Source organism: Echinococcus granulosus, assembly GCF_000524195.1.
Source record: "Echinococcus granulosus chromosome Unknown EG_S00011, whole genome shotgun sequence".
NCBI classification, from domain to species: Eukaryota; Metazoa; Platyhelminthes; class Cestoda; order Cyclophyllidea; family Taeniidae; genus Echinococcus; species Echinococcus granulosus.
In genome coordinates, this window is record NW_020170391.1 from 549,146 (window position 1) to 671,041 (window position 121,896).

Genomic DNA, 121,896 nt, shown 5'->3' on the forward strand with positions numbered 1-121,896 from the left:
GAAAAAGCATGCTATAGCAGATAATTTACTTCTAATTGCGACCAAAATAGCTAGTACTGACGACCAACTAAAGAACCAGAGTGGATGTGGCAAAATAGTGAAGATTTGTTGCATCCACCCTCCACTTAATATAAAACGAGGATTTACTAAAGAAGAAGAAGAATTGGGGACTTGAACTCAATTGCTCTTAAAATACGGCATTGTCATGCCTTGTAGTTTTGAAAAAAAAGGCTCAGCAATCACGCCAATGGTAGTCAAACTATGGATCAGGATGAAAGGACTTAAACCGAAGCGCAGGTGGTGTTTGAGACTGCTTTCCACCGATCCTTAAATTATCGACAAAGAAGGTTGCTTGAGGATTTCGCGTGCTTAACTTGATCTCTGCAGTGAAGTAGACAGCGAATTCGGTGTCAAAAATGCAGATCTTTGAATAAAACGTCCACAAAAATACACCTTTGAAAGCGCACCTCAGTTTCCATATTTTCTTATGGGCTGTAATGCCTAATAAGGAAAGCAGAACAAGTTCATAAGCTACACGAATGTGCTGGCTTGCACTGCGATGGTTGCTTAGTAAAATGTGAATGAGAAATTGGGAATGTTCTGTTCGTGACTCACTTTTGTTCGCAAAGACTCCAGCGCCTTCATTCGGGGTTCAACTAAAAACACAATATATGCGTCATCTTTCATCTGTTCAATGCGTCAACTTTTTGGAAGCAAACTACAATAACCACCCTATTCATACCATAATATGTTGAAAAATGCGCCTGTGTTCTAATAAACTGAAACGAGCTGTTGATAGCCAGTGATACGAACTAAATCAAATGTAAGGCGATGTAAAACCCAATCAGTGAGGATGACCATTCAAGCATTCCTAACTTTTACAACTTATGACAGAGGTAATAAGATCTAAGCATACTTTGATGACAAGTAGAGAGGGAAAGCACTGGCTGCCACAGATAGCTTATGAAGAAAAATACACCTAACACTTTATCAAGCCCAAGCCTTTAAATCTACAACGACAACCTATATTTACTCTACCTACAATTACTTACGATTTCTTCAAATAAAATCCGGTGTTCAACATAATATGAATACGGAGAATAAGTGACAAAGATAAGATAAAATTCGAAAGGCTATCAAATATCACGAAGTATTGATTGTAGCTCCAAGACCGCAGATTTTTTCTGTATTAAAGAAATGTGGAAGCTTAAAACTGTGGACCAACTAATTTTGATTTATTTAACAAGACGGTAACGTACGCGCCCAAGAATTGAACATGCTTAGGCAACCGGGATAAACCATTCTTACTCCAATGGTATTTGCAAGAATCGAGCTAGGAAAACGAAATGGTAAGGCAAGCTGAATAAACAAGGAATGCATACGGGGTAGGGCAACTTACAGGAATGGCATTAAAATTGAATAGGACTCCTTATGTCTAGTCTCCACTAGCTTACGTTCAAAACGCAAACTAGGCTCCAGATCGCGAACGTCAAATTGGGCTGGCCAAGGATACCGAAAGCCGTAAAGTGTTAATGCATCCTAGAATGAGCTTATCAAATGAAGTGGGCATACAATAAGATTCTGATCTAAGTTGTCCTCTGCGTTCAAATATATTATCACAAACCGCTTATAATATGGATTCATAAGACGAACAAACCCTAAATATATTTCATGAAGTGCCCACTTTAATATACTCACCCCTGAGAATGTAAAGCACAAAATATGTCGCGGTAAGCGTACAACCCAGTTTCAAATGTAGATAAAGGACGTTCCAGTGAAAAACTGTACTGATCTTGGTGGGTAATACACAAACTTACGATCAGAAATCGCAAACGGTAACCAAAGCCACACAGTCCACTTTGCCAGATCTATGCATACATCTGACATTTTGATAGCAAAAGAAAGCACCCGTTCAAACACATCTGCGGCATAAGGCTCAGACTAAAGGTAGTTTTAATCAGATATAACTCACAGGTGTTCTAAAACCTGTCGGAACACTGATCAATTCCGGCCCCGTAATCGCAAATACGATCTTTCGCAAAAGGTAATGTGAGGAACACATGCTGTAACACCAGAAACAAGAAACGTCAGAAACTTATGTGGCAAATGTTGCGCTTGAATCTTACAACTGGAATAGACAATAACAATTAAATCAGGTATATCATTGTGGGGAGAAAACTGGATTTGAGTGTTTTCAAACTGGAGCTTAAATGCATACTAGAAGTGAGGTAAAGTGGGACATAAGCAATAAAGATCTTCACAACAAAATTTATGTAAATCTCTCAAGATGCCAATTAGGACGAAAGAAAATGTTAACCAATTTGAGAGGCGTACCGGATTCTTAACTGCTACGAAAACGCCAACAAAATAAATAAAACATGTGCTTGATTAAAAGTGTTAATAAGTGGAAGACTTCTTATGCGGAATTTCGCATTCAGCCCAAACCGCCGCGAAGTAATGTTGAAAACAATGGTTACCAAACTAATAGTTAATATGTAACAGAGGAAAAGTTACTCTGCTAACGGTAAAGCGATTGGCCAATATTATCAGACTTGAAATAACAGGCTTAAATAATACCCATTAAAACCTTTAAATCTTTGGTGAATTTTATATCAGAGCCTTGTTTAGATTGCTACAACAAAACAATAGCATTTTTAAATAGAGCAAAGTGCATCATTCTAATGCCAGATTGGTCTGACTCTTGCACATTTTAAGACAGCTCTGTTTCTGCAGAATATAGTGTAATTTGGACAAGCTTACTGCAACTATTTGCTAACTCCCCTAAATGCACTGACTCCAAAGTCCATGCAGATATGGATATTTTGCTCTGCGGCGTGATCTGCGATCCACTCTAGCTTTCCTCGAGGCCTTCAAGCGTTGCTAATTCTCGAGCTCAACAAACGCTCGGGATATTATCGCTAGTTCCCATTGATGAAAAAACTAGGATTAAATATCTGGCATGTGCAATATTTTAAACGGAGTACTTAACCACTAAAACATTTAAAGCAATTTAATATATTCAATCTAACTCTGAATTAGTGAATTTTTTATCTGCATCAAACGTCATCGTGTAGTTATTGGCCTGTCAGCAGCGTTTTTCGCCTAATCTGCTTGCTTTTATGCCTTTTTTCATCAACTGATAACTAGTTTTACATTGGACTTACACGCCAACTCCTAGGAAGTGCCGTATAATTAAGCGATTTCTTCTAATGATATGCATATGATAACTATTTGCCTATGGGGGTCTGGCTTCTTGACTTATTCCATAACATCCTGTCCGCCCCCTTATCCTCACATCCTTTCACTGCTCTTCTAACAAGTTGCATTCTTAACTTGCACAACTTCCTATGGTTCTTAGAAGACTGCACTGTTAATCCTGGTAATCTGTTGTGTCAATAAATTCATCTAATTTTGTAGTAAAACCCCCTCTTGAACGAAGTGCCTCATGAAATATTCCATGTTACTCTTCAGTTTTTGATGATTGGCAACAAGAAACTAGTTCCGTCTTTTACAATTGACTAAAATCGGACTGTCGGTGTGGTGTTCTGGTTTGCGATGAGATGATATCGTAACATGTCATTTCAGTGGGCATTTATGGTTCTTTTGTAGCTAGGCCGGAAATTCTACACTAGCGCTTTGACCACCTTGCCTCGAATTAGCTTGACTCTTAGAAGCCCAGCTTCTAGCCTTGGAAACACTTGCTTGAAATGCATTTGTGCCATCTTTCAGCCTGAAGGCCTTTGAGTCGCCTAGTATTTCAAATTTGAATTCGTAGTTTTATTCGGAAAATGCGTTTTACTGAATTTATTTTAACAGTATAGAAACAAATCCCGCTTTGGTGCGAAGGTGGGACGCGGGTCACTCCACACCCGCATCATCAGTTTCACCGTCGGTGCACGTGCACCCACCAAGGTTGCGTCGCGTCTTCAGCCAACGGGAAAACTGCTGGACGTCGCCTTTTCTCACGCATTCACCAGAGCTCGGTGGCTGGCAGCATTTGCAAGGGGGCTACGTTGTGTACTGACTACATCATCGCATGGCTCTCCCTCCTGCTTCCCATACTTCTCCGCCGCTAAATCTGACTTTTAGTGCTTTCAAAACGCAGGTCGGTTCACTCCAATCGAGCCAGAATTGATCGAATGAAAATTTGTGAATAAATGCCCGCACATTAGTTATAATTACTGATAAGGGACCATTAAATTCTAGACAATGTGACTCTTACTAAGTCCTAGTGATCAATTTTGCGGTGGTATAGTCCTAAAAATAACTTTAAAACAGCGCGGTAGTCGTGTCTATCTCTATGCCCCTTGTCTACATTGGTTTTAGGTAAACGACTGTGTTGAACCACGAGTACAGTGCTTGTCTCGTACTAGAGTCGTTTACAAGCTAAGCTTTTGGAATCCTAAACTCGTATTGCAGTCCTCCTACTATCCACTGTGTTGGTAATGTAATTTAACCTTGGTGGGCATATTTGAGTGGCATCTTCGAGTACGAAATCTTTGGGTGCTTTGCAGATCATTCATTTTATTTTTCTTTGTGTTTTCAATCGTAAGTTTCCGCAGGGCTGTCATATTTGTCCCAAATTCATGAGAATTTGGGGCGTTGGAGCAGCAGCTATTTCACCAATGCATCACAACGGTGGTACGTGCACAAGGCAGTGGTCACCCAACCCAGGCGCCATCCGACACATCCACGCCTGAGTGAGCACGCATCAGCCTGCTGCGCGGCCCTTGTGCGCTGACTCACGCGGAGACGTGCGAAGTGCGTTCTGCGGGCGCATGTTTCCAGGCTTCCGCCCAGCGGCGGCAAGTGCAAGCGCACCGAAAAGGTGGGCCGATGCACGCGAGCAAGGGAGGGCGGGGAGAGAGCGCGCGCCTACACATGCAGGCGTTACCAGCACTCGACGCGGTTGCGAAATGGCCCCGACGCAGACCGCAAATGTGGGTGAATGGGTGGGTTTTGCTGAATGCTTTTAAGCCTCAGATATCTAAAAACCAGTTTTTAACTTCATGGTGGGTTTGTGGTTGTTTAAAGGCCCATCCTTATTGTAATACACATGGCAGGGTTCTCGTAAAGCGCGTTACTTATATCCTAGGTGGAAATCGAGAAACTACGCCTATTGTTTAAGTTTTGAGCTAGTACATTGGTCTTTATTGTGTGGATGTTTTCTTGACTCAGTAAAGCACAGGGGATGTGAGAACCCACTACTCTAAAATGGTGAAATTTGTTACAACCTAAAGCCTTTCCTTGAAACCGACGTGCTTTCCTTTACTGTTCTCATCAAGCACTATGTCTACAATGTTCATTGTTTACAGAAGCTATAGACACGATCCTCGTATGATGTCCGGTGCGTCTGCCCTGACATCGTTCGACTAGAAGATGTGATTTGCAGTGCGCCAACGCGTCAACAACATAATAACCGTCGCAAGTGCTAGGCACAGTGACCAAAATATCAAGCGCACGACGGCATCTTGATGTGTAAAAGCACAATATGATCCTCTTATTCGCCAAAAACGAAGCATTTACTGGAAAAAAACGTTGCCATGGCAGCGCAAACCGATTGCATATCAATGGCAATCACAGAAGTGTCATAACACATGACTGAAATATTTGGGAACTGGAGAATCGAAATTTAGCATCTACTGTGATTCGGGGGAGGTCTCCTTGTGACCCATGCTTTGATCCTGAAGGGTAAGTGTCATAAGTTAGAGGCTTAATTCCAAAACACTTATATCGATGCCGCAAAATCGCCTGCGTTCTATGCTACAGTTGGAAAGGGTGGGTGAAGTAGTTCGCATTAAAACTATGGGTAAGACCAGGTGTCTTTTGGCTAATTTTCGCCTCTTCCCTACGTAGTAACTAATGAATGAAATTGTGACATCTATCACAAAAATTAGGTGATGAGCAAATAATCCAGAAGAAAATAAGTTTCACGGGGCAATAATTAAGGTAGTGGTGCTTGTGAACGAAATCACAAAATGCCTGACGAAAAGTGCTGCCTTTAGTTTGCAAGTTAATGCATGCTTATAATAGAAATAATCATGATCGAAAATTACCGTCACTCATGTAGGCATCCATAGGGAGTAAAAAAGAAGACTGAATGTTTGGCGATTCAGTTTGGTGGATGGCTTTATTCACACAATGTTGTGCATTGAGGCGACGGTAGGCATAGGCAACTATGCTATTTCATTGACTCTAGTTTCTTTTGCGGTAACCTTGGTAGCTCAATCGTGGTCCCAAATTGAGCCTAGTAAGTGTATGATCTATCGCTCATAGACAAGGAAAGCGCGGTTGCTGTGATCTATTACATCAGTAGGGGAAGCAACTGATAAGTTGCTTGGCGCTAGCCCATCCTTGTTCAAATTCGCCCTGGGTGTTCAATTATTTAGGCAACATAAGGTGATCGTATCCGATCGCCACGATGAATAGACCTAGTCTAAAGCGTCATGACTTCCGCAACTTAAGAATTCACGAAAGGTTTTTGCTAATTTCTAGCTACTTCGTTACGCCGCTGGCGACAAATTTTAGCTGCAGTCAGTACTGGTTGTTATAATTAAGGTTCACTTGATGTGTGGAAATGTGAAGGCTTAGTGCTCACTTTTTGTAACACCAGAAAACACATAAGTGACTAGGTAAATGCAACGCATAACAAAAGCCAATCAGTTAGAAGTTATCAGCATCAGTAGACAATAATTCTCCAAGTGAAGCAATGGGGCGAACAACCCCTATCAAATCTCAGAAGTTGAATGCTGAGTTGCTCATTAATGGGTCATTCCCTTCTAACTGTTACGTAATTTGAATATTTTCAGTGAGAGTGTAGTGGATATCAAACCGCAGTAGTTGCTAATAGGCAATTGCTAATTTGTCCGCCCTACTCCTCAAAACTACAGTTTCGCGATTTTAACACAAAAAAGACACTGGGATCTCGTGTTCACCTGTCACACAGTCCGATTTATCCACAACCCCAGACAGGGGTTGTTTCTGCTCCTGGATATCAGAGGTGAGACTAAATTGGACTAATTCCTTTTACAATCAGTGGATGAAGCATAAGTGAGGAGGGCGTGACGACTGCCCACTGGAATATCATTATCAGCAACACCAGTATGACTATACAAACTTTGCCGTTGATATTTTGCATTCCAGGCATTAAAATGTCTCCAATCTTATCTGTTTGTTCTTATTTGTGAACTGGAAAAGTAAACAATATAAATAGTCAGGCACTGTATATAGTACCAATAGTAGGCTTAATTATTATGTATGTGAGTAGTTGTATTTAGCTGCATATAAGTCTTCGTATTCAAAATTCACATCACACAGATTCCAGTCTTACAAAAGCTAGAAAAATTACTGACCTTACAATAACTACTTTAAATACAGGTAACTCTAGGACCTCAGTTATACTTTAATTAGGTTGGAAAACTTTAGTTATTATAGCCCTAGCCGTAACCACGATGTACTCAAGAACGAACGATGCAACAACCAGCATGGCCTCCCCAATGCTCTGCGCTCAAGACCGGCGATAAATGCTTCAACTTTTAATGCAATTACATGAGGATGCCTCTAATGAATAAGTTCTTAAGACCAAGTTGATTATGCACCATTGGCGGCCATACCTTTTGAAAGGAAAACGTTTTAACTAAAAGGCGGTCACGATGGTGTATATGGCATACAGATAGGTGTCTGAAGAACCCAGCAACAAAATTAAATGCAGTAAGATGATATCTGATTACTTTTAGTTGAAACAAAGGTACAATGTTTCTTTTCAAACCATGAAGGGCTGTGACCAAGCTTGAAGCGGTTCAGCCATTTACTTCTGCTCAAAGAGGATTAGTGATGACCCACTTGATACCTGAACCCCCTTTTCGAGGAAAGTGGCTATTCCCTAAGTTGATTTCAAGATTACATGCTAACCAAAGCCCGCATAATTATTTCCTTTCTTTAGCCTCATCAGAACCTAGCGGACAAACCTGAGTACACATACACAGAGCATTGAAGAAGTGTCACAAAGTGGTGATCCTCAATTCCTTTGGTTCCAGATGCCTCACATTCGCCATGCCAAACGAATTGTTCTTAAAGCTTTCAAACCAGGACAAAAAAGATTGAGAGTTAAGTTCAGATACTCATTTACTTCATTCGGCTTTTAAAGTGGTTTGTCTCCTATTCAAATAACAGACAGACGGTTACTTGGACCACCAGCCAGCATCCCCTGATCCCCTAATCTTAAGCCAGTAATTTTACTTCAAGTAGGCTGCTCATCTGGGCGTGATGGATAATCAAACCTCGAGTCATTATGCTTAGGCAACATCCAAAGATGCCGGCGATGGAAGACGGTTAGAATGACGTTATTGTCCAAACCATATTCTTGTTAAGCAGATGAAGAAGGCATCAGTAGTTTTTGTTTCAGTGCTTTCGTTAGGCGATTTCTCACAGTCTGGTACGATTGCGTATGCTTGTGTATGTGCGCTTCTCCGATCACCCATTTATGCTTGCAAATGAGACATTCCATTGAAAGTGTTGGATCACCCTCCATTTATTCAAGACGGATACTGCTAACTACATCGATTAACATAAGCCGTGAAGGTTGAAAGTCAGCAGGCATTCTACAGCTATAAGAATAATTTGATTTTATCAGATAGGCCATATGAATTTTGCCTCAACATTTGGGCAAATTCATGCGCTTAAGGCGTGCACTTTCCTCCACTTGCCAGCCTCACCGACAATTTTTCATTTAGAAGAGTAATGCATAAGTTAAGTGAGCGATTATGATTACTTCGAACCAGTTGCCTTTAAAGCTTTGTAATGGGACAGTTTCACTTTTACCATCATTAAATCACATAAACGTAAATGTCTGAATGAGAGCAGAGAGGGAGGTGAGAGAGCGTGGGGCCAAGACGAATGCCCTCTATGTGCGTGCCATATGTTGGAGAGCGTTGCAGTCTAGACAAAGGCGGCTGTCATACACATGGGCAGAGTGAGAGGTGGTGACGACGATGAACCTTAGAGCTTCAGCCCATGTCTAGGCGTGAGCGGCGTCGTCGCGTTGAGGGCACGCGAGCAGTACGTCGCAGTGGGGTGACTGCCGCTCCACTTCTCAAGAAATTGGATAACAAGCTTCAATGAGTTTTGCGTAAACGACTCAAGTGCCCTCCTGGCGAATAAGTGGTTATCACAATCCGTAATAATTTATTGCCACCGCTAATGAATCCCGACACTTGTACTTTGCTTAAGCTACAAATCATATCACGATGTTCTCCAGTTAGTTAGGACTACCGTTTTCAATTTCCTTATACAGGAGCATTTTTAAATCTCACAACAGTAAATTGGAAAGTTAATCTAAATAATGACTTGCCTTATATGCAGAAACATAATGATTGCAACAGCCCCAATAATAAAGTCGACAAAATTATGGAAAGCAATTTAGATTGATGGCAGGAAAGGCCTGGTGAGCATGGACGACCAAGTCCTAGTAATCATCGGAAGGCCTTACAACAAAACCTAACATAATAATAGATTGAGCAGTGGTGTCACAAAAGTTAGAGTGGATTTGCGTAAATTTGATTCTGGATTTGACCACCTAATTATTAGCACACTTTTTACCTTTCGTTATTTCTCTGGGGCACAAAAATTTCTGTCCATAACATGTTATTGACTAAAATTGGACATTGATGTGAAATGAAAATAGAAAGAAGCAAAGTAAAAGAAAAGTAAAAGTAAAAGTAAACTCGGCACTTCAAGTTCAGTGCTTCCACTGAAATCTACCGACCTCAAGCAGTGGTGTTGGGATTGCTCATGCTATGGGTTAGGCTATTCAGTCGGATCGCAGAAAAACTACACCTGCGACACTGTCTCCTTTCACTCTAATTCACATTTCAAAAGAGATTAATGACACCATAATCTACTTGAAAAGATTTTTCCAAAAAGCATTGAGCACAGCACTTTGGGCAGACTATCAAAGAGCTATTTTTTTGCGAATTGGTGGAAAACAACTTTTCATGTAATGACAAGACAATCAATTCAATTCAATTAGGCTCCTCGACGGTGATTTTGAAATAGTCAAGTACCTGCGTCTAGGCCCTGATGCCCAACGGCGTGCCTCTGCGGTCGCACCTTCAGGATTCAAGCAGTTCGTGCAATTTGATTGATGCAATACTTTGAAGGGTGACTGTTAAGTGGTTTGGGAGTAGTCTATAACAGTTTACATATAACGAATGGCACGTCTGATCTACCATCCCCTCGGCAGGTGGTGCCACTATGAAATGCATTGCTGTGGGAATGTAGTACTACAAAGATCTCTTTTTAGCTTAGGGTATCCTGCAGAATAGTCAACAGGAGACGAGAATACTGAGACCTAGTGCCAGTAAAACCAATTTTTAAGTGGTAAAGGCAGAAATTATTGACTGATCAAATGTGATTGTACTTTTTATGGCAGTCTGCAAGCGAACTAATCAGACGCACAACTTTGGGACTGAAAAGGCGGTCTAGTTTACCTGCTGGCGGCTTCGTGAAACGGACTTTGCCGGTTAGTGCGTTCACAAACACCAGGACAATTCGTTGCCCTTTTCAAAAGGACATTAGCCCCTCAAGATAGCATTATCGAATCACTGAAGCACTTATTACTACGGGTTTGATTTACTCAAAATTATTATTGTCATTTTTTGCTGTGAATTCGGTAGCAGAAAAGACATGGAATGAAGAGCGAGACAAAGTGAGCATGTGGACAATCACTTTGAAGGCAACTTTTACCCATAAATCATACCATTCGTAGCATAAAGTGCTGAAGAAGGGTCGATCTGAGTTCCATTGCTTCAAAGTGTGACAGTGCTGTTCAACGACTAATGCGTTAGATTAGAACGTCACAATCCTCTAATCCACGAAGTCTCCTCCAAGTAATCACATCAAAGTTCTACTGTATTATTCGTCAAAATAAACTCGATTTATTTTTAACGCGTTTACTTTATATTTAAAAGGCAAATATCGTATTTTCAAAAGTGTTAGGCAAGATTGAAACTATGAAATGTAGCTCAGGATCCTGACTGACGAATGCTTGAAAGTCACCGACTTGGTCTCTCCAGGCAAGTATAATAAGAGAACCCCAGATTGCTTGGTACCCATCTGTCTCCAAGTTAACTGTTGGTTTGGATAATACGCATAAACTCTATCCAAGCCAGCCTAACTTTGTGCCGTGTTATGCTTACAAGGGAGACGATCATGACCACATGTGCAATCAATGCTTCAACAGTTGCGGGCATAATTCCAGCTCGGGTTACATTTTGGATTCCAGCGTAAATCTGAGGCGCATAAACCGACGTAAGCCATCAGAACAACCTGATGACCGAACCACCTAACTTGAGTTTCAAAAAAACCCACCGACAAACTGAACTCCAGCTGCACAAGAATGAAGTCGCCAGATAAGCCACACCACCATATTCCAAGCTCCGATAAACCCGGTTTAAGTACAGAGCCCGAGAATACATTAACAATTCAATTTATTAATTTTCGACAAAGGATAAATGACACAAGACCGAAACAATGTAGTTGTGAAAGCGGGTGGAGGACGTGAAATATGCCACCACGAGCAAAAGGGAAGGGTACATTGAACCGACGAGAGGAACATAAAGGACGGTTTTGAGCACAAATATAACAATAATCACCGAAAAGTAAAGACAGGGAAGGGGACCAGTGGGAAATGCGAAGTCCAGTGACAGTTGCGTGAGTCAGCAATGAAAGGGACAATGCTCGCATTGGCCTTCATAGTTTCAGCTGCATTCACTTCCCCGTTTTCACTATTTTACAAAATCATCTGCTTCTGGTAAAGCCGGTTTATTTCTTCTTTGAAAGTTCGACGGAAAGCAGAGCGAAGCTTTTTTTGGGTCGGTGTCATTAAGCCAGACTCAATTGTGAACTCGTGCGATGTAAGGTAGATGGACTTGGCCTAAAATAGAGGATTGCCGAGCGAATAAGGGGACGGAATGAAGGCAAATGGTAACACAAAAAGTGCAGACGGTGCGTGCCTGCTCAAATCCCTTAAGACCAGCTTCCTTGCCAAGGCGAACGAGATCTTTGAGAACGGTGAGACAAGCCTCCTTCTTGGCACAGAGCTCTTCGTCGGAGATCTCGCACTCCTTAACCTTCCTGAGGGCACCGTTGATCAGCCCGTTGGCAAGGGAGCCGTTTGTGTTGAGGCACATGGCCTCACGCAGCGCTTTCATGTTGGGCACGCAGATTGCGATGGCAAATGACTCACGTGAGTTCCCGTCGAGGAAGATCTGGTTCACCAAGTGGCTCTGTGCGTAGATCATTTCCACGCGTTCCGGTGAAACGTACTCGCCTTGAGCTAACTTGAACATGTTCTTGCACCGATCAATCAGCCTCAAGGCGCCGCGCTAACAGGGAAGAAGGCAGTCGGTCATTACAAATAGTAAGACCCTGGTGAATAAAAATAGGTGATTAAATTCGCTTACCGGAGTCCACTGACCGATATCACCAGTGTGAAGCCAACCGTCAGCATCAATGAGTTCAGCCGTTCGTTCTGGGTCCTTATAGTAGCCCTTTGTGCAACTGGGCCCTTTTACACAGATCTATAGGAAATTTGTAGTCAGGCGGAGAGACCAAACGCGCTTACCTCGCCAGCATTATCACGAGAAACAATGACGTCCATGTCAGGTACATCAATCAGTTTAACCATGGAGCAAGGAAGTGGCGTGCCTGCATGACCAGCAACATAGTCATTGGGAAGAGTCATGATCATCGCCCCGCAGGACTCAGTCAAACCATAGGCTTCGTAAGCCTTCAGAAAAAAGCGTTACCTTCAGTAAAGTTAGATGGAATCTTAAGATACCAGCAAAGAGCGCTTACATGAACACCTAGAGCAGCTCGACAGAAGGAATAGACTTCCGCTGAAATGGGAGCGCTGCCACAGGCAAAGAAACGCAGACGGCCACCCATTCTGTCCTGGATGGGCTTGAGAATGTACTTGTCCCAGAATGTGTCTCTAGTCACAATGCCCCTGTGCGATGGAAAAATAGGTATAAGTGAAGGTTCTGATGAGAGTGGAGAGGAGGAAAGAGGGCAAGAGCGACCCACTCCCTGACATATCCCATTTTGGCATTGACGGCGGTCCTCAAAAGCCACTTCTTGATAAAGGAGTTAGCAACAGCGTCCTGGACGGTGCCGTAGAGGCGCTGAAGTACGCGCGGCACCGCGACAAAAAGCGTTGGGCGGAGGGCGAGGATATCGTCCGAAAGCCGACGCAAATCTCCGCCGAAAAAACCGACGGCTGAACCACGACCTAGAGCGTATTGCTGAAAAGCAGCAACATTGTGAACTCAACCAGTAGAATAGTTTGAAAATATGCACTACATCGGAGCAAATGTTCCCATGAAATCACAAAACAAAGGACGTCGAGCGGGCTCGAAAAAGAGATTTTAAAGAGGTGTGAATTGACAGTCATCGTAAACAGCCACTCTGGCGTCAAATCAACCAACGGAAATTGCCATAGTACAGAAAGCAAGGTGTCCACGGAGTCTCAGAATTACCTTCCCCCAAAGTGGCAACAATAAACCGTTTTTTCTTCAAAACCTGAACACGTATACATCCACTTTCCTAAATAGTTGAGGAATCTGAGGCCCAAAATGGAATTAGCCAGCAAATTGGAATCGAATTAAGCAGAAACAGCCCCTTACTCGATCATTTTTGGGGTATGGATGAGTTAAAGCTATTATGAATTGAAGCTACAGACTTCTGAGCTTCACAAGTACCTACTGAAGAGCAAAGCAGACCTGGTAGGGCTACAGGATCCGGGTAATGCTGCAAGAAATTGGATGGCAAATAAGACGCACCATAACGATTTGTTCAAAAACGTGAGCCAGTGGAAGGAACGAGAGGTAGTAATCGCCCGGCTTGATGTTCTGAAACGAAAAAATACGTGCTAAATACGGGGCGTAGGGGGCATATATCTGAGTGATGAACCAATAAACCTATTAACATGTCGAAGCTTCCACTGCTAAATCAGGGAGTAAGGTAAACTAGCAAAAATTATTGGTGCGGTTGATGCATGTATAAAACCAAAGTACATCGCAGCCAAGCAAACAGGGCAAACAACAACCAGTAGCCCCGAATACATATGGGGGACCGAATTAATTTCTTAAGTGAAGGAGCGACCTCTCCACAGACCGTTAACTTTAACAGTAGCAGCCTCTTTCAACCGGCTAGAAATGTCGATGCTGCACAGGCAATGTTTAAGCGTTAAGATACCAATCCGCAGAAGTTAGAACTCAATCTAAGGCAGATTATGGCGAGTTGATGGAAAACAAGGCCAATACAAAGCTGCAGAGCGTCGCCAATAAGATACAAGCATTACAATCACATGGTTTCAAATGACCTGGTTGATTGCGGAGGGTTGTGGCGCATCCGGCGAGGACGAGTTTTTAAACTCGCTCACTGCATGAGGCCCGCAGAATCTGCTTTTAGGAGTCGTGGGCGCCAAAGCCACAATAATCATGAAGCAAAGGCAAATGATGTACTAATTTGTAAATTTTTGCCATGATGGTTCATTCAGAGATTACGGACGAACAGGAAAAGAAAAATCCGACTTACAACTTCCTGCAGATCCATATCGAAGCCGGAGATAACTGAGACAACCATGCGATGAGTAATCATCACCCCCTTGGGTCGGCCTGAAATTCGTAAGACGTGGAAAAAAGCCTCCCATTGAAGTATAATGAGTACTTAACCGATGGTTAACACAATTTCACAAATGCGTTGATATAAAATAAAAGCTTACCAGTAGTTCCACTAGTGTAGCAGATGAGGTGTAGATCATCCGCTTGGGGTAGTTTCCCTGGCTGAGCGTCTTCCTTACCCATCGCCTGAATGATAAAATCAAACATATCGAGCATGGTACAAGAGCATGACGGTTGTTGCCAGCTATGCCCGCTAAGACGTCGCAATTATCTCAAGTGGGTGAGGCGCATACTCGAACACGTTTGTACTTTAATGCGATAAAGAGATAAGTGACAAGGGATGGGATTATTGCTGGCGTCATCAGGACTAACTCGATTAGCTTTGCACACCTAGAAGAGCGAAAAATTGCACAGAGTTGCCGTACCAACACTTCATCAAACGTGTGCAACTTGATGTTGCGGGCCTCGGCCTCTGCTCGCAGAACACCGAATTCACCACCGGGATGAATGAGGATGATGTGTTTCACCCAGTTGCCCGTTGTAACCGTGTCTTCCAAAATGTTCCGCACTCTAGTGGCGGAATCACAAACGCATATAGACAACTCGGCTAGAAAAACAAAAAGCCGCGATAGATGGGAGATCGGGGCCAACAGCATAAAAGTAAATTTCCAATTAAGTTTAATGCTTACTTTGCTCTAGAATATATTTGCGCGCAACTTCTCCAAGTGTATCATAAAGAGGTACGATAACGAAGCCAAACGTCGAACACGCTTGCTGAGTGACAGCCCACTTGAAGGGAAAGAAAATCGCTTGGATAATACTACTACTCCTCTGGGTAAGTGTTAAAATGCCACAGAAAAAATTTACTTCAACACAATTAGTGGCATAGATACCAATGCAGATGTCCTTCAAATTGGCTGGCTCGAGTGTTTTAAGGCCTGAACCCAGACGACAAACTCGACGGTAAGTCTGGAAAGAAAATGGTTTAATCGACCATAATGCAAACGTTAAACCCCAGGTAAGTCACTCAAGTGAGAGCCCGGCTTTACGAAAAGATAATACGAAGATTACAGCACCAGAATGTTCTCAACACACCTTAGATTAGCGCATAAGTCTTCGGCAACGCAAATAAATCATCAGAACATACCTCAGCATATGTTATCCACCTATACGGTGCGTCTGGTGTTGGTCGCCAACCGAGACATGGCTTATTTTCTATGAAAAAAATAGGCATACCAATCAGCCAAGGGTGAAATGAAGGCCCAGACGACCAGAGCCAAAAAGTACTCGATGAGATGACGGTAATGGAGCCGAAGGTGTTGTTTGGCAAAAGATAGTATAATACCACTACCATCTTGAACGACAACCGAACAAATAATATGGGGAAAGGTGGAACAGACCTGGTCTGTATCAGGGGTTAGCAACCCCCATGAGTAACGCTGCTATCCATTATTGGAATGCAGTTAAAAATGGTTCTAGACATACTTGCGATTTTAAGTCCGTGCTGGAATACTTCGTAGAGCGTCGAAAGGTTGCCCATCAATTTGTCGATAAGAGGTCCATCTCTGGTGTATGGAGAGGTCCTGATGTTTTCCTAAACCAAAGACCGATACCCAATAAGCATGTTAAATACAGCGATGCAATACTCGGTTGCTGATCACTTGAGAAGGCAATGATAGGCTTTGGAAGGGAAGCATACAACGAAGGACTTTACCTTGGCGTCAAAAACGTAACTTTGGTCCTTTAGTTTCTCGTCGAGTCTTCGACGGCGGTATCTGCTAGTAACCATTGATTTGATAAACCAGGTCAAGCAGATAACCCCAGCGGTAGCCGCAAGTGCACATGCCGAATAAGGGGAAATAGCTAAAAGGGTATTAGGAGTTCCACATACAAAAAGACTACATGATGGTACGTAGCGATGTCTTGATCAAGCTATCTACTCTCATTGACATTCAAGATATGGATAAAGTGCCAAAAACAAAACTTGAGAACAAAAAAATCCACATAAGAGACCAAGATATTTGTGGTAATTAATAATCTACGTGCACTGAAAGAGAACCCTACCACCGCCTCCAGCCATCATAACAGTATTGTGACTGCGGGTTAGTGGATATCCGATTAAAATAGTCAATACGCCCTTGAATTTTAAACAAATTGTTATAACTTTCCCTTTAAAAATAACAACTGCAGACCTTTTACAAAAATACAGGCATTAATCAACAATTGCACATATTTGAATAATTATTTGTGACACGAAGTTGCATATAGTGCTTGCAAAATTTGAAACATGACAAATGAAAATGAAAGTAAGTACATACTTAACAAATATGGTTGCCTATTTTATACTTTCCCAACGAAGTGCATTATAGAATATAAGCCCACTACCAATAGGCACAGTTACTTCATGTAGCACATAATCTCTTCGAAAGCTAGAGGTGATAAGATCCATTGATGGAGAACGTGATAAAATGCAGTGAACAATTTTTATTTTGAGCGTGGGCAGATTTGCACAAAGAGTAAAAGTTACTTCTAATAATTTGCATTGAGGTTTGCTTACTTTGCCTATTATAGCGCTTCACGTTATTTTTTTTCATTGGATTTAGCATAAAATGCGTTATTTCGCTTTTGGTATTAATGGTGCTATTTCGTGTAATGCACAGGTTTGCTTAGATATAATACGCATATTTGGCGCCATAAAACGATCCCGACGGCGAAAGGGGACATAATGCTTGGGCATAACATATGTTTTTAACATATATCAGGACCTAGACAATTGGCTTGGTCCCCGGATTGACTCAGTAGGCGAAAGTAAAATAAGGAAGGCCTCAAGTGTCTTCTTTACAAAGACGGAGAGTTAAACAACCGACGTATTGCATATACTTTGAGCCCTTTATTATGCTTTTACACTAAAACCCACAGCAGTCTACACATCCATCTGTACTTGTCAGTTTTACCGTAGGAATTTGATGTTCAGTGCATTTATAAATCAAGGTCAACCTGTCAGATTGAGCTACATTCGTTGCAGATTCCCTCTGCTTCTTTTTGTGAAAATATTAAATTTCTCCTAAATTTGAAGTTAAATGGCGGTATTTTGGAAAGGAAGCATGAGCCTGCTCCATCTACGTCCTTCATATCAATTTACTCAATACAGTAAGACAATTTTTCCATGCATCGCGGACACGATTCCCAACACTGAGCGAGTTTAGAGTAGTGACCTGAGTCCCTGCTGTAGCATAAATAAGTAGTACAAAAAATGAGCTGGCCAGAGGATCGCGCCTCCGAGCGAAGTTTTAACTAAAGAACGTACGTAATATAGCACACAGATAAGCGGATTATTAAATCCCTACATTGGCCAAGAAAATTAACAGACATTTATAATTTATAATAAACTTCTCCTGCTTTTAGACTTGTCTATAATCATGGGAAATTTTTTAAATTGAGATCGGCTCTAACACTGTTTGAAGCTTCATGATTGGCAAGAGGCTACGTGGTGTGGCAATCAGTCACGAACAGAAAAATATGCATGGGCCGAATTTTCGAGCCATATAAGCCACTATGTGACCAAATGAGTAGTTCTTATAGTAATCAATGCTAAATACATTCCATTGGGTACAACAGCATGCGCCGAATTAATTTGACATTCTATTTTTAAAACAACAAATTTACTGCCCATTACAGTGAATGGAAATCCATCTTAGTACCACAATACTGGTGAAACTAGTTAGACTACAATAAGGTCTTAAATTTGTGAAAAATCCGCTTGTATTAATATACGTTAATCTGTATTTCTAAGATCTTTTGGCAAAAAGGCAAACTATTTGATGAAATGCAGGATTTAGAGCAGTTTAATTGATCGAATGTTCCGTGCCTATTTCTCCATGCCATCGTTTACATTTTAGTGCTACCCAGCCCTCTATCAATTTATCTCTCTGTCCACCTATCTATCCGACGATGCGTCTATCTATAAGTTCTAATCAGCCAAAAGATTTAGACCCCTATAATTACCATTTCCAAATGGCTTAAGCCTGGAGTCACTTAAGCTATTAATATAATTTGTACAGAACACGGAATTTGAGTAATTATCAAGGCCAGAGTTCCTTTTTTGACTCCTCTCTTGAGAGTCATCACAGATTTCCTTCTCCTATCCCGTTAAGATGCCACATACAGCCATAAAAATCAGAAAACATGTAATTCTTGATTGGGTTCCTTCGTCGATGTCACTAATGAGCCCTTAAGTTGTCCTTAAAGTCATAACATGCGGAAGTACTGTAGAATAAGTGTCCTAATAGCACATGGGAGGACTGGGAGGCGACTAGCATGTTCTTACGGCCATACCATCAAGAATCACAGCCTGCAGAGACTAAAGGGACCTCCTTGTTAGACGCATTTAAATCAAAAAGTATTGGGCAATTACAGATATGTAATGTTCTAATATTTTAATAGTTCTTGTAGGCGACAGGCACTTATTTGCATGAAATGCCGTAACTAGATAGACATCACTGAACACCGATTTTAAATTTTTACAATATGTTGGCATACCTCATGCCCATCTAATAAAGGTACTTCTCCCCGCTTCATGGGTATTGGATCAGAGATAAGATAAAAATATTTGATGCAGTAAGGCGTACTTGTTTAATTACACCGAATCAGGAGGATGCAATTAGAAAATGCGAACCTTGCTTATGATCCGACGCCATCGGCCCTACAGGAGGGAACCTACTCTAAATGTAATTAAACCGTTGTATGTTAAACCCTTTGGTAGCCTCTGACTAATGAAATATGCTTTTGTTCAACTCGTCTACCCATTCTAAAGGCATGAAGGCAGAGGTGGAAGAGAGAAGTAGCAAATATGATAGAATGCACAACATGTATGCAGACACCAAAATACTTTTCGCACGTCACCAGTAGCTAGTCGGGTTGACTCATTTTTGGTTGAAGGTGTAATACGGTGGTGGTTTGTCCCTCGGTATTGGCGAGGCGCCACTTTTGAACCCATGAATTTGTCTTCTTGTACCTCGCTGGGTGGGCTGACCTTCAGGCCATGCCAGTAGCCCAAACGCCTTCGCTGTGCTGAATATATACATTCTGCCCTAGCATTATGTCTTCTTCCGTCTTCAGCGAAGTCTCGGGACGCTACAAAGTAAGTATTGCAATAGTTCCAAAGGGAATAATTCTTCGACCTACTTGGTGGGGGCATTTCATTATGGTACGGCTTTAAGTCAAGTTGTGTAGCAGCAATAGATAAGATAAACAGTCACACAAAAATGACCTGGTAAACCTGTGAAAATGATCACTTGTGTAAAACAATAGGTATTAAAAAAAGAGCAAACTGAGGGATAAATGGAGGAAACTAAAAGGGTTGTTATAGTGCTTACAAGTGCGCGTGAATAAAAGTTATCCATTAAGTATGTCTAGTAAGACTAAACAAGTAGTTTTTTGATTGTTAAGCCAAAGTTTCTTAGAGCTCTACATTATATTTCTGTTAAGTCCACCTCAATTACGCCAGATCTTGTCTGTTAATTTAAACCAATTAATGTATTTGAGAAGTTGAAAAGATTGACTCCAAAAGACTAGGTTACTAAAATGATTTAGTTTATCCTTTCCCTACACCCGATTCTTTATTCAAATGCTATGCGCATGGATTGTTTAGGCGTACCAATTAATTGGCCCTGCTAAGTGGTATATTACATTCTCGTTGTTGCTGTTCATCGGGTCATTCTTGCATTTCTCAGCTGGTTATCGATTCTTATTTAGTCGTTCTCAACTTAATTCATGTAAGACTTACAAAGTGTGGTAGGACTCTTTAGTCCCAAAATGTCAAATTTTATTGTTTGCTATAAGTTATGGGAATCGGGTGTTTTTATGTAATTGCGCGATCTTACCTTCAAAGATCGTACATTTCACATCTTAGAGGTAAAGTTCTAATTTTCCTCGCCCACATTAGCTGTAACTTATTTTGGTCATTTGTCAGAATCTTATCTATTTATTGTTCATCTCTTGATGCTGTACAAATGGTTTTGTCATTTTAGATTATGGTTAGGATTGCCGATGAAGGTGCGGTACCTTTCAACGCCGAACCCACAAGTCCTATCCTATTGCAGCGGAAAAAGAAAGTTCGTTTGGCCGCTTTCACCTCCTCGGTTTCATTGATCCTCTCATGGCCATTTCCCCCCATTATTCTATGTTTCCAGGCGAACAGACGTTTGAATTTTGATCCTCGTATCTACACGACTCTGATAACTGCTTACCTTTTGTCAGGTTCCATCAAGCGTCTACTCCTACGGCGTTCCCTTTCACCGAGTTTTTTTAATGCTATAGCTCCAACCGTGTTGGGATTAGTCGGAAACGGGGTTTTTATGACTGCTTTGTACAAAAGCGATAACTGGAACTGGTTATCTATTTTCTTCATGTTCGGCAGCCGTTTGTTTTTTGGTTGGTCAACTTACTCTGCAGAGGACTACAATAGGCGCGCTAAAAACGTAATCAAGATAGAAAGGGAAGTGGGAATTATCAACAAGCGCGTGGCCGATATGGTGCCTGATCTTCAAGATTCGACCTTCCATGCCGGTGTCATCGTTGCTATTGTGATATGCCTCATTCTTGATGTTTGCCTTCGATTTGTGGGTCCAGAAATGACCGAGTTTTACTCGTTGTTGATTCTTTCTGGGCTTTCAACGTGCCTGTCGCTTATTTCCGTTCCAAGCTTGCATATCGCGGTGAGGAGCCTGCTGAATATGCCGGCTGAATGTGAAGGGAGTGAACAATGTTTATCCAGTTCTCGAACATGCCCTGCCTCGTCAAACGGTGGGGGTAATTGCGCAGCTGGAGATGTAGGTTTATTTCATTGCTGAAAGGCAGCTGATTGCCTGTTTCGTCCATAATTTGATGTATGCACGTGTACCAGGGTTTCAGCACTAGTGTCGATGTCTCTTTTCTGCGTTTCCTTAAGTGAATCAGACAGACAACGTAAGATACATTTCACTGACCTTTTTCCTATGCAAAATATGGTTTGCGTTTTCCCAGTGGTGCTTTTTTTCTAATTGGAATTACAATTTAGGCCATGGCAATTCGCGACTGCCTTAATTACCTACATGGCCCATAACTATACGGTTCTCAATTTTCATTATTTGTATGCAAATCCTCACACCTGTTTTACTTTTATATGCTTTCGCAGTTTTTATTATTTTTTACGCAACTTATCCATTATGTGCTTCTACGCTTCTTCAACCATTTACCTCGCTATTATTGGTTTATGAATGCCAAAACCGCATTGCTTCTCAGAGTTCTACTAAGATCCATGCTATGGAGCTAAACGGTACGATTATTAGGCTGCTGTAGTATTTTATCTGATATTCTTTGAACCTTGCTGTAACATTACAGCTGCGCTTTTATTTTCATAGTTTAGGTCTTTTTTTAGGACGTGTCAATATTATCATCTTAACTGGAGCTTCCTGCCTTTGCAGGTTGGGGGCCGCAATGGAATGGTCTCTCAAGCTTTGACGATCCGGAACAAGTACATCATAAGCACCGTCTTTGCTTCCCTCAAACATCATCAGTACCCCCCCGGACAGCTGATCATGATCCTTTTCTCGGGACTCCTCACCACAGGAACCATCCTCTTTGACTACCTTCTCCTTCCCTACTTTGTGATCTACTTACGAAGAAACCTTTTCACCCCTTTTCCTGATTTCTTCCCCTTCCCAGACTTCATCCTTGTCTATGGGACCCTCTTCGCCTCGGAGCTGCTTTCCCGCACCATCATTCTCGAGTACACGAATCTCGGAGACCGAATTATGAGGTGGTCTAATCCTAGCTTGATCGGCGCGTTGATAGTAGTCTCCGCCCTCTCCTTCTTCATGCCTGCCATCCTCTATTGGATTGGCAGCAGAACTGCCGGAACGGCAAACAGCCTCTTCGGCTTTTGCCTTTTCGTCCTATGTGTGACGCAGGGCCTGTTAAAGGCGGCGCACGCTCTTCTTGGCGGCCTTCTCTTCACTAAGTATTGTGACTCTATGACATTGGTGCCGCGCAGCGTGGCACAGACGGGCGAGCAGCTGCTTGGCGTTGTGAGGTGCTTTTTCGCGGCCCTACTCTTCGCCGTTGGAGGCGCCATTTTGTATCACCAGGTTGTCAATTCTGTATTTCTCAATGCCCTCGCCTTTGTCCCTCACCGGAGTTTGGTTAGCTCTCGAATCGCATGACATCTCGAGGTAGAGAAGCCAAATGCACTCAACTAAACCGTTTTGATTTCATTGCTATTCTCTCCTATTTCACATTGGCTTCCTGTTATGGAAAATCGTAAGAGAACGATTCTTAATTTTTAGTTCACGGCCAGTCCCAAATTGGGTACATTTTATCCCACGCAGTGTTTGTGATTCCAGTGTGATGTCCGTGAATTTGTCACTTCTAGCGTCGTTCTATTATTCACTAGTCCTTCGAGTTAAATGGTGTTGAATGTTTGCTAAACCATTTGGTATTTCGTACATTTTATTCCTCCTGCTAATGACATTCGTGCTTTTATGGGACACCTAATAAATGCAAAATCTTAATTTTCGTAATTTCGCTTCGTTCAAATATCGTACTATTTATGCAATCTATTTCATGATTTTGGGATATTTTCCTTTTATCGATCACACGAGTTTAGATGTGCCAGCCACACACATTCTTCGTGCATCGTAGTCGGAAAGCATTTAGTCGACATATAATGATTCATTTATCTACAGAAATTCGGCTGTGGTGGCGCATGTTTGGTCACGTCACCGCACTCTTAGGTGGGTAGTCTAATTTACATTCATCAGGAGCTGGTTTGAAACACTTTTGTGCTTTCCTTGCACTCATATTTGTAACTTTGTGAATCAGCGGTTGTTATGACGACATTTAGAGGGGAAAACTACCCTGACTACTAACCGAATTACCATTCACTTTGTCACCGATCTCTTTTGGTGCTAATATTCCCTTTCGTCTGCCACCGGTGGTACGATGCTCCTGTCCGCCCTTTGCAGCTCTTTTTATGTATGGGGGAACGGATGACAATATCACCTCTATGCATAATTCATATAGTGTTACTTATACAGAGAACGGAGTTTAAATGTAATGGTCTTTTTGGACACTCTGGGAACGAGTTAGAAATTTGTCTGTTTTTGAGCTGTGGTGGACGATTGAGTGGTTTATTAATTTTGTTTCAGCGCTTTATGGCGACAATGGTCATGGTCTCCGTAGTGTACTCACTGGCACTGTCGACAGCCATCGCTGGATATACTCGAGTCTATGCTCACGATAAGGCTCGTCAAGTCCGCATTGAACACCCAGACTAACACAAAACTGACGGTGTCATACCCCAGCATTGAAGTGCTACAGCTTTATGCAGGTACCTTTAAAATTTCCTGGACTCCGTGTGAGGTCCATTGCTATCGATCGCCAAACAACAAATACTATTGTTTATACCGTTACGTGCACTTTATGCTTGAGTTAATTAATTCGACATTTTAATGTACACTTAGGTAAAGTATATGAAATGTTTTCTCACTTCCGATTTACGCATTGGGAAAGGTTGGAAGTTAATTAGATCGCTTTGGACAAAGTGGGGCTAGTTCAAGGCTCTAAATCACTTGCACTTGATAGACAGGCTCGTAAAATGAATTGCGTTTTTAATTCATCGTGACTCAATAGTAAGTGTGTGTGAAGTCATCACATAGTTCTAGGACGGCTGAGTGCGCTAATACCTTCGCCATCCTGGAAATAGGACTATTCAAATGTGCATAAGGTGTCAGCTGAGTCCTATTAGGTTGCATCGCTTTGTGCTTGAACCGTCTGATAGAAAGTCGACTAAGGCGAGACAGATGACTCGTCTCTGAATGAGTACCTGTGGATGATTAGGGGTTCGTAAAGTGCTCATCTGCTCCACCAGAGTCCACTATCGTAAAAACTGCAACCATTTGACTTCGAATACTACCTTAAACCATGATTTCATTCAATCTGAAATGTGACCCTATTGTACTCGTTTCAAAGTTTGGGCAGTTGTATTAGATATGGGTGCAGTGGATTTGTAATTAGGCGAATGTGAAATATTTGAGAAGGATATTAGATATGAATGTTGCAAATTGGGTTCCCAGCAGTTGTAAAAGCGTATTGACAACCGTTGCAACCAGGGTTTTCAACTTTTATAACTTGGTGTTGTGTGCCCACGTCTTCTAGATGCGGCCGAGGTCTCTAACCAGATAAACGATATAATAAGTCGCCAGGGCAGAAGTCTTGGCTGACTTCCCACGTAATAAGTACGGAAAAGGGTCACGGTCAGTGTGTACACCTCTGGTGAATACAGGGCAGAAACCTCCCGATTTCAGTTGCGCATTTTTACAGCAAGTGATTAGCCATAGCCGTCGAGCAGTCACCAGTACAGCAGGCGTGGATCACCGCTAGGAATGAACCACTTAAGTAGGACCAAGGGAGAACACGATTGGAATTAGGGAATAGATTTCTCTGGGATTAAGTGTAGCGTCCTGAGTCTTTCCTGAACTCAAAGGAAGCCATTATATTACAGCAAAAAATGCATTGTCGACATGCAGCAACGCTGGGGGAAGGGAGTAGGAAAGTGGATCCTCAAGTCTCCGTGAAACCAAAGTGAAGTTAATTAAGTACTCAAATTATTTTAATACGTTAGTTGTTTGTTTAACTCCCGATTTTAGTGTTAGGCCACTTAAAGGCTCCGCCATTGCATTTCCCTGAATATCATGTCTTGTTTCGTCTTCAGATGGGTGTAGGAGGACTACGGTGTTAGATAGAACTATTAATTTGTATCCCATTTCGATGGGTAAATATCAGCATACTGTTGGTCCTAATACTTGTCCTCGATGTGATTTTTAAAATATTTGCGCATATCCAGTTTGATGAGTAATTTGTTATTTTTTTTGCTTTTCTTCAGTTATTATACTTAAAATCAACGCAAATACGGCGCCCGTTGCCAAGTTAGTCTTTCGCAATAGCAGCCCCTTTTAGGTTTCCAGTTTAATAAACCCGAATCCTGTTTTTTTTTTTTACTCCATTTAGAAGAGACTTTGAAGACTTTTCGGTTCCTGGTCGGCATTTTTCTAATGCTATCAAGTTTTCTCCTGAATCGTTTCGTAACCCTGATTGACATCTTTCTTTATCACTCATCTATTTGCGACTGTTTCCCTTCTATTCAGAGCATTCACCAATTAAAATCGTCGACATCACTTGCCAGCTTTGATGCGTTAAATTTAGTATTTTCGGTGATTAATGACTGGGCGTTTAGTGTTTACTCGATCACATGCAACGCGAATTCGTTTTTACATATGTTACTTAAGAGCGTTTAGAGACAGCCGCTAAAATTACCTCCCCTACTCAGTTACTTAAAAATGGAGGACGTGGCAGTTCATGGATTTTCCATGTTAATGAAAGTCGTTCTGTGGGATCTGTCGTTTAATCAAATGCATTCATTACTCTGAATTTGAAGTCCTTCTTCTCCTTTCCCATCCACATTTATCTTTTGGACAAAGATCAAATTCTGGTATTTGAAACCTCCTCTGCCACTGTTTACCGTAGTACTTCAATCGAATATTGACAGGCTACTCGTTCGTTCCGTCTGTTTTCTTATAGCTAAATTTCTGTACTCTACGATTCGCCTCTTGAGAGGAGGCAACAATGGAAACCCATTGACAACATGAACTATCCACACAGCACGCCCAGACGACATCCTCTATCAGGTGTTTTGCAGTATTACGCTATCTGAGGGTTAGAGGTCAACTTTTAGACCGTAACAAATTTGCCAAGGGCGACAGATGTGCATCTAGAGACCCGCCCGTCCCTCCTTTTCCCATCCTAAATCGTTCACCGATCGCCCAGAATCACTGACAACGCCACCACTCGCTCAACGCCCGCTACTCCGGTCGTACCTTTCTTCAACGAGGCTAGTGGTGTTGGCTGACATTTGAAGTAGTATTCTGGATCAGCTTAGATTTTCGAAAACCTCATTGCATCCCCTCCCTGGACGTCATCAAAGCCACAGAGGGAGCCTCGCGCTGCTTCAGGATGGATGAAAACAACTCTATCTGCAAATGGTAGCCTAATGGCCCACCTTTCATACTAGTGGGATGGAGCACCATCGCCCAACAGAAAGTACCTCCATTCCACTCTGAGCTGAGTTTTCAACGTCAAAAGGAGTGCCTTGAAATAACGGCGAATTACTGCCGAGTTTATTAAAATTGTCAGCAATTTACAAAATGACGTATGAAAGACGTCGCTAGACGATTCCTGTACAATCTAGATCAGCAGAGGTTAGGCACCAAGCAGTTCTTTAATGCGATCCCAACTGGTGAAGGCGGCTCCCGCAAGTCCAATCGTCAAACCGAAAGCTCCACCACGAAGGCATCGTTGCCAACCGCCGGGAGCAAACAATCCTAAAAAGATGTCCAGTAAAAATAAGTTAGGTAGAATATGGCTCAACTTTACAAAGGCATGTGGGGTGTCATAGATAAGCTATTTCATCTATCACAACAGCTGTACATTTGAAGATAGTTAAATCCATAAAAAAATAATTGTCTGCAAGTAGTGATATAAATGACACAAAATCTACCAGGTGAACGGTAAAGGAGACCGGTAGCTGTCGCGGAAGAGACCATATTGATTTCATCGTCAGCCCCACCGCGGAGTTTGTGGATAACAAAGTCAGAGATGGCGTAGATAAGACCGATGCTCCCAGCCGTTTGTGCCCACGAGGCGCCAGACTTGGTAACGTGATTTAGGATCTGCGTTCGCTGTAAGGCTTTTGTAGGCAATTTTATAAGCTCCGGATCCTTTAGAGCCGAATATAAAGCCCGTGTTCCTCCAAAAACACAACCTACAAAATATTTCTTGGCCGATAGTTCCACATACCGCCAATAACCATTGAGCCTATCTCAGAAAAGGATCTCTCGAAACGACCTCGGTGTCTGTCTCCTTCTGGGAAGATAAACTGATCGGACGGATCCTAGAAGAAATGCACTAAAATAACAAACTAACATTCACTAAAAGCGAAGGATCGATGTTGAGGAACGGAGAAGCGAACAAGTCACCGTCCGACATGGCGCGCCTTGACCGTAGGGGCTACTTGGTGTGTTAGGCCGGGCCCATCATCGGCATTATATACAAGCTTGAAACCATACTTATGACTTTATAATATTTTTCTCCTTAAACAAAGGCATTTTAGGCTATAAATTAAGCAGAATCATTTAATTTGGCATTAGTTAACAAAAAGATGTGCAATTTGCCCAGAATATCTGAACGACATAGTAAGAAATGAAATAAACTAATAACATGGAAAGTGCTTTTCTTGATGCCAGAAAATCCGCAGTTGCATGAGTTTCTAGTTTAAAATTTGTCCTGGTGGCCTGGCACTAAATGTAAAGAGGTTTCATTCGAGACGCTTGCAGCTTCCACGCCTCACCAAGTCAACCCGCCTCTGCCACCCGAATAAAGCATTTGTTCAAGACCACCACCAAATATCACGCAACCTTGATTCCTCGTTCTCCACCTTTACCAAGCGCAGATGGCTTCCCCCCCCCCCCACCAGCTACCAAAAGCTGCCTGGAACGCGCCAGGACCAAGAGACCGGTCAGGCCAACGGATTCACCCCTTGTCCGGTTGAACACAAATCTGGACAATCGAGATGTTGGGTCAGTAGCGGATACGCCATTGGTGCCGTCAACAGAACTACGCTTAGACGACCGAATGCTTCGACAAATTACCCGCTGCTGACATTAAGAAACCTGACAAGATAACGCGTCTCACTCAACTCGATCCGCACTTTCAAGACATTGATTCACGCAACCCTGATGCCTTAGCGTTTGTATCGAAAAATGCAGAATGCTACAGGACTAGGTCTTACACATTCATAAATCTTTGGTACATCGAAAGTGATTCATTGGCAGTCGAGCATGTCCCTGTTTGAGATAGCTTAAGTGCATTCTAAAATTAGAAAAAAACACGTAAATTGGCTAGAATATCACCACTTACTAGGCAGCATTCACTTTAAAATATTTGATGATGAGGAACTGAAATGGCATCCAAAACACAAAAAAGCACTGCCAAGTCTCGCGTAAAACGCTCGCAGTGACATATTGTCTTAGTAATTCGGATTAAATAGTAAATAAACTGGGTTATCACTCGAAAAAATGTATCGAAAACAGAAAAATTCTCAAAAATGACACGAAGATTAGGGTGCAGGAATTCTAGGAGCACAGACTTATCGCCTAGTGATTGACCTCTTATTGCATAATCACGTTAGCATATAGGACTTTGGACAAAAGAAAAGTACCCGATAAATTGCCATGGAAGTTGGGCTCACTATCAAGATGTCGGAGAGGGAGATGTCCACGCTCGCTAGTGGGATTGACGCATATTCTGAAAAAGCATACCACATGACAACATAAGCGGTGCATACCCATTAAGGTAAAAAATACCGCTCGGATTTATTCGAAAAATGCTTTTAAACCATCGTCACGTTATCAAATGTACAAAGTTTCAAGGTTAGATAATGGCTTTCGGGATGCAAAAAAATCTGGTAAACATTCAAACTGACTTATGCGTCATTTCAATTGGTTACTGTAACGAAATGCCTCTAATAGTTCTTTCTGTCCCCAGAGTACGAAGTACACAAATCAAAAGTACTGAATTGCGCGTAAAGGAGCTCACTTCGATACTTTCCCATATCCTCACTGGATGGTTTCCTCAGTTTTATGGAACTGGAATTAGAGCCGAGACCAAATCTCCTAGGCGCATTGAACCACGAGCCTTTTCGATCCCTTGGACCCTTCCCGTCTCTACTCTCCTCCCGCTCAGTGGGCCTTTCTGATCCCTCTGTGGTTGTGGTACCGCCCCGTTGCATCCAACTGGTCAACTCGCTCAACCGGACACGTGTGAACTTAGTCAGAAGAGGCAGAGAACCACCACCTGCCAGTGCCGGCGTGGAAGTCTCAGTAGGTGGGAAAGATGGCTGACGTCTGCACTTGCCGCCAGCACGCGTTGTCCCACGCTGCAAAAGGCACTTTGACACCGCCGAGGTATCTGAGTCCTGTGAAGTACTTGAATAGAGCGACACAACGCTTGAGCATTAGCATTAACTCGCGCTACAGGTAATGAATATGAAGAGCCTCTGCATGACAAACCCAATTCTCACCTCATTATTGGTACATAAAACCTACTCAATGTGAATTACGGAAGTCGAAATACCAAATCCTTCAAGTCGAACCTCTGCGCATCTTTGCAAGGAGACTACACTAGCTTAAATACCATTGAAGAACACCCGTGAAATTACACTGGTGACAATAATATGGGCAAACTGACGGAACGGATAGTAAGTTACCTGTCCGAAGTGTTCATATCCTCCCCGTTGTTGCTAACGGATAATGAGGAAGGGGTATGTGCTGCCACAGTCGGGGGCGCTTGGGTGTTTGTGGCCACTGGGTTGTACGGAGTATTCTGGTTGCCACCTTCCGGGTCTCTCGCCTCCCCCTCTTCTATTGCGGCTACTTCAGAGAGCAAATTATTCTCACATGACTGCACCACATCCGTCAGGCAAGCTGAGGCCACTAGGCCAATGTGAGGGGGATTCAAGGACGGTCTCTCTTGTATGAAGCCGCTCTCATTAGTCGCCAGCGGCAGCTGGTGGCACGTCAAGTCGTAGAAGTGGGTCCAGTCATAGGGTCGGTAGAGTTCCGAAAACCAGTCACCTCTACACAAGGCCATAAAAATCGAAACCCCATTGTCATCTGCAGGCCAAATCCATTTAATTGCAAATGGGCTGGATGTTTCCTATTACTCACATCACGGCTCACGTGATCGTAAACGCGCTTTGAAAGTGAGGTGTACTGAGCGAAGAAAAACTACCCCAAGTTTTCCCCAAAAGCGATATAGATGTTTATCCATTCTGTATTATATTTCTCTAAAAAATCTTAAGCTAATGTCCGATTACGCAAAATCACAGATTATGAAGTAGTAAAAATGAGGCCAAGGTTCACCTATTACTCATGGATCAGATTGGTATGTAACCACTAATCGTCGAATAGTATAGAAGTCTCCAGATAATTCCAATAGATATCAGATTATTGGACTTATTCTATAACTCAATGCAAAGGAAGGAAAAGAGAAGGGATGCCATTATTTGTTTACCCTGGATCATGTTCTGTCAGTTGGAGGAACTGAAAAGATTTCTGTGTATCCGGAAGGAAAGAGAAGGAAGTGCTCCTCTCGTCGTTGGCTGTAACACTGTCGCTGGCCATGGTCCAGGTACCCCATCCTCTGAGAGCGCGTTGCCTGGCGAGGAAAGTGGATCGGGGGAACCAGGTAGTGAGGGAGGTGCGATAGGGAGGCAAAGTGGCCCACGCTTGCAGCCAGTGGATGTAGGCCTCAAAAGCTGGGTCGGAGGAGAAGAGGAAGGCCTGGCCCGAGCGCACTGACATCGCCGCAGCCACCGCCACTGCGTCCTCCGGTCGGCGCCACTCGCCTGCCGGTGGCAGTACCAAAGGCCCCGCACCCGGCCGAAAAATGCGCAGGAAGAGATCTGTTGCCAGTTGCTTCTCGAAATCTACGAAGTTGTTCGAGTAGTAACTGTTGAAACAAAAGCAAACATACGAAATAGTATCTCCAAGGAGCACGAAAAACAGAGTAGTAAGATCGCTGAATCAATGTGCAATCGCGACAAGGTTGTTAAAATCTTGATCGTCTATACGGGTTTTACCGATCACTAACCGAGAGATTGTTTGCACGATGTCCCGAGAAGTGACACGAGATGTGTAGGGATTTTGGTAGGTTTCGATGTTGTGCACCACTCCACTGCCACCATATTGTAGAGCCAAGGCATCACCGTGCTCCTCATAGAGATCCTTTGAAACATCAGTGGCACTGGTTCTGTTATCGGTGTTTTTATCTGGTATAAGATGAACAAGAGTAGGTGCGTAACTCACTCGAAGTAACCTGGAAATGATGGAGTCAAAGGAGAGCTGGGACCGTGCCAACAGTCCCAAGGCTCGCAACTGATACCCCGCCGCGACGTGGCCAATCACAAACTGAGCGGTATTCGTGCGGTCCAGGCAATCGACACAGTTGGTGCGCACTAGTCCTTGCTGTCGGGGGCTAAGAGTGGAGGCAAAAAGGCGATTAGCCCATGAAGCGAACGGTCTTTTGCGACCACACCGGGACAATGGTTAAGGGGTAAATTGATCCAAATATGTGATCAGTACCAAGGCCTAAGATATTGGTTCAGAATGATAAACGTCCCAAAACATGCTCATGTATTCGTCACAAAGAATCCCACTGAAATGCGCGTTGGAGAACCCGCATGTCTGCAGAGACATCACCGAAAAAAGGGGACGTGCGAAGCCTGGAACAGACACAGCACCTACTTTTGCTTATCTTGGAGGCCAAAAGTGGAAGCAAATAAATCAAAAAGCTCTCTAAATATAAAACTCTCATGAATCTAGTAGAAGCAATCCAAGGAGAAAAAGTGCAATTCACAGTAAAGCTTTCTTTGTAATCATAAGCTGTGATTTGGAAGCAGACTTGATAAACTATTGCCTTTTTCCATGCACCTTTTATTGTTTTTCATATCGAATCAAAAAATTTGGTTCTGGATGTACGCTTCCGATTTTGAATTGCACATCTCAATCAAATAATCTCAGAGACATAAACCCCCTTGGTCTGGGCGTCCAACCGAATTACTGGATGCCCAGCGTCGAGCAATAAGGTTGATGTATGGGATGTGACACGACAGCGCAACTCACCACAAGTTGGAGCCCATGTGGAGCCTGGCACGCTGGATGTACTCCTCAAGGGAGGTGCTGGTGGTAGGACGGCCGGCGGAGAAGAAGAGGCCTGTCCGACGCACACATTCCTCTGCAATGACCTTCAGTCGGTCCAAGGAGAGAATTTTTTGCGATCGCTTGATGCGCGCCATATCAAAGCTGACGTAGGTAATTGGCGGTATCGTCTCGCCCCAATTCTCTGGCGAACGAAGTTTCGGTACAAACTGCAAACGTGGGACATCTACTTTCATGTTATCGACTTACTAAAGAACTCTCCTGCTCCTTTTTATTATGAAAATACAGGTGTAGAAAAAATTGATCAGGCAGCATAGCAAAATACTGGTGAGGAAATGTAGCATGTTTAAGTAGAGTGTAGTGGCAGTCTACGAAAGCACTTACACATAGCACCTATTCACTTGCCATGAAAAAGATCCAAACGTTGGTTAAGCTTACTAGACGGATTTTATAGTGATTGTAGGATAACAATTAGTTAGTGATCACGATGCATATTCAACATGTTCTCAGTCGCTCCCGAAAACCCATTTATCAAATACAATGCCACTTAATAAAGTTTTTGTCGCAGCAATTCAGCCCTGATGACAATCATATTTACAGCTCTGCCATGAGCAAGAGGAAGCATACTAACATCATCATTTTTGGAGCATACGCGGAGTATTACTGGCAAATGCGCATCGAAAGTGGGTGCCAATAAAGAAAATAGTGGTAACTGCTGGAAGCCTGAATAAAGTCCAGTTGGAAAAAGAATCTGAGTTAATTCAGTCAACAACATAGGCAAAAACGCTGTAAAACAAGGTTTAAATCTCAAACCTGGTTCAAGTACTGTATCCCCCCGAGCAATCCATCCGTCAGCTGTTGTTCGAAGCGGCGCTTTTCCCTTTGCTTCATCAGATTCAAGACTATCACGGGGGCGCCATGTCTTTCAATGAGATCAGCAAAGTGTTTGCCAAAGGCCTCATAGGAGGGGTCCTCCCACTGAAACATTAAACATTCTACATTACTTGGATAGCATTAGAATGACTGCAATTATACAAGATCCGAACTATTGTTTCATGTTAGGCGATGGTTTGATTCTGATACGCCGCATCGGTCCGCTTATAGGAGAATATTGCTTTCCCAAACACTCACACTTGCCGCTTATTTCGTTATTTCCAACCCCAGAGCGCTGCTAAACAATAAATACTGAACCGATGCTTATGACTGTGCATGACACAAAGGAACACATAAAAGACCGCTCCTAAGAGGCTTTCTTGAAGGCAACGGAAAGGCGACTCACCGTGATGGCTAGGGGCGGTTTCCCGACCACCAACCGAGCGGTGTCCTGCGACCAGAAGAGGGGCACGGAGCCACGGTGCTGCACCAGCGAGGAGACGCGCATTCGCGACAGCGTGGGCTCCGCCGTATCGAGCACCATCTGCTCCGTCTCCACCTGTGCCAGTAAAAGTGGAAATAGGTGAGAACCTGGGGCATGCCCCATAGATTGAATAGGAACTTTTTACTGTAAGTATTGCCTCTCATCTAGCTATTACTAGACGGGTGGAGATTCAACTACCTTGAAGCACAGCGCAAGTAAATTGGCGCAGGATAGAGATTTCTTTCCGCCAACACGGTGCTAGAACACAGCTTCCATGATAAACTTCCTAAGTTTCATACCAATCGTAACTAAAAAGCCGTTGAACAATTGCCATTCGAAAAACATCAATTTCTCGCACTATAACAATTCTGAACACAAAAACGGATTTATAATTATACTTAGAGTACACTTAAGGAAGGGTATGAATAAGCAAAGCAGAAAAAGGGTTTAAAATCCAAAAACGGTGATAAGTGGTTTAATACGACTTCTGCATTCGGAAATTGCCCAGTGGATTAAATGATAAGTGTCTTCCTAATTTACGGGAAAACATTAAGTGAGTTTGAGCCCTAATCATCGGAACGAGTGAAGGGGAAATAGAAACAATATATATGAAGTCACTACCATCAGAGAGATTTATTGGATTTCGACGAAGCTCCATATAACGATGGTAATCGTACCAAATGAAACGAGCAGAACTATCGGCAGAATTGAAAGGCATTTTGACTATATCAGCAAATACATTTTGTGAAAACCAATCTCAGAAATGTCTGCACAAAGATAGTCAAATAAAAAGATTACCTTGTTTACGATTTTAGTTATGGAAGTAGTTTGACATGGGAGAAAGATGCTGATCGACACCAAATTGGCCTAATTTCAAAGAATTTCAAAGCTAAACATTTGCGTTATTATTTATCTTATTGAATATCATTCTTTTTAAAAGTTCTTGATAAAAATTATAGGTCATGATAAAATAATTCCTTCTTGAGATTGGTCCGAGCTTGTTACAGAAGTGTACCTCATTAGCGACATTCCCGTCAATATTGATTCCCCTCTTGAGAAATCGAGTTCCTGCAAAGAAACGCGACCGCCGTGCCACCAGGATGATAGATATGGGCATTCCACAAGATACGAGAGAGGCCTGTTTAACAAATCCATGTACTAAGCCCACGAACCAGTCAGAGGTGGCACTGGAATTGGGTTGAAAGCGAGGAGGCAGGAGAGAGGAATTCCAAAGGAATCGCGAATCCGGAACCATTCGGAAAGCCGTCATGCCCTCTGGCATGTCAGGAATATCTCCTGCAACTCCCAACTTGACGCAAAAAAAAACGAATAAATCGTTTAAAATAAAAACGATTTAAGAAGCACCCGAGATTAAGAGGATGGGTGAAAGGTGCAGGTGAGGTACAACCATGCTGCTCACTGGTTCCATATTGGTCTGAAGACACCTAGTCAGGTCGTAGGTGTAGCTGAAGTAGACGTGTCTGTTCAATTCCAAACCTTGGAACATTTTAAGGTAGCGCGACTCCTCTGGAGGATTCACAGTTGGCAGGTTTTTGTTTTTTTCCTCTCCTGACGATGAAACCGAAATACCTGCAGGTATATACACCATTTTCGTCTCCTCGATCTGAAATTCGAAAAAAATATTGTATAGAAACTGCTTCAAACAACTGGTGACATTTTCCTATAAGTGTGCAACGGATATATAGCAATTGTAGTGGACCTAGAAGATCAATAAACAAAGGCAAAAACATCGTCGCCCATATGAAAGAAGTATCCCATTCAAAACCTGGAAATTTAAACCTGACGTAATAAGTTGAGAAAATCACCTTTTGTTTTAATTATGCTTTTGATGGTTTGTTTCTTTTTTATCCGATCGAATCAGTCACCCACCGAAAAAAAAATGAGGCGACGCAGGGGTATTGTCACTGCCTTTTAAAATTGGATAACTTACAAGGGGGCTATTATAAACTAATACATCGGTACAAATGTAGCAATCTTCATCGATACATTAGTGCAAAACCTTGTAAATTCTGTGTTCCCCGATTCGTGCAACTTCTCGCCGCTGAGTTATAACGATCAGGTAATAGCCAGCCAAAAATCGAATGAAGCCGACAAGACCGACTCCAGTGAGGGATTTGGTGAGAGGATGGCAGCTGCCAGCAGAGTGAGGTAACGCAGCCGACACTGTCGGGTTGTATTCGGGCAGTGAGGCAACTTGATTCGAGCTGGAGTTCGAACTGTGACCTGTTACAGGCGTGGTGGTCTTTGTAAGACCAAATAACGGAAAAATGTGACCTACCAGACTCATGGCTTTGACAGACCGTAAAAAGCATGCCAGTTCCTTCCGTGTGTAAGTTCGAGAGTCAGTTTGGATATCCAGTCGCCATTTCAAGTCGTAATTCGTCTCTGAAGATAATGTAGGCTTTGAATCTGGGTCACGAATGTCTGCTGGCCTTCTTGATATCTTCATAACCCGAAAATGTTTTTCCGGTACGTCCGACGCAACAACATAGATATCATCTTGCGTCCCATAAATCGTGAAACGTTGCATCCAATTTACGTAGGGTCGCAAGTCCATCTTGCCTAACATTGGGTCATGACTGAAGTATCTGTACATTCAAAACATTTTAACCCAGTGGCGACCCGCAAGTAGTTGCAGTTCCTTCGCGAATTTTCTAGGCTTAAATGCACGGGTATCGGAGGCAGCAGTAAGTGATCAAATTAATAAGCCAATGCGTGGAATAAGGGGCAAGATATGCGAGCAATCATTCATATAAGCAGTAAGTTGTGAAAACTTTGTAAACAATATAGCATATGTAATAGGAAGCGAAAAACGGGTCAGCCGATCACGAAACGCTAATGGATGTGTCTCCTTGACCATTATAACGAGAAATCAGTAAATTAAAAAACCTTAGTGATTCTGCAATTTAGAGGCTAATTTAGCAGAGCATAATGTCCTACAATTTATTAAACCTACAAAACAAATAGTGACATGTAAACAGATATATGGCAACTAGAAGTAGTGTTTTACAAATGATGTACATTAACCATTGTTCCAGTAGAAGAGAATCAATGGACATAACTCAAGGAAAAAAACCTATGGGAATGCTTGTAAATAACACGCTAACATAAATACGCGCAAGCAATGCGTTTCTAGTCATATTACAAGGATGTCACAGTAACAAATGCAGGCCAAAATATATATGGACTGCGGGAATAACCCATAATCGGAAAAATCCATTCTCAGGAGGAGCGTGCATTTCTACGAGTTTCTTGCAGCCAAGAAATTTCCAAGAAAATGAATCGCTTCGGCAAACTTCATATACATTTGTAAGGTCTAATGCTCCAACTACTTTCCATTGCCACCAACCGTCCCATTTGGTGCAACGAATTTCAGATCATTATTTTAAATACTATCTTTGTTAAAAAGACAAATTAACTGCTTGGTAGTTCGTGGAGAAGGTTGGATTTTGATGCTTTGAACTTTCCTTTCACTCGTCCTATGTCAGCACAAAGCTGCATCCCAAAACAACTTATTTGTGCTCTTAATGCTTTACTACTGCGTAATTGTGCAATGTTCAATAAAAAAAAATCTGTGGAACCTGCATGCGTTTTAGTTTGCTGGTTTACTTTATTATCTGGGACCTATATCGGCTCGTGTATTGGATATAGGCTCTTTTCCCGACTATGTCTGTTACCGAAAATGAGCTTTCTAAATTAGATGTAATAAAAAAGACAAGGTATTCATGGGTAAAAATTTTAGGTCTTTGATTTTAAGGGAGAGGTCAAAGGAGCTTTCTGATGTATCAAGCAAACTTGCTGATGCAGTTGGTTTTTTTGCCAGGGAGTCGCTTTACATAAATGAGTATGAAGCTGAGTTAAAAATGTTGTTGCAGGAAAAATCATTTCATTTGGAGCAACTTAGGCTCGTTGAGAAGGACATTGCTGCTGTAGGTTATTTCTACATAGTTATTTTAATTATCAGTCATTGTTTCCTTTTGTATACTATTCTGTGCCACGTTTCCGGAGTTGGCTTTCAGTACCTTTTTCTGTTTGTAGTATGTAGAATTGATTTGATAACTTTTGTGGCGTTCTTGAATTGAGGTACTTTTCCCGCTGTCTTATTATTTCCTTCATTCTTTGCTTCAACATACGTTATCAACAAATTTTTACACGTCTTGAGATATATTTGCCAAAGTAATATCAACTTTAGTTTCGGGTGACAAACTGATTTTAAAATGATATATCTCCATTTGAACACATTTATTCGTGTTCTGAAGATTGAATGTAGTATATTCATCAATTAAATGAATTTTGTCAAAAATGATTGTCCTTTTTAAGTAAAGGATGCATAGCTATTTTCTGAAACCTTTTTAATGCTTTGAAATAGATTGAGCAAACGATTTTTGAGGCCAAAATTGACAAATTGAAAACCCTCAAGTTGGCTCATAAGCTCTCCAATGACTATAGCGAGCTGCTAGCGGAGGTGAACAGCATTCGGACAAATTTGGGACTCCTAAGTCTGACGGACAAACGCTGTCCAGAGGCAGTGGCCCTAACTCAACCTCCATCTACTACCCCATTGCAGATCTCCGCCTCTGATGCCCCAGACGGTCCGCCCGTCTCAGGGTGCCTAGAGTCTTTACCGGTCTCCTCCGCTCTGAATCAGGAGCATATCTCAGTTTGGCTCTCCTCACTTCGCCATGGCGATCTCAGCTGGGCGAAGCAGTTCGCTACTGGGATCGGGGATCTAAGCGACGTATCCTCAAGTAACCTACGTATAAGCAATTTACAACGTTCATTGGTCCCTAGTTCAGGACGATTAAATGTATCACATTCTACACATCCTTGCCCTTTTATACCTACTTAAGCAGTATTTGACACTATGCTAATAACAACTTAGCATCCTCAATTGATTTTTTAACATTTAGTCATACTGCAGTTTTAATACCATTCAAATCACTGTTAGAAACTGCAATCAAGCTTTGTTTCCCAAAGTTATTTGTTCAAAACGAAGCCCCATCACCGGTCTTTCATTTCTATATCTTTGGAACATGTTCAAATGCCGTTTAGATTCAGGCAGTCATCGTTCCACCTTCTTTTAAATGAGGCCGTTTTACGTAGTGGATTTGAGGGTACTTTTGTAAAAATGACGCAATCAACTTACCGCACGAATTCTTTGAATTTGACTGGACGTCTTCTGTTCACATGGCACTGCTACTGTTTTTTGGTAGAAGGAGTGGGCTCACCTTTTCACATACTCTATTAACACATTTTAAATTGAAATATTCTATTTATATAACCCCCCGATTTTAATTTTACTTGAGTGAACAGATTCTGGTTCTAGGTTTCCCTACACAGCTGGAATATTTTTATCCAATGTCTTCAGCACAATTCCTCCTGAAATCATGGAAACCCCAGCCTCCGAAGACTAGCTAACTTAATCTCCAGTCTTTGAATACATATCGAAACTTGTGCTAGAGCCATTGCTTGTTTTGCGGTGCCCCCTTGAAGGTGGGTGGTGTATTAAATTGGGCCTAACTCTATTTTCCAAACGCAAAGGACGCCCAAAGTGTTCGAACTTTTTATATTTACGATGACGTTTGCGATGGCGTGATGAATAGTAGTTGTCTACGTGTGTCGTATGTCTGTTACTGTTCGGTAAGCCTATTTTTTACAATACGGGGATTGTACAAACGGTAGATAACATTCCCAATAGTGAAAAGTTGCATTCACTTGGGGGCAAATTTATCTTATTAAATAGTCTGTAAAGAACTCAGAATCCGGGTGACTCACTTTGACTACGATCTCCAAAAATGTTGGAAGAACCATATGACTTATTTGTGTAAAAGGAAATGGAACAATTGTAGGGGCTAAAGAATAGGATTGGGTCTGATTCGCGGCACCAGATATTGTCAAGGTGTATCGAGTAGTTGCCTGTGTGTAAGCGAGAGCTCTCAGACTTTCGTTTCCGGCACTTGGCCCGCTCTCGCGAAGAAGTTAGCATTAAGTGTGTGAAGTATGCGTTTACAATTTATGATCTGGAAGTGTACGGTATTGTGTAGTGGAAGCATCCATGACTCCTCGTGATAGAACTCAAAATGCACTCGTTGACATGAATGTCAATCCTAGGCTTTTCTTGGGACTTTAAGGGACTGTAATCGAAATCTGTCACGATGGCGGAGTTATTGCTATTATGTGCAATGCAATACGTTATTCTTCAAAAAGGATTAAAGCCCACCTTCCTTGGAAAGAATTCGATTTTATAAGGAGATTGTGTTAATGTACGACAACATCGGCTCCCATGGAGCATTCCACGCATTGGAAACTCTCAGACAATTGGAAAGCCTGTGTTTTAGGTCAGCGCCTCCTACATCTTCATCGACTGTTTAAGAGAGCCCTAAGAGATGAAGCTCTGTGTGTGGTGACGATACTAGAGCGGTAGTGCATCACATCACATTTTTAGGTGATATTGAAAGTTGGTACAACGTGGAAAACTGAATTACAAAGGAGTGTGAACATACGGGAAATCCCAGCAATTTGTTTCAAAATATGAAGTGATGCAAGAATGTCCTGATAACTTCATATTCAAGTTCTTATCGGAAAATTCATATTTGGTTTATGCTAACTGCGTGCTCTCATCACCGTATTCTGTGGATCACCCGAGGTATAGTTAATTATATGGACACGCCTTTGAAGCGTTTTTCACTCAGATGTTTACCCTGTTCAACTAAATTGTCATCTCATGATAGCAGGCACCTCATGTTCCATCATTTGCTTCCCTTCCCCACGTCAGTGGAGTGTCAAACGCGTACATCCACACAGTCGCTACGCCTGAGCGATGTGATGCTGGGCAGCGGGATGAACACGGTACCCCAATCCAGCGCCTACTCGGGCCTGCCTGCACCACCGCCGCCACCCATACCACCGTCTCAGCCGCAGCAGCAACAGCAGCAGCAACCGCCAATGAAGACGTGCCAGGCATGCAAACAGCTCATTCATCGTAATGCACCCATTTGCCCCCTATGCAAGACCAAGAGCCGCTCGCAACACCCCAAGCGGCCCAAGACACGAGGCGCCCTTGCCCAGCCGGTCACCACCGTGATTACATCTGCCCCCCCCGTCACCCCCACAGGGGTTCAAGGCTCCACCCCCCCTTCAACTTCCGCTATTGAGCATGCCTAGGACCCCATGGTGTCGACGTTTTTCTTGCATCAGCTTATTTTATCCCTCTCTCCTATTGTTTTGTATCTGGGTCTTGAAAACAGTGGCTTTTTATTCGGTAGCTTTTTTAGTATTCGATCCCGAGGCTGTTGTCACTTTAAAGCTGCAGTTGCAATGAATCGTTACACAGTGGTCAATTTATTGAGATCTAAATTCTACTTCAAAATGTTCCAGTTATTTCCATTTAAGGAAAGGCGATTTCATTGTTAGGAAAAAAATGTTGAATTTGTGTAGCAACTGATGTGTACTCTCGAGCTGCCTTTGAATTCATTTAGATGCACGTGGAGTCAAGTTTTACCCATTCTTACTACTTTTTAGGTTCAACTTTATATTCTTGAGATGGGGATTAGCCTACTTCTACTGATTTATCTAATTGCAGGTTTGGATTTTGAGCCGGTTGTTGGTTCTTGGTTTCATGATTTTGCGTTTCGGACACAGCCTCTTCTCAGTCTGCCATGGTAGACGTTTTGTTTGGCCCGCAGTCATACTCAAAATTTCCCTTCCATCAATTTGAGCGAATTGGTCAGGTCAATTGAACTCAATAAAAGAAATGGACAGCAGTAGACCAACTGCCTATGTTAGCTTACAGTGGCTGGAATTTGGAGTGTGTTGACGCAACAGCCCAATAATTTATGACCTCTTCGGCGAGTTGAGAGAGAGGAGGATAGAACAGGACAGGGCTGCGCAAAACCTTTTCTGAGTGTGGGCTAATTGAACTGGACGCCAATCTTACTGTGTGTACGAGCGTGTTGACTTACCTGAACAGCTGCCGACTGGTGCGCCGCCTGGTGTGCAAGTTGCAGTCACCTTATGGCCGTAGTTGTCACTGTCCTTGCCCACTGTCCACTTCACCGAACCACCGCCATAGTTAGCTTCCCCGGCCTCTGTCACTGATCAATTCTCGACAGTCCCTAAAATGCTACCATTTAACTAGTAAAATGGGTGCCCCTTTGTTCAGCCCCGACGGGGTGCGTAAGCCCACAGAGACAACCTTTAAACGCCATTATTCTTACCAGCCTATCCATTATTTTCTGGGTCATTTCACAGCAAAATCGCCGAAAATGACTTACCGCGTTTAAGTTGTTGCTTATACGAGTAGCGGTTTAAGCTAATTTAAGGCGTCTTAACGAACATGCTACCGTTTTTACAGGTCCGTTAATGCTGTCCTAAAGTACCAATCCACATAAGTAGCTTAAGGACGAACCTCGCATTGTTGTTTGCTTCCATAAGATATACTACCTAGCTTGACTCGTTGCCCAGTTCATCCAATGTTTAGCACATGGCGTTACTTTGGATGCATTAGATGAAAAGGCGTCTTATGATAAGTGTAAAATAGCAGAAATCATGCGTTATGCATAGCGCAATTCGGTGAGTGCCAAAGAAGGTTACTTTTGAACACGAACCACCACTGACTAGTAAGAAATGAGGAGTTTTGCGGATTTGGATTTTGGGTAAAATTTCTCTTACGACTAATTAAAAAGGGCGGTAATCGAATAGTACAAGCTCTCGATTAGAAATGACTGGTTTCCATTCTCAATTCGTGAAACCGGCACACGCACACAGCGACAAGTCGCGGTCACCACAATCGTTCACCATATGCCACTGACGTTGGTATTGCTGTTGGTGTCGCACGCACTGCTCCATATGCCATGGCGCGCAAATGTCCGTCGTGTTCACTAGTGACAAGTGCGCATTCCCACGCAGGTAGAGTGGTAGCCTTGTGGAAGGAAGGTGGACGCAGGGGAGAGGAAGACGGGAAGTGAATCGACGTCTACTGGTGACAGTCCGCATGCGAGAGTGCTTGGGGGAAGGGGTGATGGGGGAATGCAGGTGAGTTCTAGCGCGACAACTGACAGAAGACTCACTGATGATCTAAAAGTCACGCTGATAATTATGGCATGAGTAGATACATGCTTGTCCTTCTAAAATTGCCGTTGAAAGTGGTGATGACGATCGCTGTAGGTCTATGAAACCCCCCACTTTGTAACTGTGATAAAATTTAACTTGTGCAGCACATTGTGCTCTCAATCACATCCATCCGAGCACTACCACTCACCCACCTACTCATCCGTTCACTTGAGGTCTGCAAGCATTTTTGCGCAAACAGGTTTGCACAAGAACACTTAAATTTCGCATATATTTAGCCTTGGGGTACCAAAGACTAAAGGAAATTGAGAACACGGTTGACAACTTGGATGTCACATTCAAAGCGCCTTACGTACAGGAAAGAAGAGTTAAGGGACACTTTGGATTTAATTTATGTTTACTCAAGGCAATTCAAATACCATTGGATGACTTTGTACCGATCTGGGCAAACGGTGCCTGAGAAACTGATTTCCACTTCACCAGCACTGAACGGCATTATAAGTAAGAAACTGTACAAAACATGGTAAGCCACTACTCTGTTTAGGCTGATTCGCGATTTTGCATTCAGCATTTAAAAATGTTGTCGAAATTGATAGAGAGATGCAAATACTGACGCAATTTATATGGTGTCTGACCAACTTAAGGAGCAGTGCTTTCATCCCGTCTAAGTATTCCTTTGCTGAATGCATCATCTCAACGAAAACCAGACTTACAGCGCGTGGGATGTCGATTTATTCACAAACCCTTAAACTGTCAAACTCATTTTGACAGTTAATTCTTTATACGAATATGTCTAGAAATCGGATTCTCTTCACAACATCTTTACTTTATAATGAGTGAGTAAAAACACCTTGGCAGCGGTCCGTCTACTCGATGGTTCAACATGACTTATCAACTTTTCTGCTGGCATGACAAGTGTAGGGCAGGCGAGCAAGCTGTTGCTGCCTCCTAATCATCCCATCAAAAGTAGCGTGGCGAATACCAAGGCAATGAAATGCATCCCACCATCTCCTTAAAAACGTTTAAATGTGCGGGACATTAATCTTTCGTGAATCACATTCACATGCTCAAGGCTGTGAGCTTTGTCATTGCAAATATTTGTGGCAACTTTTGCATCACTTTACCCCAAACGTATTAGGGAAAAAACAACTCGTACCCGTTTGAGTTTACTAGTTCTCCATGATATCAATGCAGACAATATTCTTTTCTATACTTCGAGCTGAAGTGCACTGTCTAAATTGAGTAGACTGCATAGTAAACCGAATGGTAGATCAAAAAATATTTTAAATCACAAACTCAATGCCAGAAGTAGTCGTGCTGTACACCTTAGACATATTTCACTTTTCCGCAGCGGTAATGGTTCTGCCACTGTTGCGTCCTACAGTGGTCACTATTTTGTCGAAAGAAAAATCAAGAATATTATTGTTACTTGATATTTATAAGTAAAATATACAAGGACGAATTTGCGCTGGCTAGTTTTCGAAATCCACCGTTTTCCCATCCACGGATTCTGCTTGCGATCAGCACCCATTTTGTAAAAAAATCTTTCTGTAGATTAATGCAAACCTGCTACCATGATCGTCTATTAAACACCTTCCTGAGAACATTACTGCTGTTTATCGCCGACTGGAAAATACTTGCTGATGTTTATTGATGTACTTGTTGAGATTTTATTATCACGAGCTTTTATGCATAAATCTTATAATTTGCGTACCCTAAATGCCTGGTTAGTCAAAGTTGTTGAAGAATGACAGAATGATTTTGGGCGTTGTGTTTATCACATAGACGTCATTTTTATTTAGTAACTAATGCAACTACTCTTGTATTTAAACGTCCCATTATAATAAACAAGAGCACAGCACTTCCATAAAATTTGATGTTATTACTAACTGCATTATCAGTACAAACAGGAAAATGATAGACGAAAACAATTTTTATATATTTTTTGCTGGCGAAGACAACAAGGTACTAACTGATTAGTCATTGCCAACTCACGTTAGGTGTGGCATCCAAATTGGGTGGCTCAAGTTTGTGTGCATGTCATGTTGAGTGAGTGCCGAGTAAGCCTCCTTTGGTAACTTTCATGAAAGTTTGTAAACATAAATTGGAGCTCTATTGAGATATGTGGCTTTGATTAGAAGAATGAATGTAAATGCTTTGATGTTGAATGCTGAACAAGGAGAGATAAAAGTGTCTAGGCGTCCCAGCTTACATTTTCCTGCCAATCGTAGTTTTGAGGTACATTTTGCTTTCTCCGCACTAGTGCAATATAGCACGTGAGGACGATGCCCTTTTGCTAAACGGGAGTCTATAAGGATAATGAACACCAGAAGACTGATTGCTCCTACTTCATGGAAATGTAGAACATCTGTTTTCCTAATCTGAACTAATTCAAAAGCAATTTTTATAACATTTCAAAACGACGATTTTACCAGTATTAACTTACGCGATTCGCCATTCTGAAGGGAAATGTTCCTTTGTAGCAAATTTATTTAATGCAAGAAAATTCGCCTAAAGTCTAGCAGCCTCGCTAACACCAGAGGCCGTTTTGTGGACCCATCCAGCATACACTTACTAAGAGAAATCATATTGTGTCTTCATAAGAGTCTAATTGCCACCTACACACCGGGTTTATTGATGAAAGCTCAAAAACTCGACGCTACGACTTTACCACTTGGCACTTTAGTAAGCTTAATGACACAAATTAGATCAGTTACGATTACTTTCTCTGCTCATTTCTAAACCTAAGGGGGGAGGGAAAGACTAGTCGCCAGGTTCTTTAGGGTACAAACCAGAAACAGACTAAAGGTACTTTAATCAAGTAGTAAAGTTGGCAGAGTACAAAAGATAAAAACTCTCCCCCACAGCCTTACTTCATGCAAATACTGATGCTCTTGGAAGGAAAGAAAAGTAGTGTCTGGTTTACTTCTTCTTAATAGTACAGTTGTGCAGACGGCAGTGTCAATCTTTGCAACCTCTGTGCCGAAAACTCAGTAAATCAGCGCATCAACCACAGAAAACCATCCCTCCTATGCGTGTGCTTTCCACCAATCTGCTTATACGAGAAAAGTTGTTTCCTCTACAATAACAATTGTAGAGGCTTCATGAGCCATAGCACTGGAAAGTACCACATCCTCTTTAACTATCATTTATTATATGTTTGAAAATCTTTGGCTGGAAGTGTGGCAGGACAGGTGCTCGATTTCAGGCAGATTTCACAGTGTGAAGAAATCGTGCTGAACTTCGGCCATTTAAATTCGGTGGCATGTACTGCCCTAATAAAGGTAATTAGGACAAAAGAGAACGCAGGTTGTTAACAGCTAATACATAGTCATACTCATGGCCACTTCCATTGACCAACATTCCGTAGGCTTAAAACAGTAATTGCGACGCTCATGGGTAATTATTGTGCATTAAAATTTATGCGAAGTACTATTTTAATGACCTACTCTACTTGGAATCCATTCTGCTCCATACAATTCAGCTGTTCAAACGGGAAAATCTCACAAAATAAGTAGTTTATGCTTGATTTGGGGGAAGTTCATTCGACACTTCCGCAAGTCTGCATTAGGATTAGGCCATTTTTAAACCGATTATGAATTTTCGGGGAATTTTCGGCATGATGGATCCGATTTGTTGTTTTTGTGGTGCCTGATAGTCTTCCTTCCAAAGGCATACTATCCCCGAATTTTATAGCTCCAACATTCCCACCTTAAAATTTACACTGCATTTGAAGCACACATGACATTGACCTTGTATTATCTTACAGCCTTACTATCGTTCACGATATGATACGAAATCCATTATTTAAATGATATTTTGGCTGAAAAACACCTTTAAGGGATGAAATGCACACATGTACTAATAACAGAAGTCAGCTGGATATGGAGTAAACAGTTACATGCACTGTCGCAGCAAAATCGCCTTCGCGTTGTTATAGCGCTGCATCAGCGTTTACTGAAGTATAGCGTACAGGCAGGAATAGTGGCAGGATATGCTTAAATCAAAGTTAATCATGCTGACGCCTATTACAAAGTATAAGCATTGCATTTTTTAAGCGAATCACTCAACTTTCACCCACATGAGGCCTAAAGTCGAACCTAAGGGGCTCATTTCCTTGTAGTACTCCACTATAATGGATAAAGAACATTTTTCTTAAAATTAAATAGAAACAATAATTGAGCACAATCCATAAGCTATGCTTGAAAAACCGAAATTGTGGGATGCTTGGCTAAAAGTTTTGAAGACCCCGAATATTCATTTAATGCCCTACTGTGCGGTGGTATAAACCCAACCTTCCCAAATGCATCCACGCCCAGCAGAGCATCCATGAGAACGGAGAGATGGGCGACACCTCAAAATAAGACGCCCGTTGCATTGTTAGTCTTCTGTGCCATTTAAAATAAGGTTAAAAGTCGTATAAATTTGACTCCCCTGCATGACTTGGTTATGCTAATTTGAGGCCTAGATTGTAGATCTGGGTAGGCATGGTACACTAACTGTGAGTTGTCTGCAGTTTCTTAACCACTGGGAACTTAGGCATCTTAGTCAAACGTAAAACGGGTCATTAAAGCAATTATGAGCTTTCCTTTATGCTGTGATGGTGTATTTGTCCTTTCTCTTCGAAGTTAACTTATAATTGTGCAATGAAAATAGCCTATCGATATGGATATCGTCGGAGTACTCTTCCGTACGCCACCAAAGGAAAAATTGAAAAAAATTCGCCTGTAGTTTAACAGTTTTAACCCTTGAGAATTCACAAATGTACTTCACTTGTATTCAAACTGTTGATTTTCCCAAAACTGCCTCAAATAACATTTTACCCAACCGTTACAGATGGCGTCACCTCTCCCCTCTACCATGGTAGCGACGGATTTGGTATGATCCACCAATTTATCTCGTTGTAGTGCAGACCTGAATATGTACCACTTTTCTGTCTAAGTAACTATCCAAATAAGAGAACTTTATAAGTGCAAGAATCAGAAGTTCGGATCTTTTTTTACTCTGCTCAGTGACTCCCCATTTCGCCAGGCCCTCCTCCCCAACGGTTGCTACCACGGCCCCTGTGTGCTTGCATCTGAATACATGCACCTCACCAGCACTCTGAATTCCTAATGTGGTAAGGTTTGCTTACTACACTGTTTTGTTTTCGTTGCAATTAAAGTCACGATCAGGCAGCAAGAAAGCAATGCAGGTTCTCAGGCTTGCTTCGCTTTTTCTATTTCCACCATTTCACTCATTTGAATTTCCTGTAAAATTTCAATTACACAATTTACGTGTTTCCTTGAACATAAAACTGGACAAAAAATACTCGTTTAATTGAGGAGGAACTGCTCTGTTGATCCACTTTCCAATCGAATGTAAATCCAAGTTATTGTTTTCAAATCATCTGCAACATATCTCAGATCCTGATTATTCTTCTTAAAACGAGAATACTCCATTTGAAACAAAAAAGAGCATTGGAGTCAAATCAAGACTTTGCCTTCATGAAAAGGACCTAATTTTAAGTATTGATAGCTCCGTTCATTATTTTTTATTATTTTTGACGTAGTTCCCTGCTGTATTCACACGCCTCTCCCAGCGTTTAACTTTTACCTAGAAAGCTTTGGCCACTTTCCACTCACCCATGGTGAATCTGCATTTATCCGCTGCCTTGATTCCACTTCAACATTGTCACGCCATTTTTTGGCCTAGTAAATCACGACAATCCTTGTAAGAATTTTCCTCGACTTAGTGCAGCATTTAAACCTTCATGATGGTTAAAGTGGAAAGTTGTCTTGTGCCCAGCGTGCATTAACCTTTCTGTTGTGAGAGAGAAGCCTAGCATAGAAAAAATAATGCGCTTCTGCTAGGGCCCCAATAGCTTGATACACTACTGTTAAATAGGAGGTGGACATGGCCAAATTTGGCCAGCTATGTTTCAGTCATGGACAAGTTTTACGTGCGCTTCCAAACATGATTAGCCATTGATCAGGAACAACCAAATCTTATCTACTCTGGCTTGGCAACCATTCCTGGTCCCACAGCCGTATAATTGCGTTCTCCAGTCTCGATCATTCCATTTGGGTGTCGTGAGCGTGAAAAGCCAACACGCACGTGGTCCGTGCAGCAGCTATCCGCACGCCTGGTTCGTGTGCATCCCAACACTTCCAAAATTGCATGTCTGTATTCATCGCTCGCCTAAAAACGTTTGTCACTCGTGCGTCGACCATCTAAAACCAGATGGGCGTCCCACGTGCTGCATAACCGCTGTACTGTGACCCGGAAACCGCGGCGTCTGGGATAGTCGCTAATAGACGTACGACCCCTGCCCCTTAGCATTCCATTGCTGATTTGTTTTTAACCATCCAGAGCTTTTAGGTCTTTGATCACAAGAAACCTCAATACCATGTTGTTCCACACATGCGCTACCACTGCTGTCTGGAATCTTGATTAACGGGAGCTGCACTAGCCCACGCATGACTCGACACTTACCACTCATACTTGTAGAGCCAAAAGTTTCGGTATGGTTTGCACATTCCTCGCATACTATCCTTTACCTTCCTTAGAGCTATTTGTCTCATCTGACATTTTCCAAATGTATAAATTGAACGAGGTTTGCGTGGGTGGCCTGCAGTGCAAGACCGTTTTGCCATTAACTTAGGTATCGGCGATCTCGTCTTCCACGTCTTTTAGTCATGAAAAGTCACCTTGAGACGGCTGAATTTCAAGGTCCTTATTTCTGTAGCCCATGTGATATTGACACCGGCGCAATGTTTTGACGTCTTTTTCACAATATTATGGCAAGAAATACTATTATGTACTAGAAACATTTACACCGTCTTTCCATTACGTAAATCTTCGGTCGATTTGGCAGAATAAACTCAGTGTCGTTGAGATCTTAACTTGATTTATATCACTCCAATACCGCTAGCTTATACTAATGACCCCTTCTACCTTTGGCACGGCATGCTCTCATAGGCAAGTGACATCGTTCGTTGCTTAAAATTTCTATTTTTCTTACTTCCTAAGTTTCGTTAAGTCGATTTTGATGGAAAACAAGATCTCATCAAAGGCCAATTATGAAGCCATAAACGGACAAATAGTTGTGCACGAAATCGGCGTTCGTGCTAATCGCACTAACCAACGCAAGTGGGGTGTGGGACTACCTTGCATGTTTGCCATTTAAACAAACCATCCTTAGTGTAGTATTTCCCATGTCTGAAAGTTCGCCCGCACAAATGTGCACTTTAAGTGGTTCTAGGTATGTGGAAGAAACCACGGTAGACTTTGGAACAATTTTTTGGCTGACTTTTAATTCAGTTTCAGTCGGCTTTGTGTGATTGGTTTTCTAAACAAGTCGTCATTTGTGCTTGCGAATCTTTCATACATCTACGTGACTAGCATATCAAGAGTCTAGGTTGTAAACCTCGAATTAGCCCACATGCGGTGGTGATGACTTAGAATCCGAGCCGTGCCTCTTTTCCAGATGGTTCCCACTACTATCTATGGAGTCCATAGCAATCAACTAACGAAAAGTGTTGCCATGCTTGTGAATATTTTTGGCAAAAAAATGCTAGGTCTAGGCACCAGAGAGACATGCTTTTGCTTGTAATGCATCCATGTACTTAATTGTGGGATGTTCTTTAACCAATCATTGTATTCCTCACCATTTAATGCAAACCCAGAAGTGAATGGGAACCTGATCAGACATCATGACAGTAAAGTGGTACAAGATCAAATAAATTAAAAGGTGTCAAGGGAGCAGACTATTTAGCATGAGTAACTACCTATTTCAATCTGCATTTGTTTGAGTACTCTGCTTGGTTGATTAAAATAAAATCCCGGTACAGAGCTTATCAGTCGACTCACAACGAGGTTCCTTGCAGGCCTATGGGACACAGTTAGTGCCTCGGTGAGATGGAACACCAAGTGCTAGCCAATGTCGTACAATGGCATTTAGTGGCCACAGGGCTTGACTTAGACGTTATAGTACATCTTGGACGCGGTGATTGCCAACTAACGTCAGATGTCAAGAGTCAGTGGTTGTTATTTCCTCCTAGCATGCGTGACTCAACATGACGGCAAACGACACCAAGTAGTAGCGGTTTCCGGACTTTCCATATTGCACATGACTTAGGGATAAGTAAACTACGTCCTGTGATGAGGAAATTTTTAGAGTTACTCAAATTGAACCTTCGTCGTTAGCTGCTCCTGATATTAGTAAAACACGTTTAGAACAATATCCCAAAAAAATTACGTGAACTGAGCCGTCAGTTTCCCGATTATGTTAAAAATGAATAGATAGTTACAGTGCTATGTAAAACAGTAGCTTACATCACTTACAGTGGGATAGATTTGCCTACCAAATAAGTCATTAATTTGGATTGCGAAAAGCAGGAAAAGTGGCTCAAAAACGTAGGATCATCGTGTTCGATGAGAATTAGTAAATAGTGCCTCTATTATTTGGGTTAAACGGAGAGCTGGAGAGGCTAAGGAATGCGAAGGAAAGCCTTTATTGCAATCACTGGTGCAGGCCGTTTTGCATGCACACATCCTCACACTCACCGAAGAAAAGCCCCGAGTCACATGGGAAGCGTGGTTTTTAGTCAGGCACAGTCAGCCCTCAGGTTCCTTGTAAGCTTTCACCACAAGCAGTTGGTTTCCAAAAGTGTTCATAAATTCTGGCGTTGAAATAGAACGTCACATGATATTCATAAAGTACGTTGACCGAAAAGGCCTGCATGGTGGTGTAATGCGTTGGCAGTCTTCGCCGCCTCTTATGTCCTCATCCTCTTTATGAAGCACCCTCCTATTTTCCGAATGATGGAAGAATCGAAGCCTCATTCAAAGTCCACAAAGCTGGTAAACACTACCCGCTGGTTGTTAATATATTAAAGAGTTCTGCATAATCACAGGACATATATCAATGTGGCGCAATTTGGCATACACAACACTGTCTTACGTATGCAATGTATGCGCCTTTGTTGCTTCAAATTCACTAGAAAGCACAAGAGTAATTACTAAACATTTCATTTGCAAAAAATAATTGTTAATGCATGCGAATCAAGAATAAAAAAGTTTACATGAAAAAAATGCTGGAGATATCCATCTTTCCTCATGACTTCTCCTCCTCCTTCAATGAATAGCCTCGGATGAAATCTGAAATCTCAGTGTCTTCTGAAACATCGCTGTTCCCATCGTCGAAATCAGCATCCAGGTCGCGTGAGAGCATTGCGGGGACGGCGGATTGAAATGCTTGCACATGTCTGCGTACAATTACCGTTTCGTCGACTTTATGAATGGGTGGTGAATCTTCCTTTGGTGGGGGTTTTCGGCAACAAAATATCCAGCTGTAGCAGCACATGATTTTCTGGAGCTCAGTGGGAATAAAGTCACCCGGTTGAGTTGTCACTGGCATGCTGGGGAGGCGACTATTGGAATGAAGCGTGTGTGAGAATGCATCTCGATGACTGGGTCGCCCTTAAGTACGCGGACCACGCCCCCACACGCACACCAGCCAATCAGAGTGGCCTATCAACTATTGCAGTGTGCGTGCCTTTCACCAGATCCGGTCACTCAAGTGGATGTTCACCTTGTTCGGACCGCAATGCCTTCTGTTTCCGGTATTCTAACAGTGCTACTAACTTTCTATATAATCACAATGCCTTTTTGTCAAGGTCGGTGAGTGCTGGCAGCTTTAAGTTTTTATAGATCAGCTGCCCAGATTAATCTGCGGTTGGAGGCACATTTAAGACTCATTCAGCCCCAGTGGAGAGGATTTTGAGGCACTTTGCAGGGCTATATGTTGGTATAATGCATTTGCGAATAAATCTGATCGCTCACACTGAACAAATTCTAGGTTTTATGATTATATTAAGACCTGGTGATCACTTTGAAATGTTTGAATATTTGACACCCCTCTCAACTCAGTGCTGATCATTATTTAAATACAGCAACAGTGAAGTCGAAATTTACTTTTGGATTCTCGATTCGTCTGAGGATCTCCCAGACTGGTCCATAGGGCCTATGGTCACCTCCGGTTAAATAGTTCTAAACTACTTTCGCTCAATAGGCTCACCTCCAACTTTACAAAGCACATGTTGTGTATTTAGAATTTTGTAAGACTTTGGAATCCATGAGCACTTTATCCAGACTGCCACAATTACGATCATCTCGTAATAGTGGTGATTTCATTAGATATAGCAACCTCGGTGAATGTGTCTGGTGAGCGAGGTGACTGTTCATTCAGAGGAGGAGGAAGAAGAATTTTACAACTACGTTTGTGCTCATTTTCTTGATACTAGGTGATGTGATTAGCATGTTCAGCCTTGCGAAAATTCGGCATTTAATAAGAAGATTTGATTTTGACCTTATATAAAACATAAAAAATACCCCATTTAATGCATTTCCACGTATTTCCTATGTGCTGTACTGAGTAAATAGATACACTTGACTGTGGAAGGCTGATTGTGTAATTCACAACGGCGCATCACGCCCCCCGAATTTAGCAAACACGTCGTAGACACGTAGACGGTTTCCGCTTCAATCAAACTTTGTTTACTCATGGAGTTCCAAATTTTTCAGAAAAGTATATTTGACCATGTTTAGTTGAATATGCAAAACGCACAATACGCACGTTCAGAGTGCGAACAAGTGCTACATCATTTGCCATGCCAGAGTGACAAACACGAACTCCAAGGCATAAGATTACGTATTCAGGCCGTACCTACCCACGTATTTCCTTATTGTAAATAACTACTTGTTGTGCTTAAAATAATCCCTCAGGCATGTCGTAAACATTGACTGCATGGTTACTATCACGTACGTAATAGGAAATAGCAGTTAGAGGTCTGATGTCACGGGTTTGGTGCCAGCATTACCCTAAAGGCAAGTTTCATTTAAGTATTAAAAACTTCCAAATGCAAAACGTGAACTTTTAATCTGTGTTGAATCCTACAGAAGACTTTGCTTTTTCGATTCTTTGGCTTTCTTTTGGGTGACGTGCTTTATTTGGTGTCTATGAATTGCAAATGACAGGGAAATATTACTTTAAAACCCAACGTTCGTTATAAGATGCGCTTCTCAGGATGAAATAAAAGAGGGCATTTGGTTGGTTAAATTATATATGTGATTGGAGGTCGTTTTTCAGGACGAATTCTTACGCAGTACATTTGGCTGCGAAAAGCGATGCAAGTTTAGAGAAAAAAGGTCTGATTTGGTAAAGCTGCTTTTCTGAGTTGAAGCCCAAGCCTACGCGTCTCAGGAACTCGAAACGGAAGGGGTATTAAAGTCACGTCCAATCCCACCAATCACTCAAATCATGCACACCAAAAAAGCCTATAAATAACTAAAGGAGGATCCTACCTGCGCAAAACAGGAATATCTGATTTCAACTAATCTTAAATTGGATTTTATTAATCAGTTCTGCCTCCAAGTAACTGCTTCTACAAAGTGGAGATGTGAATAAGGGCTGTGCTTGCTGCAGGCAGTCAACAAGTCTATGATATCCGTCTCTCAAGAGGGTGGGTCTGAGTCCAGTAAAATTGACGAAGTGTGTCCATAACGTTGGGATTAGATGACTTCTCACCTTCTTGGAAAACTGGCTAACAACTTTCACCGCCAGCTCGTGGATGGATTTTGAAGCACTGACTAGGTTGTAACATGCCGAAGTAGAATGAATGCAGGCAGCTTAGGTGATGAGGCTAAAAAGAGGTTGGTTATGTATGAGAACAATGCTGCTTTAATTGTACATTCAGCTATGTGGGTTTTTTATCCTTCATGGGCTTTAGAATACCACTTTGATGGCACGGCATTCTGTCTTGATTGAGCCTCTTGGTAAATTCAAATTTTGTAGGAGTCCTATGAAAGTACGTTTCAAAGTTGTCCATGATATCAATAAGGTATTTAAAATTTTTTTAACAAATTTAATTAGAATAAGGCAAAACTGTGCAGGCATCCTTTTGTCAAAACATATCATCGGTATTTTGGAACTCGGTATGGTTTTATGAACTCTCGACTAAATTGGGATCTATGCGTAGGATGGTGACTCCTTACGCATGAGGTTACAGTCCACACGTTCACCGGAGTATTACGATAAAAAAATGTCTTAGGGGCCGCAGAATGAGAGCACCACTCGATGTTATCTTAGTAAATACGGAAGTAGCGACTCGCAAGACTCCCCAGCGTGTACTGTGACCGAAAGGAGAGATAAGCTTTACACCTCTCACGTGAAAACTTACTCCAATCTAGCACCAAATGGAAGACCTATTAAGACAGGGACTTTGGACCAGACAAGTAATGTAATACGATGGTGGTTTATTCTTCGGTATTGGTGAGGCGCCACTTTTGGACTTTTGCGTTTGCCTTCTTGTATCATGCTGGGTGGATTGGCCTTCGAGCCATGTCAGTAGCCTAAACACCCTCTCTGTGCTGAATATATGCATTCTGCTCAAGCATTGTGTCTTCTTTCGTCTTCAGCGAAGTCCCGGGACGCAACAGTAAACTACCATCACCTCTGTCTATTAGCAATATATGTTCCTGCAAACAAATTTGGCTTTGCACGACTTCAGCGAAGACCCAGGCAGATACACCAGATCCTGAAGGTCGAAATATCTGCCCATTGTCGTCAAAGTGACGCAAATTTATTCGTTGTGTCCGAGTGAGTTAAAAGGGAGCACTTTGAGATAGACGCTTAAATTATTGAAGTCTTAAAATGATGACTGGTATGTGTAACACCGGTCAATATTCACTTCTATGAGAACTGTAGGATACTTGTGCAATACGTGCTTATTTTGAATGCATATTTCGAGCAAGAAGCGGTCAGTTCTAGTCAACTACGTAGCGGAGCTCACACATTTTTCCTGGGAGGAGGAAACGAACCTCCACCCTTTTCAAGCCTCAGTAAATGCAAACTCCCAAATCACTTATGAAATGAAGATTTCATCTGTCATAAACTTTTTTCCTTCCAAGTATACGAAAGAAGCGATAGGAAGGAGTTGAACCCGTTATAGCTCGATTCACTGTTAGTTTTCGAGAATTAGTAATAGGCGAAAAGGGTCTTCAGATGACTTACTAGTTCAGCATCACAGAGCAGTTACTTAGGTATCTCATTTCAAGTCCTGGTATCTTTAATTATGAGATGTTTTGGGAAAATGTGGGCTAGGCAAGACTTAAACTTAAATTTTATTTACATTACTATTAAAGATGTAGGAACGCTCGTACGCCATTATTTGTGGAACGCATTCCAGGAAGTCTCGAAAATATTGCAGAACTTTGGATTTGAATTCGTTTGCAATGAAGTCGCGAAATTAACAAAGATACACTATTGAACGCAATTCTTCTGCATTCATTGGTTGATTAATTTATGCTGTTTAGCCTACTTCTTAGGATTAACTAATCTATGCTAACAGCATAACTACCTCGTATTCAGGTTTTGAGCTAGAGGGTATGTTAGGTTTTGGACTAACAGCTTTTTTGCTTTACTGACCTTCAAATGATGTTACTTATATGATGTGGAGTAGTATATTCTCTAGGGTACACATCAGGCTTTATCTGTCGTTATGTCGACGACTTGTTTTGGCTATGAGTTCTCCTCAGTTTTATTTATTGCCATTTCACTTATAGTGAATTGTCGCACTATGCGTGGGGAGTTCTGTTTTCGCTTACTAGTGTTTTCTCTCAGGTTTTGATTCCAAAGTAGTTAAATTAATTATTATATAGTATATATTTCAATCCACCTCGTCTATTCATTCGTCCTGGAGTTGTAGAAGTTTGTTCATTGTACTCCTATTTATTCCTTTCTAGTTGCTTAATTGTTCCATTTGCACAAATCAACTTGCTCAAGAAATTAATCCAATCAATTATTGTGACAGCCTTTTAATCGTAATTTGCTTCTGTCAAGCTCATTTAATTATTATGGGATAGTCTATCGCTTAAAGCTATTTGTTTTGGGTAAATGCGCATGATTAAATGAAGTGCGTAGCTGAGGTCTATTTTTTCCCGGTCACTAACTCTTGATTTGTTTCGTTGCACTAGTAATTGTCTCGTTTACTAAGTTTCTCTGTTCCTACCCAGTTTGGGCCCTGGGAAAAGCATGTGCGAACAGTGCTTGTATAAAATGAATTTTACTCTGCCCATTCCTAGAAATTGTGATTACAATGGGTCTTTATGATGTCGGAAGTGTTCGGGTTCGAGGAGGTAAGAATGCATGACCCCTCACTTCCACTCCCATTTTTCAGTGTTGTGTGTGCATGATTACATTCGTTTGGAAAAAACAACGTCGATTATTTTCTAATCCATGGCACATTAACATTTCGATTTAATCCTCGTGTTCTGCACCCCCTTCATTAACACTGTACGAATGTTTCCTTTGATTTGATTAGATATGGATCTTTCGGACAGTTTCGCATGGAATGAGTACTTGGAGAAGACAGGAGGCACTCCTGCTGCTTGGGAATGTTTTAAGCAGGTAAATTTTTCTGATTTGTTGTCATTTGAATAGAATACATAAATGGGATTGGGTGCCTCATTTTGTCCTTTATTACTGCGATGGTGATTGCTCGACGTTATTTCCTCGTCATTTTCGCACATGAATCTCCATGATTGTGCTACGTAAGCGGATGTTTTGATAGATGCCTACGTGAATTCTAAATGTTAACAATTAAATCAGTGGGATGTGTGCTGAAATTATAGCTTTTTTAATGCCAAATTTTCTCACTCAATCCACAACTTTCATATAACTCTCATACAAAGTCCTATATCAACTTTTCAGTTCAAGTCATTATGCTCAATTCTCTTAATATGGTTTTTACCTCGATATCGCATTCTTTATGGGTGTAGTCTGGTACATTGCGATGAACAACTTATGATCTCCAACTTTGTTATGCTACTGCAGCAATATGCATTGTGGTCAAATCGTTGAATCCTATATCCCAAATAGCTAATCTTTCCCAAATGATTACACCTAAAGTTAACTTTATATGTATTAGTATACATGCATTGGTTGTTTCACTGTCACTTCAGCTAGCGTCCGCTTGTTTTTCGGAGAATTTTTCTCATAGATGCTGTAGAAATTAAAGTATTGGCAGCAAACTATAGTTGTTGCGTCTTCCTTATTCCAGTTGTACCATTTTATGAGATATCGACAGTAATGAACATAGATATTATTCTACTTACTCTCATGAATCGGTAATACCATTGTTGGAAAACCTAGTGTTAGTATGTTAAATATCTGCTTGCAGTTTCCCATGCTCTCATTTCTGATAATTTTTTGTCTTCTCTAGAGGACAAATGCATTGGAATACTTCACGACAAATCCATACTTAGCTTAAGACCTTCTTTCATCATCCAGAAAATTTTGTTTCACGATCACCAAAATAGTTTAAATATTCCGTAAGTATTAATGTTAACTTGCACAAGTTGTGATTTTTTTGCCTCAGGCCTTCAAAACTACGAGGCCATACTAGATTCCTTTGCCATTAATCCCTTTTTGGTACCCACACTAGGTAGTTTCAATTTACTCTATGTCTTCTGCTTCCTTTTTTTGCAAACTATTTTCTGTCGAGTTCTCAACTGAGTATTTGCCCCTTCTGTTCTACAGAGCATCAATATTATCTTTCGTGTCCCATGCTTAAGTCTTTGTCTGCGATCACCTGCACAGATTTTAGTGCTGCAGAGGAACGTTGAATTTCCTGTTGTCTGTTCCTTGCGGTGTACCACGACCTCTATTGGTTAGTGTTTATTACTCAGCAGCGTTGTGTGCAAGCCTTGCTAACATCTGCTTCAGTCGTAACCCCTCTTTACAAGTGCTCCGTGTTGCAAGCATGTACATGTTGAATCGTGCAGTTGTCTGGCACAAGCGTTAATTGTGAAATCATGTTGTGTCTTGGATGCAATCGTCAATTCGCCCTGTGTGTGACTCTTATACCTCTATAAAAATTGTTCTGCCGCTCAAACAATCACCATCAGTGCATTTAATTGCCAGTCGGAGGGGTCTTGATGCGCAACTTGACAGTAGTAAATTTCATACTCGTCTTAGTAGAGTTAGGAAGTTTGATGGCGTCCATCGGAAGCTTTTTCCTTATATCCACGTAGCCTATGTAACTAAGTCATTTTCCTCCAGTCTAGCACGCTAGGTATCCTTTAAATTAATCTGCTTAATAGAATTAAAATAGCTTCCTTTTTCAAATGTTGTTTCCATTAGTTGGATGTAAGGATTTTGCATTATTAAATTCTGTGTCATTACTCGTTGAGGAAATTTATTCTGGCTCCTCCATTGTGACGACCTTAAACATGAACTGGAACTTGTCCTCCTCGCACTTAGTTCGTTCAGCTTCATACCTTTATTTTTCCCAAGTATGCAAAGCGACGTCCTGAACACGGATCAGTTTTTTTTTCAGCTCCATTATCTTAATCTGGACAGATCGCCAGCTATTTAGGAATATTCCAATTGACTAATTAAACGTCACCCTGCATAAGAACCCCAGAATGTCCTTCCACTTCACTTCGTCGCCATGTGGACTCCTTACTGGATCTGAAAATTTGCCATTGAATAGTGATTTACCCTCATGACAGGTGGTTGTGATTAATACCGAAACCAAGTAACCAAGATACATCCTTTTCCCTTCGATTAATTTCTCATTCGTGTAGTGGGGTTGGAACCTTAATTTTATCACTCGTTTTTCGAAGTACCCGGGTGACTATATAGCGTCCGTGATTTTCGCTTTTGACCTAAGCAACGCTTCTTTAAATACCTTAATCGCCTATTATGAAGATTAAAGCGGGTTATTAAAAGCTGAAATTAAAAACGGAGGAAGGAGGCTGATTTCTGAAAACACCAAATAATATCCGGATGGGCATAATCAGAATAGGCCCATTGGAAATCTTTTACAGAATCGGACGCCACCGGAAAACCTCTTTCAAGTAGACTCTCTTCTCGAGGCGGTGGATCAGAGAATCGCTCTAAATGAGACACCACCACCTCAACCACCTTCCGCTTCCTCTGCCAGCGGTGGCGTCGTGTCTACTGCTTTGAATGGCGTAGCTCCCTCCTCCATAGCTTCCACTTCCACTTTGTCGGAGGCGACAAGCAGTACTCCCGCCTCCACATCACCTTCGCTCTCCTCCGCTTCTGTGGCTCCTCGACGGCGACGTTTTTCCGTCACGGGAGGTGGACAGCAGCTACGGCGCTTCCGCTCAGCGCCTTTTAGTCTGGCGCGTGTTATCGAAACCGCAGGTCCACGGTTGCGTGTCCGCCTCGTCGGCACTGACGACCGAAACGACTGCTGGTTTCTGGTTGACTCCGATGAGATCCGACCCTACCCCTCCCATGAGACTCTTCAACCGCCTTTTGGCTATGTTCACAACCATTTGGTGTGGAACAAGACTCTGCGCCGAACCGTGGAGGAGGGCAAAGCCGCTCCTGCTGAGTGCTTCGCCAAGGTCTGTCCAATGTTCCACCCATTAGATGGTCATTTGTGATCAGTGGCAACTTTTTTGAGCTTTTCCCTTCCTATAGTTCGTATTTTAATCCTACTATCAAGGATAAATGTGAGGTGTCTGCTCGTTTGCAGCTGAAAATAGTGTCTATTCTGCGAAGATGTAAAGTGGTAAATGCGCGTTAGTAATTTGGTGTCGGCTACGTTTAATTCTTCATCTATAGCTCACGGTCAGAATGTACTGTCGGTTAAGGGCTCCTATTATGTAGTGATTTTGGTTCTGTAAATTGTTTTTGAGAGAATCATGTTGATTAAGTGCCTTAACTTTTAACACATTCAAGTCTCAATTTTTTTTTCAAAAAGGTTAGATTCTGTTTTGCTCATAGGCTTAATACTTTCTCATCATTCCGTTTTCTTTCATTTATTAGTTATAAATGTATTAATTATGTTTACGTGTCACCTTTCTCTTGTGCCCTCTTTAGTAGCTATGCTTGTATCTTCGTTAAAATATTTGTAAATAATAATCAGTTAATCACACTCAAATCCATGCATAACAAGGTTTCGCTTAATAATTTGCATGTAAACCATTTTGTTGAATTATTTCATACTTTTTAGCAATTTTGATCTTTTGTTTTCGATGAAAGTATGATTTGCAGCACCTTAATTGGTGTGACAAGTAATTGTTTTCCTATGGCATTGCTGTCCATATGTTCGGGCTCTTTGAAAACCCTGTTTTGCTCGCAGCTTCCAGCTTCATTTTAATAGGTTCAATTGCTCTCTAGCATTCTTGCGAGGGATCTTGGTTTTAGCTTTGGTCGAATCATCATATTTGGGTGCGTGTGCGAATTTCTTGTAAATGTTTTCATCACGCTCACATCAATCGGTAATGCGACTGGATTTTAGCATGAGGTGGCATGTTTTTCCCACTTTGTGCTCGCCAATTTTTGATGCTGCAGCAAAAATACTTGATTTCTGTTTAATCCTCCACCTGTAATATCACGTTTCATCATTGCTTTCCTGGTGCTTTACTGCACTTCCGATTGGTCGGGGGAGAATAGCAGAGGGTTTTTAAGGCATTCGGTTGGCATTCCTTCAGTACTCTCTTGATGGCATTCACACACGTCCTAATTATCGCAGCACAGGTGCATTAATTATGTGCAAGCGTGTAACACTCGCATTCTTAATTACCCTCAGCATGGAAGGTTAGCCCTGCTCAACGCTCCCAATTACAAGCCATCTCGGCGAGTTCACTACGCACACTTCGGGGTCATGAATTGAATTAAGGAATGTAAACTTAACCTCAGTCTACTATAGCCTTGCTTTTCATCCAACTATTCTTCGATTCAATGCGCACACAAATGTGGTATTCCCAGCCATTAGTCCAAAAAACCAAGTCTGTTTACTGATTTGGCAAGTGTATTAACGACCATATGGGGTTGAGCGTGCTACATTTTCTGTCCCAAAAATAGTGTTTACGCAATGTTAGTCAAAGAGCACCTTAAATGGTTCATTTTTTGGACGCATTCACGCAATAGATGTAGCTGGCTCCATTTCGCACTTGTCCGAGTTGCATTATGCGGGCGTGCGATGTGTTCGATGGTCTTTTTGAACAGGTAACCCGTGGACAGCGGCCTCAAGTGTTTTGTTTTACATTACCCGATTTTTTTCCAATAACTGCCTGCACCATCAGGAAAAGCTAGTCATATCACCCCTATGAATAAGTTGTCTGTGTCCAATTTTTTTTCAGCTGCTGTTATATCTGTAAGTAGTAACTGGGTTTTCATTCCTATCAAGGTGTAGTAGGTTGTTTCGCTTTTGAATTTGCTAAACGTTGGTGAGTGTGGTTCCTTCGTTCTTAATCCCTCACTTTCTCTCACAATCTGAGGTTATGGCAGCAGGCAAAACAACTTATTATTAATTCTGAAAATATAGTTTTCTTTTTTACAATTAAACTAATGCGGATTTTACGTCTATTAAAATGCTCACATGTTTTGCATTTTTGACACTGTTTAAAAAGTGCTGGTATATCTTTTCCGTGGTTCGGTTTGTTTAACTAAATGCTTTTATTACTGAAATTAACTGAGAAGTAATTGTTTCGCAACTTCTGTTACATTCTTTGATCTTTCTGATGTGCTGTCACATATGTCATTCTCCTTACTTGAGCGACTGAAGTAAGCATACACCAGAATTGCGAAACCTTGCGCTTGTAAAACCAATCAGCCGCTCAACGTGGAGGGTAAGACTTGAAAGCCCTTTCAAAAGTCGTCGCAACCCTCTATTGTAGCCTCCGCCAGATCCAGAGAGAAACCTCTTTAAGAAGGGTGACAAGTTGGAGGCGGTTGATCGTCATAATGCGCAGCTCATCTGTCCAGCCACCATAGGTGAGGTATCTGGTCTCCACGTGCTCATCTCCTTCGACGGCTGGTCAGGCAACTTCGACTACTGGACGCGGTACGACTCGCGCGACCTCTTTCCCTGCGGCTGGTGCAAACTCGCCGGCCACGCCCTCCAGTCCCCTGGCCCGGCGGCCATCCAGCATCTTAACCTCACGCCCACAAAAATGCCCGTCCTCAGACCCCCTGATTCCTCCTCTGCCTCCTCCTCCTTATCGAAGCTATCGGTGCCAACCCAAGCACACGCAAACCCCATCACCGTCTCAGTCAGAAGATCTGTATCCTCGCGCCGAAAACGGTACATGCCTTTGGCTATTCGTGGTTCCTCTAAGGGATTTTCACCAAAATCAGGTCTTTTTTTCCCAGTAGTAAGAATTGACTCTTGCTCTTGTGGAGCGTAAAGTCACTGCCATTGTGCCGAATGCTCTTCGGAAATTTCGCTATCTTCAAAAAGCATATTTTTTGACTTATAAAGAGGTGTGTTTGTGATTTTTTAAATTTTTATGCTGTGTTCGCAATTACAGGTTCTAGAAAATTTTGGATCATTGAATCAGTATTTTGAGAACTCAGACTTATGGGATAACGGGTTTGTGAATGCGCCTATTTTTTAATGACGGAGTATGTGCTTTCGTTATTCGGCATGGTAATTCCTTCCCCATTGTTTCGAGCTTATATCTCGAATTATGTTTGCACACAGCTAGTGTAATTTTTCCTGCTTTTGAAACCCATCGGGCTCTTCATATTGTTTCAGAACTGTTGGTGTAAAATTTTCAATATTTTCATTGCTCTTGTGAAGCCAAAGTTACCCTATCTGCTTATGGGCTTTTGTTGTGATTTTGTTTAGATACATTTCTTTGAGGAAAATATTTTTTGTATTACATCTTTTCCCAGTCGGAGCCTTTGAATCCGTTCTTCTAGCGTTTGGTGTTGAATGCGATCAGCAGCGTGAATGTGAGGTGAGTTTAGTGCGCAGTTTCCAACCGACCCAGTTAGTCTGTGTCAATTGTATTGATGCAGCTGTGAACCCTCTGCCGTATCTAGCCGAACAAGCTTGAGTGCCTTTTTTTATCCGGTTTGTGACCGAAATGACAACTGGCTGCCTGGAGACCTTCGTTTTCATAAAATTCTTTAACGTTTTTCCATTTTTTTTCAATGAATTGAAAAGGATATTGAGTTCATAAAGTCTTAAATGACGCTACATTTTTAAAGAATAAGATCATTGAAGTGTGTGTTAATTCCAAGGCTGATAGGACCTTATTTTTGTAAAAAAAGGTATGACAAAAGTACGTTAGTTCGTTTTCCAGTCTGCCGCCCCTTGGCCGCATGGATCCATTCTTCAATCATCTAAAAGGCATTGGTTTTGGTTCTATCTCAATCCTTTACTCTCGTTCTTGAAACTCCTACTATAATCTGCTGGCTCTGGAACTTTAAACTTGATTTTTTTCCGTTTCATTAATGAATTTCCTGCTGATTGAAATCCACATGAATTTTGCATAGTGCGAACCTCGTCTGTGGTTGCTACTGGGGTTAACCCCCTCAGCGTCATGCTCACATCTTTCTGAAATGTAGGGTCGTCTTTTGGTTGACTTGCTGCTCCCACAGATGCTCATTTCTTTTTTGCTTTTTCCTCCAAAGTAGTCAGTGTTTCTTCACTAACTTTTCATGTAACCAACTTGAGCTAGTTAGCTTGTTGACTGGGATCGTTAAATTTTTTCTCTGATCATTTGCATGCGCTAAAGTAATTCCATGCTGTCCCTCACCGTTACACACGATCTCTCGTCTGAGATGTTGCTATATTGTGACGGGTGTGCATATGATCGTACAGACGATTTCACATGTTACAGCATCTCTGAAACTCTCTTTTAGGATCATTCCTTGCTATTTCTACCCCAGACGGCGATAATATCATGAGTGACTTTGGCAACTGAAAACTAACTCTTTCCTCTATCAACCCATAGCCGTAATGTGGAAATCAGTAAAGTCAAAACGTTGATTAGACTTTAAATTCAATAGATTGGACGTGCTCTTGTTGAGACATTTCGTCATCGTTGAAGACTATTAACCTTAAGAGAAGAAGGTTATCGGCACGATGTCGATGTACATGGTAGTATATTTCCATTGTAGACTGACAATGGCTGGTAGCAGTTCACGTCGCCCACGCCTATCAGCAACAGAACCGGTGACTCGTCGTGTCTTGGACACTGTTCTTACCATCAAGCCGGAGAAGGTCGCTGTCTCAACTCCCATTCCCATCGCTACTCCCTCCACCACCGCCATTACGACAACAAGCACTACTTATACCACCGTCGCGTCGCCACCACAGCCGCCACTGCCTCGCCTCACTGTGATCACCAAGACCTTAGAGGATGGCAGCCCGCAGACGATCATTAAGGCTACTTCCAGCACGACTTCTACTTCCTCCTCGGATAAGTCGAACCACTGCCACGCCTCGGTGGAGGGTGGCAGTCCCATCGCCTCCACACTGCTACCATTGCCTTCCGACGCGGAGTTTGACAGTGCTGACCGAAAACGCAAGAAGTCGAAGAAGCACAAACGTCATAGCTCCAAGGAGAGCCATCACAAACACTTGAACAGTGATTTACATCGCTCAGTCAGGTATGTTGTTCGAAGTACATTAATTTTGTGAATGAGGCATTTTGATACTTTGGTGCGCTTTTTCATATTTTTTACTCTAAGCGTTGGTTTTAGCTTATGATGTAATGTCATGCCAACTGCGGATACTTTTTTAATATCCATTTTTAAGTTTCCGTAGCTAAGTGTCTTGGACGCAGGAGCGTTTTGTGCATATGTATTGTATTAATGGTCTTTTATGCCACTAGGCGAACATATTTTTTGCCTTTTTTGACACAGTAATTCCTTATGGTTTGTTTTGGACTGAATTTGGTGCAGTCTTTTCCGCCTTACTCCGCTTTGAAAGTGGTTTATTTAGAAAATTCCATTACAGACCAATTGAGCACCTTATAGCAGAAACTTTTTCGATGTAAGTTAGCAATGTCAAACGACTGTTGAGCATTGTTTTCGAAGTTATTTACATAACCCTTTAACTACCGAGAGCTAAATTTTGGGGTCAGGCTTCCTTATAATTCACCAATTCATCAGGCCTCCCCGCCGCGTCTTTTAGTTTTAGCGATCTCTGCAAACCGACGAAGTTAGTAATCCGCCAACGGCCAGGCGACCTCTCTGGATCAACAACACAACTCTTCGTCGACACCTTAGAAACTTCTCCACCACCACTCCTGGCCCCCTTTTCAACTAAGTTTTCTCCCTCAATTGGCACGTCCTCACGACGCAGTCCGACGCCTGTGTGCGTCGGCAGCAATGGTGATCCACCATTCCTTGGGCGAACCCAAATGCCCTCTCAGTCTACTGTCTCGCCTGCTTCAATGGGTGCGCGATAATGCCTACTGCTTTTTTTTAAGTAGTAAATCACCTGTGCAATTAAAGCGGGGCTTATTCATTCACCAATCTGATGCTTTTTACCCGACAGACCTTGGACCCTGTCCCCTTCCAAACGTTACAGAGTGGTCTACAGACGACGTGTACAACTACCTCATTTCTAAGGATCCATCACTAGTCGAGATCGCCAACACCTTCAAGGAGCAGGTAGAGTGGTCTGCATTATCTGTGCCAGCAACGTGCATTGGCACTCGTGCTGGGGTTCCTCCAGTGGATTCTAATGACACTCCCTCACCTTTCTGTGCGACAACCAAATCAAGCATTAAACAAAAGCTACAATAGCGCATCTTTCCCATTGCAGGAAATCGACGGCTCCGCACTTCTTCTACTAGATATTGAAACAATGCGCTCGCTCCTGAGCATGAAACTCGGTCCGGCACTTAAGGTTGACGACATTGTAAACCGGCTCAAGCGAGGCCACCTATAATCCCGAACACAGCACTTCACCTCGCGTTCCCAAGCACCTTCTGTGAATGCGCCGACCTTCCGTCACTCGCTAACCGCCGATGAGTACAGAGGGCAAACCTAGAGAACCACACTTTACTTACCCCAGCTACCCATGTACACGAAATCTCTAATCTCTCAGGAGAACAAATAAAGATTGACGTTTTGATCTCTTACAAAACCCACATGAGGACGCGCCCGCTCACACCAGGACGTGAGTGCCGCCCATAATTTATTGCCCCAAAAGCGAGTAGTAAGGGGAGCAACCTGTACAAACCTTTATCGTGAACACATCAAAACACCATTTTGTGGGGATAATCCTTCTTGCTCAGCGAAAACATGGACTTGAGATAGGAGGCCATGATGGAAGGATTCTTCCCCCTCTTGATAGCTGCAATCAGGGCAGTGTCAACCTGTTTCTGAAACTTCTTTCGATCATCGGAAACGGCGTACTTCTTGATAAGATAAAACAAGTAATAACGTAGGACAAGCGTACCTTCTCCTCCTCAGCAAAGATCTTATCCACGGTCTTTTTCGTCTTAAGGTCTTGGCGGCGGAAGAACTCATCCCCCAACTGCGGCGGTATTTTAATGTTATTAAGCTTAATCTTTGTCTTGGTGGCGATAACGTATCGCTGGTTAACACGCCTCAGGGGCACACCGTTATACTTGAAGGGCCCTAAGACATGTCATTAAAGGTACTAAAAATACCCACCGGTAACCAAAAGCATTCCACTGGCTAATGGCTTCAAAAACACAACGCGTTTTCCTCTGTGTCGGCCAGCAAGAAGAATGAGTACCGTTCCTGGGGTGATGGACTTGCGTATCCTGCGACGATGATCCTTGAAGCACTGCACCTTGCGAAGCTGCAACTTCCTCTTGGGATTTTGCACGTTATACATACGAGGCTGAATATGGGCAATAAGAAGTCGAGGATGACTTACAAATCTGGGTTTCTTGACAAGCTTGCGATTAAGAAGAGCACGCCTCTTAATGCTTTCCTTCTGCTTCTTCGTTAGCTTGCTCAGGGAACGAGCATGCTCGAGTATCTTCTTTCCAGATATAGGCCGACGTTTGTTGGAAAGTTTTTGCTTTGGAACATAAACAGGAGGCCTACGCCCCGCATCCACACTAGCCATCACGAGTCAACCTTTCAAAGCGGCACCAACGATCGATTCAAGTTAATTTAAACAGTCGCAATGCAAAAATACAGTGACAAAGAATTTGATACCTTTTGCCATTTAAAACCGGTAAAATCAAAAAGGGACCCACATTTAAATTTAAACTATTGTTTGCACTATTTTGCACAACTTAGGAGTGTATTTCCAGTTTCTATGGGGGATTCTTAGTCAGAGTCCTGTTTTTTGTTATAGAAGCACAAATTTTGAAGGTCCTAAAGCATCAGCTAAAAATCATCGAACAGAGGCATTAGGATTACGTGGAAGGCGAAATACGACTTGTTCCATAAATTTAATGCGCGAATCAATGCGTTGAGTTGATTACCAGGATTTCATGAAATATTCGGGCATTGTTGTTCTGCAATGTCTTGCCGAATTTTCGCATGGTTTATACGGCAAACCAAATTGTTTAGCTTAGACGACACTGCAACATACATTTTTAGGTTATTGTGCACGGAATTGCATATGATTAATATTTGCCCCTGCCGAATTTGTTTGAACGGTTTCACATCCGCTTTTCGGTTGCGTTATTGTTAGACGGTGCCATGCCTCGTTCCGACAGACAGGCGGAGGGTTATCGGATTTTTATCGGTGGAGTTGATCCAAGGGTCGGTAAAGTCGAGTTAGAGCGAGAGTTTGATCGCTTTGGTACGATTGTTGATGTGTGGGTTGCTCGCAATCCTCCTGGTTTCGCTTTTATCGTCTACAAACACCTGGAAGATGCTGAGAAGGCCATTAGGCGTATGGATAGGAGGTTAGTTAGTTCCTTTTTGTAACTTGGTCTTTAGTAGTCCCTTCGGTTCACGACTGCGAGTTGAACACGCTGCCAATTCTCTCAAATACAAATTGGAGGGGTAAGCGTTACATCGTCGTTGATTCAAATTTGGGAAGTCAGGGAATGCTTGGAAATACTGCTTTGAGGCCCTTTAATTGTGATAGTAGGTGGTGTGATACCTTCGCTTGTGGTGTTGGCTTAGCTTCTAAAGTTTTTGGTTATTTCTTACTGAGGAGATTACAGGGGGTACTTTATTCACTTTTTCTGTTAATTTGCGCTTTTCACGCAAATTCTTCGTATGGTCTTCGTGCCTACTTCTAACTACAATCGGCTCTTCGAACCCACGCACCTACTAGAAATATTCATCTAAGTCGATTCGCTCTTCGAAACTGTCGTCTCTCATCTCCATTCAAAAATGCGTTTCCTCTCCTCTTCATAATCTCAATATCGTCCATTTCCATCGCTTAACCTATTTCTCCGAATTAGGGATGGTGAGTTGATTAAAGCTTAATTCAAATCCCGGATGATTCTAGTGATGAAATTTCCATGAGTGGGTGTCGTCGAGTGAATTTATGTTTCTACAAGCAATCTAAACCGCATAACCTGATGATTCGTTTTTAAAGCGGCTTGTCAGACCGATAGGAATTTTGGCTCAGCGCGCTGGATGCATATCGGTTCCTTTGCGGGTATAGTTGCATTTGCTGTCGGACAAGCTGTTACTTACGTGGAACTGCCAATGTTCACTTAGCTGGGTATTTGTATTTTGTACTCGTTTAGTCGTCGCCGATCCCGTAGCAGGAGCCGTAGACGTAGGAGTCCGTCATCCAGGCGTCGGAGAACCCCACCCCGCCGGCGTTCCATAAGTCGACGTCGTGACAGAAGGTATTTCGAACTTGAGGTATTAATATTCCAGAAGGAATTGTTTAGTACTTATTTGTGGACTCTTGTTTTTCCAGCGATAGCCGCAGGTATGGGCGGTCAGGTTCAAGAGACAGGCGGAGGTCCTGGCGCCGTCGGTCCAATTCGCGTTCGGTGTCTCGACGGTCACGAAGCGGTCGACGTTCGCGTGAGGATTCCCGTTCTCTTAAGCGCTCCAGAGACCGGTCGGGTTACTCGCCACGCCGGCGTTCAGTTTCTCGTGATCGTTCTGGGTCTAACTACATTTCGAGAGATCGATCAGGTTCGCGGGAGGCTTCTGACAGGAAGCGTGTTCGCGTGTCTGGCTCTCGTAGCCGGTCCATGTCTCGTCGTTCCCCTTCAAAGGGGTCCGCTGATAGGCGATCTAGATCAGTTTCTCGTAACAGTTCTCGAGATCGGTCTGGAAGTCCGGTGAATCGTGGTGAGAACGGAAATGGTTCGAGACACAGTGGAAGTAGGCATTCCTCTCGCTCCCGCTCTCAGTCAAGGTCGCGGTCTCACAGTCGTCGCAGCGGTGGTCGCACACCGTCGCGCTCTGGGTCGAATTCACCTCGTCGTGAGCAATCATCCGATGGTGGGTTGTCTTTAATTCGTGAGATTACAAGTTCGCCTTTGTATATTTTACCATATTTTTATTCTCTAGGTGACGGAAGCGGAAACAAAAGTGAATAAATCGATGTCATTGTTTACGTAAACCTCGCATTTTTATTCGAATCGACATTGAATTCTTGTTGTGTATTGCATATAGTTTTTATAAATCAATTACATCGTTCTCGGTCGGTATGCATCGCATGTTGGCTTTTTTCCAGCTGCTGGGGTCGAGGTCCAGTGGATTCACCTTTCCTTAAAGCGTATTTGGGAGTGCTGATTTGGATTGGGGTTCGCGCTGTGCGAGCGGTGGTGGCTGCGTAGTTTCATTTTAGATTGGTTTTTATCAATGTCTCGCCTCGTGCTTGGTTTTTCAAATGATGCGGTTCGTGCGCATGTTGGCTGGTTTGCTGCTGCGGTGCAGGGTGGTTAGTCTTGTGGTGCTTGTAAGCGCGGGCTTGCCTTGGTCAGCATCTGCTCTGGAGCGTCTTACGGCTGCTCCATCTGTGGGCGGCTAATGCCGTGGAAACCATGGCTTAAGGTTCTGCCGAATACGAAACAAGGGTGGAGCAGGCATTGGCTGCTTTGAATCGTGGGTACCGCGTATGAGGGGTCGCCGAGGTAAATTTCGAACAAATGGTGGCCTAATTAGATCAGAAAGTGGCATGTCTATGGAACTCGGTGAGTCTATAGGAGGAGAGGTTTTGCGGATGAGCGCGCACATCTTTTCGCCTCACCCGCGTCGCCGTGGCGTGAACGTGCATCAATGCACGGAAGAAACCCTCACCTGAATGATACGTGGTTCTTGGTGAAGGCTTTTCCTCCACAAATTGTTTAACCACAGTCAATCGTTCACCAACGGTGAGTGGGTGTTTTTACGTTCTCGGGTAAATCGCCTCTAGTTCCACTCTAGATTTTACAAAGGTTTAGTTATCCACGCTCATGCCACCCAGTCGTAGCCAAGTTGGTCGACTTGGAGCTCATTTATTCACGCTGTCATGACGGCATCAACACGTGTCAAGTCTATCTAAGCAGCCTCGTAAGCATTTAGTTTTGAAATTCAACACGTCTGTTGCAAACCACACCAACTTCAAAGTTCCCTTGGAAAATCGCTTATTGTGGATTTAATGACATCTTGAGCTGGAGTGTTAGCTAGACAACTGCCACCTGGGTCGGGTGTCCATTTATGCAAGCGAATATGGTTGACTTGGCAGGTGACCTTTATTTTGGCAAAACATGGCCTGTTCATTTGAATTGGATTTGAAATCATTAAAGTCAACACGGCACAGCGTCAAAAATGCTAAGAAACCATCTGAAACACTTTTTTCTATTGTGTAAAGTGCATATGGGACTGGTACCATTGCTTATTTTGCGGTTAATGGCGGTTGTAGACCAAAAATTTAATTATCGCTTGAATTCACTAGCAAAACACGTTTTCACTGTAAAAATGACCCACCGTATCGCCAGCACCGAAAGAAGTGTAACAGTAATCTCTACCAGAAATTGTTTATGCTTCAGTGCCGTTACTTCGATTGATCTAACTGACCATTTGTGGAATAATCTTCGCTTGGAAGAACGACAGCACAATGATTATGCAGGTCTCCCCCTCTGTAAGAATTTTTTACGCATTAATTTAATTCCAGTAATCGTGCGGTGCACGCATAAGTGCCACGGCAATTGGTTGTCATGATTCAGCCAATCAGAAGTGGCAAAAGTAGTTTCGTGCATATGGACGCACATGCACAAGTTGGGGGGGGGGGGGGGGGGGGGTCACGGTGTTATAAATATTCAGGAGCACGTTTGACATTTATTGTATTTTGAACCCTTCTCCAATCTAAGCTCTGTCCCACGCAATGGTGACAAATGACATTTTCTCCACCTTAATGTTAAAGCAAATTGTTCGAAACGTCAACTTTAATCAGAACTTTGATGGTCTCTACGTGAGCAATATTTTATCAAACAGACATGTGATGCCTCAATTATTCCCCCAGACGAGTACTGCTCTAAATCTGCCTTCTGATTCAATCACGGATTTGACTGAGGAAGGGGTGATGTACAAATCAAGCTCAGACGATTCTGCTTCCATAAAGCCACCCTATTCGTACATAGCTCTAATCACAATGGCAATAATGCAATCACCGAATCAGCGCCTCACATTGTCAGGCATTTGTGACTTCATAATGCGTAGATTTCCATACTATAGAGAGCGCTTTCCTGCATGGCAAAATTCAATCAGGCACAATCTTTCCCTCAACGACTGCTTCGTCAAAGTCCCCCGAGAACCCGGTAACAACGGCAAGGGTAATTACTGGACTCTCGATCCTAATTCAAAGGGGATGTTTGAGCACGGGAGCTTTCTGCGACGCAAAAAGCGGTATAAAAGGCACCACCAACGTTCTCTATGTGGAGTAGGAAGTAGAAGCGAAAGCTCATCACCAGCCATGCCTATGGCATTCGGCACTCCCATGCAATATCCCCAATCCCAAGTTAACCCTGATGAGACAAGACCATGGGCTGTAGATGCAGAACAGAGGAGTCTCTTCCCTACCATCTTCTATCCATCCGCCATGGAGTCCGATCCTTCTTCAGTTGTGAAGACGGTCACTAGTCTACGCTCGACAACTACACAAACCTCCGCATCCTCTCTCTCCTTCAGTATTGACTGGATACTCGGACCTTCCAACATAATGTAGTTCAATTGATTAGGCTGTACAAATGTGCATTATTTTTTTTACTCTTAGGCTTGAAGGGCCAGTTACTGAAGACTTTGTTTTGTCTTTTTATGCTCAATAAATTGTTTGAAATCTTTAGCATACATGAAATGGCCATAGATATTATGACCACATGGCCGAGAGAGCAAGGGAATTGAGGCGATGATGCCTGTGTGCATGATGGATTACAAGCATTGACATCACCCTAATTTTATAATTGTTCTAAGCTCTTTGTACAAGTGAATCGAGTAAAGTCATCATAAATTGGATTTCTTTTTGAAGTGTTTAAGTGTTACGTGCCTTTCTTACATTGTATGAAGCTGATAAGTCCTACATTCAAAATGTCTTTAATTAGACTCTTAGGTAGGCTGGTAGCGTCACTTATGCATGGCCTCTAAGTTTTATCCGTTCTTGTTGTTCGAGCATTGTTTGATTATCCTTAGTAGTTTGTACACTGGAATTTAATTTGATGAGAATGCCAATCCTTTGCATTTCACCGACTTGATACAGAATTTGATATTTTCAATTATTTACATATAATTTAACTTGGAACTTTCCTTCTACCTGAAGCCACAGTAACCTAAGGAACCAACTCGATATAAAACCACTCAGCAAAAAGATGCATCAAGGAAAACAAACCCCAAGTACAAAGAGAGTATAATTCCACTTCGTTATTTAGATGTGTAAATCGACAAAACAATCATAATAACCTAATTGCGAATAAATTGTCTTTGTTAATCACAAGGTTCTACCATGAAAGCTAAAGATTTTGAAATTGTGTCCACTTTTGGTCACAGAGGATGCAAGTCAGGATTCATACTTTTCCAAAGGCATTATATACCATACTCTTGTTGTGCATAAATGCTCTGTCAACAACAGTCAACCACAAACGGCCTTGTTTGACTTCTGTGTAAATAAGTGTCTTAGATCTGACATTTGAATTTCAAAAAGAGATGAATACACCGATGCAAGAACAACACACAAGGAAAATAAAACAGCAACACATTATTCTTGCTTGAATGACTGACCATGGTCAACCAATTTTACACAAACAAACTATCTGGAGAACAGGGGGAAAATGGAGTTGATCTATGGGTGCACGATGTAATGAAAAGCAGAATGATTGAAGATCCCGGTTTTAGAGGGTTATCGAGATCACTGTGCCCTTTTATGAGTCGCTTCAAATATCGTAGTGTCACTTATCTAAGTGATTTTCTGAAATTATATTATTAATCCATTTCATGCACATGTATGTAGAAGAGACCTCTTGCGCTCATTGCTACTTCTTCCATCGCGCCCACCCTTGTAATTCTACACTACTTTTCCACATAGTCTTCTTACTTGTCCTCCCATCGAAAGCTGGGAGTCGTGTCTACTGGATAGTGAAAAAAAGTATAACCAGTCTTAAGCCATTTGCCATCAGAGAAAAACGATAATACGGACTAACAAGCGAGTCCTGAAAGTGTCTACCAGGCCGTAGATAAGGCGTCCTTCGAGTTGTGAGTGTTTACCTTAGTGGGTCATTGTTATTGTCGTAAGCTCACAAAAACAAGGCGCATGTGCATCATGACTTCCTGAGCGGTGCCGTCCGCGGTCTTCCGTTTCATTTGTGATGATAGGCGCATTCGTTTAAGATAAACGAATCAGGTCATCGCTGGATATTAATTCCTTTTACATGCATTGCACTGTCTTCTATGCACCTCAAGACGCGTGGACAGATAAACAGTGAGGCCTGATAACTGCTTCTTAAGATTTATGCTTTAGATTCTAGCAGCCTAGCATATACTGCGTTCAGATATATGAGAAATTAGACAAAATCAACTGGGTAAATTGATGCTTATCAAACCCACCTTTTAATTGATGTGTCTATGATCTCAAGCACGACTGATAACCATCACCTACGGTTTCGGATGATTCATAGTTCGAGGATTGGACTTTCTGCATTTGCTGCTTTAAAAATACGAATAAAAACCTAAAGTCCAGTTTTTACTACTCGATAGTATCCCTTCGAGTCTCACAAGTTGTGTTAAATGTGTAAGCATTCTCATCGTGGGAAATGGCATCTGACCTGGACCAAATTTACACATAAAATCGTATTAGGTTGTGTTTCAGGTTAGATGATAAATGAATATAGGTAAATATGATGACATAACTTTAACTTCATTTGTTTGATCTACATTAATGGTAAAATCAAAGTAATGTATGCCATGCAGACATCAGTGTCACTTAGTAAGATGGCACCTCTCTTCCAGTTTTGGCGATATCGTCAAGGCGAAACGCAGCAAACTCACATACAAATCGGCAACGCGAATGAATGCAACAGAAATAAGCAACATTTGAACGCGAGAAATCCTATACGAGGGTGTTAGGAGTTGAGTGAAATGAGTCCAGAGAAACTGACTTGAATGGATCACATTAATTTAATCTAGGGAGCACTGAAGTGAAACCTGTAAAACACAAATAATGAGGCAAGGTTGAAAGTAAACATCTCTAGGACCAAATTGAGTCCTAAAGAAAAACTCACAACTAGGTTGTATGAATTGTGCTTACTAGCTAAAAAAATCCGCAAATGATTTCGATTCCTTATTTTTGAAACTTATATGGCTCACTAACCATTGCTTATGGGGCGTGCTGGCACTTGGACCTATCAGCCAAGTTCACCTTTTGCTTTTGTTCTCGTTATTCCACTGTAGCCGTGATCCGTACTACAATTCATCACCGTAAATGATGCTAATTTTACTCGTTAAAGGAACATCTCCTTAAAACTGGTGGCAAATTGTCTTATGCTGCCGTATAAATTAAAGGCTATATTGCATTTCTAAATTTCATCAATTTTTTAGTCGTATTTGTTGCTCTTATTCACAAATTTCGGTTATTATTGAAATGCAAACGATTTGGTTTCCTGAAGTTCCCATCATGACTTGTCATTAAGGGACCTGGTGACCAATTATTTAATGGTCTCGATAATCAACTCTTTGAAACATTAAAATCCACACGCGAGTGAGGTCATGTATCTGTTTGTGCAATCAAGCAGCCTGTGAACCGATTCGAGGTGTCCATTTCAAGGAGAAGACATTTGCATGACCCCTACTGGTCACCCCAGGGCGATGTCATAACGGCCACACGGACCTTAAAAACTAATAAACTTTTAGAATAGCAGGATAATCCAATCTCAAGCCTTTAACATAAAAGAAGTGTATTATTTTAGACCGTTGTTTCGATTTGAAAACAGTTCAAATGGTTATTTACTTAGTCTTCAATGTGGAAACCATGAACATTTTTACTTTAACGGAATAGACAAATGAAGAGTTTTCAACACAAAGGCCCAAAGTGACTGCAAGGAATGAATAAGCTGAATTCTTTAGTCATAATTAAGGGCATGAATGAATTTGTTGAGGCAAAGTTAGAAATCAGGATGGAGAGTGCAAATTACTGAATGGAAACACATTCAGCACCACCTATCACAAGCGGGAGCACACACAGAAATAAGTCGTTGATAGCAAACAATACTTCAACACGTAAGATATTCCTGAGTCCAAGTTTGCACCTTCCATTAGGTAACAAACCTTGGCACATTAAATAAACCAAAGTACTACAATTATTTATATCGGTCTAAACTTTAGTATTATGTAAAGAATAGTGAGTTTGCAACACTAAGTGGTACCACCTAGACGCCGAAGTATAGTTCATCGGAGCAGCCTAAAAAATACTGGTAGATGGTTAAGCTATGAAAACTAAGAGTGGTATGCGTTTGAACTTGAATGGCGACTCAAAAGGCCCATGCGACTATTTCCTAGTTGTAGAAATGAATCTCAACTAACGTATAGTCAGAAATTCTTGAGGTAACAAAACACAGGGATCACGCGAGCTGCCACACCTTCAGTGTACTCAGTTGGCGCTTACACAGCACACCAGCCTTGAAGACGGTTTGCTAAGTAGATCCTTCGTTTCTGTAACGCCCCTCACCCGAGCACTATGCTCAAATGCTACACAAAGAACTTTTAGTGGGATAAAAGGACACGGGTGGCGGATATACAAGACGGGGACATGGTTATCCCTGTGGAACAAACAGGCTCTCATCAAAAAGAGAATTTGTTTAAGGAAGACAAGTGAGCAAATTTGAGCAAAGTTTTTTTAGTTTATTTTCTTTCTTAAATAATCTGCTTGAATTTTTGACACGTGTAACGAATGTAGAAGTGTTTATTGACTTGTTGAGTTGAAAACACGGAGAGTGGAAATTTACCCATAAATGATCAGTCATTTGGTAGTACGTAGCTCCTTCGATGCATTAAAAAAGGAAGCGTTTAATGCTTATGATGATGCGATCGCATAAAGATCCAAAAATAAGAAATCGCGAGCACCTGAACAAAGTCAGTTGATTGCTGCGCTTAAACGGTAGTAGCCCAAATATGAATGCCTGTCTCAGATGACTTGTACGCCGTTTACTGTGGTGCGGATGGCGTAATGGAATGCAAATAACCAACTTTGAGTTCCTCAAGACATGGGGTAAATTGGTGGTCCTACCGAATCCACTACCAATCACCGGAATTTTACAAGAAGACAGGCTTAATGCAGAAAATTTCGTCAAAGTCGTATTTCTTTTGAAACTTGAATACTGCGATGGGTGAGCGCCTAAGTTTTTGCCACAGCTTAGAACACGAAGGGATTTTAAACAACAACACATCTGCATTAACGGAGGTTATTCTATAAACTATTCCATATTTTTCATTATTTATTGGGCTAAGAGAATTCCTGAAAGTATAAAGACAAGTGGGAATTACGCCGACCGTCTTGTCAGCTAAGAGTGAGAGTGATTTTGCCAAACTTTGACAAAAATACAAGTAAGTCCTACGACGTTGGTTCAAGTGTTTCACAAAATTTCTGTCGCAATAAATGGAAGTAAAATGGATAATATTCACAGGCAGAAATTAGAATCACCTCTCCTTCTTTTAGATCCAGCTGAGGAAGAAGTGGTAATTTAGGTCAACTGAGAGACTCCCGTTCCTGCCATATAACTACTCTAAAGGACGTTATTTCAACAGTAAAAGAGCTCTACAAATACCATGACTGATATTAACATATGGTCCATTTTTGCAGCATAGCAACAAGCAGAACCTGAAGTGCTAACGCTTCTTTTATGGTACTTCTGGTCTCTATGGCCAGTATTGTGGTGGTTTTATTATTGCCACAGTTTGCAATTCATGAGGGCACCTGAGTGAATCAACAATGGAACACCGTCGTAGTAAAGCACTTCTATTGATATGCATTGTATCAATCGCCGTAGCCTGTCCTTCAAACAGGTGGGGGAATTTGACACTTTTAAATATAGGCAAAAATTTGTCATTTAAAAGCATTCCAAAAAAGTAAATAAAGGAGAAATTTCCACCCTTTAAATCACTACTAAATCTGTTTTGAAGGAGCAGAAACTATTCTGTAGAGTCGTATAAAGACTTTTGGGCAGCTCTGTTTTGTTGCATTCTTTCAGTAAGCAAAGTGTGTTAAATTATAATATTATTTCGACATTTTCCCACTGGGTATCATTTTACAAATGATCTACATTTCATACAGAAACCTAAATAGATCAACTATTTATGACCTTGAAACAAAATAGTGCGAAATTGTAGTGCGGTGGAACTGACTTCTAAAAACCTAATTCAAATGACTAATGACAAAGAATCAAGACACTGCAACCACTTTTATTGGTTTGTAAACATAAGTCCAAATTCAAATTCAACGAATTGTCACTAGTAACAAGTACCGATAGTTGCTATTGCAAATGAGCCTTTGCTCGCAAACGGCATTCGTGATTCTGAATGAGAGACCACCGGACAAAGTTTAATTTATCACCCACTAAACTAGGTAACGTTTTTTTGATTAATAATAGATTCCATCTGCACTGTTTCTCCTTTCCTCCCCTTACTTCCAAGGTCTGAATCTGTGTTAGGTTAACTATCATGAAAATGCATCACTGAACTACAACCGGTTCATTATAAGTCAAACAACCGGTCCCAATAGTACTCTTTTGGAGGTAAAATTGAAAGAAATCTGGTATTCCTACAGTTAAAGTTAATGCTTTAAAAGCAAATAGTTAGGTGCTGATGCTTTTTTGTGTTTTAGGTAGCTGAAAGTAGGAGAGGAGCAGGATTAAAGGTGACTCCAGGCTTGATTGCAGGTGAAGGCTAGTTACAAAGATGCGATGAAACAAGGGCTTACTTGAAGCCGTAAATGAGTGGCGCAATGGGTCAGACCACTCAGTTTGTATTTGAATGCTCTAAGGGGCACTAGAAAATAAGCCCGTGCCTCCATTAAACATTTAAATACAGTATTGGGACTGACGCTTGTAAACGAAAATGTTGTTACCTTGTTGCGAATAATGTTTTGGAAAGGGAAGAAGCTTTTCAGCTCATTTGGATTTAAGAATGTGATTGAGGGGAATGGCCTAAAATCAGAAGTACTTGCATCACTCCGCTGTAACAAACAATGGATTTCTGCACAAAGCCACTCACTATCGGTAAGATCATGTGTCACACTGGGGTAATTTCCGATGTCACCCCATGCCATCTAGTCCATTGTCGATTATGCACACTGGTGTCTAAGAAATTCATAGTCACTTACGATGGCCTCCGCGTTCATGCTTGGCGAACTCGCCTACTTAAATACCAGCGACACACAGCAGAGGTAAGCTAAATTTTTCATTTTCTAGCACCTGAACGAAATGAGTGAGCGAATGTAACGAACTTCTGGGTCTTGGCACTCAAATGTGCACGGGGTGATGAGCATCTGGTAGAACAAATTTATTTGCCTCCTGGATATCGGGGTCTCTCACAAATTTCCCCGTCGTAAGATGGATACCGGCTTGCAGTAGAGTGATACATATGGAGATGTTTTAGGTCACGTACAGCTTGGATTTCGTCTGTGCAAACAAGGCATGGCGATTTATTGGAGAACTCTTTTAGAATAGTAGAGTTTTACGCGAAGGCATATTAAATTAATTTCACTACCCGTAATGCTCACATTTAAGCGCTTTAGAAATGTGACCCAAAGCCGCAAAACTAAAGACAATTGGAACATGAAATGAAATGCATCACAAATGTGAAGAGGCCTTGATTGTCCATTTGAAGTGGTTAGATGATTGCCAAAATAAAAAGATAGTTTCTGATATCCTATGAAGCTGAGCGTGGTATTTTTTTGGACCAATTATTTGAACGCAGATTTTCTGACAAGTATTACTTATTTTTTTAACTGCAAACACAATGCATTCCGTGGAACCATAGAACTGTCATTGAATGCCAGGCAACTGCATTATGAACTAGTCTTTGCTTTTTTCTAATTGACGAGACTAACTTCAATTGCAAAGCTGGTAGTAATTAAGTGCTAAAACAATTGAGATATCTTAAAATGAGTTTATGATTTCTAAAGAAATGCTGAATCTGTATGATTATTTGGGTGTAAAACCGGCTAAATCTAGATCTATGGGATTGCCATGTTGGTGCATTATGGAAGAGCATGACTTATCTAGAAAGCCTGATATCTCTTTTGCCTTCTTGTGGCAGTGCTTCAGAAATGCATCATCAGTGATTGACGTCAAAATCTTTTTCTCACAAACAAACAGCGTGAATTTGTTCATTTATGGGAAACTGTTTGGGGACGAGGGTCTTAGCCATAATGAAATGCCACCCAATAGCTAGTGTCCTTAACTGAGCTCTCGAATGTAAAACAGCACACGCAAAATTAGTCCATGCGAAAAAATCCTACGAGGGAAGAAATATAAAAGACTATGCAAAGCTTTTTTATAGGTAGCTTGCATAGCTATTGTTGTGTAAAACTGGTGCATCTTCGTCTCCATCTGGATTGGCTCAGAGTGCAGTAACACCAAGAGAGGAGTTATAGATATGTTTCAACAGAAGATACAGTAGTGTAAATGGAGTAAATGGTCACTCGTAGGAGTGCGTAATCCACCAACCTAAACTCCGGTTGTTAGACCATCTTAATTGCTCATTGATTGATGTCTGAAGAGTTTCCACTACAATACCTCAAGAATGTGTTGCCAATTTCAACGAAATTGTACTGCTCCTTTTCCTTTACAAGTAGTTGATTGGTGTATTATCGCGAAGTTTACTTTCCCACGCAGTTAAAAGAATTTAACTCACTAAAATCGAGGTTAAGTCACATGTTGTGTTAAAAACTAGCACAACGCGTGTTTGCCTGAAAAAATTCTATTGTTTATCAAGACGCCGCGAGGTAATTTAGTCTGATTTTCAACTCTGTTGATGCACGCCCGTGCTACGCTTTGATGTAAGCAATTCAGGTTGTGACAAATTTAGTCCTAGATTTGAATGCCACTTAACCACACCATGAGGGAACGTGGTAAGGATACTGTTGAGTCAACAAACGCACCAGGAAATTTTGTTTTCATCCCGGATTGTAGTAAAATTTGACATTTACCACTTGGTTTGACCCATTCCTTGTAATTTTATCTTGGGTGGAACAATGTGAAAGAGAAGCAGCTTTTTCAGGACTACACCAAAGAAATCAGTTTCAACTTCTTTTATACACAAATTGTCAAAACGGTGAATGCTAATAACCATTGTAATTTTGGCAGATAAAGCCTTCAAGATTACAGTCGAGTCTGGATAAGCTTGAAAAACCTAGCCAGGTTAAAGACACACATATTTTTAATTGGAAATTAAGCAACGGAAATGATTTTTTATTGTCTTAGTAAATGGGAACCGGACCGGGACATTGCTTTCAGCCATTCAACAAAGTATTACGTAGAGCCTGATGGCAACATTACTTCCGCTCCAAAAGCAATCAGCGCCGTAACGAATAGCGCTATTGGGAAGGAAGTTGATTCGTTGTATGCCACATTATCTCCTTTATCTTTTCAAGCAATCGCCGAAATCCGTAACCAATCAAATAACTCTCTTTTCAACAGTTTTATCTGGATACACCATTAAGCAGCGGATGATTTCGATATAACAGACTGACAACGGCAATGAAGGCAAGGACATTAAACATAAATATGCTATTGAATGGACAAAAAATATTTAATACCATGCAAATAACTTTGGCTCGTATCTATCACCATCGCCTGACAAACGCAGACAGCTGCGCGGAGCAGGGTGATTGGCATACTTGCCTATCTACAACACCACGAACAGAAGACAGGCAATTCACTCCCCAAGGTGCGGTCTTCTAAGAGCGGACTGGAAGTCATATTAGAAGGGGCGCCTTAATATCGCATGGTTGCATAGATGAACTAACCTTAGCTGGCCAACCTTCTGCTTTTATTGTCAAGCTTAATTTTCAGCGCTTCATTTTCGATAGTAAACAATAACTCCTAGATTGAGAAATTTGTGTAAAAACACCTGGAATACCGGTTACCTAAGAATTTAAAAATGTTTTCACTGTAAAAAGCTCTGTCCATTACCTTGATAGCTTCACTTATGTGGAATGATTTGCGTGGAAGAATGCTCCGACCCCAGTAATGTTGATTACTCTCAATCAATGATTAAACTACATTGATATTTGCACAATACAGAAAATTCTAAAAATATGCGGGTGTAATAAAGTACTGCCTACCACAATCCAGTGACGCAATAGTTTCACGGTGAGTAATGAACACGACAGCAGATATCGTGGTTGCAGATCCTGTCGCAAATGCCTTCATATACCCCAATCCCTAACCACACAAACCATTGCGTAAACCCACTGCCTGTCCAAAACTTACGACGCTTGCAAAACACATAAAGTAACCACTTGTATACTGCTTTTGGTTTAAATGAACAAATGATACTCAAATTGCACAAAACTGAGTGGGGACTGGGAGTTCTTTAAAATACTAAAAGCAGTATTTTGATTTATCTATATTGCGAAGTAGGCGAAGAGGCGTGGAATGGTAGAGTTGAGCAACGGTCAGTGGAAGAACAGATAAAGAGGAAAAAAATGTTCAGAATCAGAGAATCCGTTTAAAGAAGCAGGGCAGCGTCATCACTGATGACACTTGATTCGGCCGTTTAATTGGCAGTATACTCGCTTTTGGTGGTGGTAGTGGTGACGGTTGTGGTGGTAAGGGTAGTTGGGATGACATCAGACCGGATATTGCTTGAACCGTTTACTACGAAGGTGTCAGAATCCAATTTCGTGGCCTGGTGAATGGCCTTATTCATTGCCTGCATTAAAGGCAACGGAAATGACGATCCCATAATAAAACCATTGTACTGCCATTTAATAAATAGCTAATCTTGCCTCGTCTTCGTTCACAGTAGAGTTGTCAGCTGGGTTCTGCCACCCACTCTGATCGGCACTACTGCTGTGGTGAATGCGCTAAAGTATGCAATAACACATTAAGTCTAAGTGGTGAAATAAATTTTGAAAATGCTCCATATTTCTTATAAGGAGCTTACTTCAGGTAGTAGAATCAATTTCTTATAATTATTAAAATTAACCATCCAATTACCGTAGTTTCAAACCGTTCAACAGACTCTTTGTGGATAGTGGTGACCACTTTCCGCTGCTTCTGGATGATTTTCTTCACTCGCTGACCCTCTTCATTCGTGTAGTACTCCACAGTCACCTCTGGATCATCTTCCTCCGTCTGTTTCAAGACAAATTTACGTCAGAGCAAGACAGACATTACAGTCGACCGCCTACGTGGATGAGATGGTCCTCCACAACCCCGGCAAAATTTTACTGCCTTAAGCCCAAATTAATTCCCTAAGCGCATGGAGAATTTTTCATGCTCCCAAAGTTGAAAATAAACGGTTTATTTTGTATCATACAGTTAACTCATCTAGTAAAATAGTCACAGAAACATAGCCTATAGTGTTTGATTTATTTAATCTGTTTGAAAGACTAAGTTGTGCTTTATTAGGTAAACCATAGGGACTATTTCAAGCCACAGATTATCCATACCTCTAGGGGATCAAGATAATGCGTTTGTTTGAAGTAACAATGTATCGCTTCGAGTATCTGTGCAGGATTGAATTCCGAAAAAATGTTAAATTAGTCAATAAAAGTTCACTTTTAAAAGCTGCAAATTTCTTAGAGCTGCTTATTAATATTCGTTAAAACACCAAAAGAAGGAACCAGGGGTAGTTCAGAAAGTTATACACATATTCGTGAGAAATTAGGATGACGTCTTTTTTACATAAAGTTATATTTTTTGTTTCATTTTTTATCATCTTTTGATGATCTAATTAAGTGGTAAAAATAAAAATATTAGAATTTGCGGACACCCTAAGGGAATCACCGACAAATAATGGATTACAAAGGTCTACCTTGCCATAGGATGCTTGCCAGGAAGGTTGACAAATCTCACCCTTGTGTCAGCACAGCAGTGTATGCAATCGGATCTCCAAGCCTTCCTAGTCGCAACTTCAAAGCAAAGCTCTTGCAAAAACTTTAACCATTTTGACGTGTGATCACTTTCTTACGCGGTAAGAAAGTTCTCAGTGCCAATCTGATCAAACGTCTAAAACACATATAGCTTAACAATCCAACCGTAGTTGCTTCTAAGGGAATAGTAGGAATCTGAATGGTCCTTAACAAGCTAAGGTCAACCGAAAAAGCTACCGGATATCATATAGATTTACCAAAAATGTGAGTCGATCCTCGCCTATCCATATTTGCAGTTTAGACGGGAATAAGGTTCATCTCGACTTATGGGAGTCAGACATTTTAGGGTAATAAAAAATCTACATAAAAGTGGAAGTCATTTTCCAAATTTTAACGCAAAAAACTCGATTCATTGTTTGATTATGTTTAAGTATCTTCGAGAAATTCAGCTGATAATATGATTTAAGCATACTAATTGAAAATCATTCCTTAAACATATCGAATTCACCAAGTCATAATTATCAATTTCCTTGTCAGTGATTTAAGTCTGTCAATGGAAACAAAATGGCTCTAACAGAATAAAGGGAAATTGTATTTGTCTCATTGCTACTGTTTAGGAGAAAAAAGCATGGAAGAAAAGAAGGATAGAGACTCACGACCCTCTGGGCGTCGGTGGAGGTATAGGTGAGAGGAGTGTCCGTAGCTGACTGCTGCGGCATAGCCCGGGAGGGGGTACTTGTGACACCTCTGTCCTGCTCATCTTGGACGTCTATCACGGTATCCTCATCCTCCTGATCCTCCCCCTCCGTGCTGGTGTGACCACTCGTACGGCGCTGACTGCTGACTGGCGAGGTGTCGGATGCTTGGGCCTGGTTTTCGCGCGTTGTCACCGTTATTGTCACCCCGGGGTAGAGGATATCGCTCTCCACACGTTCCGTTGTCGCCTTTGGTTAGTAAGCGATAAGATAAGTTGCAACTTCAGTAGAATAGAAATGGTTAAATGGGTTAGATTGGACATGACCGTGAGAACACAGCAATCTAATCCATCGCATCATTAACCATGGCCTCATAATTGCGATAGGAGTAAAGCATACTGACAACTTGTTAGATGTAAGAAAAATTCACCTCACATCATTGCAAAGCATACAATTTCCAATTGCCATTCCTCAAAAATAGGAAGTTACTTCAGGGAATGCAGCTACATGGAAATTCTAGTCGGCTGAAGTTGTATTTAAAAGATGTTTGTTAGAGTATTTTAACAATTCTTTTAAAATTATGAGCGTTTTCGTGTCCAAAATGAATTGATGTAGTGCGATTGAAGGAGAAACTGCCCAGGAATGTGGGGTTTTGGAACGAATTGTTTCGTTGTATTTCTCATCTAGCATTAATAAAAGCGATTCTTAAATAGTTTTTCATACACGCTTAAGGTGAGCATTTCTTGAATTTATTAGTATCAAGATTTTTGAAACAATCTGGGAAGAGTTAGCAAAAGGTCGCTTATTTGCTGAACGGCAAGAGAGCAGATTTTGAGTGAAAAGTCACGATAAACAGCAGGATTCTGGTTTCTGCCAGAATCATATAGCTGCCTCAGCATTTGAAAGAATTTTTAGTCCAGAAACAAAACGAGTCAAGATATCCAACTTGTACCCTTCTGTTGTGACTCTAGGACCCGTTTCGCATCTGCCTGCTTGAAGCACGTAGGGATACAATCATTTATTGAAGGCCGCATACTCTGTATTACTTTAAATCCTCTACCAGACTATATCGCGGGAAGTTGCACTTGAGCAGCAAATAGCTCATTTAAATATTCATCATCCCAAATCAATGATGAGTTGGGCCTAAAAGCAGGTATGGTGCAAAGCTAAAAAGGAAATCCTACTTAAGTCCAAATGCTCCACCGTATTCCAGAGGCGATACTAATCAGCAAGCTCAAGATTGCCAGTTTTCTTGCAAATAGGTCTTTCAACATCATGACTCTTAATTCATCAGTTAGTCGCAAAACTTCAGATGGAGAAACTGTAATTGACACTTGACAAGGAAAATACAATGAGCAAATTGTCAGTGGTAAACAAAGTCAACAACATGCGTGTTGTTATAAGTGAGAACAATTTCATCCAGTGACCAATCTTCGATGTAGAAACGAGAGATGAATAACTGACAGAGAAAAATAAACACATTAACTACGCATGACAGCGAAAAGGCTGTAGGTAGAAAATATTTTCGCATATCTTACATGTGGCTGGCGGACTGTGTTGATGTCGATAGGCCACTTTGGAGAATCTTTCACGAATTCATCCGCAGCTGCGAAGAGTGGATACCATTCCTCCTGTAAAAGGAATCATTTGATTGCTTACTCATCTGCTTTTATGAATAAGCTGTACCAGATCTCCAAAGGTAAAAAGTATAGGTTGTTGAAGATGATAATAGGAGGCAAGAATAGGAACAAAGCTGTAGTTGTACATCATTACAGTTACAAAGTTGGGAAGCAAAATGCACAAAATCCGTTAAATAATATCACATATAAGGAGAGCCACGGCGAAGTCCAGACAGTAGTAGTTTTAAATTAAACATAATTCTGTAATATGAGGCGCAAACCTTCTGAACAGAGGAGCAAAATCCACCCAATCTAAGCATACAAGTATTTGAAAAGGAGCACTACCGAGGGCTGATATTTGAAGGGTCGATCGCCGTAGTTGACTTCAAGGGTGGTGCAGAAGAGGGAGGCGGTGGGGTAAAAGATAGTCTTGTCGTGGGTAATGAAGGAGGAGTCCACGTAATAGGCTGGAGGCAGCACCTCTCCGTTTACTGACCACTGGATCGAGCCATTGTCGAGGTCCAAGAAACAGCCCACCACGTCACCAACCTTTACTTTCTGTGGTGTTTAATGTAGAGGTGAAACATTCCAATCATTAAAATTAAATTTTATGGACGTAATTTGAGCTTTTATTTATTTTTGGCAGCCAAAGTATTGTAACTAGTAAACCATCAGCAGCTGGTTCAAAAATATCAGTAGTCGTTTGAAATGAACCAATTTATTTAAATAAGCAAAATGAGAAGTAGCATTTTAGCCATAAGAGTAAAGAAAAAGATATAATACCTGAGTGGTTGCTGGCCATAGTTTTACATTATATCCTAATGAAACATTTTTATAAGCAAATACAAGTCTACTGGTGGAGACATGTACTTGATGCTAAGCAAGCAACACCAGTAACTGCACTTCCGTAAAACTATTTCAACCCACTTGATTTTTCCAGGCTGGAATTTTCGGGTAAAATTTAACTAGTTATGCGTTATGCTGGACGAAGAGTATTTCAGAATCGCATCGAACTTTCCAACCTACAAATTAATTTTCTAACCAATACAAACGCTTTCAAATGAAAACAGACACTATGCTCGACGGTAAAAATGCCAACACACTCTGCTAACACCCTAGACGTGTGCTTGTTTGATTGTCAACCAAGTCGTAGTAGAGCCCCTGTGCACAAAGTTTAGGCACTCAACAACTGAGCACAGTCACAAGGTGACGCCATTTGGACCACAGCACGGCCTTGAAATGCCAACTTATTAAGTGCCGGAAAAAGTTCGTGTGATTTCGGTATAACTCAAGACTTGTTGCAACTTGTAAACGTAAGTGTGCATTATCAAGTATGTACATAAAATGCTTAAGATAGACTTGAATCAAACTTGCTTGCCTCAAATTTAAACTGGTTCCAACGCTGTAGAAGCTTCCTGAGGCATCTACACGGCATTTGGATGAGGTGCAAAAGCAGTATATGTCCTCCAAAAATGGATTAACGAATTTGATTTTAAGTAATTCATTACTCAAAGGTTAATGTATTAAGTTAAGGAAGATTATCCGTTCTTGATAGTGAAGCATTGCCACTGCTTGATGTGCTAACTTGAGATTAACTTGTCAAGAATGATACGCACTCTACAACGTGAGTAGAAAAATAGTTTGTCTACACATGCATCAGCTGCGATGTTGAGCTTCAAAGACTATCAAATTGTTTTTAACTTCTTACACATTACGAAGACGCGCCTTTGCCAGATCGTTTGCCAACTGACTTTTGATGAGAAATGACTTTTGTATTCCAACATTCATTTGAGGAAAAAATAGTTCACTGATTGCCCCTAGAAAATCTACGTACTTCTTCATCCTTTAAAGACTGTCGTGTGTGGTGGATTGTAGAAGAAATTATTTAACATAACTTTACCAAAGGTCAGAGAGTTACGTCCGGTATCTGCCTGCTCGATACAACCTGCAGGTGTATAAGAAGAACCGTCTCAGAAACACTCAAAAATAGCGTGTTAGTCGCATGTCCTATTTGTAGAAGACGACGCAAGACCTACTACGATACTTACTCAAGGGAAAATTTAGGCTTGAAGTAAAATGAAGTGAGGTAGATATTGTTCCATCCTCTTACTTTTAGTGATTATCACCTTCTCTTGGCGTCAGGCAATCATGTACGAGAAGAATTAGGGAGTTGAGAGATGAAAGCATAATAGTGAGCTGTTTTTCGCTTCTAGAGACAAAAAATTTAGTAAAGTGTAAGGCGCAAGCTCATATCTTTTTTGCAAAAAAACTACGAATCGTAATGGTGAAATATTCTGAGAAGTTTTTGATTTTAACACATTTATACTTAAAAAATCTCACAAAATTATTTAGCCACCCTCAACGGCATCAGACCAAAATCAGGCAGAGTTGCACACCACCGCGCTTAGCAATAGCTTAAACGATGACGCAGTATTGTCACTTACTACACCGTAATCTTCGACTTCACCATTGAAGACCTTCTTCGCAGGGCTACCATCCGGAGCGAAACCAAAGCCGTAGCCGAGATTATCCGCTCCCAGTTGAAGGTCGCCGGTGGGAAGGGACCAGCCGACCCTCGCGTATCCACAGTCCTCCACCATCTCCACCTCGTAGTAGTACTTACCTGCCTCAAAGACTCCCTGTGTGAGAGAAAAAAATGTGCATTGACGATGAAATGTCATTCAATTATGGAGAATGATAGCTCAAGAAAAAGCAATTAATTGATGGAAAATGCTTTTGTCTTATTCCTTCTGCATTATCATTTTACAGAAATGGTAAGAAGTTAGGAGATTTAACACATTTTTGTTTTGAAAGTAATATACTAAAGGATGATGTTAGGAGTCCAGTATTCAATAAATTTGCAGAACCAATTCATACAATTGCCAAATTTACTACAAAAATCAAATTTGTTGCCTGAATTTTAATTATTTGCATTCGAGGATTGACTGAACAATAGTAATTTTGTTATAAATCAAATGGAACCAGCCGATTTTTACCTTGTTAGCACGGAAGCCTTGCCACTCGTTCTCTTTGGCCTGGACCATACGTCCATCTTCCGAGACGATGAGATTAAGAGTGGATGTGGTGTCGAATTGGTTGATGCGCCAGCCAGAGTTGACATTCTGTACCATCCGCTCGGCAGGCACCTCTACAGGCGCTATCCACTTCACCCGCCCGCCCGAGATCTGCTCAGGAGAGTGTACAAATGGCTTCTCGCCGAAGTTCAACGAAACGCGAGCATCACGCAAGGATACCGCTAAAAGGAGAGGGAAGGACGAACAAATTAGGCACCAAATAATAATTTGTTTATTTCCATTCCACTTCCGCAATTCAGTCAGCTATATTCCAGACTTCATGCAGACCGCTATGACTTCTGAGTTCTAACCTTCCATCTCTCCAATCATGCGCAAATTCTTTTATTAACGCCCACCAAAATTTTCCCATTTTCAAGAGTAAATTGAATGCTCAAATAACTGCTTTAATAGCACCTGTGCCTTGCGCTAACGCAGTCCGAAAGTGGTTTTGGGTCCTGCATTGGTAGAAGCATATTGGGATACATTCAAGTACCTGTAATCTTATATACCAATTCAACCTAAAATAACTTTAACAAAACGGTCAAGCGTTCATTTTGAGGTTTATTTAGGATGTGATTCATTGAATGTACAATCACTGACTGTTGACCTAACAGGCTGCGCTTGTGCCGAAATTAATATCCAACTATGGTTTAGCAATTCACCTATTCAAAATGATTATGTCTCACAAAACTGGAGCATTAGTCTGCCTTTAGTTGCTAGTGCAAAGGGGACTTTAATTTTTACCACGATTCAATTGAGGGAGAGCTTTAAAGAACTGACCTCTATTAAAAGTGCAGTAAAGTGCTTTACTTACAGTTGTTCGATGTATGGGCGAAGGAGCGGTGGAAAAAGCTAAACCTTATGTCTCCTTAGAGTTTTATGCAGGACTTCACCACCCCATACATTCTCTACATGGGTTATTTAAATTCATACAGAACCTCTCCGTAGGCAATAATCAAACTAATATGAGCTTTGAGTCATGCTTTTGGCTCAGCTAGATCTTAGTTGTAAATGACGGTGTTCTCACGCCTACAAGGTACACAGAGTCATCGATGGCGATTAGTCGACCTTATGGGTTTTGTAGCTGAATGGAGGGCAGGAGAAATTCACTTGCTTGGGAAAAAGGCCGAATCAGTGGCGATTTCGGGAGGAATGCACACAATATTGGCGTGAGGAGAGGTGACCAGTTGGCCGTTGTGCGACCACATCACATTGCCCTCCAAACCGTCTCCGTTGGGATTCTTCTGCAGTTGGAGGAAGCAACCAATCACGTCAGAGACGGAGGCCGGAAAACCCATCTCATGCACCTTCCCGTTATGCACGAGTCTCCCCATTGCCGACTGCTTTACGGAAGAGCCTTCCCCTAGGGCAGGACAAAATACCGATTCAGGTTAAAGCCAACGCGTTTAGAGCAACTCTTTAAGATAATGACTGCAATTTTAAGCCACGGTTTATGCCTCTAAACCTAGACCCTTTTCAACTGCTATAGTAGTCGTGCCTGCATCCCAAGAAGTTCATGCAGAAGCAATAGCCCAGTGTTAAAAAAAATATTTTTTACTTCTCATTAAAGATACTGAAAATTGATATCATTCACACATCATTGGCTTAGACTAAAGCGTTTCGGCTGGAAGGCCTAAACCTTATAAAACGGTCTTTTTTGATTTTTTAAAAGCCTTCATTTTTGTTGCAACTTTCTGTGCATTCCAGAAATTGCAGTCTTACGTACTCCTTCCTGGTTGCTACAGATTAAGTTTCGATACACGTTAAGTGAACTAATACTCACAATTGGATCACGGCCAACAATTAGTATGAATATGAGTGATTAACACAACTGAGCGACGTGGACTTAGGCGGTTTTTACTGACTAGCCTTCAGGATCTTATTTATATGCCGTATTTCTGTGCTCGCCCAAACATTTCAGCAATAAAGAGGTCTGATCCGAAGTCTTTCTACAGATTTTCCGGTTGAAACCTCAAAAGAAGCCAAGTCTCGCACACATACAAACCTCATTAGATAGCATAATTAGGCGAATTCAAAGGAATAACCTATTAAGGGAGTGATTACCATTTTCGGCAGCACCATAACCGTATCCGTGTGAGTCCATTCCAAGCATCAGGGAAGCGTCATTTGTCGACCAGCCAACACGAACATCGCCATCTTCAAGAACACTCACTTCGTAGTAATAGGCGCCTGGTCCCTTGATCCCTCTATTTGTACGACTTCCCTGAAAAGAGAAGAAATGGCATTACCCAAGGTCACTCTGAAAATTCAGCAGGCTGAGTGTACTGGTGGCAAAAGAGACCCATAGAGTAAGAACAGCAAGGTGACTGAATCAATAACATGGAAAAAGGTATGATAGACGTGTTAAATCTAACCATTTTGCTGGCCAAATAAACAGCGATATAAAAAGAAGGCTAATGCCTTTCAAAATTCTCTCAGCAAGGAAAATGAACTTTAAGTTTCGAAAAATAACTGAAATTGAATTATTTCAAAATTATAACTAAACATGTGCAGAAAGGATTAGCTATAGGGTTGTGCACCTACGAAAGACCTGTTTTTTATGTGGTGTCAGCCCTGCGGCGACACTTTCCCACAGGTACACTGTCACTTAGTTCACGGAAAGAGCGCTACTTGTTCCCAATTAATCAGGAATCATATTCATTGGAGTCAGTACTTCTTGATGATATGGACTCCCAATAACTTCCGTTCCACTCTAGTTCGCATGCTTTTAATGACATGTGTATTCGTTAGTTGAGTAAATTGGTGGTTATTTGAAAGCTGTCAAGCCCAACAAAAATTATAAAAATGAAAACATCCAGCTTTTATAGGTGTCAACAAATATGTGTGTATAATAAGGTGCTTAATTCTGGTAGTTCAATCAAATTGCAGGAGACAACTGTGAATTTTGTTCTTCAATAGTTGTGCCATATAAATTCGAGGCATATTCAGGAAATCAGGAGGTAATTTTGCGTTACAAAGGGGAAATTCAAATAGCATGATGGCTCACCTGCCATCCAGCGTCCATCATGGTAGCCACGTCAGTGCCGTAGAAGTCCATGCCGAGACCCTGTGTGCAATCAGCGGGCGACATCTGCCAGTGCTGGCGGCTGAGTTCGGGTCGCGGCATCCGTGGAGTCACATTCGGTGGCCGGGCCATCTGACGGAACTGCTGGGGCGGGCGTTCCGACGAAAGCGTCCAGTCCGCAGGCGCCTTGACAGAGCTGCCGGGAGCGGGGTGGGATGACTTGACCGGTGCGTAGGACTCCTCCATCAACACTGACGACTCGTGGGGTCCAATTGTGTTCGCGCCACCCTGATAGCCATTCCTTATGCTATCAGCGTCTTCTATGCTCGCACAGGGCGCTCGGAAACCTGTTCCTTCTCAAAAAACACGGTTAATACTACCTAAATGCCTTTTGGTATGATTCAAATTGTTTGAGAGGTATTTCAAAGAGTCAGTGCTATTGATTACCCACAGAAAGGTGTCAGTCTTGATAGGGGTGAAGGCGTGACATTTAAGACATGCCGCCCGTGCTTATATTTGCATTTATTGAGTGATTTGCATAATAAGATTGTGGCCGATGTAGACTAATGAGGTTGTTACAGAGTACAGAAAATTTTCAAGGCAAAGTATTACGACTTATTAAAGCCTGTGAGTAGTTTTAACGGGTTTGCTAAGATTGGCTCATGATACGGAAAGCTAAAAACGCGATAGATAATAATAACCCACCTTTTCTAGATGCAACTGGAGTCATCAAAGTGACAAGGGATTTGGCTAAAAGAATGAAAAATGTTAATTACTTACTTATAAGGTCGGTTTCAGATTGAAGCAGTTCAAAAGCTCTCAGATATTGCACGTATGCTTTCCTCCAGGCACGTATTTGACTCAAAAATCACCTAACGCGCATAGAATGGTTGAAATATGCCACAAAATTTATACTAATCACCGAAATTGTGCGTTCAGCCATTATATAAAGATGGAAAGCCCTCCCCTTCGTGATAGGGGTCCTAAGTGAGTAGTTTTTTGGGGGAAAATTCTCTCTCCAGTAACACGGGCCCAAAGTACTATCCACGGCTTTATTCAGTCAGATTATACCATTCCTAATCCTATGATGACTTTTTAAAGATAGTTATAATAGATCCCTTCGATGGCAAGGGAAAAGTTGTTTTAGACTTAAAATGCTTACGTTGAAAAAATGAAATGCTCATGAGGGCATTCAAAGCATTGAAAGATTGTTGTAGACAAGACTTCTAAACTATCTGTCCAGATGTCTATCCATCCAACAGGCAGAAATAACTCAACTGATCAAACAATGACCTTTTGAATTAATTGAACTAAGGGAGATTTCGTAAGGTATTGCTAACGTTTACAGTCGGTTCTTAATGCACTCGTAACCCGGCCCTTGAAAGTGATGCACTGGACCCAAGTAACTGAGGGGGCGAAAGTTTTTTCGATACAACAACAAAGGCTGACCATACTGCTCCGGCCTTCGCTGAGCGGCGACACGACGAATGCTGCCAGTGGGAGGAAGCCCTCCGTCCCTGTTAAGCGTCCAAACTCCCGATTCGTTGTCTTCGAAGATCTGGGGTCGACTGTTATAGTGATACTTTCTGGTGCCGAAACCGGGCTGCAAATTTAGCCGTCTTGAATTGCCACCTTCTCGAAGTCTATGCAGTAAAAGTTATTTACGGTCCCATGTCGCTGTTACGCACCAAATAAACACCTTAAAAGATCGACACTAAAAATAAGTACTATGCTCACTCGTACCTACGTAATAAATTATAAAGATTGAGTAAATACAGACTTGTTATCTACTATCGAGGGTGCCAAAATCTAAAAACCAAAACTTGGGTCCAACTTTAAACCTTGATGATTTAAAGCTAAAAAGTGACTAGGATAATTCAATAGTATTGGCAAAAAGCATCAACTCCGAAACCGTTCTGAAGGACCCTAAAATACACATTTAATTGTGAATTTCGATGGAAGGCCGTTAAGGGATAAAACTCTAAGTTTATCCAAAAGCGGCCTACTCCTAGCTGCCGTTAGTCAATAAGGCGGAATAGAGAAATATTTTCCTAGCAAAAGTTCATTTAGAATGAGCAAAAGTAAGGTCTAGGTTGCGAAAACAACGAGTGCATATGCACTTATAAGTGCTCAACGAAATCAATGTTTAATTTAGTAAATGCATTGAATAGATTGGATGTAGACTCACGCCCCAGTCTCGTCAGTACTTTCAACATCTGCATAAAAATAGCTATACTAAACTTTATCGTAGCTTTCTTGTTAAAAGAGACGTAGGCTAACGGATCACGCCTTGATTGTGTGCTCACCTAAAGAAGGTGTGGTGGTCGATGACGACATTATAGAGTCGCTTGGCGAGTTCACCGTTGAGACACTTGAAGGTGAGGGTCTTGTTACGCTGCGCAACTGACGCGGGCTTGGCGGAGCGGGAGCGTTGTTTGGCGGTGCCACGCTCAATGGAGGAGATTTCGTTGCCGCTAAGGCTTCCCTTAATTGAAGAAACGCTGGTTCTGCGTCTCGCGCCACCGCTTGGCGACTCAATGTATTCGTCAAAGATCACGGGGCGCACCACCATGATGAAGTCCTTGCCCCTGTAGGAGAGCTCCACGATGCGCGCCCACGTGTACCGCTGCATGCGGAGGCGACCGCGATATACCAGCACTCCCGCATGGTACACTCCCAGGGAAAGGTCATCACCGGTGACGCTCTAAATGGTGTACGAATTGCTCACTATTTCTCCTGCACTTCCAAATTATTTTGAACAAATTTAGTTGAAATTGGACACTTGTTACTGATTACAATGCCGAATGATAATACGTCGCTTGGGTAGGCTACTGTGATCGCAGTCTAATGGACCGTGCGGAAACGTCCATATCCAAGCTGCTGTTGCTGTTCTTGTGTTCATCGAAATAAGACTTATACACCCTGTGCAAGCAATTAAGGAGATAAAAACGTGCAGAATAGCCAAGCCTCCACAGGAAGATAGAAGTGTGATGTTAGATCTTGACAAAAGTCACTCAGATCTGAGACTATCCAACAACGCCATTTTTGTAGGTGACTCAGGTGAAATATATCTACCTTATTTTCTTAATGTTGACAAAAGAATATCGGATGCAAGTCCCCATAATCGTTTCAAAAAACTAAACTTTGAGCAAATTGCGAGCATTGGGAACAGAATGCTTGACTAAAATACACTGCACCTTGAGGGAGAGATCGAATTTAAACGAAGGCCACATATTCTGACCTTTGCCTTTGCTCACTTGAAATGTGGCTTGCGCAGTCGCACTTTACTTGTCATCAAAGAAGAGAAGATCTATTTGAGATCACTCCTTTTCTCGTAATATTTGCCCACAACTAATGTTTGGCGGTTTATTTGTCTGTTACCAAATCTGCGCCAGCAAATAGATGACATGTGTCAACCATTAAGGTACTCATACGTTGAAAAGAGCTTTCAGATATTAGTGCCATTGCTTGGAACCAAAACACAGAAAATACATTACAGATCAGGGGATGCAGAATTGTTATATGGTTTCTATTGAAGATAAACCAGTAGGACAAAAGAATAAATTTAAAACTGACTTAAAATTTGTGCGCAGATTTGTGTAATACACGAACACGGCTTTAAAATTTGATTGAAGTGAAAAGAAAGTATCGTTAACTGGTAGAGACAAGGTGTATTTCTTGAAGAATAGACCTGAATCCTTTGTCGCAATTGCTTTGATATGTCAGTGTGTCTTAAACTGTCGGGAGGAGCCATAAAATACCAATCCAAATACCTAGAAAATGGTGCATTTAAGTATGACATAAAACCTTGAACTCATGTCGGTGTCTACTGTAATGTGTGCTAAGCATTTTCACCACTCTCTAATAAGTAAGACTTTTCATAAAATTCAATGCTAAAATCAGTTCAAATTTTAGTGCAAATTAAGCGTTCACACCCACTATTATTCGTAATGGCATGTACCTCTACCAATGAATACTTCTAAGACTATTCAAAGGCGGAAAATGGGGGGGGGGGGTTTGAATGCGGGTACCATGACAAGTGACACTTGTAGAGAGTGCTTGAAGTTGAACACTTTCTAATGCAGGCCCTACGGTTCACTCCAGACTGTGATTGTCAGTTATCTTAGTGCTAATGCAAAGTTACCACTTGCAGTGCATGTCGTAGGATCCACCTGGAACGTAAAGGTTAATAAAGCATAAGTGGCAAACTACAAAAAGCAAAATAAACACGTTTTTCATGCCTTGACACGGTGAAGATGAACCCCGTAAAGAGCCATACGTCGAGCGTTTTCAAGGAACATGCGGTCTGCCTGCTCGGGTGTTCGACCTCTGAAAGGAAAAATAAAATACACCATATCTTTAGTCATGTGTTGATGGATAATTGTTTTAAAAGTATTTAGAAGAATATCACAGTTGCTATTCTGGGAGGGGAGTTATGTTTTAATCTGTACATCGGATCACTTACAAAGCATTCTTTCATATTAAAATTGACTTTCCTTTTCCTCTTAGCTGAATATTTGAGTCATATTGATTATGGATGGAAACGATGTCATATGAGAAGGTGTTTAAAGATTACCAACGCGTTTTTTATGTGATCAATTAAAAGCATTGGAAATGCCAATAAATGGGAAAGTTAACTTGGCACATTTGGGTAGCAGTGATGTCAGGGGACGTTTCGTCAGTGCTTTTACATGAACAGGAGCTACCCAAATAACCAACTTTTATGCGAAGCATTTGTTCGGGCATCTTTACTACCCAGACACCTCGATTGCGCATTTAGCTACTATAAGTCTACATTTACAACCTCATAGAAGTTGCCGTAAACCGCTATTTTCGAATTTAAGCAGCAGCCGTTTATCCGCTTTTTAAGGTATTAAAATAAACTGAGAGTCACTTATTATAATGAAAGTATATGACACTCCAATTTATGTGTTTACAACGGAGTCATTCGCTTCATATTGCCACCACCCAAGTCGTATTTAAGAAACCTTTTAATTGCTCGATACTCTTACATCTCTAGCCTTCACCAGTTGCCCTTTAGCTACGATGATTTAGGACGGGGCGGAAGTGTGCATTCGCCTTCTGGCTTAACGTCGGATGGCTTAGGGAAATTTCAACACCGAAACCGCAGCGCACATGCATGCCTGCCAGAAACCGAGGCGGTGTTATGTTTCGACTGCGCCTTGCGCTGCCTGGTTAGCGGAAAGTGTGGATAGAATCTAGTCAGCAAGGTCAACATAAGTTTCAACGCGCACTACTTTTTGTTGTGTTAGTCTGGGGCCCTAACAGTGCTATTTTTTCTATTCCAATTTCTAAATCACTCGTCAAAGTGACATTCACTGCACAATACACGGAATATTTTTTAAAGAATGATGCTCCTATTTACCCAACGCATATTTATAAAGTAACTTTGAGAGCAAAAATTTTCTGCAAGTAATTTGAAAAATATCAAAAGATATCAAGTATATAGTGGAACCAGCAAATAAAACACCAATTATTTTTTTGGTTGCTATCATTTAAAGAGTGGAGAATCATGAGTTCACAAACGATGCACTTTCTACATTTTAAAAATAAAAATTACCTTCCTCCGTCATTCAAGCTTTTGTGTTAACCCTAATTAGTGTGAAAGTTCACCATAAGATAAAGAAAAAAACGTCAAAATCTTTGTAAAGTTATGTAAGAATCTAAAATATCACTTCTATTTAAAGTAATCACCTAGCTAATGGATAATCACCGTCAGTGATTTCTAAACACCATGGTAAACTACATACCCTCAATCCAACAATGAAGCATTGGCACATTTATGCTCAAATCAAGTTTACTCAAAGTGACTAAACGTGCTTCTCCATCTGAGGAGTACCTACGGCTGTAAACGCATTTGGAAGCCAGGCTCAAATAAAACCTCAGTTTTGGGAACTTCTCACCAGCTCCATGCAAGTCATGTGACGCATTGAGGGACTTTACCTTTTCCTTCTGGTTGTATTTCAATCAGACACCATGTGTCGTAAAATAGGCTTTATTGACGTAAGGTTAGCCTTCAGGATTTGAGTAAGCGATATTTTGTAGACTAGAATATGCCTGGAATTGATGGAGTGCTTTAAGCAGTGATGTATTTTGCTCAGCAAGTTTTGTTAAGATACCATCAAGGTAATCTAATCATCCCCGAAAAGGTCAAATAGGCTGTTTACTTTAGTTTTTGGTGAAGTTCGGCTATCCGTATAAGCATTTCAGGTGTTTGAAGATTTTTGGGTGCAAAGGGCACATTATAGAGGTATTCGATGCCTTCATGGACCTCGGAGTCCCAATCACCTGCCTCTGATTGAATAACATAGGCACCAAGAATCACGTAGGTGTTGAAAGAGCATGGTAGTCTAAAACGAAAAGAAAAAGTTTAATTAGGATATTCGAATAATTTTTACTCCGGACATTCAGGCAAAGAAATACACACTCAGGTTTTGAGCGTTTCTCGAAATTTCTGTCTAGTAAAGGCGACCCCCTGACTCGCTTGCATCATTTTTCCCACATAATAAAACCTAAAAGTGTGTGAGACATTAAAATAAGCATTTAATGGCGCCAATTTCTTTCATAAATTTAAAATACATCCATTACCAGCTCCTGTTAAGACTGAACTTTCCTTATATAGTGATCACATACGAAATACCCTGTAAATCTCCCAAAAGTAGTCGATGCTATAGAATGCGTTAAAACCAGGGCAGCAATGGATACTTTCAGGAGGTGAGGAGATGATGACCAATAGCTTTTAAACCTTTTAACCATTACATCCCAGTATGGAATTACTGGTCACATCTATTCTTCTACCTCCAGAGGTCTCCACCATCGGAATCTAAGGCACCTTTTTAGGAAAGTGTTTCGCAGCCGCCATGCTGAACTCACTGAAGCACAAGAAAATTCATTTGCATCTCTTTAAAGGCAATGAATTAATTAAACCATCATGCATTGTGAGAACCGTCCAAGAGATGTACTAAGGAAAAAAGGTCCTGGGTGTTATGCATTGCCGCCTCCGGATCATTCACAAACAACCTAATTTTAAAAACAATACTAATAACTGGTTAAATGTACCTCTGCATCACAGCACTGGCGTGGATTATTTTTGACTAAGTAATTATGGAACCAGAGTGCTTGTAAGGAGGCATTGTGCAGGTTAGAGGCAGAAAGATCGACAGGTCTTTTTAAACTACAAAGAACCAATTTATTTTTCTGATAAAATAGGAATAAGTTTTTAGAGAAAAATGAGAATTTAAAGGCGTACTAAGCCGTAAAACATGATGAAGAAGACTTTCTGATCATGAGGTGGTAAAACAGACATGCGGATATACAGAGTTGTCGTTATAATATTTTACTGAGTGGACAAGAGGTCAATCATGTTTAAAACTAACATCAAATAATTTGTGGAATTGTCTACAAACAACATACTGATTCGGGCATAATGTGGACCTTTATCTCAATTACAGTCGCACATTCAAGCACAGAAAAGAAAATAAACCCTAAAGAGGACCTTTTTAAGACCATGCGATGTTTATCAGTGCTCGTCGAGATGTATCACCGATGTTGCGCCTTCGGCTATTGCAACTGCTAAAAGACTGCCGACTCTTGACACGACTCGCTATCGCGTGATTTAGCGACGTTTACTCATACAAGGAGTGAGGCGTCTGCGTGGTATTGAGCCCAGAATGTCAATTCCTAAAATCTAGTTGATGGTTGAGGATTATTTTGTCGTACCCAAGGAATGGCTATATTATCCCACCGCTAAAGCCAAGGAATTTAAGTTCTTTCTTGCAAGCACAAAAAGTTGTTTGAAGGTGCTCTACAATCCTAATGACCTCACGTCGATAGGTAGCGGGTGCTTATGCTGAAAAACGCGAGAAAAGCCTTTTGTGTAAGACAAAATTTACATCACTCACAGGTTTGCATTATGCAATCGTGGAGTACTGAGAATGGTAAAGCGGTGATAAATTAGGCTATGTTTTCTCACATAATTGATAGGGGTGTAGTGAGTGACCTTGCAAGGTAATGTTTTCCTATAGACCCACTCTTCTTCGCCAGGAACAGTCGCACGAGAGCCTCCTCAGGCTGCACAGTCGGGGCGATGGTAGTTATCGGGTGGGCTACTTGTTCCAGCAAATATGTGACACGGACGTGTTGTTTTGACGAAATCTATGGTGCATTTATTCGGCCTTAGGCGAGGAGTTACACCTTGTCCGAGTCAACCACAAAGGGATCGGAAGACCTAATTGATTTGTAATTCCAGGATAGTAAAAATCATGACTTTAACAGTGAAAAGGAAAGTGGTAGTGGCTTCCACACATTCAAACAAGTACAAGAGATGATTTTATAATCAAATGGTTGTAAAAAACAGAAGGTATTTTGACCTACTGGCCACATATGATGTCTTGCCTAATTTGCAGACACAGGAAGTACCGCGTGAGATCATCTTTCAGATATTCAGGATGAGCCGGATAGAATTTGAACCGGAATTCGAATTTCCATGGGTTTCCTAGAATGCAAATTACAAATTGGTATTAAATTATTAGTTGGGATGTTGCCCGTTTCACCCAATATTTAAAATCACAGCAACAAAGGTTTATTTTAATTTCCATAACATTGGAACACACGAGCCCTGTGAAAATGGCAGTAGTTTACCTATGTGAATCCTTACCATGAAAGTGATAGATTATCTCATGTTTCAAATTTATTAGATGTTCTCCACATTTAAGGATGAAAATTTCCTCTTTTAATTAAAGTAATTGTGACCGATTATGTTTCCAATTCAACTTATTTTAGTAGACTTAGTAATTGTGGAACAGTATTATGGTTTTTTAGAGTAGCAATCACTTACATATCTGAAAAAATTATCATCAAATTTACCATTCACTGTTGCATACCACAACTGAGTTACTTGAATTTGCCCAACATTTTACTCCTCATTGCAAGTTCTCTTCTTAACCAATCATAAATATCTACGCATCTACATCATTCCTAGATGGGTCAACGCAGTCTTCCGAAGAAACACCCTGATATTCCACTCATCAGCTGGCTAGAACATAGTGTCACCCCCATTACACAGTCCGCTTGTATTTACAGTGATATACAATAAAAGATAAGCAAAAACGTACTTTCAAGCTGTTTCGTAATCTTTTCATCCATTTTCAGCCACATCTATTAATGAGAAAAATCCATTCAATTTCCTTTCTGCAGCATTTTACGAAGAGACGGTTGAAACAAATGAGTATCCTGACACCTATTGTTATTTCTATGGCAACAAGTATTTGGTGTTGAGCCAAGGATGCTCATAAAAAAAGGGTGCACTTCCAGGCAAGCAGTTTGTGTAACCCATATTTTTCGGAGATTCACCATCAATTCATCTAACTCACAACCAGATGGTGGGCCCGCGAAAGTATTCATATAGTTACAAAACAACTGCCGCTTTTGAGACTGAAGGCACACTGAAATGTGGCAGAAGCGGTTTAATAAACAGCATTGCCTAGTGAGGTAAATTTGACACTAGCATATTGAGATCCCAATCTAGTACATAACAAAATATTGCTCTTAATCAAAACTACAGTTTTATAGTTTGGTAGTGGACTTTTCAGTACCATAACCAAATGAATTGCTTGAACATTATTATGTATGGGAAATGACCTATCGCTTTTACTGAGCATATGTAAGAAATGAAACTGTAGTTTAGTGACAAAGCTAAATTAGGTCAAAACAACAAAAAGCAAATAGAATGGGCCAAATATAGATTTGACTTAACATAAATTATCCTTTACCATGGTGGTTTCAGATTGGACACCCAGTATCTTGCAATAAAAAATGAATTAAGCATGCGCAAGGTTTTCAGTATATTTCTAGAAAGTGTTTAGAGCAACTTACAAATGAAAGAATTGGTTTTAACAAGTATTTATGAAATAGGGAAGGTTGCACAACTTCGGGTGAACAGAAGGAAAGAATCAACAATCCAGTAACTAAACTCTATCAAAGAAGTGAATGAAAATGAAATCTGTGCAATAGAATATGACGCAAAGCACACGCGGGTTAAAGGCCCTACTGGCAAAAGTGAAGAAAAAGTTTAGCTTGGCAGCACGTAAGCTAGCATACAGGAGTCACATATGGCAGAACTGTGAGAAATTTAAGTCAATTTTGATGGCTTGAGGAGAACAGCATCGCAAACAGAAATGTGGACGAAGCTCTAACAGCTATCGTCTAAGGGACACCACCTCACAAGCAGGTCAAACTCCGTGTGGCGCACAAATTATTCCCAAAATATCAGATGACATTCTGACAATCTGATTTGGATGATGTTTTTACAAGAAATCAGAATGGGCGACAACTGGTTCTTAATGTTATTGACAGGAGAACAGTTTCACTAATCTTTACTTCACATTGGTCCCATAAAAATTGCCACTTAATTTAAAATATTTGCTTTCGATAGTGAATTCGGAATTTTAGCCTTATAGCCAAAAACGTCTTATTGGTTTCCAAAGAGGATGAGATTAGTGAAGCAGATTTATTTTGCACCGGCCTTCTTGTGGGTTCATGGTAAGCATGGAGCAGTTTCGCTTGCGGCACACCCAGTGGAAAGAAGAACACCATCAGCCTTACTGAAAGTGAGTCTTAGGGTTTCAGTGAGACCTGTGCGGCACACATTTTTGCCTTGCCTAAGTTGACAAAAAAGCCTACTTTAATGGAAACCATTTCAAATCACTACTGAACGGCAAATTATGCATACATTAAGAAATATTAATTACATTTTTCAAATCGAGCCTAAATCTTAAAACGAAATTTAATTTAATGCTTTGCGACAAAATTTTATCTTGAGCAACATTCCTAAGGTTTGTGCTTGCATTTAGACATTTTAACCAAAAAAAGCATGTATACTAAGCGGTGAAGACCCCTCATTGGCAGAAATTTTATCACTGGAAGTAACCAAAGGAGTGACAAAGTCCGGGCCTGTTCAGGAAAGGGTGGAGCATTAAATAGTTGCAAAGCATTTTCGAATCTGTTCCTCGAGAGTTATGAGTGCCGGAGAGATTCATTTAAGATGTAAGAAAAAGTAGACTACTTGCCATCGCCTGTGCGACCCCACGTGACTTCTGTGCGAAGAACTTACCCTGTCTAATGTACCCAAATCAGTGGTTTTTCAAGTTACAAGATAATCTTTGGCTTAGGAAACTTCTTTTTTGCCGAATGTATAATTTTTTAATCACATCATTTGGTGAATAAGACGCACTCTAGCTTCACTAGCCTGTATAGGAGTTTCATTACGGGCAATTTGCCTTTAATAGATTTACTTTGGGGCATCCTAAATGATCTAAGCTGTATGAGTCGAAAGAGAGCGGGTTTTGACAAAATGTTAAAGTTGGGAAGCCAATATCACTGGTTTCATCCTGCCTTAAGGCGCAGAAACCAATCAGGAAAGATGGAGAAATGGGATGCCACGCCTAATTTTGACGAATACAAACAACAGTTATAAATATTCAATTCACTGCTATAAATGGTTACGATAACCACCCTGGACACCATCTTTCACGAGATGATTGTAAATCTTCCATCAAAGCCGTTTTAATAAAGTGTGATGAGAAGGCACATATACCAAACAGCAACTCAGTAACTTAACCAATTATTACTTTTAAAATATTTCATTTAAGGACCATAGGTTTTTTGAAATAATCTGTAGAGAAGTTATAAAAAGTAGGCATTTGCGAAACTGATTGTAGCAGTTTTACGGCCTCTCAAGATTCCTAAGTATCGAACTATCCATTCGGCACTCACACACACGAAATCCCGAAAACCGAATCATGAAATGAAGGGATTCTGCTTTGAGAACAGTGACTTCACTTATTCCTGTGGGCCACTAGATGAGCCTTGCAAAGGGCCGTTGTAAGACTTACAAAACTAGGCAGACTTACGTCTACATTTTGGTTTCCGCGATAAGTGAGGCCGAAATACTCGGTTTCCGTTAGCTCCAATTTCTCGCATATCAATTTGAAGAGGTGAATACCATAAAAATGTTTCTAAAACCAAAAAAAAAAAAAATCAACATGAGGTGCAATGATAGCACTTTATACGGTCGGTTGAAGTTATTCTGAGAGAGGGGCTTTAGCAAACAAACTGCGCCAATGAACACTTTGATAAATACGTGCTATTAGAAGAGGAGTAATTTCATGCCCATCTATTTTAATTATAAACAGGCAAATATCGAATACTAGGTCCTAATTTTTTGATAAAAAGGTTTCTAAGGAATCTTGTTAAGATGAGTGAGAAGAAGAGGCTCAACATTTGCATTGCCAATGATATTCTTAACTTTGCAGACATACATGTGTTTGAAGTTTTCGTAAAAATAGAGCAACCTATTACAATCTTGAAAGCATCAAATGTTATTACACCGTAGAGATGTGGACGAGGTTTTAAGCAAGAAAGAGGGCCCGTAGCGTTATCAGTAAATAATAGTAAGCCCTCATAAGACGTTCTGCTTGAATTAGTATGCATTCAAATTTTGATAGTTCTCGCAATTTTTGACACACTGCTTCAATGATTTTCGAATGAAAGACTGAAGTGATCCAGACCATACAAATAATGTCTTTTACTAGTCCACAACACTTGCTTCTTCTTGCAATTCTGGCTTTCTGAAATGCATATCAGCCAGTTGGACAGCATGAAGCCTCTAAGATGTTTCCAGAGAACGGCTTTGGACCGTATGAGATTTATCTGGCAATCTAAACTAGCTCTACAACACTGCTTTCTACTTGCAGCTTTGGAGTGTAATTACGCCTATTTTGAAAAGCTTCTAGTTACCATGACGGCGATATATACAACAATGTTCTATGGATTTTTTCCTATAAAATGCTAAATCACACAATGCCCATTGCAACCAATTATAAGATGCATGACAAGCATCCTGAAAGTATATGCTAGAAGCTAACTCAATCCATGTTCTTAAAAAGTTGTAACGTAGATTGCCAAATTATGTCATTTTGAGTGCACTCATGTTTATCTAATTGGGAGTCACTTTAGCAGGACACAAAATGGCTGTTTGGTGTAGGCCATAGCAACAGTAAGGTTAAAGATGCTAAAAAAGTAATTGGCACAATCGACTGTAGATTTGCCAGAAAATTTTCCCATTCATGCTTAAAACTTACCACGACGAATGCCAGAACAAATAAATTTGTTATTTTTTTGTATTAAAAAATATGCTGAGTGAGAAAATTACCCCTAGTAATTTTGATTGAATTTATAGTTGAAGAATCCGTGTAAAAACTACGTGCCTTGCCACTGGCTTTACGATGAAGAAAAGTGCTATTACGGCGGATTCCAAAAGCGGACTGGTCGCCAAAACCGCAAAGTAGAGAGGCTAGTTTAAACTCAAAGTGCATCAAAGGATGAAGGTGATACAGATCTGAAGCCTCATGTTCAAATTGTAAAATACTACTTAATAGACTGAACAATAGCACACCCTACAAACTAGGACATCGTCGGGTAATTTGTAAATTACTGCATTTCTAAAAATTGCAGGTAGGGAACCAAGTCCAGAGTAGTCTGCACATTACTTAAGGCACTTTTCATGCTTAAACGTGGATGCTGGAATTTGGGCAATCCCATCGCTTATTTAGGTTGTTTTGGCTAAAATGCTAAAATGCGTCTAGTGGTGCCTCTGGCAGCAGGTTGGCAGTGAATTAACGCGGCGGCGCACAAATTTCGTTTCACAATCTGTTGGGTGTACATAGGCACGTAGCGAGAAGCACAGAGGTGATTTGAGTGTCTGCGAGAGCAGTGGAGGCAGAGGAAGCCCCCCTTGGAGAACACGACATTGATGACTCATCTGAGATGCTTGCTAGTCTACGAACAGGCACGCAGGCGGGTGCCCACGCACGCACGCACGTACGCACATTTGCGTGCCCGCCCGCAGGTAAAAGGTGATGCTTAGCGGTGCGCTAACTCGAGGTGAATGATCAGCCTCCCAATTTTTTTTGCTCGCTGCACCTGCAAGCAGACTCAAGGAAACCAGGTCACAAGATAGCTCACGACTTCCGCCCTCGTAAATGTGTGCATGTGCTGTGTTGCAGCACCTAGAAGGTGGAGGTACAGCTCGGCCTCGTTTGAGACGATGCTGACGAAACAACTCATGCAACCGGAGTGGACATCGCTCGCAAACAGCGCAATCATTCTGATTTTGCGAAAAGATATATATAATATATATTATACATATAATATATATATGTATATATATTATATATAATATCAGGAATGAACTTATTTCGGCCTCGAAGACTACCGCTTTTAAAAAAATGATTAATAAATCTGAATAACTCAGGCAATGAGCCGGAGTCAAACATACAAGAGATTGTCTTTAAAACGAGTATTTATTCAGAGCAAAAAAGACCGCATCACCTGACACAGTAAAGTGAATAGGAGCAGGCAGAACCTTACAATAAAAAATGAGTGCATTCAGCTCTGACGGATACAGGGCTCCCCAATTTATTGTGCTCATTTTATGGTTCATTATGCTAATAGAAGTCTTGTGACATCCTACGAAAGAGCGCTGGCTGCATTTAATAAAAAAGGCAGCAGTGCACCCCAAAGGCTTCCTGTGACGCTGGCACCGCTGTACCCTTTTGAGGAACCTACAAAAACACGTACTGACTGAGGTTCTTCAATACACGGCAGCGCACCCGCTGCAAATACCCTGGAGCTTGGTAGTCTTTAGTGCTCTCAAACTTCAACTTTCTTGAGGTCGTTAAGTACTGCCTTTCTTTGCTGCTCGACTATACTACTTCCCTGCAGAGTATAATCTGCAAACGCAGCATTAACGCATGACAGTTATGTGGAAAAACCAGTCAGAAAATTTTACCAGACTAAAAGGAAATGCAACGTGAACAAATTTCAAGGTTTTGAGTTGCATTTGTTTTGGTGCATCTTAAAATAGGACTTTTCTGCAGGCAAAACCCGTTGCAAGTTTGTGCAATTCAGTGAAAAGGAAAATTTGAAATCATTTAGCGAAATCTACATTCTCCCCCTCTGAAATGTGCTTCAATTAAATATTTTTAAAACAATGGAAGCAGGAAATAAAGTCCTAGTTGGGATACTCTTTCAAGATAGATTGAAAGTATCTATGAATTAGGGAAATGACCGACCAGATAGGGTAACGAGCAAATGAAGTGTCGTTTAGAGGTCAAAGGAATGTTAAACGGTTGAGGAGTTTGTTAAGCCATTTTAGGATATTTTCCAAACATATTGTAAGTGTAATTAGATCAAAATCCAGAACGAATGGCCCTTTTAAATTAGACACGAGAGAAACCGCAAAAAATATTATAGACTGCTAGCTATTTGGTCACTAGCGTCCCATGCTGTGAACGTCACAATAAATAAATAAAGCAGTCAAAATTACAAAAAGCTTTCAAATCATAGCCAAGCATTTACTTAAAAACAGATGTAACTAATAGGTCAGAGTTCTTGTTTCAAACGTTATCTAAGGATATGCAAGCCCAAATAAATAATAATCCAGCCACACCTAAATTCTGCCGTCGCAATTAACGAACCACAAAACGATTAAGTAGTAGTAATGAGAGAAACCTCATGGTAAAAAACCAGAGAAGCTAAATGGAAGCGCATTTGATTCGCGGATGAAAAGTGAGAGAATGGCAGATTATAAAATGACATTAATAAACTGTAATGAATGAATCCAAATACTATTTATTCAAGCGTTATCATTAATATTTGATAATAACATGGTATTGTAATGACTGTAACCCGGTTTTTGATCGAAAATAGGAAATTTGGCAATAAAAAATGCTTTTGCGCACACGATTTTAATTTTTCCACTAGTTATTTTAATATGAAAAATTTAAGCTTCTTCACAATTTTGTAAGGGACAGGGTTCTTGTATGGTGGTCATAAGAAAGCAATTACATGCTTCCTAAATGAAAATAAAAGCAAGTGATTGCAAATCCCAAGAATACTAATTTCTTAAGGGTGTGTATTTAACCGCAATGAGCTAATTCATTTATCAGGTCTTTTTTGTGACAAATCTTTGTTTAATGTTTTGTAGCGTGAGCGCATTCTTAAGTTTGCCTTACACGTTCATTTAAAATGGATGAGCAGTTTCCTGTTTCATAATAAAATGCATTGCTAAAATAGATAGCATCTGTACTGAAGATATGAAAGTCAAAATACTAGTCCTAAAATAACTAAGGCAACTTAAAACTAAAACTAAAGTTGCTTTAGGCTTACGGAAATACCGAAGGCACTGAATAGCATAGGAACAAATGAACGTACGTCAATGGTGTATATTTGTTCGATACCCTCCAGCATGAGAACTGAACATTGAACTTGCTTTCCAGATGGTTTGTATTCAATTGCTTTTGACTTTCTATAGCCACTTGTTGCATCGTACACGTTGGTGCTATTGTTGATCGTAAACTGAGAACCAGGTGAGCTGACACTATTTCGCCGAAGGCTTTTGTAGTAATCCTGTTTTGGCAACGTATCTGTTATTTCTATTGTTCCGTCTGGAAGGGTGGCCTTGCTTTGAAACATGGTACCATTCTATTAGGCATGAGTTAGGCAAAAAGTTAAATATGATACATTTCATGCATAAAAAGTATAAACTTAAAAGCTAAATAGGTGTATACTATTTTGAATGGAACTGTATAAATGTAGCAAAGCGCCAATGAACTCAAACGAATTTGACAAACTTATTCCAATAATAAGTCATAATAGTGATTTCTGATTTTCTTACCAAATAGGTTGCATATACACTAGCAAATTGAAACGTATAAATCTTTTGGACTAAGCAACATCACACTATAACAAATGATCACTTTGGGACTTAGCTAGTCGAGAAAATTTTTAATAAAATTCATTTGACATTCCAAGGCACAAAAACAGCTTGGATTGGTTTTTCAATAGTTGTTAAAAGTCATAAACACTGCTCTTATTCGAAATCTTAGTCCTCATAAAAAATTGACACTCAAACTAATTTAGTAATGAAAAATTACATTTCAGGATTCGAATGATTTGTAAGCCTCCAACCAACCTATTTTTGGCAAATTAGCCAGTCTATGTAGTACCAAGATTAAACATGCAATAAGGGATGATGTCTTTTTCTAAAACAACTTCAACACGTCACATATATACAAAATTTTTAATATCTGAAATTCTCAATTATGCTAAGACCTCATCGCAAACAAGTCTTTTCGGTAACATGAAATCAACAGCTTATACTTACTTTACGAAAAAGAGAGTTAACGCCAGGGCTTTTGCTTTTGCCAAACCACTTTTTAAAATGAAAGACATAATGAAAAAACTGGTCCTGTGAAAACCTTTTTAGTTGTTCAGTAAGAAAACTCATTACACTTTTTAAATTACCTTAGGTCTTAGTGTTTCATCCATTTTCGTACTCCTAGATTAGACAGTTTTTTAGTAATACAATTCTGGTTTACAATTCAGATGCAACAAACGCTTCCACTTTAACTTCTCCGTCGGCGTCAAGGTCATATTTTGGTTGATATAAACATGCAATAGAACGACAGTTTGAACTAATTTCGCACATGTTTTTACGCAATCCTTAGCATTTTACACTTTCACAATTTTGCACTTAGACGTTAGGCCTAAGTAGTAATAAAAAAGGTTGGTTTGTTTTATCTAAAATATTTAATTTGTGACTATTCAAAAATTTCACCCACCAGCCCTTAAAATAACTTGTAACTTGTATTTACAGACGTATATTTTGTACAAGGGGCTTGATTTTTAGTTGAGTTTGTAATGAGTTGGCTGTTTAACTCTTGGATTGTGGAAAAGGTCACTTAGTGTCCCCTTCATTGTAACTTCACCGGTTCGGCTGACCCCTGGACTATGCCAGTAGTCCCAATCCCTACTGTGTTTAAGGATTTATATTTCGCCTAAGTACTATGTCTTCTTTCATCTTCCAGCGAATCTCGGGTTGCTGCATTGTTGGCAGCTTTGAGAGTACCCTCTCTTAAAGGCCATCTAACCTGATTTGTACTGCTGGGTGATAAATCTTAGTGAGGTAGGAGAAGAGCGTGTGGGAGAATCAGCACCGTTCCTTAATAGAATCGTTGAAAATGACGTCTATTTCCGGCACCTACCCATTTTCGTGTTCTGCAGGAAGGATACTAACAATTCAAGCAACACTAGACATGAACCATTATGAACAATTGTGTTATGAAGCTGCTTACCATACTTTGATAAATATGACAAATATGCGGAAACCCAATACCTTCTCTACTTCTCTGCTAGCTAGAAAGAAGTTAGATAATGGGGTATGGTTGCCCAGCTCTGAAGTGACAAGGAGAAATAGGAACGAAGCCCTATCCCCACTGAACTACTTTCAACCTTCACCTTTGATGCCTGACTACTTTTGGGCCAGTGTTCCTACCACTAGCTATGAATATGCGTGATTGCCAACCCCTTCCCATCCTCGAATCCAGTTCCCATACATATCCAGTAGAATTGCTAAGAGAGATCAGTGACGTCTTGGTCAAATATCGCCTCAAATGCATATAACTTCGATGACTAATGCGTTTGGCTCGCGTGTGCTTCCTTACAGCACTGATTACGTTATGATGTCTAACGGGGGAGGTTGACCAAGGGGAGTACCGACGGTGACGCTCAAAGGTGGAGAGGGGCTGTGTGATACGCGGTTTGTTTAACTCTCAATTTCTGTAAAAGGGGCCACTTAGGGTATCCACCATTGTGCATTAGCCAGGTGGGCTAGCCCTTGGGCCACATCTCATTTACTTCCTTTCTGCCGAACTACTCCAGCAAGTGGCGGGGATTGTTGCTCGTACAAAACCCGAAATGCACACTCTACTTTCCAATCTCTTTCAAACCCTTCCTTCCACTTCGAGGTATGTAAAATTAAAGCGATGACATCATTTATAGTACTTTCCTTGTACGATTTAGAAAGCCTTGTGTTCAGGCTTTTAAGGAAACTCCATGCTTATGTTGGAAAACTTTATCGCTTTACTCAAGGATAAACTTATAGCCACGCCCTTTTGGGGTTGCAGAGCAATAACTATGGACATAAATAGGGTACCTTTTTCATGCTCTGCGTGTTGTGTGAGTAGTTATGATCACATATTCATCGTGTTCTTGCTCACAAAATCACTTGTACACATTAGCATAAGGTCTAATTATAAGAAGATCCGATGCATAGTGCGCCGCCATAGTGCACACCTTGCAGCAATATTTTGGAAATTTCTGTAAGAAATTTGACAACATGAGTAAAAACAAGATGCACCATATAATAGACTCAATCTTAGCTGGAATAACCATGAGGCAATCGCGTGTATTCAAGACAAGGCATTACACAATGAGACAAAACGCCTAATTTTCGATCACATTTTCACAGCTTTTTTGCAAGATCCTCTTGTGGACATTCATGCTCCATTGGATTCGCAATGGAAAAAAGTTTTTCGTTCTATACTACAATCTGTTAAATAGGGTTGAAATTTTCGTCATTAACTTGACTGACACTTCAACTGATAGATGTAGTATTTGAGTCACTCCCAGCGAAGTCGTACGGCGTGCGAGCCTGGATGCAGGTATTTTTATTATAAATCCATGGAATGGTATGGGTGGCATGGGTGGACCCCAATCATTATTCTCCTACGTTTGAGATAGGAATCAAAAAATATTGTGCCATAAAGAAATAATTTAACATTAAATTTAGCATAAAAGGGCTATTTTGTTCCACGATTACTAGTCAGGAGGGTAGATTAAATCCGCAAATTCCAACATCGTTTGTGATCATTTTCTCTGCATTCTCAATCGCACTCTTTACAGCTATGGTAGAGTAATCAGGCTTGTTAGCACAAATTAACAATTTTGCACCGCAGCAAAAACATATCCACTTAAAAATCATTTTGTTTCACGTCAAATGGCGCAAGCTCAAACGAAGCTATGCAAATCCAATGTGATGACATACTGCGCAACTGTGCCATCGCATGAAACTGAAGAGCACTGGCTCTACCATCTATCACCCTAAGCACGTCAGTGTGGATTTGTGCAAAGTGGGAGGTCTCAAGTTATCTAACATTAAAGGAAGCTATCCAAAAGACTTCAATTTAAACTGCAGCAGGTCAAATTTACAGTTTTAAAAATAAACTAAACACCTGAATATTTTTGAGAGATAAGCAGTAAAAACTTTATAGCATGTAATTTCTCGTGTCGGTTATTGTGATGTGTATAAAAACAGACTGCCCCATTGACTCCCATTCCAATAAAGCTATTGTGCCCCCAACCCGCCCCCCAGGGGAAAAGCATACCTGTCGACTAAAGTTTTAGCCTGAAATGTCTTTCCACCTCTTTGGACCGAAAGTGCGCGTAAACTACTTTAGTTTGTCAAATTTTTGTAATAAAAAAAATTAGAATAAAAATTCCACTTTCCGATCTTACAGTAATGGTCATCAAATGCTACGAAACAACTTATGATCTGCAAAGAGGGCTTGAAAACAGACTACGCACTACTCATTGTGGATGATTAGTAGTCGTCAAGGAATGAGTGGCACTGGCAACGCCTTCATCGCCGGGATTATTGATCGCCTTCTGCTTCCGCTTTTGTGCTTTCATCCGATAAGACTAACAGTGCGCTGCCCATTGGTCCCCATTCGCAGCGCACGCCGATTGGTGCGCATGTGAGTGCGTGCACCATGGCTACCACGTTTGGGTGCAGCAGAGACGATATTGCCATTGCAGTTGTCAGCGCGATATGGGGGGAGAACACGACCAGCATGGTTCAAACCAGAGCGCCACACTGGCTACTCACCTATCCCACAGTGGGCTTCTACCAAGCCACGTCTACTTCGGAAGCTGCTTCTTCGTCCTCGGCACTTGGTGGTTCATCGCCATTCTCCGGGCTCGGTACCGACTAGACAGGCGCACCGAGGTAGCTCTCACCTATCCCGGAAAGTGCAACTCCTGCTCTAGGAAACTGATAGAAGGTCTAGTGAAGTTGGTCGCCTGCATTGTGGGCGTCGTTGTCGAGGCGATCACAGTAAAGACCTTGGGGCGTCCTGCAAACTACACCTATGACACAATCTACGCAAGCTTCATGCTTGCTGCTGTGGTTGACATCTTCGGTGGTCTGCGTATTGTTCTTCCCGAGGGTATTGATTTTCTGGCTCATGCAGTGGCTTTTGCAAATCTTGGAATACTGGCCAGATCTCAGGCTTGGGGCCACTTACACTTAACTGTCGCGACCCGTATGCTCACCTCCTATGTGGCAATTTCGGTGACGCTGGCACTCGTTTTGGAGCTCCACAGACCACATTCTCAAATGCTTCAGTTCATCCGAACTGGAGCTGTAATGCTTCAGGGTGTTTGGTTTTGGCAGGCTGGTGTCGTGTTGGATTCGCCATTCGCAGGACGTTGGGTGGAGGATGACCATGGCAACCTGATGTTCATCACCATTGCTTTTGCCTGGGATATGTGCGGTGTGGTGCTCTTCCAGACATTCTTCGCTGTGACCGTTGAGAAATTGTTCGGAGGGCAGGGACTCAAAGCTCCAAGGCACCACTTTCGGGGAAACAAACAAAGTGGACAGAATGAACCAGTCAACATAGAGGCGGTAGATGGCTACAAGCCTCTTCAAACAACGGAACCACTTGAAATCGAATCTTCTGGTGGTGTCAGTCAAAATTTGCAACTTATTCAATAGCTAATGTACTTTTGATAGTGGTTCGTCCTTTATTGTTATTCAGAAGTTTTGGCTGAGTTTGACCTAACTTATTTGCATATTTTACGGCACCTTTTTCTTATCTGCTTGTTTGATTGTGAAGTGGTGACAATAATCCCCTTGATCTACTGCAAAACGACCACTTTGCTTTGATATTTCAATTTCAGGCATAAAATGGACAAAATTCCTTTCTGTCGACCTCGTCCATACACTTGCTAAGCTTTATTTGTTTAAATGTAACCATTTGCTCCAGATCCAGTGGTGTCTCCTTACTCACTGCCTAGCGAAAAGATATTAGCAAATATCATTCGAGAAAACTGCAGTCATTAGAGAAGACTTAGATGTCAGAACCAAACTGTAAGATCAAGATGACAGTCCCAATAATCGTATCTTTCCCTATCTTATGAAGGTCCGACAGGCCTCAAGAAACCATCTCCATGTATTTTTCCAAATTAGTATGTACAGGTAAAACCCACTTTGAGAAGATAAAGCGACGGCGGAGATGGAAAAGCAAGTGCTACCCTTACCAGATGTTGATTTTTGAGCCCCTTGGATTTGGCTTTACGCAAGTGGTCTACCATGCAAGGTACAAAATCAAGCAGTTATCCTAACCTTTTGCTTAGTGCGATTGTTATGCGATATTGTGCTTTGGTGAGACGCGCATTTCAACCTAGACATCGACAAGGAAAATTCAAACTGGAGAGTATGCTAGTCGGAGATCTGCTGAAAGAATTGGCTCAGAAATGAAGTAGGAGAATAAAGAACGAACACAAGGCGCCTTTTTGAACACCCTAGCTTTGAAAACCCCTAAGAAATGAAGGTGCTTGATAGGTCAGGTCCAGCGTATTTTGGATTTACAACTTTAGCACTGCTTCATTGATAGAAGACGGGGAAAGTGGAAATTGATAGTAGCTCTCACTATGATGAAGACTCCACTACATTTGAAGCTGCCCTTATTAAACCATTCAAAACGACTCCAGGAAGTGTTTGCCAGGTTGACTATGAGTCACTTGCTATTCTGATTGCCTAACTATGGGGATCCAAGAAGGATCTACCTAGAGTTTTAACAAATTTCCTGGTTATTTGAGCTGTGACCCTTGTAGTGACAAATATATATATTATGAATCAGTAAACGTCTAGTTAGTTTTATGATAACTGATTCTTCATGGCGCAATGTGATGGTAGATTACCTTATAGTGCGAATTTTGGCCATCAGGAGATAAATTACATCTCGTCACTAACTTAAAAGCTACTATTTATACCGCTTAAGCGGCTCCAATGCTACATTGCGCAAGAGGATGTAGTGATGTTGGTAGCAAAGCAATCCCAGAGGTAACACCTACAACAATAGACCTGTCGTCGTATTGGCTACTTCAAATAGTGGCCTAACAACCGCCTAAACAATCTTACACCGCCTTTGAGATGCAAAGGCACCGAAGGACGTCGTCTTTAACTTATTCGTAGTTGGTATTCTTGACATTAAACAAGAGGATTACATACTAAGACCATTTCGATAAGGCCAATATTTGTACCATTTGACAATGTTTGTAGTTGGATTTGAATGTGCGTCGGCCACGGCACATCGTTCTTAAAAAAGGATTTCCGTTATTAAATTTGCCTTAGAAATTAGTATCGTTGTTTACAACCAATCAACGCTCAAAGCTTGATGTTGTTAATCAACTAAGGAATGAGTTTGTGAAAGCAATGCTACCACTGCTTAAAAAAGCCAGTCTAATTTTCCTTTTCAAACTAATCTTAGACTAATTCCCGGAATTTCCTGTTGTTTTATTGGTCCCAATGCCTGCAATAAAAGAAGGCACAATATGGAGAGTGCTTTGTTGAGAATGCATACCTGGAAGCTTATCAATCACAACTTAAGAAGATTCACCAAAGCGTACCAGGAACAAAAATAGCGTGCCTTTTTGCAATGAAAAATCCTACCTGGCACGAAAGTTCATCAAACTAGAAGCCCCAGTCGCTGAACGAATTGACGATCAGGTGTAAGATCAACGCAGCTGGTGGTTTTTTTTTTATTTCATTTGAAGTTTCAATGAATAAGTTGCTATTCCATGATATAATCATCAGAATCAAAACGCTCTCGGTTGACGACTTTAAAACATCTTGACATTATAAAAAACCATTCCCTATTCTGTACTATTTTCTACAAGCATGATAGCCTTCTCAATAAAGACACCGCAGATGCATCGCAAAATTCCAACCCTCGTAAGAACCACGTGTGATGCTTTGAGAGTTTGCATAACTCTGTATTTGGTTGCCCGGATACTTAGATCTTCGCAGTGTAGCTCCACCCGCTCATCAATACATTTTCTACGATAGTAAGATAATATTTTGCAACTTCAAGAAAGATTCAGGGAACGGCACTACGAACTATTACGTTCTCCATGGTCTAGTTTCCGGTTTGAAAATAACGACCGATATGTGGATGACAGGATAATAAAATGAAGAAAAGTACATTAAACAGGCTTTAATTTGTCATTAAAATGAAATTTGCACCAAAAAAAAATTTTAAGTTGCCGTAAAATTGAAACGTTATTGTTACAAAGGTCCAGTGACATCATTTTTTCTTAAAATATCATAAAGGTTGCGATGAAGCATGGGTTTTATTGTTAATAACCTTGTACCAAATGCTAAATGCTATATTTTAGGCCTAAACGTGTTTATAGATTAACATGAGCTTGTCCGTTTGGTTAAAAACTCACTAATAATAGGTTCGATACGGGTAAAGCCGATGATGTTTGTGGCATTCAGATCAGGTAAATTTGATCATAAAAGAGCAAAAGTACTGCGTTTTTAAAAGCGTAAAGTTTGAGGAGCTAAAGTGTTTTAAAAGTTTAGGTGATATACGCTGCATACACTGTGTAACAGCAGTTTTGTTTAAAAATTCATCCACCAAAAGTGCGTAAGCAAATGTCTGGGGCGTTGACCAGTTATCTGGGCACTTTGATTTTATGAAGCTGCTGAGGCTGCCTTCAACACCTGCTTCCAACAAGGTTAGACAGGACTCACGTTTCCTTTTTATTTTTCGTAGAGTTTTTCCCGGGATTTTGCTCCCTCTTTCGCGGATTTCATTATTGGAGGTCTTGCTGGTTGCTGCGCAAAGACTGCTATTGCTCCCCTAGATCGAGCAAAAATTAATTTTCAAAGTATTTTTATTTAATCAAATCTAATGTTGCAGCCTCGGAAATGTACTTTAATGTAAAGGCCCTGATTAAGTTCTTGAGGCATTCATATGTGACTGCCGGTGTTCGTAGTCTGTGGCGAGGAAATTCCGCTACACTAACGAGGATATTTCCCTACGCTGCAGTTCAGTACGGAGTTCATGAGCGTGCCAAACACTATCTTGGTATTAGTGATTTAACGCACCACTGTCTGTAAGCTTACTTATTTGTATCACCCCTACTTCGTGCATTTGTACATGCACGGGTATTTAAGCGTCTTTGTAATCAGCCGTTTCTTACCACTGCATTTGCTTTTATTTATCATTGTTTTACTGGTCCTGTTAAATTGTTGAGATGTTCTGGAATCTGTGTTATTTTGCACTGTATTTGTTTGATTTTCCCGATTTCGCGCAACGCATTTTAGATCGAAAAGCCAGGTTCAAATAAGACGATTTTTGGCGGGCTGCATTGCTGGAGGTGCCTCTGTTTCTTTCACTTATCCTCTAGACCTGGTACGAGCTCGTATGGCCGTCACGGAACGCGTAAAGTACGCGATTAAATTAGTGTAGTTAATCTTGAATGGGAATTATTTCTGAAGTTTAAGGAAAATATCTAGTTATAGAATCAATGGTATTAATTCTGTTAAAAATGTCTTTAAAGAGGCGTCATCAGTTGTGACATATGGCTTGAACTACTTTAATTTCTAACAGATGTTAGAAAGGTTCTTTTGAGCTCTTTTCTTTAAGTTGGCATTATATTTTAGTGTGAACTGCAATTTGAGCCTATAAGCTTTTTGCTTCGACTCGCGCTATTCTAACGTTTCACTTAGGTATGCCAACCTAGTTGATGTTGTTCAGCTGACCTATCGGGAAGGGGGTCTGCGAACCCTCTACCATGGCTTTACTCCTGCTCTTTTGGGCATACTTCCATATTCTGGCATTGCCTTTTACACCTTCGAAACACTCAAGGAATGGCGACTCAGTTAGTTCTCTGTACCCATTAATTGTGGAGACGGTTTGTGTCTTTCTGATGTGTGCATGATGTCCTTTCATGTACTTCGGCAAAAGCAGAGTATTTCATTATTTTTTCTATTTAGTGTCCTTTACGAGATTCTTAATTATCCTATCACTAACATTCCTTGATCTTGAGCAACTTGTACTAGTGAGTTCAACACAATCATGTGCAATGAATGTCGTCGGGATTTTATAACCACGTGCTTTTTTTTCTAAAGAAAAAAGAATAACCTCAGATGGTCGATCTCCACGGAGCCTGAGGCCTCTTGAAAATCTTTCTTGTGGAGCCTTTGCGGGCGTTCTGGGTCAGACTGCTTCCTATCCTCTCGACATTGTTCGAAGACGAATGCAGACGGCGGGTGTCACTGGTGTGTTAGTTCGTTAATCATCTTACAGCCAAAATAGGCTGTAAATGGAGCATGCATTCAATGCCTTTATGTGTTTGCTTACTGTTCTTTAAGCACTTTCCGAGTATTTTATAATCTCACGTTGAAAATTTGTGAAAGAGAACATCTATATCTGAAAATCGCATTTGTAAGATGCCACCTTACCGTGAGCAGTCATTTAATCCCAATTAACTCACACTTTGGCATTTGGTATTCCTTTTGGTGAATACGCGCTATGAAGGTTGTATTGATGCTGGCCTCAGGCACCAACACCCACTAGTGATTCGGACTTTCAGCGAAGGTTCTCATTATGTCTAATCTCTTACTGTGGTTCTATTTGAAAAGGGTATTTCGTGTCGCAGACTTTTTCAGGGCCGAAACATTTAATCTACCGAACTCTAATTTCACTATTTCAAGACCTATGTTTGTAATAAAGTTTCAAAATTAACCCAGCATTTTACTGCTCATGCGCTAGATTTTCTGACTTTTTGGGTCTTACAACTTGAAACCTTTAATTCCATCATGAATTATTAACTCGAGATAATTCGTCTATTGAGATGCTTGAGTTAGCACCGGGCAAATCGACGGTTTTTGATGCTTTGCAATTTGCAAATCGTGGAATGCTTATCGGCGATGCGTTTTTTTTCCAAAAGCAGATCATAAATATTGCCAGCTGTTAACTGGGTTGATTCCATTAACTCGCTTCTACTCGTAAGTCAGAGTTTGTGTTCCCTTACGGATATTGGTGTCTGCGCGCAGTCGTGTGATTTACCTGATTGAGTAGTACAAACAACAATGGCACCACTTACCCTTTGATTACATAGAACCCATTGCGTACTATCGTTTATTTGTTCTCCGTGAACAGGCTCCGCAATTTTGAGCTGATTTTCCGTTGATGTTATAGTAACCGCTTATCAGTTCTGTTACCTTAGCGGCATCCTCAATTTCTTATTGCTGGTACAGCTTGATCGGTGAGCCTAATAGGTCGAGAAGTGTCGGAACTGATTTTCATTAAAATATGCTCATAAGTACCGTTCAGTAAAAATGTTTAAACGAAATTTCAAATGCACCTGTTTATAGGCGTTTATTTCTACTATTAAAAATAAGTAGCAAGTCATTTGCCATTCGTGGTCTGATGTTTTGCACTAAGGTCATCCGGAGTACACGCGGAGCATTCTGGGCACGATGCAAATTGTCTATCAACAGGAGGGTCTGCTTCATGGGCTCTACAAGGGCGTAACTATGAATTGGATCAAAGGTCCGATCGCAGCCGGTATCAGTTTCACGGTCTTCCATCAGCTGCAACATTTCTACGCCCTCTGGTAAAACCAGGAAAGACTGCCCAAGACCTAGTATTTTTCTTTTCGTTCCGGGTGACACGCCTTCTCTGTATAGAAATTAGCATCATTTGTCTTCTAGTCTCTTGTTTTGGTCATTCATATTGGTGCCTCTCGCTGCTGTATTCTTATCAAGCGCCTCTGTACAGCCTCTAGGCCTTGTATATTTCACAAGGGATATTTTACTTGATTTCGAAGTCTGAATTTATTGCTGTACTGGGGCTTTCTGGTTTCCTATAAAATTTTCGCTGTCTACATAACGTGAGATTTGTGGATTGTGAGAAAATTTTCAGGTTTGGGTCACGGAAGGTATAAAGAATCTGTAGCCTACGAGCGATTAAGCTCATGGCGTCTCGTCTATTCTACACATCAACGGACTTAAGTCCGTTTGCAGTGATAAAATTAGTAAATTGGCTTAGATTAATTAATTGTCGTCTTGAAGGGGGAGGACTACTAGGTTTAAACCCACTTGAAGCAGAGGTCTTAGACCTACGTAGCATTAAACCGATCAGATCTTCGAGGACAGAACTACCTCCTTTTGCCACATTAATGTTGATGAGATCTGTTGGGCTAGCTGTGTCACCTTCCTTCTCGGAGGTGCAAATAAGAAAGTTGTAACATGGCTGTTTAAGATTTGGGACTCCGAAAGGGTCCATATTTCTAAAAAAAGAAACTAGTAAGTTGCGTATTTTAAGTTGTAGTAAGCACTGTTTTTAACTATATATATAGCCTTTTCTAGAACGGTTAACTTGCATTGAATAAACAAATTGGATTAGATGTGCATTCTTGCGCTCCTATTCTGTTGATTTCCTAGTAGAAGGCTGTTTGTGTGCACTCTACTTTTGAGGCAAGCTCTGATATTAATCTTTTGAATTATTTTTAGGGTTGGCCAAACGGAAAAAAGAGGTACAAATCTGTGCGCTTACAACGAGTAGGAGGTAGTGTCTGACGGGTCTAACTTATGCCACTCATTTGGTTTACTGAACCCAAACTGACAATTTCTCATTGTGATGCACTTATTTTATGCATTTTCTGAAACCAGTCGTAAAATATCGTCATTGTCAGTAGTTTGTAATTTAATGTACACTTCATCCTGATTCACAAAGACACAAAATCAAGGGAGAGTTTCATGTGGATGACTGGAGCGGCAGTGGCAGAAGTGACGAGAGGTAGGGGAGGAAATTCACACAGGAGCAGCATTGATATCTGAAAACAGAGGGGGAAGAGTCGCACCGCATCAGATTGTCGTAAAAGTGTTTGTCTCCTCCGCAGGCAGAAGGTGCGTTGGGGTCTGGAGATGACCGTATCTGTGGTTTGTGCCAGCAGTTCCATTGCTCGTGTAAGCGCCATAATGACATGTAGCTTCGGGTGAGGAGTGTGGAGGCATCTCGTATCTCCCCAATGGGGTCTGTAAGTGTGATTGGTTCATCTCAAGGGCACATATAGGCATCGTGCTGGGCGGTGAGTACAACTCAGTTGGGTCGGTTTTAAGGACGCCGTCACCGTTATTGAGAACCCCTGCTATATTGGGACAGAATTGAAGCAAACGGTGGCTTGTATCGTCGGAATTTGCTTTGGAAACCGGCTCCTTTAGGGGCATGTGATATTTCACATCCAACCTCGGCGCTTCTGAAGCAAGCATAAACCTTGAGTAGTCATGAGTAGAACCGTGTGACTT

General features: G+C 41.3%; 14 protein-coding genes across 14 annotated transcripts in view; 6 read left to right on the forward strand and 8 right to left on the reverse strand. All coding sequences in view use genetic code 11, as the record gives it.

The window, feature by feature from the left end:
• Positions 1-2,062, reverse strand: part of EGR_02437 (Protein BAT5) — a gene marked incomplete at both ends in the record, with an annotated part of 6,974 nt that extends 4,912 nt beyond the window's left edge. Inside the window, 5 exons of the mRNA XM_024491686.1 lie at positions 616-656; positions 1,260-1,333; positions 1,400-1,499; positions 1,818-1,941; positions 1,973-2,062. Coding sequence (XP_024353837.1) covers positions 616-656; positions 1,260-1,333; positions 1,400-1,499; positions 1,818-1,941; positions 1,973-2,062 — 429 coding nt within the window. The remainder of the gene's footprint in view (positions 1-615; positions 657-1,259; positions 1,334-1,399; positions 1,500-1,817; positions 1,942-1,972) is intronic.
• A 9,726-nt stretch (positions 2,063-11,788) lies between these two features.
• On the reverse strand, positions 11,789-16,761 carry EGR_02438 (Long-chain-fatty-acid--CoA ligase 5; the record flags this gene model as incomplete). The annotated part of the gene is made up of 16 exons (XM_024491687.1): positions 11,789-11,932; positions 12,003-12,383; positions 12,462-12,578; positions 12,623-12,787; positions 12,856-13,006; positions 13,084-13,301; positions 13,839-13,907; positions 14,596-14,675; positions 14,783-14,867; positions 15,107-15,288; positions 15,371-15,470; positions 15,549-15,650; positions 15,829-15,896; positions 16,167-16,275; positions 16,396-16,544; positions 16,746-16,761. The coding sequence occupies 16 exons, from the start codon at positions 16,759-16,761 to the stop codon at positions 11,789-11,791; spliced, it is 2,136 nt and encodes a 711-aa protein (XP_024353838.1).
• A 3,327-nt stretch (positions 16,762-20,088) lies between these two features.
• Positions 20,089-23,995, forward strand: EGR_02439 (hypothetical protein; the record flags this gene model as incomplete). The annotated part of the gene is made up of 5 exons (XM_024491688.1): positions 20,089-20,109; positions 20,711-20,981; positions 21,135-21,511; positions 22,145-22,861; positions 23,867-23,995. The coding sequence occupies 5 exons, from the start codon at positions 20,089-20,091 to the stop codon at positions 23,993-23,995; spliced, it is 1,515 nt and encodes a 504-aa protein (XP_024353839.1).
• Positions 23,996-26,975: 2,980 nt separating this feature from the next.
• On the reverse strand, positions 26,976-27,761 carry EGR_02440 (Mitochondrial import inner membrane translocase subunit Tim23; the record flags this gene model as incomplete). The annotated part of the gene is made up of 4 exons (XM_024491689.1): positions 26,976-27,097; positions 27,274-27,537; positions 27,573-27,666; positions 27,699-27,761. The coding sequence occupies 4 exons, from the start codon at positions 27,759-27,761 to the stop codon at positions 26,976-26,978; spliced, it is 543 nt and encodes a 180-aa protein (XP_024353840.1).
• Positions 27,762-29,295: 1,534 nt separating this feature from the next.
• Positions 29,296-35,457, reverse strand: EGR_02441 (Polyphosphoinositide phosphatase; the record flags this gene model as incomplete). The annotated part of the gene is made up of 7 exons (XM_024491690.1): positions 29,296-29,758; positions 30,040-30,477; positions 31,425-31,649; positions 32,456-32,700; positions 33,305-33,469; positions 33,771-33,923; positions 35,269-35,457. 7 exons carry the CDS (start codon positions 35,455-35,457, stop codon positions 29,296-29,298), a joined length of 1,878 nt encoding a protein of 625 aa, XP_024353841.1.
• A 2,137-nt stretch (positions 35,458-37,594) lies between these two features.
• EGR_02442 (Zinc finger C4H2 domain-containing protein) lies at positions 37,595-41,033 on the forward strand (the record flags this gene model as incomplete). Its single annotated transcript, XM_024491691.1, has 3 exons — positions 37,595-37,798; positions 38,239-38,617; positions 40,645-41,033. The coding sequence occupies 3 exons, from the start codon at positions 37,595-37,597 to the stop codon at positions 41,031-41,033; spliced, it is 972 nt and encodes a 323-aa protein (XP_024353842.1).
• Positions 41,034-52,035: 11,002 nt separating this feature from the next.
• EGR_02443 (hypothetical protein) lies at positions 52,036-52,338 on the reverse strand (the record flags this gene model as incomplete). The annotated part of the gene is made up of 1 exon (XM_024491692.1): positions 52,036-52,338. The coding sequence occupies one exon, from the start codon at positions 52,336-52,338 to the stop codon at positions 52,036-52,038; it is 303 nt and encodes a 100-aa protein (XP_024353843.1).
• A 3,294-nt stretch (positions 52,339-55,632) lies between these two features.
• Positions 55,633-66,652, forward strand: EGR_02444 (Polycomb protein; the record flags this gene model as incomplete). Its single annotated transcript, XM_024491693.1, has 9 exons — positions 55,633-55,642; positions 57,063-57,116; positions 57,302-57,387; positions 59,811-60,359; positions 62,640-63,046; positions 64,873-65,364; positions 65,891-66,156; positions 66,257-66,372; positions 66,527-66,652. 9 exons carry the CDS (start codon positions 55,633-55,635, stop codon positions 66,650-66,652), a joined length of 2,106 nt encoding a protein of 701 aa, XP_024353844.1.
• Positions 66,653-66,962: 310 nt separating this feature from the next.
• EGR_02445 (60S ribosomal protein L6) lies at positions 66,963-67,807 on the reverse strand (the record flags this gene model as incomplete). Its single annotated transcript, XM_024491694.1, has 4 exons — positions 66,963-67,124; positions 67,166-67,347; positions 67,384-67,576; positions 67,613-67,807. The coding sequence occupies 4 exons, from the start codon at positions 67,805-67,807 to the stop codon at positions 66,963-66,965; spliced, it is 732 nt and encodes a 243-aa protein (XP_024353845.1).
• A 584-nt stretch (positions 67,808-68,391) lies between these two features.
• EGR_02446 (RNA-binding protein Rsf1) lies at positions 68,392-72,996 on the forward strand (the record flags this gene model as incomplete). Its single annotated transcript, XM_024491695.1, has 5 exons — positions 68,392-68,600; positions 68,635-68,700; positions 70,288-70,319; positions 71,468-71,737; positions 72,869-72,996. 5 exons carry the CDS (start codon positions 68,392-68,394, stop codon positions 72,994-72,996), a joined length of 705 nt encoding a protein of 234 aa, XP_024353846.1.
• Positions 72,997-82,854: 9,858 nt separating this feature from the next.
• On the reverse strand, positions 82,855-89,893 carry EGR_02447 (ATP-dependent RNA helicase Ddx1; the record flags this gene model as incomplete). Its single annotated transcript, XM_024491696.1, has 8 exons — positions 82,855-83,010; positions 83,298-83,435; positions 84,832-85,119; positions 86,409-86,501; positions 86,835-87,047; positions 88,934-89,128; positions 89,486-89,745; positions 89,875-89,893. 8 exons carry the CDS (start codon positions 89,891-89,893, stop codon positions 82,855-82,857), a joined length of 1,362 nt encoding a protein of 453 aa, XP_024353847.1.
• Positions 89,894-90,669: 776 nt separating this feature from the next.
• On the reverse strand, positions 90,670-109,142 carry EGR_02448 (Band 4.1-like protein; the record flags this gene model as incomplete). Its single annotated transcript, XM_024491697.1, has 10 exons — positions 90,670-90,926; positions 91,628-91,787; positions 92,571-92,944; positions 94,038-94,231; positions 94,895-95,292; positions 96,851-96,917; positions 98,777-98,959; positions 106,300-106,400; positions 106,492-106,773; positions 108,882-109,142. 10 exons carry the CDS (start codon positions 109,140-109,142, stop codon positions 90,670-90,672), a joined length of 2,277 nt encoding a protein of 758 aa, XP_024353848.1.
• Positions 109,143-113,337: 4,195 nt separating this feature from the next.
• EGR_02449 (Transmembrane protein 45B) lies at positions 113,338-114,285 on the forward strand (the record flags this gene model as incomplete). The annotated part of the gene is made up of 1 exon (XM_024491698.1): positions 113,338-114,285. One exon carries the CDS (start codon positions 113,338-113,340, stop codon positions 114,283-114,285), a length of 948 nt encoding a protein of 315 aa, XP_024353849.1.
• A 2,987-nt stretch (positions 114,286-117,272) lies between these two features.
• Positions 117,273-121,153, forward strand: EGR_02450 (Solute carrier family 25 member 42; the record flags this gene model as incomplete). Its single annotated transcript, XM_024491699.1, has 8 exons — positions 117,273-117,314; positions 117,353-117,467; positions 117,500-117,695; positions 117,907-118,029; positions 118,312-118,463; positions 118,714-118,863; positions 120,032-120,203; positions 121,102-121,153. The coding sequence occupies 8 exons, from the start codon at positions 117,273-117,275 to the stop codon at positions 121,151-121,153; spliced, it is 1,002 nt and encodes a 333-aa protein (XP_024353850.1).
• Between the last annotated feature and the right edge of the window lie 743 nt (positions 121,154-121,896).